Below are 101,191 nucleotides of genomic sequence, written 5' to 3'. Positions count from 1 at the left end.
CATGGCAGGCACACAGCAGCTCGGGCCCTGGGCCATTGCCTCTTTCAGGGAGGAAGGAAGGACCCAGACCGAGATACAGACCCATACCCACAGGGTGCTTCACTGGCCATGGCAATTGTTGGTGGTTGAGTCCACAGAATGAAGCTTTGGGCCTTTGTGTCACCACATGAGGTCTTTCGCCACCAGGATGTGACTGAGAAAATGTGCTGGAAACCATCACAAAACCGTGAGGGAAGCCAGCCTGCAATGAGGCCGGCACAGGACAGGAAAGCCAGAGAACCAGAGCAACACTCCTGGCGCCTGGAACAAGCCTACCCTGATACCCACCTGGCTGCCAAACAACCATCCGAGAAACCGTCCTTATGCACTCTTGAGCAGCTGCTTTTCCTGCTCGCAACACAAAGTGCTTACACATGTAAAAGGTCTCTTAAAATGAACTGTTTACTCTTTGTGGACATTGACCCAAGAAACACCTAGACATCTGCAACAAGTAGCATTGAATGTTAAAACAGAAAGGGCAGCATCAAAGGCCCCAAGAAAGGGGAGACTGGGGCTGGGAGGGGGTGGAATCTCTGTAAACAAAGCATCAGGTGAGCCTTAGGAAACTCCCTTGGAGCTACCTTCAACTTTAACTGCAAAATCACTATAAAAACGGAGTGTGTGCCCAGATACGCAAACTTTCTAAGCTAAGTCTTTAAACCTGAATACCCAGCCTGCTAGTGTTTGCCCGCCCTCCCTGTCTCCCACAGGCACTGAGGCAGATTTCGACGGGACCACTGGTGCCTATATCTTTTGCACCTGACGACAGTTTAAAATTACACCAGACTCTCTTAATTAAAAGTTTTATTTAAAAAAAATTTAACAGACTGAGAAACTTCGGCATCCAAAGTGCTTACTGTTATTCGCAGACTCTGAAAACCACCTTTTCTGCCCAGAGACAGCTTGCCAGCATCTCTAGCATGGTGGCTCAGGGACGGGTGGAGGGAGGGGCCCTCTGGCTTCCACCCCAGGAGGGACTTCATGGAGGATGACGACCTGACATCTGGACCAGATCTAGGGTCCAGAGATGTCCCCACGTTCAGTTATCGAGTCCATCTCCCCCCGCCCATCCTGCTTTCCTACTGAGTGTCGCCCAGAGACACCAAATGCCTCGTCCCGGCCCTTATATGTCATTCCCACGGCCTGGAACCCTGATGCCGGGTTCCTGGAGCTCCTGGGAGTTTCCAGCCATAGCAACGGCCCTGACCATGACCCCCAGTGCGTCAGACCCGGAGGGACTCCCTTTCTGCTGTGGGCATGCAGGTGCCCAGCGGGGAGGGAGCCGTCCACGAGGCCCCAGTCGTAAGGCCCGGGTAGGGTGGGACTCCTCTCAGCCAGGGTGCCAGCGGTGGGCGACCTGTCGGACTTGTCGCACTGCCAGCGGGTCTGATGGATCCTACCCGCCCTGCAGTGGACTTGGAGGCCCCTGAAGGGAAGCCCTGGGACAAGGTGTCCCCCCAGGCCGCCCCCTAGGTGTGAATCCTCAGGTGGCGCGTGAGGTTGGTGTTGCGGCTGAAGGCCTTGCCGCACTCGCCGCACCGGTACGGCTTCTCGCCCGTGTGGATGCGCTGGTGCACCGTGAGCGAGGAGTTCTTGATGAAGGCCTTGCCGCACTGGCCGCACCGGTACGGCTTCTCGCCGGTGTGGATGCGCTGGTGCTCGATGAGGTAGGCGCTCTGGCTGAAGGCCTTGCCACACTCGCCGCACGCGAACGGCTTCTCGCCCGTGTGGCCCATCTGGTGCACGAGCAGCGACGAGCGGCCCGTGAAGTGCTTGCTGCAGACCGCGCAGGCGTAGGGCTTCTCGCCGGTGTGCACGCGCCGGTGCTGCGTGAGCGCCGAGTTCTTGCTGAAGGCCTTGCCGCACGCGCTGCACTCGAAGGGCTTCACGCCGATGTGGAAGCGCTGGTGCTGGATCAGGTAGGAGCTCTGGCTGAAGGCCTTGCCGCACTCGCCGCACGCGTACGGCCGCTCGCCCGTGTGGCGGCGCCGGTGCAGCGTGAGGGACGAGCTCTTGTTGAAGGCCTTGCCGCACTCCTTGCACGCGTACGGCCGCTCGCCCGTGTGCGTGCGCCGGTGCTCGGTCAGGTGCATGTTCTGGCTGAAGGCGCGGCCGCACGCGTCGCACACGTAGGGCTTCTCGCCCGTGTGCGTGCGCTGGTGCACGAGGAGGTGCATGTTCTGGCTGAAGGCCTTGCCGCAGTCGCCGCACGCATACGGCTTCTCCCCGGTGTGCACGCGCTCGTGTTGCGCCAGCGAGGACGTCTTGCGGAAGGCCTTCCCACACGCGGCGCACACGTAGGGCTTCTCGCCCGTGTGTGTGCGCTGGTGCACGACAAGGTTCATGCGCTGGCTGAAGGCCTTGCCGCAGTCGCCGCACGCGAATGGCTTCTCCCCGGTGTGCACGCGCTGGTGGATGGTGAGGGACGAGCGCTCAATGAAGTGCTTCCCACACGCGTCACACTCGAAGGGCTTCTCGCCCGTGTGGATGCGCTGGTGCTTCATCAGCGACGAGCTCCGGCTAAAGGCCTTGCCACACGCGCTGCAGCCGTAGGACCTCCTGTCCACGTCTGGTCGGGTCGGCGGGCTGACGGCCGGGTCCCTGGAGAAGGTCTTCCCATGCGCGGCCAGTGCCCGGGTCCCCTCTTCCCTCGGGCCCTCCGACCGTGGCAGGACTGGCCCGGAGCTCTGCAGGGTGAAGACCTGAAACTCCCGGCCTGCGGGGGGCAGCCCCGGGGAAAGCTCCGGCCGCTGAGGATGGGTCCCTGTGCTTCCCAGCTGCCTCTCCACCCGCTCGCCCTGCGTCCACGCTCCGTCAGAGGCCAGACCGTGAGCACCATGTCTCGGGGGTCCCTCCGCGACCACCCCAGCGGGCGGTCTGTCTTCCGCACTGTCCTCCTGTGGCCCCGACTCCTTCATTTCAGGTCTAGTCTCCAAGTCTGGGGGAGGGGAAAGAGAAGAGGAAACGCAGGGGGTTAACAATGCTGGGAGGAGGGGACCAGCCAAAGCCGGATGGACGAGTATGGGAAGTCAGAGACACAGCAGGGCTCCGACGCAGACGCAAAGGACACCCTGCTGATCGGAGGGGAGGCAATGAGCTGGTGACAAAGGTGGTTCAAAGAAGCAGAAGCGACATGACAGGAGCAGAGGGAACAAGAAGGGTCCCTTTGGGAGAGCAATGACAAGGACGTCCAGCAGCCGGGCGCTCCAAGAGAGACGTCTAAGGAGAAGCAACAGGAGGCAGGCTGGCTTGGATGGAGCAGACCACGGGCTCCTGCAGACCCGAGCCCTGAGGCAGTGCCCTAGGCTCCCTGCTTCCGGGCTCCGTCCTGACTGTCCCCACCACTCAGGCTTCCCCAAGCACTCCTACTAGAAACGGTAAGATGCCAGCGGGCATCTGCGTGTCACGTGCTGGTTATCCTCCATGTCCCCCGCGGCAGCCAAGCCTGTACCCTCAGTGCCCCTCACCCCTCCACCGCCGCCCACTCCCGGAGCAGCGGGTGTCCCTTGGTGCTGTTTCCAGACCCTCCTACCACTGCACATCCGTCCCTGCCTGCTAGTCCCGGCCATGCTGCGGCTCCAATCCCCTCCCGCGTGTATCCTGTTCATTCCTAAATCTCTGTTTCCAGTCTAGAGGACTCTCCCCAGCTCCAGATTCTGTATCGTGGATCTAACGGCTTCATTCACAACATTTAAAAACCGTGAGATCTTACACAAAAATCTCATGAAAAATATGAAGATAGGGGTGCCCGGGTGGCTCCGTGGGTTAAAGCCTCTGCCTTCGGCTCAGGTCATGATCCCAGGGTCCTGGGATTGAGCCCCGCATCGGGCTCTCTGCTCAGCAGGGAGCCTGCCTCTCTGCCTACTTGTGATCTCTGTCTGTCAAATAAAGAAATAAAATCTTAAAAAAAAAAAATGAGGATAAGGCCACGGGGCCCTCCTTCGTACGAGGCAACCAGAGCAGGGGTGAAACGGCCGTTCCTGCTGCCCCATCAAAACCCCAACCCAGCCCGCAAGTGCTGGCGTCCCAGACCCTCCCCTAAGTCAGGCCGGGCCAGGCCGGGGGAGTGTGGACTGCAGGATCTTCCGTATGCTGACGCCTCCCAGAGGTGCACCTCACCCAGACCTCCTCTGGGCTCTGCTGACAAGTGCGCGAAAGCCTACGTGGTGTCCCTCTTGGCTACTGCAAGCCTAGCACGTCTCCTTCAGAACCTGTGGCTCGGGAACCCCAGCCCCCCCAAAATCAACAAGAAAAAGAGCCTCACCCAAAAGCCTTAGCACAGTCAATCAGACACGGGAGGCTCCTCCCCAGTCCTGGGAGGTCCCTGGAGTCATCACACTCACGGACGCAGAGAGCAGACCGTGGCGCCAGGGGCTGGGGCACGGGGTGCGGAGAGGACGTTAATGGGGACAGAATTTCAGTTTTGCAAGAAGAAAGAGTTCTGTGAACGGATGGGGGCGGCGGCGGAGCAGTGTGCGCGTACTCACCACCACGGAGCTGCACACCCAAAATGGTTAAAATGCTGAAGTTTTGGTGTGTCTTACCACTTAAAAAAATTAAAAAAAAAAAAAAAAAAGACGGAGCAGTCAGCCTTGATTCACCCCTTTCCTCCCGCCATCCAGATGGGGAGCAGGAGCCACTGGACGGGCACAATAGCTCGGACTAGACCAAATCTCGCCTCTCACCCCTGCCACGGACCAAGTTAGCCACCTGGATTTTCTGGCCGAAATGCAGCAAGATCCACCACCCTCCACTGCCCTCGCCCCTCTACAACCATTTCCCACAGCAGCTAGAGGATGTTCTTAAGAGTCAGGTGAAACCCTCCAGTGTCTCCTGGGCATGCTGAGTGTCCGGAATCAAAGGCAGCACCTTCCCCCGGCCTACAGGGTCCTCAGGACAGAGCCAGGCCCCCCTCTCCTGTCTCCCGCCATCCATCCCAGCTCACTTGCTGTCAGTCACACTTGCCCTGTGGCTCCCTATTTATTCCCAGCAAAGCTGTCCCTGCCAAGTTCTTCCTGCCTCCGGGCCTTTGCACCTGCCACCACCCCATCCCCCCCTCCCAACAGTGCACACCCTTCGGCCCCCAGCTAACATCCGCTGCAGGGAGGCCTTCCCTGTCGTCCCTCCCACTTGCTCTTGCCTGGATCTGTTGCCGGCCTCCCTGTGGACTGAGCTCCAGGAGGGCACGGACCGGTCGGGGCCCAGCTCCTACAGCACCGCCTGGCACACAGAGGCCGTCAGATGAACGTTCCCTGGGCATCATGCCTGGCGTGGCGCGAAGCCATCTGCATGGATCATCCCACACGGCCCTGACAACCACATGCGAGCCAGGTACTCCTGAGTGTACCCATTTTACAGACGAGGGAACTGAGGGTCTGGGAAGCAGGTCACAGCACATTCGAGGCAGAGCTGGGATTCAAGCGGTCTGATCCCAGAGCCATGCGCCCTGAGGAGTCACTGATTTTGCCTTGAGGTGCTTTCCTATCCCAGAGGAAAAAATGTGGGAAATACTTAAGGTAGGGGAATGATTGCGGCTTGGTCCCCCTGGGGTGTGCCAGATGCTCAGCCGTTAGGGCAGGTGGCAGCACGGGACATGAAGGCTGTGGGGTGGGGACAGGAAGGGGATGGTGAATCCGGACGGGGCCGGTGGGGTCTGAGACCTGCCGGGGTGTCAACAGGCCAGGGTGCAGAGGTCAAAGCAGGCAGAGTCTCAGCTGGGAAACTGCTGCGAGTCCTTTGGAGCAAACAGCCTTGAGAAGCAGGATGCCACACACCCTGCAATCCAAGCGGGCAGGGGAAGCAGGCGGCCTCCTTTCGTGGATTAAACCCATCACGAGAGGTCATCTGCAGAAAAGCAAACACTTAGCTCTCAGCTCTGGAAAGCTGTGAAGAGACAGCCTGACATCAGCCCAGTTAAACCAACCGGCCCCACGGCGCTTCACCAACAGGCCCGCAAACAGCAGCGGCCCGCCAACGTGCGGCCGTGGCGGGCGTGGACATGGGCTTTCTTGGCGCAGCTGAGGGAACCGCTAACAGGACAGCGTCTGCAGAGGTCACTTGGGCAAAAAGCCACTAATGTGCACGACGCTCTTCACTCCTTTGCATCTAAGTAGGGACGTTTTTGTGGAACTAGATCTCTTGTCTTTCATAGTTTCTTTTCCCATATTTGATAATTCTAAGACTGTTTCTGATCACAAAGTAATTCACCCTTGTTATTAAACATCAAACATCAAAAAATAACAACGCGGAAGTCTCCTGCAATCTCACTTGTGTTAACCATTTGGGTCGTATTTTTAGAACTTTCTCCACCCCCTAAAAAAAGAACTTTCTCCCCATGCACACCTTTTTTAAAAAGTACAGACGACAAACCTGTACACAGACACAGACACACACACGAATGCCCACTCCCCGCCCCCCTCAAATGGGGCTTCTGGCCCAGATTGAGTAACAGGGATAAGATTTCCCTTCAGCCTACAGCCTAAAGCAATGGGGAAGGGGGAAGACAAAATATGTAAAACGAAGGTTGTAAGACAATGGACATCAGCCAGGAAAGGGCAACGTGACCTGAGAGGTGGGATCAGAGAGGCAGGCCCTACGACCACCCAGCTTGCCAGGAGAAAGGCTGCAGGCTGTGGCGTGGGGCCTTACTGGGAGGAGGGTGGACACTGAGGCAAAGCCTGACAGGCCGCGTGAGCAGAGAGAGTGTTCTGGAGATCTGCGAGCATCAGATTCCTGATCAGAACACGCGGACATGGAAACTACCCAAGCTTGGGAAAAAACACCCAAAAGGATTTGAAAATGTACCCAGAGCCGATGAAGGCTGGGAACAGTGACTTCTCACAGCAGCCAGCTACCATGTAATTCACGGGCATGGGCCAGGACACGCAGAGGGTCGTGAGGACTGCAAGCTGTCTAGAGTGAGCACAGGTCATAAAGGCAGAAACTGAGAGAAGATCAAATGACACGGTGTTGATGTCGTGACAGGCATAGACGGAGGAGACAGAACAGAGCCCAGAATTAGACCCCCCCCCACACACATGGATGACTGATTTTTGACAGACGTGCAAAAGCAATTCCGTGGAATTTCCAGTGGAAAAGTACAACCTTTTCAAGAAACGGTGGTGGGACAACTAGATATTCATTTGATGGGGAAAAAAAAAAAAAAAAAGAGCTTCAATTAGCACTTTGCATCATTACAAAATTAAAAGATCACAGAATAAAACCTAAAACATAAAACTGTACAACTTAAAGAAGAAAACCTTTGCGGTCTTGAGATAAGCAAAGATTTCTTAGAGAGGACATCAAAAGCATGATCCCAGAGAAAAATGACTGACAAATTGGGCTACATGAAATTAGAAGCTTCTGCTCTTCAGCAATGAGTCCTGGGGCCCTTGGATACCCACATGCAAGACTGACATTAGACCCCTTTCCTGCACAATTCACGAAAATTAACTCAAAATGGACCGAAGACCTAAATGACGAGCCAAAATTACAAAAGTCTTAGGAGGAAAGACCAGAGTGAATCTTAGTGCCCTCGGATCAGGCAATGGTCTCTCAGACAGGACACCAAAAGCCCAACACCACCACCACCACCACACACCCCTGAGAATGGCTCAAATGACCAAGACTGCGCACCCAAACCTTCGACCAGCACACGGAGCACCTGGAAGTCCCGGGCTCTGCGGGCGGAAATGGAAAACGGCACCGCTGCTTTGGAAAAACGTCTGGCAGTTTCCTGAAGGGGTAATATGCACCCACCACGTGATTGAACCATTCTACTCCCCAGTGTTTGCTCAAGAGAAAGGAAAGCACAGGTCCTCCGTGAACGCCGTACACACGGGTTCACAGTGGCTCCATCTGCGGCGGCTCAGAACTGGAGACAACCCGCATGTCCACCAACAACTGAACGGATGAACGAATTGTGGTCTCTCCGTGAAGCAGAATACTACTCAGCAATGAAGAGAAGTGAACTACTGATACAGACAACATGGGTGAACCTCAAAATAATTAAGCCAAGCGAAAGAAAGCAGACCAAAGAGAGAGAGAGAGAGAGAGCACGCTGCATGAGTGCGTATATACAAAATTTCAGGATATGCAAAAGAAACCACAGTGCCATCGGGCACTCAACATAAAGTGGCAGCCCGGGGACCGGAGGGTGGGTGTGGGAGGCACACGGCGATATTACAAAGGGATAATGGATGTATTCATTATCTGGATCACGGTGATGGACTCCCCCCGAGCGTATACAGATATCAAAATGCATCAGAATGTTTGCTTTAAAATATGTGCAGTGAATCGTAGGTAAATTATACTTCCACAAAAGCTGTGAGAGAAATGGGAACATATTCTCGTTCTGGAAGTCAGTGGTTTAAGGGACATCTTCCCGTGTCAGCATCCAGACACAGTGTTTGTCTTTGATGAACTTAATGGTCTCCGTCACACGAATGCGATTTGATGTGTTTAGTCAGTCTTGCACGGGTGGGCACTGAGGTCACTTCTCCTCTCCTTCCTATGTAAAAGTCTGCGTACTCACAGGAAGATATCTAAAGGACAGATCCCTAAAAATGCAACCATTCAAATTTTGGTTGACAACGTCAAATGATCCTCCAAAACTGCCATCCCAACTTTATACTCCGAAAACAGGAAAGTCCTTTTCCCCGTACCCTTACGATGCCGATGATTATCATTCCTCGTGGGCAAAAACGGTATTTCTTTGACTTGATTTGCATTTCTTTTGACTACTGGCAAGGTTTAAAAATCTTTTATAAAGTGTAATTTAGTGTATTTCGACTTATGAACTGCCAGCTCATATGTTTGGTCTACCTTTCTGTCATTCTGGTTCTCACTTCACTCTTGTTTATTACTAGGAGCTCTTGATATAATCCTCTGACTATTATATATGTGGTAAATATTATTTCCCCACCTCATTACCTGTCAACTTTATTTTTATCTTTAAACTTTCTACAGAGTCAAATCTGTCCATTCTTTTTCTTATTTCTTTGTAGTTCTCAAGTGACAGGCTGATGGTGAGTAATTCAGCGAAGCTGCCCCCTTACCCAGAGAGACCAGGTTCCTGTAGTTCTCCAGCATCACATCTCTGTATAAGTCCTTCTGGGCAGGCTCCAGCTGCTGCCACTCCTCCTGGGTGAAGTCCACTGTCACATCCCTGAACGTCACTGATTCCTGTAAGAGGAAACCCACAACCACTCACCGCAGGGCCCTGTTCATGGAGGTCTAGAGAAATGGCCAGAAAAGCCAAGAGGATTTAGGGGAGGCTCGGGATGTCTCTGGAGTGATTTCAACACAGTGTGGAGTCCTGAAGGGACCGACCACTCAGTGTTCTTGGTGCCTACCTATATCGGGATGGTCCTCTGACATAGAAATAAAACAAACGTGAGACTGATTAGAGCAGAACATCACACACTTTAGAAACAGAGCAGGAATCAAAGGGGTGATGACCACGACCCTGCGAATGGACGTGTGCATTAGTTGCCCAGTAAGGGCAGATGGAATCCAGTCGTTCGACCCCACCATCCTGAGCCCTGCAGAGCTACAGTCACTGAGATAGGGGCTGGGAAACGGACACAGAGAAAGTTCAAGAACCAGCTCCTCATGAACGAGGCACAAGAACACACACATGATCGACCAGCAGTCTGAACACCACCACCGAGAAGTCCTCCAGGCGCCCGAGCAATGGCAGCTCTGGGGCGCGTCCAGGAAGACTTCGGAAAGCTGACACCGAACGCAATCTGAGGGACAATGAGTGGCTGGGTCTGTGTGGGGAGGCCACAGGGGTCTGAGGCTTAAGAGGCAGATGAGGCCATGGGGAACGGTGGGGAGTTCCTGGGGTGGAAGCCTCGGTGCCTTCCCAGCAGATGCCATAAACCCTGTGGGTAAAATGAATATTCCGCAGCACGGGAGGTAATGATGATGGTGGTGACGTCAACAACCACGTGACGAGACCTACCACTTACGCACTTGCTAAGGGCTGGGTCCTATCCAAAGTGCTTGTCGTAGGTTGAATTATGTCCACCCCCAAGTCCTGTGTGGAAGTCTGAAACCCCAGCATCCCAGGATGGACATTACTTGGAAACAGGGACATTGCAGATGTAATGAGTCAAGATGAATTCATACTGGACTAGGGTGAGCCCTCAATCCGACAGGACTGAGGTGCGTTTATAAGAGAGATTTAGACACAGACACGTGGGCAGGGAGAAAGCCACGGGAAAACGGGTGTCATGCTGCCACGAGCTCAGAACTACCAGAAGCCCAAAGGGAGGCCTGGAACGGCTCCTTCTCTAAGGCCTTCAGAGGAAGCATGGCTCTGCCGACACCCTGACCGTGGGGACTTCATCCTCCAGGACTGTGAGAAGACAGATCTCCGCTGTGAGCCCCCAAGCCTGTGGTGCTGTGTCATGGCAGCATTAGCAAGCCAGTGCCTCTGTCCTGCTCACCACGGTATCCCCAGGCTTCCTACAATGCCTGGCGTCCGGCCGGCGCCCGGCAAACAGCTCCTGAGTGAGTAAACGGATCAGTGAGAAGGAGGGCATGCGAATTAGGGTAATCCCCGTCTGCTGCTCCGAACAGCACATCCATACAGTAGGAGCTCGACAACCATCAGCTACTGTCACTGCCTCCCACAGGTCCTTGGGTCCCTCCAGTGCACGGAGCGCCACTCCAGCCCCGGGCCCTGAACCACGACCCTTCCTCCCTGGGAGGAGACCTCATCTGCTGGCCAGTTCTCTCACTGTCCCCAGCGCCTGCCCAGTGCCCTGGGCTCACGCTGGCCTCCCCGTCTCAGGGGCCACCATCTCCTGATACAGGAGCAGCAGCGTGCAGCAGTGGTTAAGGGTCTGGACTTGGGAGGCTGGTAGGCTGCGGTGCAATCCTGGCTCTGTCCCTCTTAGGCTGTGTTTCCTTGGGCTACTCTCTCAACCTTTCTGAGCCTCATTTGTTCAATGGGCTTCCTAACAACAACCCCCCCATGGTTGTCCTGGGTGTTAAGGGAGGTGAGGATGTGTGCTCCCGGCCCGTGCCTGGCACGGCTGCGGTAAGCGCTTGCCGGACGCCAGCTTTTGCTATCATCAGTGGATCAATTTTGCTATTTCATATGTATCTTACATGTACTTTTTACTATTAATAACAATTATTGATATAGGATATTACTTAATTCTCTGACCTAATACATCCTTTGACCAGTCCTGCTAATAATTCCTTCTTTTAAAAAAAACCCAGTTTACTGAGGCCTGGTGCCATACAAAAGCCATGAACATTAATTAGTACAATCTGCTAAGTTTGGAAAGCTTACACTCAAGCGGTCACCGCCACGATCAGGGCCACAAACTCACGCATCACTTCAAGCTTCCTCCTGCCCCCTTTTAAAATTTATTTTAATTTTTTTTATATACTAATTCCTTCAGAAAGTCTACCCTAAACAGGTTGCATCTCAGCTCACCCAACGAGTCAACTATTTGCTGAGCAGGTCCCACACATCAAGCCTGGGCTGGGGGTGCACAAAAGTGCCCCAGAACCACGTGGCCCGTCTCGGAAGTCTCGGAGCCCACGCCTTACCGCAGAGCATGCCGGGAGGGCAGGCAGCAGGTGGCCGGGGAGACTCCCGTGGACGTGACGCTTAACCCCGAATGCACCCGAGCCTCCAAGTCCTCCTAAATAATGCAGGGAAAGAACAAACGGACACAACCAGCACCGACAAGTTACAAGTGGAGACAGCTCGGGGCAGCTGCTCTGGAAGGGGCCCACAGCTGCTTCGACGGTTAAGCAGTCCTCGTGGCAGCCAGCAACCCCTCTCCCCTCTCCCTGTGCGCCCGGGAGAAGCGAGGACGCGGGTCACACGAAAAACCTGCCCTGTCCACGGCAGCGCTGTCAACAATGACCAGAAAGTGAGCGAGCGAGCAAGCGCACTCCCCCCGCGCCGCCGCGGAAGCACCCGCAGGGCGACCGCACAGGGGGCCTCACTGCCACCGCGCTGAACGCGGACACAAACGAGCACGCGGCCGGCGGGTCCACGCCCTGAACGTTCTGATATGAAAACTCGCAGAGACAGGAAGTAGATCGGGGTTAATGGGACAAAGGGCAGCAAGTGCTACTGGACACACATTTCCGGTCTGCAGGTGAGGACGTTCTGCAACTGCCCAGGGTGGCCCCCGCACAGCCCTGCGATCGGATCAGGTCGGCAGGCGGGGTGTGTCCCAATAAAGGAGCTACATAAACGACATGACAGACCGACACTCACAGACAATGGATTGACACGTTCATGCAGCAAATTAAAGTTCAGGTAGATACACAAAAGATTCAGAAATTCGTGGTTATCACCTAAATGATAAATGGAAAAAGAGAAGAAAATACAGGTCATGTGTGACCTGTGAACAGAGAGACCTTTAAAGACAACGGATGTTGGGGCGCCTCAGTGGGGTAAGCCTCTGCCTTCGGCTCAGGTCATGATCCCAGCGTCCTAGGATCGAGCCCCACATCGGGGTCCCTGCTTCTCCCTCTCCCAGTGCCCCTGCCTGTGTTCCCTCTCTCGCTGTGTCTCTTGTTAGGGCCGATTTAATGCTAAAACCTGTTTAACCATTAGGGCCTGCTTAGCCAGAGCAACTCCATATTGCCGTATTGTTAGCCATATTATTGTTTACATCCATGGACTTCATTCCAGGAATAAACACCCCAGTAGTTCCTGGTATTGATTCCGGGAGTAAACGCCTTAGCAACAGAAGCCACGTACCTTGGGTCTGGGTCTGCGGTTATGCCCTATAAAACCAGCCTGTGAGATCGGGACGGGGTCGCCCTCTTCGGAGGCGGCCCTGGCCCGTCAGTCTGACTTCTCATGCTTGGCATAGAATAAAACTTTGCAAAACTTTCACTTTGTCTCAGTCTCGTTCCTTTGATAACGGACCCCAACATCTCTCTCTGTCAAATAAATAAATAAAATCTTTAAAAACATAAATTAAATAAAAATCTGAAATGCTTTTGTATTTTAAAAACACAGAATGAAAGAAGAAACAAAGAGCGAGCCTGGGAAGAACAGCTGCTACATCTACTTACGTGTACACACACGCGCGCATGCACAAGCACGCTTAAAATTTCCAAAACACTGAGAGTCCTGTAGACAGATAATCTACCCACCTGCAGAAATGGCTAACAAACATTTGCTGAAAATAAACCCTCACCAGTACCACAGACAACGCTACTCAGAAAGAGATAGCAGGACACTGTTGGTCACCCATCACGCTCAAGGTCACCACCGTGTGTCACTTATATGCCAAGTGCAGAAGAAATTCTGACAACAGTCCACCCAAGCCTCCCTCCAGCCTGGCGGGAACACACACGGCCACCACCTGTCGGGAAAGTGCTCAGTGCCTCATGGAAGGCTTCAGAAACATCCAACCCAGGATTCCTCCTCAGGGAAGCACACCTAAGAAATCCTATGAAACGCACGAAAGACTTATGCACCAGCCATGTCCCTCCTGATACTGTTCATAACCATGAGTAACAGGAAACAAATAAGTGTCCCATGAAAGAGCCGCGAAGGAAACCAGCTACAGCCCTTAGGTGAAATTTTTATGTAGCCATTAAAATGGATGTCACGGGGAGCTTTTAACCACACAGAGAAATGCTCAGGATGACATATTCAACAACAACAAAAAAACAGGATATAAAAACTGCTTAGCCAAGGTGATTCTGCTTTTTGCAAAGCACGTATCCAGGGAAAGAGAGACACACAAACACCGAACAGTGCTTATCTCCCGCGGTAAGATCACAGGTCACTCCGATTCTCTTTGCTATGTTCTTCTGGATTTGTCTAAGTTCTTCATAATGATCGTGTATTTCCTTACCTGCCAGGAATCTTCTTTAACAACAGGCTATCTATAGCATTGAAAAAATTATTTTTTAGGGGCGCGTGGGTGGCTCGATGGATTAAAGCCTCCGCCTTCAGCTCGGGTCGTGGTCCCAGGGTCCTGGGATTGAGCCCCCCCATCAGGCTCTCTGCTCACTGGGGAGCCAGTTTCCCTTCCTCTCTGCCTATTTGTGATCTCTCTCTCCGTCAAAAATTAAAAAATAAAAAATAAGTTATTTTTTTAAAAAGTCAAACTAGTGATGTTTGTAAAGTTCATGAAGTTTCAAAATAAGAGAAATCCTTATTAATTAAACTTGAGTGGGGGAAAAAATCTCAATATTAAAATGGTAGGGGTACCTGGGTGGCTCAGTCGTTAAGCATCTGCCTTGGCTCAGGTCATGATCCCAGGGTCCTGGGATTGAGTCCCGCATCGAGCTCCCTGCTCAGTGGGAAGCCTGCTTCTCCCTCTCCCACTCCCCTTGCTTGTGTTCCCTCCTTCACTGTTTTTCTCTCTCTGTTAAATAAAAAATCTTAAAAAATAAAACAAAATAAAATGGTAGAACTGGGGCACCTGGGTGGCTTAGTGGGTTAAGCCTCTGCCTTCAGCTCAGGTCATGATCCCAGGGTCCTGGGATCGAGCCCCGCATCAGGCTCTCTGCTCGCGGGGAGCCTGCTTCCTCCTCTCTCTGCCTGCCTCTCTGCCTGCCTGTGATCTCTGTCTGTCAAATAAATAAATAAAATCTTAAAAAAATAATAATAATAATCGGAGAAAGAAGAAAATAAACGAATACCCAAATATCCATATGGCTTATCTATGGGGAAAGGGACTATTAGTGAATTATATTGTCTTACTTACAGTTTAACGGTTTTCCCAGTTTTCTAGGAATATCCATGTTATTTTTTTATTATGAAATATTTCTGGCACAAAAGGAAATTTAGAGAAAAATACAACAAGCAACCATACATGTGCCACCCACTAAAGCAGAAGCCTACCAGCGAGAGCCACAGATGCCCCGCTGCCCTACCCAGGGCGGCGTCCTCTGTCTCCAGAGGTAACCGCTGTCCTAAGTGTGCGGGCCCGTTCCAGCCCGTGTGTGGGTGTCCGTAAGCGACATTCACGAGTCTGGTCAGTGTGCGGCCCAGATCCCTCTGCAGGGTCCTTTTTCACACTTGATGTGGTCTGTTTAACCGCCACTTCCCAGGGGCCCATTTGTCTCCTGAAAGCCCCGAGGACAGAGCCAGTCCCTCCCAAGCTGCCCTGTCCCTCTCGGCTGACCGAAGCCAGTGTCGGGGCAGGCAAGGGGCTGCTGGGCCCGGAAAGGGCAGAGCAGAGGAGGGCAGCACCCCTGCACGCGACCCACCCCCCACAGGGCAGACACAGGCCCCTGCAGACTGTGCTGAGCACGTGAGCCCCAGAGGGGAGTTGGGGGCCACAGGGTCATCCCAGGCAGGAGTCCCGCCCTTTGAGCTTGAGCCTCTGGAATGGAGTGTGAGAGGGTGACAGGACTTACCAGGGCCTCGTCAGTCAGCAGCTGGGTGGCCATCCCTCCAGTGCCCAGGGTGACAGGAATGGGCGGACTGTGGTTAGCAGAGAGAGAGAAGACACAGTGAGAAACCAGGCCTGGCAGACAGGACGGACAGACACATACCCACCAGGAGACAGGCAAGGAGTCACACACACACACACACACACACACACACACACACACACACGTTAATAATAAACTCTAAGCTCTGTGCAAGGCCATGGACAGACATCTCTCTTTTAATCCTCTTAATGCCCCACAGAGTAAGTCCTACTTCTACCCATCCCATTTCACAGATGAGAAAACTGAGGCCCAAGGGATAAGCCACTGGCCCAAGATGACACAGCTGGGAATGGAGATGGGCCGAGTATGTCCAGCTCTAGGTGCTTGCTGCCTCTCAAAAGCACCCCCAGACACCCTCACACCCCCACACCCAGTCCCACAGCTGCTGGGAGCAACAGGACCCTCTGCCTTCTCCCAGCCACCCTGCTCAGGCCCCCTCCCCAGGTCGGAGTGCTGGTCTGAGACGCCACTCCCCCCCGCTGCAGGCGATTCCCCACGTCTCCTGGGGTATCTGTGGGGTTCGGCTAACATACACAGAAGGAACCTGGAGCACAAACTCAACACATAACAGCTATTACTACTGTTGTTGGTCGAGTATGTTCCAAAGAGTGGAATGCAGTCAGCTTTGTTCTGAAGTCTCCTTTCTTATGGCAAAGCCCTGCTCCCATGTGCAGCAGTCACAAAGAATACCCTTTTAAACTAAGTTGATTTAGCGGCACCTAAGTGGCGAAGGCGACAGAGCGTCCAACTCTTGGTTTGGCTCAGGTCGTGATCTCCAGGGTCCTGGGATCAGGCCCCTGTAGGGCTCCACACTCAGCATGGAGTTGGCTTAAGACATTCTCACCCTCTCCCTCTTTCCCTTCCACTTGTGCTTGTGTGCTCTCCCTAAAATAAATTAAATCTTTAAAAAAAATAAACTAAGTTGATATAATAAATTTAAAAACCAGTGAGCCAATTTAAAAGCAAAGTAAAATACTAGACAGGTGGCATAGATTAGCACAAATTCTTAGTTTAGGACATGCTAGTTCAGTCCTGGCTCCACAGTGACCTGCCAGGACTTGCATGCCTCCCATGATGAGGAGCTCACTACCTGAGTTACCAATACCTCTGACTGGAAACAAATTTTCTTTCTGCTATTAAGCCAAAATATGCCTCCCTAAACCTCCCTCAGGATCACTTGTAAAAATGCAGTCCTCTCCTACACAAAAGCCCTCCAGCTACTGTGCCAGTTCTCAAAATGCCAGAAATCACCAGGAATGCTTATTATTATTCAGAATACACATCCCAGGGCGCCTGGGTGGCTCAGTGGGTTAAAGCCTCTGCCTTCGGCTCAGGTCATGATCTCAGGGTCCTGGGATCGAGCCCCACATCCGGCTCTCTGCTCAGCAGGGAGCCTGCTTCCTCCTCTCTCTCTCTCTCTGCCTGCTGCTCTACCTACTTGTGATCTCTGTCTGTCAAAAAAAAAAAAAAAATCTCAGAATACACATCCCTAGGTCCCTGCCTAGACCTGGTGCACCAAACCCGCTAGGATGGGGGCCAAGAATTATTGATTTCCAAATGGGTTTCTTAAAGTGTAAGAACCATGAAGACAAAGAAGGGTCTTTTTGAGCCCAAAGGGCCCCCCACTTTTACAAGCAGAAAGTTGCGATTTTAAGTCGCACATAAGGACGGGTTGGCAGAAGTCTTTAAACACTAGTTCTCGGCCCGAGGGTGATTTTGGCCCCGGGAGACATTTGGCAATGTCTGGAGACATTCTGCAGGTGCCACAACTTGCAGGAGCTGCTCTGGGCATCTGGTGGGTGGAGACCAAGCGATGCTGCTCCGTACCGCCAAGTACGCCGAGTCCACAGCAAGACACAAGGCGGCCCCACAGCGAAGACTGCCAATAGAGCGAGGCCAAGGAGCCCCAGTATCCACTGCAAACGCGTGGGCTCAGGTCTCTTACCACTTCCCATCCACAGACTCCACAGAACCGTGTCTGGCCTGCAGCAAGCCCTCAGTAAAAACGTCCTGCAGCTTAAAAACCCTCCTGTGGCCTCCCGCGGCATTAGAAATCACCCAGGCTTCCCAGCTGCCCACGCGGCCCTCATGGTCTGCGCCTGCTGGCCATCACCCTCCCAGTCTGCTCTCCTCTCCAACACTTGGCCCAGGCACACAGGCCTTCACATCTGCTGCTCCCTCTTCAGGGATGCTCTTCCCATGGCTAGCACCTTCTCACGGTCAGCTTAAGCGTCACCTCCTTGGAGAAGTAAGTCCCCCACCCCCAGGCCCCTGAGCTCAAGCGGCAACACCCCCACCCCTTCCACCATCTTCCTATAGTACACATGAATATCAGCAACTGTCTTTTTAAAGAGTCGTTCTCGGGGCACCTGGGTGGCTCAGTGGGTTAAGCCTCTGCCTTCGGCTCAGGTCATGATCTCAGGGTCCTGGGATTGAGGCCCGCCCCCCTCCACCCCCGTCACACTGGTCTGCCTGCCTCTCTGCCTACTTGTGATCTCTCTCTCTCTGTCGCATAAATAAAATCTTTTAAAAAATAAAATAAAGAGTTGTTCTCAAGTTCCTTGTCTGTCCTCCCTCCACCAGAAGGCAACTCGTCAGGAAGCAGAGATGATCATGGCACCCAGGACAATGTGTGGCACACAAGAGACACCCGAACACAGAGGGAAAGAACAGGTGAGCAAACTTCTAGAGCTGGCAAAGACACCAAGAAATGGGCCTTCTCCACACAGTGGAAGGAATGGGAGTCTCTCACCTTTCCAGAAAGCCAGCTGGCAACATACGAACCCATAACCCAGCAGCCCTGTCTGAGACTCTGCCCACAGCAATAAAAGCTCTGTGTAAAAGGTTACAGAGCAAAAAAGCCATGTTTACTGTAGAACTATTCCTAGAGGCAAAAGGCCAACCAACCCACAAAAAGTCCAGAAATAAAATAAAAAGTACCCATCAGTAAGGGAGAGGCCATATTGGGAAGGATCAGGTCTTCTCTACAAAGGAGGAGTAGTTCTGCACCTACTCACATCCATAACGTCACTAAGTGAGAAACACAAGTTAGATGAGTTTTACACCTGACTTTAAGTTCTCTGCATAAAGACAAACCAGCACGTGGAGGGCAGGGGCTGCTTCTGTGCAGCATTTCTGAGCCTGGGGAAGACCATGGAATGATGGACTCCAGCTGGTGCCTTGAGGGGACAAAGTAGGAATGAGAAGGAGTTGTTACTCATTGTTTTCCTTCATATTCTTTGTTTCGCTGGATGCAGTAATTTCGTATCACTGTTGTAATGTTTGAAAAAAATATCTAACTTTTCAAAAGGTATTCTTTCCGACTGGCAGACTCTGCCTCCTATCCCTGCACTGTGAGGTCAACAACTCCGGCTCTTCGGCTGGACACAAACAGAACCAGAGCCAACTTATCCATGAGGTACAGTGAGCCGAGCGCCCCTAATATCAAAAAAGATGAATGTAATCGAACCCAGACTATGTAAGTCCTTACAGCAGTGGAATCGCAAACTGTAATTTTAAGAACAAATTTATTTTGAGAAAGGAGCCCATGAATTCAGAGTGGCCCTGTAAGGTGACACGTGCACAGGGCTAGTGACTGTTGGACAGAGTGTGGTCTGAGAGCTGTGCTGTTGCAAAGCCAGTGGCTCCCTCCTTCCTCCTCTTCCTCTGAGGTTTCTGCTATTTCCTTCCTTCCATTGTTTCTAGGGGAGAATCCCATGGGGGAAAATCCTGGAACTTTGTTTTCAAAGAGTTGAAAGGAATAAAGAATTTCATATTTGCCTGGTGGCTAAGCATGGGGGCTCTGGACTCCAGATGCCTGGGTCTTCTTAGTCTCTAAGCTGGGTGACTTGGTCTCTGAGCTCAATTTCCCCATCTGTAAAATGGGGGTGCTTAGGGCTGCAACCTCAGAGCCCCTGGAAGGCATCTCAAAGACCTAGTCCCGGAAAGTGCCCAGAGCAGCACTCTCAGTGCCCAGTACACATTCTCTGAACAAATACACCCCTGGTCAGCATGGGGTACGGGGCACGACTCCCCTCGAGAAGGCCCTGTGAGCGGAGGCGGGACAGGAAGGAGCACGCCCCCTCGGCCCCACTTGCCGCCTCCCACACTCCCCGACCCGCGGGCTCCCGGCCCCTCCAGAGCCTTCTATGGGCCCCACAAGTCTGCGGGGGCCCCAGGCTGGGCCCACGTGTGCAGCCACAGCCGGCCCTCCACACGCGCGACGGCGAGGGCACACCCGGACGCACTCACACCCAGCGACAGGCACAGACGGACACAGGGGGACAGGTGGGCCTCGGAGGGACACACCCCACACCCAGACACAGGGGCCAGAGGCCGGGACCGGCACAGCTGCGCCCCGGGGCGGCGCCCTCACACACACTCGGCCACGCTACTAAGCAGACGCTCGCACGGACGTGGGCAGGCCGGCCCCGGGCTCAGGGGCGCACCGCGAGACGCCAAGACGGCGGGCGCGCAGGACGCCGCCCCGCCCCACACTGACTCCACACGGGCCCGACCGCACGGCCCGCGCACACGCGGTCGGGCACACAGAGGCGCCTCCTTTCCGACCCGAGCCGCGTCTCCACAGCCCGCAAACCCTCCTCCGCCCCTCCGCGGCCGAAGTCCGCACGCCCTCACCTGGGCCCGCACGCCCCCGCCGCCGGGTGAGGGTCGGTCCGCGCGGGGGCACCCGGGTGACCCGCCCCCCTCCTTCCGCCCCGCCCCGCCCGGCCCCGCCCCGTCCGCTGCCGGACTCACCCGCGCGGCTCTGCCAGGACAATGACCCGCGCCCACGGGGCCCGCCCGGCCGCACTGCGCCTGCGCCGTCGGACGGACTACACTACCCAGAGGCCCGCGCGCCGCCGCCTCCGTTCGGGCCTCCGGCCGGGCGGAGCCGAGCGCAGCCGAGACCCGATCGCGCCCTCTCATTTCCTGGAGCTCCCAGCCGCACCGCTACCGACAGGGCCGGGTGGTGGAGGGAAGGGGAGGGAGAGGGCGGGGCGAGAGCAAGGAGGGAAAGGGAGGAGGAAGAGAGGGAGGAGAGGAGGGGAGAGGGAGGAGGGCGGGAGAGGATGGAGAAGGGCCAGGGAGGGGAAGGGGAGAGGGGGGAGGACTAGGAAGGAGGGGGAGGGGGAAGGGACGCGCAGGGGAAGGGAGGAGGGAGAAGGGAAGAGATGGGAGGAGGAGGGACCTGGAGGAGGGAGGAAGATCTGAGAAGGGGAGGAGAGGTGAGGGGAGAAGAAGGAACACGACCAGGACAGAAGGAGAGAACAAAGAAGGGTTGAGGAGGAAAGATGGGGGAGGAGGAGAAGGAGCAGGGGAGAAGTGGGAAGGGAAAATTCCAGAAAAGGAGGGATCGTAGGGAGGGGCAGAGAAAACCCCTTTTTCTGTGCCATCCTGCAGCCCGGCCTAAAGACCGCACTGAAGGACAATACCGGACAGCTTTCTAGAACCTGATCACGCTGATTCTCCCCGATGCAAAGAAGCAATTGATCATAATAAGAAAAAAAAAAATTGACCCTTCTTACTAGATTTCCTAGGTGCTATCTAATGTACTTGGCATTTTCTGATTTATGAAGTCACTTAATCCTTACAACCAAGCTACTTTTTTTTTTTTTTTTTAAGATTTTCTTTATTTGAGAGAGAGAGCATGAGAGAGGAGAAGGTCAGAGGGAGAAGCAGACTCCCCATGGAGCTGGGAGCCCATGAGACTTGATCCCGTGATTCCAGCATCACGACCTGAACGGGAGGCAGTCGCTTAACCAACTGAGCCACCCAGGAGCCTACCAAGCTACTTTCTAGGTAAGGAAAGTGGTGCAGACAAGAGAGGTCTCACAAGAGCAAAGGGTTTGTTGGGGGAGGAACCAGGCCTCCTGAACGGGTCCCTCTTATACCATAAACCTGGAATCTAGGTACAAAAGCATTTACTAAATGAATGACCACGGAAGAATAAAAATCAGCTAACCTCAGGTGGTGACTCATGATTTCTTAATCGGGTATTTTGAGATAAAAGTAGAATCACACGCAGTTGCAAAAAATAAAATGGAAACCATACAGAAAGATCCCCTGTATCCTTCATCTGGTTGCCCCCAAAGGTGACATCCTGCAGTATCAAAATTAGGATACTGATGTGGATATTGTTAAGATACAGAGTATTTCCATCACCACTAGGTTCCCCCATGTGGCTCTTTCATAACCACACCCACTTTCCTTCCAGACCCCATCCTTTCTTAACCCCATCGCTAACTTGTTCTCTATATCCATAATTTTGTTTTAAAAAATGTTTTACAATAGGCTTTTTTTTTCCCATTAAGCATAATTCTTGAGATTTATCCAAACTGTTACACATATCAGTTTATTACTTTGTTGCCAGATTCCACCCCATGGTACTGACACCACAATTTGGGTATCACATCTGGGATATTTTCAGTTTGGGGATATTCCAGGTGGGGTTTGTTTTTTTTTTCCCCTTTCTTTCATTGTGGTAAAATCATGTATATTTTGGATATTAACCCTTACCAGATACTTGGTTTGCAAATATTCTCCCATTCCATAGATTACCCTCTCACTGTTGTTTCCTTGTGACAGGTTTTGTGTAAACATAAATCTTTATTTCTCTGTGATAAATGCCCAGGGGTCCAATTTCTAGGTCATATGGTATTTGCATTTTTAATTTTTCCTTGTTTAAACAAACTGCCACGCTGTTTCGAAGAATAGCTGTACCATTTTACGTTCCTACCAGCAATTTATGAGGAAAGAGAGGTTAGGGCACAAACAGCACAGAGGGATGACCACATAAAGACACAGAGAGAAGGTGGCTACCTACAATCCAAGGAGAGAGGGCTCGGAAGAAACCTACCTGCCCACACCTCAATCTGTCCTCTACAGAACTGTGAGGACACACATTTCTGTGGTTAAGCGGTATTTCATTATGACACCCTCACAAACTAAGGCACCAAGGGAGGTGGGACTAGAGGCTCTTCCAGAGCTGGCCAAGCCCTAAGGCTCTGGGGGTCTGAAGTTCCTCTTCTGGGCCCAGTCACCATCCCCACCTCCCCCAGAGGCTAAGGGCTGGAGGCTAACACTCTCTGCCTTTCCCCTTCCCTGAAGGAAAAACTCTGGGAACCGGATGGTACCAAGGCAGGTACCTGGTTCCTTCAATGCAGAGATACTACTGCTGCTGCTGCCCTTCTGTGTGTGGGAAGGGTAAATGGACCTGGGGGGGGGCAGTCTGGGAGGAACTGTGGGGGCTGCTGGCTGAGCCTGTTCCTTCCAGAGTTCCTGGATCAGGATCCATGACACCGGCCAACAGGCAGGAGTTTGGTGATACCGCAGGCAGGTCTGTGGGTCAAGGTGCCATGCACCTCTGCCCATTCCTTAGGATGTCGTATGCACTCCTAGTTCACGAGTACTGGTTCCATGATGGGGTTCATTTTTGTTTGAATAATCCACAAATTACCCAGCCCAAAAAATGCAGGAGCAGATCAGAGCCAATTTTGTCTGTTGGGGGATGCCCTGAGCATCACAGATGCCAGATAAGGGACGTCCTACTTTCAGGTAGAGAGAGAGGACCTATTGTCAGACAGCATTACCAATATCACAGGCTCTCAGTGCACGTGCCAGGTGTGAAGCTGGTTTTGAGGACACAAGGGATGGAGTGTGGCCCCTCCACTCTATGGGTTGGCCTGACATCCCATTCATGAGGATTCTGTGCCCTATGCCCTCTTAACCCTATGACTTCAACTAGCATAAGACATTTTCAACAATATCATACAAATATCCTTAGTTGAAATTTTTTGCCTTGATGGTGGAAGTTCAAGATCTGAGTTTTAAATTACCCAAAGCAATTAGATACCAGCATCATATACACTCTTTGGACTTAGCAGTCCTCTTCCTCTTTCAACTGCCATAATCCAGGATCCCTGACCTCCACTCACCTCAGGTGACTACAAATAATAATTTACTTGGATGTTTGCCCCGTGCACACCATGAGCACTCACTTTCTTATGCTAGAAAAGAAACAGGACTGTTACTTGCGCCATCTCACTTAAAACCAATCCCTAATACCTCAAATTTTCCAAAGATTCTACAGCCTATCACCCAATCTTCATACCAAACTGTACTGGTTAAGTTGCTTTAATTACAAGCAAATGCGCGATATAGGTAAAAAATGAAGAATTGAAGAATAGTGGGTAGTTTGCAGAATTACAGCCTTAGAAAGCCCAAAAGCTAGAGTGACCCCAAAGATCTCAGCCATGAGAACACCAGCGTCATCCCTTTAGGGAGCTGCCGTTAGATGACACAGACCCAACCGCCTTGCAAACTCCAGAGAGAATCTGATTAGCCAAGACCATCAACGCCATATGGTACAGTATGGTCAGTTGCTCGAAGGAAAAGAAGAGATGGTGTCCTTGAAAGAAGGAATGGATGGGGCACCTGGGTGGCTCAGTGGATTAAGCCGCTGCCTTCGGCTCAGGTCATGATCTCAGGGTCCTGGGATCGAGTCCCGCATCGGGCTCTCTGCTCGGCAGGGTGCCTGCTTCCCTCTCTCTCTCTCTCTCTCTCTCTGCCTGCCTCTCCGTCTACTTGTGATCTCTCTCTGTCAAATAAATAAATAAAATCTTAAAAAAAAAAAAAAAAACAGGGCAGAGAAAAACAGAAAAATACATATTTTAAGTTTTATTTTTGGTATTATGAGTTTATACTAGAATACAGATCTGGAAATGTTTTTCATTTAGCATAATACAACCATCCTTCTATGGCTATATACACATTTATAGCTCTTTTTTCAACAGCTGCATGTAATTCTACTGAATGAATACACCATAATTAACTTATCCATTTACCCAGCACCCGAATGGTTTCTGCTGAGTTCACCATCAAAAATTATTTTTGCCATTATACATTTACCTACATTTGTGCACTTTGGTTTCTGAGTAATAATGATTAAAATGGTATATACACACAGAAATTTATATAACCGACAATGGAACTGTTTTTGACACAGTCACTAGATATAATCACTTTTCTATGATTTAAAATCAATCTTTTGGGGGAAAAAGTAGATATAACATCATTTTATTCTGCATTTCCTTGATTAATAGTGATAGTGGGTCATTTCCATTAGCTATTTTTCATCTTCTTTGAACGGGCCATTAGCTTTGTCCATTTTTTCTACTGAATTGCTGGTGTTACTATTATTTATTTGTAGTAATGCTCTGAATATCAGGGATTATTATCCTTCGTTATGTTGGTTTGCAAATATTTTCTTTCAATCTCGTATTTGTATATTTGACTTTGACTCTGATATTTTCCACATATAAATGTTATCTTAATGTCAGCTCCTGGATTATGTGTGATACTTAAGAAGGCCCACCTCGAAATTATAGAAATAATGTTTTTCTTGTTCTCTAATATTGTACTTAGATCTTTCAGAGCTTCATTAGTGTACAAGGTATGTTCTTTCCATAGAGCTAAGTGTCCCAACACCATCTGATTAATCCATCTTCCTCCCACAGCAATGAAAAATCCTTTTTACCATACATAAGGGGAATCTAATAGGACCACCCAACCCCTAGCCTCTATCCCCAAGTCAAGAGAATCCCAAAGCTCCATTTTCTAGCACTCATGCCCTCTGGATAAGAGCCCCCCCCCGCCCCCGCAACATGGCCTTCTGTACTGCCACAGGCAAGCCGGAAGAGAGAACCCAAAAGCACCAAGTAAGAGTACTCCTCCAGGGGTGCGGGTAGGCTTTTCTGGGTAATGAAATGTGGTAACGGTTGTACAAATCTGAACATACTAAGTCACTGAATCGTGCACTTTAAATGGGTGAACTGTATGGTACGTGAATTGTATCTCAATAAGGTTACAAAAACCAGAAACAAGCAAACAACCCTCCACTAGACCCGAAAATCACTATTGATAGTGTGAAGTGAAGAGAATGTTCATGATCCTTCTAAAACCATCAGTTCTGTCTTCCTGCAACACCAAAAGCATAATTATCTGCCATAGGACTAACTTATACCCATTGTATCGAACAGTTTCTTCTAACTGCTTCTAATGCCCGTATGTTCTGGGAACAGTAAGGCACTCCTTGCCATCACTCCCTAGCTCCCTCTCTCAGTAATTTCTCGTCATGGTCATACTGCACACTTTTCACATAGTATGACTTTCAACTTTGTCTGTCTTCTCCTACTAGGTCTGTGAGGGCAAAAACTTGCATATTTTGCACTCTGTTCTATCCACAGCACCCAACACAGGGCCTGGAACATATTAGTAAATGCTCAGTTAATGTTAAGTGAGTATAGTAAGGCATGTAGTACTCACTCACTCACTATTATACTCACTATTATACCACAATCCTATATTCCATAGATGGTCAGAATCAGCTTGTCAACTTAAAAATATATTGGGATTTTTACTGGACTATTGATTAATTTACGGATTTAACACAAGGAGAAATATCTTTGGCAAAGTCTTTCTATTTTACAAAGAAGGTCTAGCTTTCCACTTACTCGACCTTTTAATATTTAAAAAGTAAGCTTAAGTTTTAACATCTACATTCACAAGCTAAATGCAGCATATGTGCTTTTCTTCTGGTACCACTCTTGTCAGTCTCAGAGAGTAAGACGGGAAGCTTTGCTGTATTTATGTTATGCTCTAGAACAATTCAAACATCACAGGAACTGTCTGTGCTTTTCTACAGGTGAAAGTGTTAAACTACTTTTTTCTGTTTATTTCATGGCTATTAATCTGTTCAAGTTTTCTTGCTTGCTGACTTTAGTTTGTTTTTAATACCTAGCTAGTCCTACATGCTACCAAATGCCTTTGTTCTAATGGGCCTAGTCTAACTGCTAAGCACCGGGGAAAGTGAGCGTCCCTCTTTCAACTCTGAATGTGTTCATTTTCCTACCTCCTAGGAATGCAGACAATCCTTTGTCTTCTCTAAAATGTATAGGCTACTTAGCCTTGAACTACTAGATTTTACACGCAGCTGAACATGACAGCAAGGAAACCTTTACCTTAATGGCACTAATTATACGTCAACGGTTGTGCGCTAAGCCCTTTAGGTGGACCAACTTATTCTTAAAGACAAATGTTTTAAATGGGAAAGTAACATAGATTTTTATTTTTAAAAGATTAAGCTGGCTATAGTGTTAAAAATGCACTTGAGGGGAGCAAGAGGGAAAATGGCTGTAACACTATGGTAAAAATAAAAATGAGATGGTTTCGGGGCGCCTGGGTGGCTCAGTGGGTTGGGCCGCTGCCTTCGGCTCGGGTCATGGTCTCGGGGTCCTGGGATCGAGTCCCGCGTCGGGCTCTTTGCTCGGCGGGGAGCCTGCTTCCCTCTCTCTCTCTCTCTCTGCCTGCCTCTCCATCTACTTGTGATCTCTCTCTGTCAAATAAATAAATAAAATCTTCAAAAAAAAAAAAATGAGATGGTTTCATCTTGGACTATGATGATAGGACATAGACTGGAAAAAAGTGGACAGACCCTAGAGGCAATCTAGAGGACTTGGTGGTATGGGGGTGAGGAGGAGGGAATAATTGAGGACGACTCTCCAGTATGAATTCGCTGATGATGCACAAGATGTACACTCTGCCTGAAGGCTTTCCCACATTCTTTACATTCATAGGGCCTTTCTCCAGTATGAATTCTCTTATGAAGTGTAAGATGGGCAATCTGGCTGAAGGATTTGCTACATTCCTTACATTCATAAGGTTTTTCTCCTGTATGAATTCTTTGATGTAGAGTAAGAGATTTACGATGGCTAAAGGCTTTCCCACAAACATTACAGTCATAAGGTTTCTCGCCTGTATGACACCTCTGGTGACAAATCAGGGACGCCCTCTGTCGGAATGCCTTTCCACAATCAAGACATACATATGGTCTTTTCCCAGTGTGGAGTCTCTGATGTTGAACAAGATAGGAGCCATCACTAAAGGCCTTCCCACATTCAATACATTCATAAGGCTTCTCACCAGTGTGAACTCTCTGGTGTTGAACAAGGTGTGCAATCTGACTGAAAGCCTTACCACATTCCTTACATTCATAAGGTTTCTCTCCAGTGTGTATTTTCTGATGTTGTGCAAGGTGCGCATTCTGGCTGAAAGTTTTGCTGCATTCCTTACATGCATAAGGTTTCTCTCCAGTATGAATTCTCTGATGATGAGCAAGGTGTGTACTCTGCCGAAAAGCCTTCCCACATTCTTTACATTCGTAGGGTTTCTCCCCAGTATGAACTCTCTGATGAAGAGTAAGTGAGCCACGATGGCTAAAGGCCTTCTCACAGATATTACACTCATAAGGTTTCTCTCCGGTATGAATTCTCTGATGTACAGTCAGGGACGAGCCATGGCTAAAAGCCTTCCCACACACATGACATTTGTAAGGTCTCTCTCCAGTATGAATTCTCTTATGCTGAATAAGGCCTATGTGATCAGTGAAAGCCTTCCCACAATCAATGCAATCGAACGGTTTCTCTCCAGTATGGTAATACCGCCGATGACGTATAAGAGAAGCATTCTGCCTGAAAGCCTTCCCACAGTCAACACATTCATATGGTCTTTTTCCAGTGTGAATCCTTCGATGATGAGATAGGGATGAACAATCACTAAAGGCCTTCCCACATTCAATACATTCATAGGGTCTCTCCCCAGTGTGAACTCTCTGATGTTGAGCAAGGTGCGCAAGCTGGCTGAAGGCCTTATTACACTGCTTACACTGATATGGTTTCTCTCCAGTATGAACTCTCTGATGTTGAATAAGATGAGCGTTCTGACTGAAGGCTTTCCCACATTCAGTACATTCAAAGGGTTTTTCTCCTGTATGTATTCTCTGATGTTGGGCGAGGTGAGCACTCTGGCTGAAGGCTTTCCCACATTCAGTACATTCATAGGGTTTCTCTCCGGTATGAATTCTTTGATGAAGAGTGAGGGTTGAGATTTTGCTGAAAGTTTTCTCACAGTCATTACATTTCAGAGGTTTCTTTTCTCTGTAGACTTGCTTGTGTTTTTTCACAAACGAATGTGTTTTTAAACTTTTATTATCGGTCTCAAAATTATATATTCTCTCTTGGATGGGAAATACCTGCTTTAGATAAGATGATCTCTTCAGATGAAAAACTGTCCCAGATTTGTTAAAGTGGTCTCTTCTCTCAATAAGGGCATCTGTATGAATGACTGTCTCCTGACTGAAGTGTGTCTTCTGACTTACCAGCTCCCTCTTAAATAGGTCTTCACATTTCCAGTTTACCCCTAATGTGGGACATTTAAGGTCATAGCTTGGAAGTCTTTCCATTATCATTGCCTGGGATAATTTTTCTTCATAAATGCCCTGGTTTGGTGATAATTCCTTGGTCATCCAAACATACTCCAAGTCTGAAAGATATTGAGAAACAAATGTCTCCTTTACTTAACGCTAGAAGAATGGAAACTTCCAAAATGAAACCGTGTGAATCAATTACTGAAGACCACAGAGGTCTTTGACAATTCTTACAGAAAGTTAGGCAATGCAACCATGCTTGCATTTCTGGAATAAACCTTCCTGGGCTCTGACGTATTATTTCAAGATGATCTTTTATTCAAAATTATGTACCAATATTCATAATTGAAATTTGTATTTTCCTTTTTTTAAACATTTTTTTTTTTTTTTAAGATTTTATTTATTTATTTGACAGAGAGATCACAAGCAGGCAGAGAGGCAGGCAGAGAGAGAGGAGGAAGCAGGCTCCCCTAGAGAGCAGAGAGCCCGATGCGGGGCTCGATCCCATGACTCTGAGATCATGACCTGAGCCGAAGGCAGCGGCTTAACCCACTGAGCCACCCAGGCGCCCCTGTATTTTCCTTTTTTGATGCTATTTTGGTAATATTCTGGCATCAAATGTTATGTTGTCTTCATAAACGTAATTCCTTAAAATTCTTTTTTAAATTCTCTGTCATGGAACATTTTAAATAATGTTGATATTTTTCCTTACAGGTTTTACAGAATTTATTTGTGAAACTATTGGGAGTTGTTGCTTCTGTTCTTGGGGAAAGCAGTTCTGAGATAACTTTCTACATTTCTTCTGTGGTAACCAGTCTGGTTAAAATTTCTCTCTCTTCTGGTGTAGGTTACGGTAATTTATATTCTCCTAAAACACTACCCATCTCATCCAGGTTTTCAAATTCCTTATAGAAAATTGAGGAAAACAGATTCATATGATTCTTTTTTTTATATGATTCTCTTAAGTATTTATGTGTCAATGGTTACTTAATATCATTTCTTTTGTTTTCTCTCATTTGTTTACATATTTGACAATTTATATATTTTATTGGTTTTCTAAAGAAGCACCAATTTGATTTTCATTATATCTACTATTAACTAATTCATTTACTCCTACTTTTACCTCCAGCAGTGTAAGTCACTATACATCACTTTAGTTTACCTTAGACTCATTTTGTTCTTTCTAATATCCTGAGTTGGATGCTTATTTATTTTTTTTTATTTCTTATTTATGAATAGACACCATTAGGGCTACAAATGACCTACCCAAATCTTCTTGAACCTCTGAGAACTGGAAGCAGGAAAAAGCCATACTACAAAGTACAGAATAAACTGTAACCATCTCACCTGAGGCTTCTTTCACTGTAACATATAATCTATAAACTCTTATCTAGCTTTCCTACCAGAAAAACACCTATCAAGCAAGGCAGGGAAAAAATAAATAAATTTTTAAAAATTAACTGGGCCAAAAATCCCAATGAGTACAACAAAAGTGGAAAGATGATGAACATAGAGAAAGGAGTTAGCTACCTAATTTATTCATGAAGTTAGCTACCTAATTTATTCATCCTTTGTGAGTATCAAATGATGATGTTTTAAATCTCAAATGGATCAATTTTAAAATACAGATTTACAAATATATAAAGACATAAAAGTAACAAGTTCTAGGACTAAAAACCTTTTCATTTCAAGGAGTAGGATGGTGTAAAGGGGAAAAAAAAACCCAGACATAATCAACAAAGCAAAAATAAATAACAGAAACACCAAAGACAAAAATAATTAAAGGCAAAGGGAAGAGCATAGCTATAATAGTCATTAACCTGATAAGCTCACATTTTAAAGAAAACACTTAAACCAGTTTAAAAAACTAAACACAGGGATGCCTGGGTGGCTCAGTTGGTTAAGCAGCTGCCTTCAGCTCGGGTCATGATCCCAGTATCCTGGGATTGAGTCCCACATCAGGCTCCTTGCTTGGCAGGGAGCCTGCTTCTCCCTCTGCCTCTGCTGCCACTCTGTCTGCCTGTGCTCACTCTCGCTCCTCTCTCTCTGACAAATAAATAAATAAAATCTTAAAAAAAAAAAAAACTTTAAAAAACTAAACACAAATTTGTCTAAAGAATTCAGAAATGTAGGGGTGCCTGGGTGGTTCAGTCAGTTAAGCAGCGGCCTTTGGCTCAGATCATGATCCCAAGGATCATGATCTGGGATCGAGCCCTACATCAAGCTCCCTGCTTAGCGGAGAGCCCGCTTCTCCCTCTCCCTCTGCCTGACTCTGCCTACTTGTGATCTCTCGATCTCTCTCTCTCTCTCTCTCTCTCTCTCTTTGTCAAATAAATAAATAAATAAATACCTTTAAAAAAAAAAAGGGATTCAGAAATGTTGAACATCAGAGATGATTACAACAATATGGTACTTGAGAACTAGGTAAACATCACAGAACATAACAGAGCTCACAAACAGACTGTGGTGTCTGCAGGAAATCAGTAAAGGTAAAAGTGGCATGTCACACCAGTGGAGAAGATCCACTTAAAATAGTGTTAGAACAAAAAGTTTCAATTTGAGAGGGATTTTTAAGAGGTGTTTTCCAACAAATATCAGAGAAGAAATTTTTTTTTTTTTTTTAAAACAGAAGAAACCTCTTGAGAATAGTTCCCCAACTCTAATTATCTGCCTTACCTGAGCAGAGGCCTCTTGTCATCTCCCCTTCCATCATCCATGGCTCTCTACCTTGCTCCAGTAAGGAGATTACGTCTGGTTTAGAAAGGCAAAGACCTGCACAGAAGGAAAGATAAGAAAATTGGCTATGTTGTGGAGACTGCAGAGTTATGACCAGTCCAAAAGGTACTGAGAGAAAAGGGCTATTACAGGGAAATGCTGATAAAGGCATAAAAGACTACTGAAGTGGAAAGACTCCAATGCGGAGGAGGAGGACACTCTTACCCAATGAAAGCAGGTTCCTGTAGTTCTCTAGCATCACTTTCTTGTATAAAGCCCTTTGGGCAAGATTCAGCCATTCCCATTCATCTTGGGAGAAGTCTATGGCCACATCCGTGAAAGTCACTGAATCCTGAAATGACACAAAAATAACCTTGCTTAGTGTTCATGCCATTACTTAGCTAGCTCTAGGGGTCAAGGCAATGCTGTTCATGCTATGGGGGAAACGAAAACCCAAACATTCTGCATATATAATTACACCCAGGTCCAAACCAGTTAGCTACTGGACAACTTTTCCGCCTAGTTATATTAGCTCTCCAAACATTCACGATTTTATGGTGGTGAGAAGAGACTGTCATATGGATAAATGTTGACTGCATTTAAGACAGAACATCAAGTACTAAATTGCAGTTGACCCTTGAACAGCACAGGTTTGAACTTCACAAGTTCACTGACATGTGAGTTTTTTTCAATCAGTAAGTACAGTACTGCGTTATTTTCTCTTCCACATGACTTTAACAATTTATTTTCTCTAGCTCATTTTTGTAAGAATGTAACATGTAATACACATGTACTGATCAACTGTTTATATTATCAGTAAGGCTTCCAGTTAACAGTAGGCTCTTAGGAGTCACATCTGGGGGGAGCAAAGTTATATGTGGATTTTCTATGCAGAGATCAAAGTCAACCCCTATGTTGTTCAAAGATCAACTGTATTTATCTATGTTAGAAGCGAGATCACTTTTCTACATGGAGAAATTAAAGAGCTCTGGGACTGGGGGGTAAAGCTTCAAGGAAGGATGCTGACCTGATGAACATGATTTCAACCTCCACAATACAGTCTAAGAAATCTTAGTGTTCTGAGATGTTAAGAGGTATGTCTAAAAAATGAAAGAAAAAAATGCCTAGCAATATTTTTTTCCTTTTGACGTAAAAGTATGTTTGCATTAGGAAAACACACTGATGAGAAGTATCCAAAGAGATCATATGAGATGAGCACAACCTGTTCTGCTACATGGGTTGAATTTCCTAACCAACCAGCAAGTGATGCTGGTCACCCATTTTGTGGTTCCTGACAGATTTTCCATTTCTTACTTTGTGATTTCACTTACATCAACATTTAAGAAAGAATTCTGAATATATACCAATTGTGAATAAAACCAGACAAAAAGGTCAGATTATTTCAAAGAATTCAGGCTCTGGCACAGACTAGCTAGACGATCTTGTAAAGTTAATTAACTGCACGTGCCTCCGTTTTCCCACATGAAAAATGGGAATTATTTTGGTAGCTACCTCACAGCTGCATTGTGAGAATTTAATGGGGTAACAGTCACAGTACCTGGCTAAGTGCTCAAAAATTGTTACCTAAGATAATAATGAAGGAGGGATAGGAAAGGAATAGAAGGAGGAGGTGGCCAAGAACAGGGAAAACATTTGGTTTAATATTTCAACAAGTTTTACTTGTGTTTTATCTAATTTCAATATACTGTGTTAGTTAAGAACATGGTCTCTGAAGCCAGACTGTATTCAAATCCTGTTCTGTTCAGTAAGGTGAAGATATTAGTTCTGCTTTTAATATTTGAAGATATTTTAAATAACTCAGAAAAATAGTGTATTGTATTTACATATATATATTTACCATTTTTTTTTTTTTTAGATTTTTATTTATTTATTTGACAGACAGAGATCACAAGGAGGCAGAGAGGCAGGCAGAGAGAGAGAGGAGGAAGCAGGCTCCCTGCCAAGCAGAGAGCCCGATTCAGGGCTCGATCCCAGGACCCTGGGATCATGACCTGAGCCGAAGGCAGAGGCTTTAACCCACTGAGCCACCCAGGCGCCCCATATATTTACCATTTCTGTTGTACTTTCTCATTCCTGATGTTCCAGTTCACTTCTTATAATTTCGATCTGAAGAACCTCCTTTTGCAATTCTTTGAGAAATCTGTCAATGAATTTTCTTACTTTTCCTTCATATAAGAAACTATTTCACCTCCAATTCTGAAGGCTATTTTTGCTGGAAAGATAATGCTGGGTTGACAGTTCTTTCCTCTGAGTACTTTTTTTTTTAAGATTTTATTTATTTGACAAGGAGACAGACAGTGAGAGAGGGAACACAAGAGGGGGAGAGAGAGAGAGAAGCAGCCTCCCGCTGAGCAGGGAGCCCGATGAGGAGCTCGATCCCAGGACCCTGGGATCATGACCTAAGACAAAGGCAGATGCTTAACCCACTGAGCAACCCAGGCGCCCCTACTCTTGAGTACTTTTGAAGCTGTTCTACTTCCTCTGACCGCCCTGATTTCTGACGGGAAATCCACAGAACTGAAATCGCTGCTACCCTATATATTATGCAGCACTTTTCTCTGGCTGCTCTCCAGGTTTTCCCTTGTCTGCAGTTTTCAGCAGTCTGACTATGAAGCTCCCAAGCAAGGACTTGGTTGGTTTGTTTGTCTATCATGCTGGAGTTTACTGGGCTTCATGAATCTACAAATTATGTCTTTCACTAAAGTTGGCAATTTTTCAGCCATTATTTCTTCAAATATTTTTTCTACACTTAACTTCTTTTTGGGACTTCAATGATACAAATGTTAAACATTCTGGTGTTGTCCCACAGGGCCCTGAGACTCTCTTCAGTCTTTTATCTATTTTCAGATTAGATAGTTTCTATTTAGTTTCAAGTTCACTAAGTCCACTGTCATCTCCATAATGCCACTAAGCCCATCCAGTGAGCTTATTTTGGTAATTCTATTTCTCATTTCCTATTGATATTTTCTGTTTCTTTGCTGACACAATCTATTCGCTTTAAGAGTTTTTACTTGTTGGAGCATTTTTATAATAACTGCTTTAACATCTTTATCAGATAATTCCACCACTGGTGTCACATCAATGTTAGTATCTGGTGATTATCTTTTCCCCTGTGAATTGAAATTTCCCTAGATTTTCATCAGCTGAGTAGTTTTAGGTAGTATCCTTGACATTTTGGATGTTATGAGACTCTATGTCTTGTTTAAATTATATTTATGTAAAGAATATTGATAACTTTGTTCACACTCCATTTCCAAAGCCTATGAAGTGATGTGCACGTCTGTCTTACTGGTGTAGTACTAGGTGGCCAGCCATCTAATCTGGAGTTCACTTCTCACAGACTATGGCATGCTTTTCAGGGCCAGATACGTGCATGAGCAACTTAGAGTGAGCTCAGGAGTTCATAAACAACTTTACATGGTTGATTTCCAAAGCTCCTCCTTCTCTGTGGTCTGTCCAGTGTTTTCTACTTCCTAGGGGTTCCCCTTTTCAGTCTTCTGGCCAGATGACTGGGGCTTATTTATTCCACTCTACTGGGCAGCTACCCTGACTATATCCACCCATGGGACCGAGAAAGGAAAGAACATAAGCAGGGAAAAAGAAAAAGAAAAAAAAAGGAAAAAAAAAAGGCAGTAAGAGCTTCTTCAGTCACAGAGAAAATTTCTCATCCTTCAGAAATTTAGACTTCTGCAGACCCACTGCTAGTCTCAGGGCACGAGAAAACAGAGAACTTTTCTTGTATGGTAGATTTCCATCCACCCTCTCTGAGCATTGGATCCCCTTCCTACTTCTTGAGACTGAACCAGGTTTTCTCCTGCAATTCTTTTTACCCATGCCAAAACCCCCTTCTGGGTTTTATGCTTTGTTGAATCCATGCTAGGAGGTACTGGGAGGGGGAAAAAAGGTAATCACATTGCATTTTGGGTTTCTTCCCCAATCAGCCTGCTACTATTTACTTTTTTTTTTTTTTAAGATTTTATTTATTTGACAGAGAGAGAGACAGCAAGAGAGGGAATAAAAGCAGGGGCAGTGGGAGAGGGAGAAGCAGGCTTCCTGCAGAGCAGAGAGCCCGAAGTGGGACTCAATCCCAGGACCCGAGAATCACAACCTGAGATGAAGGCAGACACTTAACGACTGAGCAACACCAGGCGCCCATACTATTTACTTTCTAAAGCCTCAAATCGCGCTCCATGCATGCTGTTCTGGTTCTATAGCAGCTTTCAGTGGAAAAGACAGGGTAAACTGGGCTTAGTCCATCTTACCCAGAACAAGGACTCTCCCCAATCCAGTGTAAATTATTATTAGTTTTAAAATTAAAATCCCATTGGATATAAAAAGCCTCCTGATGTTTAGGGCTTCTTGTGCATCAAACATATTGTAGATTTTTCACATATATGTTACAGTGTGTATATACTGTGTGTATTTTATATACTGTATGAACAACTACATGCCACATAGGCAAACAGTAGCATATAAATCTAATGTTTATATAGTGCTTATTATGTGCCAGGTACTTTTCTAAATACTTAAAATACATCAACTCATTAATGCCCACAACAATACTATAAATTAGGTACTGGTATTATTCCCATTTTTATGGTTAAGGAAACGGAAATTAAGGTGATTATTATCTAGTATATACTGGAGTTAGAATTTGTACCCAAGCACTCTGGTGCCACAGTCATGCTATTAATCTTTATGCCATACTTTGCCACTCTTAAAATATTTTCCTCACAAATTACAACACTGCTTACATCTAAAATGTTTAAATGCTTAGGAAACAAGTTCCATTGGTACTGCATGTTTTATAGTATTATACCTGATCAGAAAAGGTGTTTTGCTATAAGTTGCTCAATGTGTCTTCTAAATAAAATAAAGAAAATTTTATTATCCTGTTATTTTTTATTTGGTAAGTTTATTCATCAAATTTTATAATTTTTTATAATAAAATTTGCTGATGACACTCATTTAGCAGTTCACTTTAATTAGAACATGAATTATAGTTCTTAACTTACTGGTCATAAAAATATTAAAATTAAAAATGTTCAGGGCGGGACGCCTGGGTGGCTCAGTTGGTTGGACAACTGCTTTCGACTCAGGTCATGATCCCGGGGTCCCGGGATCGAGTCCCGCATTGGGCTCCCAGCTCCATGGGGAGTCTGCTTCTCCCTCTGACCTTCTTCTCGCTCATGCTCTCTCTCACTGCCTCTCTCTCAAATAAATAAATAAAATCTTTAAAAAAAAAAAAATGTTCAGGGCGCCTGAGTGGCTCAGTCGTTAAGCACCTGCCTTCGGCTCAGGTCATGATTCCAGGGTCCTGGGATTGAGTCCCGCATCAGGCTCCCTGCTCAGCAGGAAGCCTGCTTCTCCCACTCCCATTTCCCCTGCTTGTGTTCTGTCTCTCGCTGTGTCTCTCTCCATCAAATAAATAAATAAAATCTTTTTTAAAAAATTAAATTAAATTAAATTAAAAATGTTCTGAAGTAAAGTGTGAGAAACTGTTAATCCACAAGAAATGAAAATTTAGGACTTCAGTCCAAGAAAATTATCAGTGATGAGGGCAAAAATTCAACAACAAAGATGATCACTGCAATAATCTGTTAAATAATAAAACACTGGCAATAATTTAGTTTTGGAACAAGAGGCTGATTAAATAGATTATGGTATTCATCCTGGAAAGAAAAAGGATATACAGAACATTCCTTGGCATTTTAAGATGCTCATGGTTCCAAGCCAAGTGGGGAGGGGAAACCTTTGCATATTCTGGCCCAAATGCCAGACATCCCACCTATGCCTGCAGATCTCTTCCTCTTCCTTCAAGATACAACTCAGGAATCACAGCTCCCAACCCCTCCTCCCTTCAACAGTGAGTATGATTATGTAGGCTACATGCCATTCAAGATCTCTCACCAAGGAGGCAAAACGGAGCTAAAAATAAAGTAGATTTTTCTCTTGCTAGATTGTGGTGTGTCACAGAGCTTCAGCACTTCAGAAGGAACACCTTTTCCTAACTTACCCAAAGGTACTCAGATGGCCTGTGAATGGTCCCTCCCCATTACTCCACAGCAGGTCTAGTTCTATAGCTACAGCACTGATCACACTGTATAAATAAATGTTTCCTGCCTTTTCATTTCTCCAACAGATTATAAGCTCTATGAAAGCCAGGATGGTGGGGTGCCCGGGTGGCTCAGTCATGAAGTGTCTGCCTTCAGCTTGGGTCATGATCCTGGGGTCCTGGGATCAAGCCCCACGTGGGGCTCCCTGGTCTGCAGGAGGCGTGCTTCTCCTTCTCCCAGTCCCCCTGCTGTGTTCCCTCTCTTGCTGTCTCTCTCTCTGTCAAATAAATGGATAAAATCTTAAAAAAAGAAAGCAAGCCAGCCACCAGCCAGCCAGGATGGCTACTTAGGAAGTGGGCAGATGATGGCTCTCAAATTTTCTCTCAGGACTGTATTTCCGTGTTGTCATATACTTATGAGAAAACACAGACGGACAAGCTCAGAGTGGGTCATTTCTTGAATGAAGACTGAACAGCTGTAAGGAGAAGAGGAGCTCAGAGAGGGCGCTGGGTTATCTGAGTCTGTCTCTGTGGTCCCATCACTCATCAGAAAGGGAAGAAACAGGAAACAGGCCCAGGATGGAAGTCTTCAGCAGACACTCTTCAGAAGGAAACAAGCATTACCAAGCCCTGGAAAGCAAGACCGGACTTTCCGAAGGAAGGAGGGAATACTCACTCACCAGGGGCGTGGCTTTAAGAAGTTCAACTCCCATCACCTCCTCCTCTTGCCGGCTCCTCATTAGGCAAAGGGCTTTACCCTGAGAGGGCAGAGGGAGGACAGGAGAAAGGAGTTCTGAGAAGCTGAGTAGCTGTAATATTCCTGCCTAGAAACGCCTCCCTTCAGCTCCCCCGGTTCTCACCTCCCCACCCCCACCCGCTATCCCCGCAGTCCGGGCACGCCCTGGGACACCCACACCCTACGGCGGGGCGGCTCGGCGGGGCGGCTCGGCTCCGGGTTTGCAGGCCGTGCGCACCTCCTCTCTCAAAGCCGCCGTCCACTGTCAACCTGGGAAAAGCAGCCTCGCCCGGAAGGGAAGCATTGCCTGTTACAACGAGGGGTCCCCATGGCTTACAGACGCTGGACCAAAAGTAACCATCAAGGGACCCACTTTGCTTTGTGACAAACTAGTTTTCAAGGAGCCCCTGCCCACTCTGAGCCAAGTTTCTTCCGTCGGAGTCCGGGAAACAGAAACCTGCTGGCGGGGGGAGTTGGGGTCTCGACCCTTGAGGTCGTTTGCCCTCTGAGGGTCCCGTTTTCAACTGCGCGAATGGTTCCGGACACTGACCTCAAGCAGAGGTAGCGGGGACTACGTGAGAGTCGTCAGCCGGTGCCGCATCCGGATCCTGGCTCCCCCACTCGCCGGCGGTCACCTGCCCTCCGCACCCTTCAGGTCCTCTCTGTGGGAACGACGCAGCTCACGCTCCGTGGTGTGCTCCCGGGACGTCGGGTGTCCCTCAGCGCAACCAGCGAAGGGGAGCGCGGCTGCGACCACAGCGCGACACAGAGCGCTTCCTCCCGCCGTCTGTCCTCACGCCGGCGGCAGGGACGTGGGGGCGGCAGAGGACGGCGGGGCAAGAACCGGAGGCGTTCCGCGACCTCGCCCTGGAAAGCTGGGGACCCCTTTCCGTTTCAGAGGAGGCTGTGAACATCCTGTCACCCACAAGCCCCACCGCACAATGACCCGGGGGCCAAGACTCAGACCCGGTCACCGGCCCCTGTGCAGGTCAGCCGCGCGCTCCGGGCCCGGGGACCCGCCTACCCCACGCTCTCTGGTCGGCCGCACGCTCCGGGCCCTGGAAGTTCCCACCCCGGACTCTCCGAACAGGTCAGCCGCACGCTCCGGGCCCGGGGACCCCTCCTCGACCCCGTGGACAGGTCAGGGACCCCCGACCCTGGACTCCTGGGTCCGCCGGCCCCCGCAGCCGGGGACGCCCTCCTCCGGCACTCGCGCCGCCGCCGCGCCCCAGCCACCTGTCACCCTCACCTGTGCACTCAGTCCCGGTCCGCCCCTCCAGCCTCACCGCCCCAACGGGGCTGGCGCCGGGCTCGCGGCGGCGGGAGTGCGCAGGGCTGGCCTCCCTCGGGAGGCTGTCCGGAGCACGGCCTCGCGCCGTCATCCGTTCCCGCACGCCCCTTCGCCCACGGGCTGCCGGACGCGCGCGGCCGCTCCTCTCAGTCACGCCGTCCGCTGCCGGCTCCCGCGCTAGACTTTCCCCTCAGCAGCCGCCCGCCGGCCCGCTCTCGCCCGCACGCCCTGTCACCGCCGGAAGTGGGCGTGTCCTGCGCCGCAGGGGCCCCTGGGGACGGTAGTCCAGACTGGACGACGCGCTGCCGAGCTTCGTTCCAGCCCACCGAGGGGTGGGGACTGCTACCCTCAGCCCCTGTAGATGCCTGCTGGCGCGCGACAGTGCCGCCGGGAGCCTCTCAGCCCTGGCTCTGGGTGCCCCAAGTACACGCCGCCTCCCAGAAGGGAGCCGAGCCCTGAGGATTATGGGAGCCCCCTCCAGGCTTCGAGTGCGCAGGCGCCGCCGTGAGTCGCACACCGCAGATGCCCGGGTTTCCCCCGCCCCCGGGTTTCCCCCGCCCCCGCGCCTATAGGATCGCAGGAGGCGTGCGGCGCGCAGGCGCGCGGGAAGCGGGCGGGGCTTAGGGTCCAGGGGCGGAGCCTTAGAAATAGGAGGTGAGGGAGGACTTGGTTTTGCCAGATGTTTTGTGCACTTCTGCGACTTGTGACGTGTGTGCGTGTGTGTGTGTGCGTGCGCGCGCGTGTGTCCTGTCTTAGTTCATGCCCAGTCCTCTCTCTCATGGAAATGCTCTCACTCTCTAAAATAAATGAATCTTTAAAAAGTAATATTTCCTGTATGTCTTCATGCAATCATGTTTCTCAGACAGTTTATCCCTTCTTTAGGTTTCATACTTAATAACTGTATAATTGGGTGTTCAGTTCTCCATCATGTCTAAAGTCACTGCCCTTTTCTATTCTGCATTCTTTTCTTACCGTTTTGTTATTGTTGTGGGTGTTGTTCAGTTGACTTAAAAAAAACCTTTCTTTCATCAGAGGATTGGATACTTTCTGCATCTTTTCAAAGACAAGGCTTCTGGTTCTGTTAATCTTCTGTCTTCTGACCTTACTGGTTTCTCTCTTCTTGTCTCTCATTGCATATGTCCACTTGCTCTTGAGTGCATTTTGGTAGGTGGCTCGCTTGGCTGAACTTCATCTCCAAACTCTGCCTCCCTGGAGATAGTAGCGGCTGAAGCCTTAATTTTTTTTTTTTTAAAGATTTTACTTATTTATTTGACAGAGAGAGATCACAAGCAGGCAGAGAGGCAGGCAGAGAGAGAGGAGGAAGCAGGCTCCCTGCCGAGCAGAGAGCCCAATGCGGGGCTCGATCCCAGGACCCTGAGATCATGACCTGAGCCGAAGGCAGCGGCTTAACCCACTGAGCCACCCAGGCGCCCCCTTAATTTTTTTTAAGATTTTATTTATTTATTTATTTGACAGAGAGAGACACACAGAGAGAGAAGGAACAGAAGCAGGGGGAGTGGGAGAGGGAGAAGCAGGCTTCCCGCAAAGCAGGGAGCTCCATGCTCAATCCCAGGAGGCTGGGATCATGACCTGAGCCGAAGGCAGATGTCTAATGACTGAGCCACCCAGGCGCCCCAAGAAGCCTTAATTCCTCCTTAGCTGGGATGCCTGGAATTTGCCCAATAGTTGCATAAATAAAAGATCAGTCAGAAATTTTGAACTTTAAGTGCTGGTGAAGGCTTTAAAAAAAAAGTGAGGACAAACCTTGTTAGAAACTGGAAGAAAGAGGGGTTTTGTTATGTAGGAACAGAGAGTTCAGCAACCCTACTATTTGCAATTAATGTGGAGAGTAGACCTGGGTGATCTGAGGAGACTTTAACCAACATGTTGAAAATGTTTCCTGCTTTTTTTTTTTTCTTGCTGCTTATAGAAACATGTAAAGGAGAGAGAGAAATTGAGGGAAAGACTATTCGCAAGGAGCCAGGACTTGATGGTTTTGAGTGTCTCTAGCCTCCTTAGATGGCAGATGGTGCTAAAATCAAGAAAGGGCGTCCGAGCAGAGACAAAACCCAGGGTACTGCTCGGGAACTGGTCTAGAAGGAAAAAAGTATGACTGTAGAATCTGCTGGAACCTCAGAAAGATCAAAACTGGTATCTCAGTGTACTATTTAATGATACATGGTTGTGGCTTTTGTGCAATAGGGTGACGCCCAATGGAATTCACACCAAGTCCACAAAGTGTTCAAGAGAATTAGCTCAGTAGATATACTGCCAGCTGGGAGTGAACAGGGGCAGAAAATACAAGCTAGAGACGACTGGATTCACAAAATTCAAATGCCAGCGAGCAAGGTTAGAAAACTACTGAGCTGCAAACACGTGGCAGAACTGAGATCTCAGAATGTGAATTATTCCCAGTCCTTGAGACCTAATCAAGGAATTTCCAAACATTTTTCTGGCCAGATTTCCAAACTGCTATGTACCCGTGATTTCACTGTTGCCTGCAGGAGACAAGGAGGAGGGGGCAGCAGATAAGGTGCTACGTCCAGAGATCTGTAGATCAAGAGGAACTGTCCTTAAGGGACAGCACCTTATGAGCCTCGTCAGCACCCAAACCTAATTCAGAGGACAGGATTCGTAACCTTGAGCTGGTGCTATAATGAGATGAGACATGGGGAGGGCCTTGGAAGGGGATGAGTGTGTTTTCCAAGTAAAAAGACAGGAACTGGGGTGCCTGGGTGGCTCCATGGGTTAAGCCTCTGCCTTCAGCTCAGGTCATGATCTCAGGGTCCTGGGATCGAGCCCTCATTGGGCTCTCTGCTCGGCAGGAGCCTGCCTCTCTGCTCACTTGTGATCTCTCTCTGTCAAATAAATGAATAAAATCTTTTTAAAAAATAAAAGTAAAATGACATGAACCAGCAAGGAGTCAGCCAGAGCTGACTGTGGTAGGCAGCCATTAACATGGCTCCCCATGACCTTGCCTCCCGTTATTCATACCCATTTGTAATCCTCTGCCTTTGGATATGAGCTGGACCTCATGACCACTTCTAAGTAACCAAATACAAAAAGAAGGGACATCACCAATAATACGGGGTTCAAAAGGAGTTTGGCTTCCATTTTAGGTACCCTCTCTTGCCTGCTCACTTTCAAGGAAGCCAGGTACTGTGCTGGGAGCCGCCCATGTGGAAAGAATTGATGTGTCCAGCCACAGGCCCACAAGGATCCCAACCCAGACGACAGCTTAAATAAGTGCGTTTGGAAGATGACTCTCCTCCTGTAAAGCCTTCAGATCACTGCAGCTCTGGCCGGCCGCTTGCTGGCAGCCTTGCGGGAGCTGAGGCATCCAGCGGAAGTCATGCCTGGCTTCCTTTTTCAAGGAAACTGTGAGAGAATCAACGTGGGTTTTAAGCCACTATGCTTTAGGGTCATTGGTTACACAATGGCTGACCATCTTACCACCTTGACAACTCTTCCTCTGTGACACAGTGAGTTAAGACAGGGATCCTATCCGTACTCAAAGATGCCCTACGGATTAGAATTATAGGAGCTACTATGATCAAAACCCAAGTGTTATTACCTTAACACATATAAGTTTATTTCTCACTCGCATAATAATCCATTGCTGGTGCCCCTGGGGGGCTGATGGCTTTCCTCTGATGTAGTGGTTTAGGGGCCCAGAATCCTTCCCTCTTGGGTTTTGCCATTCCGTATTATCAAGATTCTTCTTCCAGGTGGACAGGACGTCCTCTTATTAACAAAGCCCCAACTGACACACTGCTATTCAAACCATGCTGAAGAAAGTTAGTCTAATAACTAGTCTAATAACCATAACTAGAAGCAATAGTGGCTGAGTAATGTAGGATGTACCTGGATATTCACATTCCAGAATCAAGTCCAGACAACAGAAAAAGAGGCACAAACTTTGGGTGGTCATCTAGTCCTAACACAGATATTAACAAACACCCATGACCTTGGAAAATAATCTTATGGGTTTTTGGTAACTCGACCTGCTATATGCCAAACTAGAAAGTAATTCCCCTGTGAGCCCTCACTTGCATAAATGCAGGTCTTTTAGAAATTCCAGTGGAATTGTTCACAGTGATTTTCATTACAGTCATTCAGGAGGGCTCAGTCCCTTTTCTATTGACACAAATCAATGTGACTCACCAGCCATGCCATGAAATGTATTGAATTAAAACAAAACCCTAATGCAGGGGCACCTGGGTGGCTCAGTGGGTTAAAACCTCTACCTTTGGCTCAGGTCATGATCCCAGGGTCCTGGGATCGAGCCCCATATCGGGCTCTGTGCTCAGCAGGGAGCCTGCTTCCTCCTCTCTTTCTGCCTGCTTCTCTGCCTACTTGTGATCTCTGTCAAATAAATAAATAAAATCTTTAAAAAAAAAAAACACCCTAATGCAGTGTGAACCCTGGGGACCTATTATTAAGTATAGTGGACACACTAGGTACTAGAACATCCTTGGAATTCTGTGGTTTATTATGACCATTTCCCTTTCTTCCTGGGGGTAACCATTACCCTGTAATTCAGCTACAACACATGCCATAGTTCAATAACACTTTTTTAAAAAATTGATCTGTTTGTTTGAGAGAGCGTGTGCAGGGGGGAGGGGCAGAGGGAGAGGCAGTCTCAAGTAGACGCCGGGCTGAGCGTGGAGCCCGACGCAGGGCTCAACCGCAAGTCCCCAAGATGAGGACCTGATCCAAAAGGGAGTCAGACGCTTTCCCGACTGTGCCACCCAGGCGCCCCCTCGGTAGCCCTTTCAAATGCAATCTCTCATGAGAAGTCCCGGTACCTAAAGGAGGAGACCTGAGGAAAATTTTAAGATGCTAGTGCTTCCTGTCAAAAGAACATGCAAAGGCTACGGGACCCTGACAGGACCTCACAAAAGACAAGTCAGGGGCATGGACATAAATGTTCCAAGCAGGCGTTATAAACTTTTGAATTCCTTTGTGTCCTTATGTATTATGCAAGTAACTTCTGACCCTCAAAATACATTTCCAAAAATATTGCCTAGATTTTTAATGGTATAATTAGTAAAGGATATTAAATATTTCGGGGTGAGGTTAATCTCCTTCTTATCTTTATTTCAAAGTACAGGTCATATTAAATGCAGATTTTGTTTACCAACCAACCCATAATGGTGGGACTAGAACAGGCTCAATTTTAAGAGTCTTCCATCACGTGGGTGGTGTGACAAGAGTCAGCAGGGAGGTTTCGTAGGGTTTGAGAGAGTAAAGTTTTCTAAGATGATTGAAACCTTCATGGTAGTCGAGTTTCAATAACATACATTCAGATCTTTCCTCCAACTTAAATTTCATTTACAAGAAGCGGCAAGGTCGGGAATTCAGTAAAAATCACAGCTCAGCAACTGATCCACTGTTGCATTTGGCTTTCAGCATCTGCCGCCCCATGGTTAGAAAGAGTGAGATTGATTCTCGACACCATCACAAAGACCTTCACTTCCATTTTTGCTTACGAACGGAATTTCAAGTGGCCTTTTAGTTCTCTAACTTCATTACAAATAAGCATCGCACATGCTTTTGGAACTAGGATTCCTCATCGCCTTTCGTTGTTGGTAAGAGCTATCTAGTCCTAACGTGCTGTGGGCCTTATAATCCTGCCGTTATCAGGAAGAGCTTTTTATCAGGGCGCCTGGGTGGCTCAGTTGTTTAAGTGTCTGCCTTTGGCTCAGGTCATGATCCCAGGGTCCTGTGATCGAGCCCCACATCAGCCTCCCTGCTCAGTGGGGAGTCTGCTTCACTCTCTGGCCCTCCCCCCGCTCTCAAATATTTAAAAAAGAATAGCCTTTTGCAGGGATATATGCACCTCTCTCTATATATAGCAGCATTATTTACAATAGCCAAATTATGGAAGCAGCCTAAGTGTCCATCGATAGATGAATGGATAAAAATATGGTATGTACACACACACACACACACACACACACACACACACGATGGAATATTCAGCCATAAAAAGAATGAAATCTTGCCACTTGCAATGACACGGACAGAGCTAGAGAGTACTGTGCTCGGTGAAGTAAGTCCGAGGAAGACAAAGACCTAGGACTTCACTCATGTGAATTCAAGAATAAAAACAAATGAGCGGAGGGGAAAGACAGAGAGAGAGAGAGAGAGAGAAGTCAAGAAACACTCTTAATTACTGAGAACAAAGTGATGGTTACCAGAGCAGAGGCGGCCAAGGCTGCGGATGGGAGCGTGCTTGCCGTGACGAGAACCGGGTGACAGAGGGAAGAGCTGACTCGCTGTACCGTACACCCGAAACTAGTATCACATGTATGTTAAGTACAATTGGAATTAAAATAAAATTTAAAAAAATAAAATTCAAAAAAAAAGAATAGCCTTTCCTAATACAAATGGAATTAAAAATGTCTGTCTTTTGATCTATCTCATTCCATAATCAATCCTTATTACGCCACTCCTCTATCCTTTACTAATCACTCTCTAGCGTCGGTTGCCATAGGGGCCAGCTTTCTTTGGTTGAGAACTAAAGCAGACTAACCTACAATCAGAAGTTAAATACTGAAGAATATCAAGTCCCTCAGAGATTTAAAGAACTGAGCCAGGGTGTGAGAAAGCAGGGAAGGTTCCAGGGGAGCCAGGGGTGGGCAGCAATGCAGAAACCTTCACGCTGCTGCTGGAGGCTGACCTGACTCCAACCACGGACGGCAGCCCCGAGGGACGTCTCACGTTCTGCACAACTCAACGAACCCTCCAGGAAAACATCCATTGTGCCATACAGAAGGCTGCGTATTGGCCCCGGTCCTGTCCCTGTGTCTAAATATCAATCAAATATATAAGAAATAAATAAATTAAATAAATAAATAAATAAAATATAAAGAATGAAACATCTGATTGGCTTAACTGGAGCCACGTGTAACTGCAGAACGCCACAGAATGAAGAAAGTGACCACAGCAACAGAGAGCTGGGAAAAGTGTGTGTGTTTAAGACAAAAACAGATTTCAACACATATACCAAAGAAACCATGTAGATATATACACACACACACATATATAGATTCAATATTAATTTTGATGCTATGACTACAAGATTTTACACACTAGGTTTTCCAAGTCACACATCTCATTTAATACATTGTGGATGTACAGCTCTCCAAAGCAGCACACATAGAATCGAACCTCCTTCTGCTAACCAGACAATACAGTATTGAATAACCACAATTTAACGAACCTGCTTGGCAGGACACGGGAATCATACTTATCATAATTACAACAATTTTGCAATAGACATTATTTACATCTATTTATTCCAATAGGACAAAATCCCTAGATCTAGGATTATTGTTTCAAAAGGAACGCATCTTTATAATGTTGCTAGGTCATACTATGTTGCCATCCAAAAAGGAGACAGATTTACACAGCTAATGATCAAGTGCCTGTCTTCCCACACTGATGCCAGGACTGGATATTATCCAAATTTTAGATTTTAATCCATCTGAAGGCCAAGGAAACTTGTTTTCATTTGTGATTTTCTGGTTAGTAAGGTTAAGAAATTTACAGATTTTCTCTATTCCTTTGAATTCTTCAACCAACATGCCCATTGGCACGCACTGACAATTTTTCCACTGCCTTGTATGTGTAATGGCACTTTGTTCCCAAATGACATGCTACTTCCTATAACTTCTATTATCTTGTCAACTGTCTTTTACATCTTTTTGGTGCCTTCCACCATGTGGAAGTCTTAAATCTTTGTATAGGCCAACCTACTCTCCGCCTCATGTCTTCTAGGACCCCATGTCCTACTCAGTAAAGCTTTCCTCCTTTCTAGGTTTGCTTCTTACATATCATTTCGTAATTAGAAAGGTTAGATACAACTGCATGACATTTTTCTGTAATGTATGTGTGCTTTTTTTTTTTAAGAGGGTGGACAACCACTGTCAAAACATCATTTCCCCTCTAACAAAAACCAGTCTTATTATACCAAAATCTGAAATGCAAAGAAACCTATTTCAAAGATGTCCTGCTATGCTTGCCGAATTATCTTTCCTTGTGTAGTTTCAACTAAAACTGTCAAAGTAAACATATCCTACGGGACTCTGTCGTGAAGGACAATTTACCAACACTTTAACGGTATTGGGTATTTCATCTAGAAAAATGTATTTCTCCTCCAGTGACATATTTTCATACCTCAATAGTCTAATAATTCCCTTTCACCTCTATTCATAAGTTGCCTTATAGTTTGTTTTTGAAGTGAGAGTTGTATTACACACACAGAAATAATTAGAACCTTTAATACATTCTTTTCTGCGCCACAGCAGGGTTTGGCCAACTTCTTCTGTAAAAGGGTAGAGTAAAACTTGAGGCTTTGCGGGCCATATCGGCTCTGTTCCAGCTACTCGCCTCTGCCATTGTGGAGTGACAGCAGCCACAGGAAAATGTCAACGGCTGTGGCTGTATGCCAAGAAAACTTTATTTACAGATGCTGATATTTAATTTAATGTAACTTTAAATTTAATGTAACTTTCATGTTGTCACAAAATACTCTTTGCTAGTTCAACCATTTAAAAAATTTTTTTTTTTTATATTTAGATCATGGGCCATATAAAACCAGTGAGACTTTGGTCCCTGAGTCAGTTTACTGACACCTGCTTTGGACCAGTTTATCTCAAGGTTGACAGTTCCTTAAAAGTTGACGAGAGTGCATTCATATGCCCAGGTGATCTTAAATAGATCAAATCTTTCCAAACTAATTCTTGAGTAATACGTCAGCAGTTTTAACTCTGTAAATATATATCTTGCATTTTTTTTCTGATTGTTTCAGTGCTTTTGTTCCAAGAGGCCTACTGGTTCATGTTCTCTACATACTTCCTAAAACTTGTCAGACGTAAAGCTGAATTCTCTCACCAATAGTCACATCACCTTACCTGTATGCGGATGAGATGGAAAGACAGCTGTAACTCAACATTACGGAAACAAGTTTTAAACCACCATGGGCAGAACCTCACTGACTCCCTTGAAACTCTTGCTCCTGATCTAAACTGGTTTCTCCTGGCCTCCTCCTATGCATCTTTTCTATCCAGAGCTGACTGTGGTAACTCTTCAATGTCCCAAAGTAATGTTTTACTCAACACTTGGTCTGGACCAGGCACTGTGCTAGGCACGTCTTACGTATTAACCAGTGTAAAGGATCTCAGCACAAGTTGTTACATAAGGAGTGAATGAACTGTATTAACACTTATCGAAAATCAATCCAACTGCAGTGTGACGAACACACTCATAAAGGACAAGACCGACCAGAGGGACCAGTTTTTCAACTAATGGAGGCTATGGTGATGGGAGCGAGGATGGACCCCAGAGAAATCTGGGAAGCAGATCCACAGGATTTGATGTGGAAGGTAAAGAGGGGCGTGCAGAAGGCTCCCCACTATGAATTCTCTGATGAGCAAGGTGTGCGGTCTGCCTGAAGACTTTCCTGCTTTTCTTATAGTTATAGGATCTCTCCCCAGTGTGGACTCTCTTATGTTGATTAAGGTGTCCGATCTGGATGAAGGTTTTCCTACATTCTTTGCATTCATAAGGTTTCTTTCCAGAATGAATTCTCTGATGGACACTAAGGGACTGACGATGGCTGAAGGCTTTGCCACAGGCACTACATTCATAAGGTTTCTCTCCAGTATGACTTCTGCGATGACAAATGAGCGAGGACTTTGTCTTGAACGCCTTCCCACATTCGATACATTCGTAAGGTCTTTGGCCAGTATGAAGCCTCTGATGCTGAGAACAGGATGAGTTATCACCAAAGGCCTTCCCACACTCGCTGCACTTATAGGGTTTCTCTCCAGTGTGCACCCTCTGGTGTTGAATAAGGTGTGTGGTTTGGCTGAAGGCTTTCCCACATTCCTTACACTCGTACGGCTTCTCGCCTGTGTGAGTTTTCTGGTGCTGTGCAAGGTGAGCCTTCTGGGTGAAGGCTTTACTACAAACCTTACATTCATAGGGCTTCTCTCCAGTATGAATTCTCTGGTGAGTGGCCAGCTGAGAGCTGATGCTGAAGGATTTACCGCACTCCCCACATTCGAAGGGTTTCTCTCCGGTATGGATCCTCAGATGACTAGCAAGGTGAATGTTCTGCCTGAAAGCTTTCCCGCATTCTTTACATTTGAAAGGTTTTTCTCCAGAATGCACTCTCTGATGTTGAGTGAGTGACGCGTGATGGCTGAAGGCTTTTCTGCAAACATCACACTCATATGGTTTTTCTCCAGTATGAATCCTTTGATGCACAGTAAGGGAGGAGCCATATCTAAAGGATTTGTCACATACGTCACATTTGTAGGGTTTCTCTCCAGTATGAATCCTCCTGTGCTGATTGAGTCCTATGTGATCACTGAAGGCTTTCCCACAATCGATGCAATCAAAGGGTTTCTCCCCAGTGTGGTAATATCTCCAGTGACGGATAAGGGATGTGTTCTGTATGAAAGCTTTCCCACATTCAATACATTCATAAGGCTTCTTGCCAGTGTGACATCTTTGATGTCTAGCAAAGGATGAGCCATCACTGAAGGCCTTCCCACATTCGTTACATTTATAGGGTTTCTCCCCAGTATGAATTCTCTGATGAACAGTAAGGGATGAGCTCTGGGTAAAAGTTTTCTTACATTCATTACATTTGAAAAGTTTTTTTCCTGCATAGATTCCTGTATGTTTTATTACCACTGAATTTTTGGGCAAATTTTTCTTAACTGAGTCACGATTATAAACTCTCTCTTCTGAAATGTCCAAATGAAACCATCTCCCAGATTTACTAAGAGTACGTTCTCTTTCCTTAGAGAGGGTTTTGTTATTAGTGATTGCCTCTTGCCTGAATTGTGTCTCCTGACCTACCAGCTTCCTTTCAAACACACCCTTGGAATCCCAATTTCCTCTAAAAGTGGAACATTCCACGTTTGGATTTGAAGTTCTGTCGGTTACTTCAGCAAATGAATCTTGCTTTGGAAATAATTCCTGGGTCTCACATATAGATTGTTGGCCTGAAAGACATCAAGAAAACAAGTTATTTCCCTTACTGTGCGCTAGAAAAAAGAATTTGCTAAAAAGAAAATTGTGAATGAATTCACTAATTGGTGAAATAAACCCTAATTAAACCACATAAACTATGTGGCTCTAAAACACGTGAACTGGCGGTCGACCATGTAAGTAAAGCAAGCCCAGCGTGAATTTATACTGGAGGCTACAAGAGGTGAGCGGAAAAGAATCTATGTACAATCAGTTACGTTCTAGGAGAAAGGAACTGGGCAAATGTTTTGCAATCACACCACCTGAAAGTTCTGACATTCCCTGCCTTTAGCCTCTCTCCTGCCCTGCCTCGCTTCGGTGCCAGAGCGGTCGTCGCATCCTGAAAGCTGTTCCAAGAAGCGCACCAAAGCATAAAGAAGGACAAAGTACTCGTTAGCATTTCTCAGGATTATCTGAAAGCTGGTCATTCCCCTACAACCAGGAAGTGAGGTTTCTGCTAACCACAGCTTATCTGACTATTTTCAACAAAACCTACGTCGCCAGCCGGGCGCTGAAGCTCAGCACACACAAAATCATTTCTACGTGCGTGTGTGCGCACTTGCGCTCACCTGACACTTGTCGGGCTGTTTATTAACCCCGCACTTCTCTGGCCGTATATTAATGAATAGGACCTTGCAGTTTAATTTCTTAGTTCAAAACAACCGTTTGTATGAAAATGATGAGTGTTGCCATTGTGTTTAATGACATCACACAACTAAACAAGCATGTGTCGTCTTATGTCAGACTCTGACGCTTACAGGGAGGAGCGTAGACACCTGAAGTCCTTTTGCTAAACCACTTAGCGTGCACCAAAAAATAACGCACGTATACTTACATCTCAGTAAATACATACAGATATAAGTAGTATTGGGGAGATGATGCAGAGAATCAAATGTTTGGAAAAAGATGATCTTAAAAAAGGGAAAATAGTCATTTTTAATGAAATCTAAACACTTGACGTTTTCCTTCTTAGATCACTAATAATACAAGGACGCCTGCTTTTGCAACCTCTATTCAACACTGTATTAGATGTTCCAGCCAAAGCAATCAGAAATAGAAATAAAAGCCATCCTAGTTAGAAAGGAAGAAGGAAAACTGTTACTTGAAGATGTCATGCTCCCTTATATAGAAAACCCTAAGGAATCCACCAGAAGAGTATTAGACCTAAAAATCAATTCATCAAAACTACAAGACACAAGATCACAACACACAAAAATCAGCTGTAGTTCTATACACTAAGAAGGAACAATCTGAAAAGGAAATTATGGAAACAATTACATGAAGGAGAGCATTAAAAGAATAAGTTACTTACGAATAAATTTATCCAAGGAGGTACAAGATTGTATGCTGAAAACCGCAAAACGTTGCTGAAGGAAATTAAGAAGATATAAATAAATGGAAAGACACCCTGTGTTCATTCACAGATAGGAAGAGAGGAAGAAAGAATTAAATAAGTAACAGAAACAAGACCAAGTTTGTGATGTGGTACAAATGGGAATGATAAATAAAAACAAAAAACTATGAAACCACAGGTCAACAAAGTAAATGCTTCTATAAAGATACCGCCCAACAAACTACTGTGTAGTCAGAAGAAACAGCATCTGCAAACTCACAGGCAACTCAGAAATGGGAACAAAATGTGTCCTATTTTTTTTTTAAGATTTTATTTATTTATTTGACAGAGAGAGAGATCACAAGTAGGCAGAGAGGCAGGCAGAAGGAGAGAGGAGGAAGCAGGCTCCCCGCAGAGCAGAGAGCCCGATGAGGGCTCGATCCCAGGACCCTGGGACATGACCCGAGCCGAAGGCAGAGCCTTCAAAGATACCATTAACAGAATATGAACTCTAAATGGATTCAAAGTACATATTTATCAACATTACGAGTATTCCGAGAAATGCAAATTAAATAAAACATCCATTTTCACCCAAGAGCTTGGCAAAAAATTTTAAAAATATAAAATACTCACTATTGGTGAAAATGTCTAGAAACAGGTATTCTCATATATTATTCGTGATATAGCACTTATATCCATGAAACTTTTTTAAAAAAATGTATACTTTGATCATACAAAGAAAGAAGTACAAACTGGGCTGCAATTCATTACAGGTAAAAACTGGGGAAAACCTAAATGCTCAAATGTCCTTTGTAAATCAGTGAAGTACATTTGTATTCGCTTATTGTAATACTAAACAGCCATTAAAACAATGAAGTAAAACCACATATATCAAGTTTCTGAGAACAAAAATGGAAGGAGAGGGGCGCCTGGGTGGCTCAGTGGGTTCAAGCCTCTGCCTTCGGCTCGGGTCATGATCCCAGGGTCCAGGGATTGAGCCCCGCATCAGGCTCTCTGCTCAGCGGGGAGCCTGCTCCCCCGCCCCCGCCTGCCTCTCTGCCTACTTGTGATCTCTGTCTGTCAAATAAATAAATAAATAAATAAACATTTAAAAATAAAAAAAGGAAGGAGAATTCACAAAACAAGTAATTAGACTACATAAAAATGTTAAAATATTTACATATCACAATTTAAAAAGGTCTAATCAAACAGAAACTCTTATTCCATATGTGGAAAAGTATGAAACGATAGATCAAAGAATTAGTATGTTGATGTAAAAAGACCACTGGCACTGTAAATAAAGCTTTTAAGACATGGATAGAGAGTGAATATAAATGAGGTTTACTTAAGAAAAGGATAAAGAGAATAAATGTAGAAACGGCATTCAATCTCTTTCACAATTAAAAAAGTAACTTTAGGGGGGTGCCTGGGTGGCTCAGTGGGTTAAAGCCTCTGCTTTCGGCTCAGGTCATGATCCCAGGGTCCTGGGATCGAGCCCCGCATCGGGCTCTCTGCTCAGCGGGGAGCCTGCTTCCTCCTCTCTCTCTGCCTGCCTCTCTGCCTACTTGTGATCTCTGTCAAATAAATAAAAAATCTTAAAAAAAAAAAAAAGTAACTTTAGGATATAACCTTCCAACAAATAATAAGCAAACATTTTCATCAAAACACCCAGAGCTGGGAGGATGCAATTGCTCCCACACAGCAAGTTACAGAATCACGGCCGGCTGCGGAGAGCAAACAAATCATTCAGAGCCTAACAGACGTTCGCTTCCAGGGATGCAGCAACCCCCAAGGTATAGTTTGCGCTTCCATAAAGATTCCTGTCGCCAGTTCACTTGTAACACCAAAAATGTGAAGCGACCTCAGGGAGCAGCGGGAGAGAGGACACGGATGCACGCGACAAACAGCTCTCTGCGCGACGGAACACGCGCTGCAATTCCAACCATGTGAAAAGTGCGTGTTTTTCACAACGTGAAGTCTACGCTCGCTCGGTTAACGGACTGTGACTACGGGTCATGGCTTTACGTTCTGCTCCCAAACAGGTGATCGGATTACATTTCCTGTAAACCATCATTTTCTAAAGAAATTTCTTCTTTCCCTTAGGTATCTACGTATATCAATCCCCCCATGAGAAAAGAGGCAGAGACCCTGAACTTACATCTCTTGCTCTCCGGCTCTGCCCACCCTGCCTGAAAGGAAGCTACTGGAGCTCAGTCCTCTCCTGCGCCTCTGCAAGGCCCCACTGAAAAGTCTGCAAACTCTACTTCATCCATAACCATGTGTCATCCTCTCCACCGGACGGACCACTTACAAGTACAACATACGTGTAAATGCTCTCCTCCTCCAAGTACCTGCCAAGGCCAAGCACAAGGGCTCCCTCAAATGACTTTCCGGTTGGGGTTCATACAGGACTGGACGCATCATGAAATAGGTGGGCTGGGGGTCACGGAGAACAGCGCAAAAGTACACTGGGGTCAGGACAGGGCATGTGGGGAACGGAGCCGACAGGAGTGGCTAAGAACAGGGAAAACATTACAGGGAATGAGCAATCACTTGAGAGAAGGCAGCAGAGGAGGAGGAAAGAGAATCATGTGGAAACCCCAGACCTCCATTTCCTCTCTAGACCTGGAGGGCTTGGTAAAGTGCTGCGCATCCTTCCTGTCCCTGAGAGAGGACTCGGCTCTGCTGAGAGCTCGGCTCTCGCCTGCCCGCACCGCCCCCAGCCCTGCCGCACTCACCTGAGCACAGGCCCCTGGTCAGCTCTGTTCGCACCATCCACGGCTCCCTCCCCTGCTCCAGCAGAGAGACCAAATCGGGCTTAGGAACACAGGGTCCTGCAGAGGGGCAGATAACGGGGTTCTGTCGCACACTTGACATTCTTAAGTCGAGAACCAGTGTCTTGGTTCTGACAGGAAAGTGTTTTATTACAGGAAGAAGCAGAAAGAAAAGTGAGCAGCATCTGAAAGACACCGAAGACGCTGCCTCACCATAATGAAGACGCCAACTTTCAGCTCTACAAACGTCAGATTCTCATCTCAGGAATCATGACAGAAATTTTGCCCAACACTTCAGCAGCCTCCTCCCTCCCCAACCTCTGCAGTCCAAAACTGACCAACGGGGCCCCAGGGTGGCTCAGTCTGTTAAGTGTCTGCCTTTGGCTCAGGTCACGACCCCGGGGTCCTGGGATCGAGTCCCAGATCAGGGTCCTTGCTCAGTGGGGAGTCTGCTTCTCCCTCTCCCTCTGCCTCTCCCCCTGCTCATGGTCTCTCTCATTCTCTCTCTAAAAAATAAATAAACAATCTTAAGACAAAACAGGACAAAACAAAACCTGAGGAATGAAAGTAGCAGTGCCTGAAGACAGGTTCAGAGTTGGGCGAGGGACACCCTTACCTACTGACCCCAGGTCACCATGGCTCTCCCATCTCACATTCTTACAGACGCTCTTCTGAGCTGGGTCCAGCTGCGGGGAGAAGTCTACAGCCACATTCGCGATGGCCACCAGGCCCTGAAATGGTACAAACACACTGCTTGCTCAAACATGGCCACGAGCATGCAAAGGATCTGGGGAGGTATGAGGGGGCAACATGGGCAACGAATTCTGAGGTTCTGAGTGATCCAGGTCATCTAATGACTGGGCCTCGTCATATTGTCTATGTTTGGGAAACAAAAAAAGAGAAAAGATAGGAGAATCTGTCTCTGCCACGGAGAATCTGTAATTTTGCAGGAGAAAATGAAATTACAAACAGCTGGAACTTCCTAACGCTGACCGAAGCCTTCCCCACCTTCCACACGCCTGCAGGGTCTCCCTCTCTGACGTAATCTCTGATGATAGAGGTGGGTTGAGATCCTGCTCAAAGTCTTCTCATGCCGTGGCACATCGAATGTCTCTGATCAAGAGACTCGTTTGTGAGTCGTTACAACTGAGTCGTCCCCCCTCTTGTACTGTGCAGCAAGACTGCGCGCTCTTCCTCCTGGCGGGATACTCTGCCTACAGGAAGCACCATACTCAGACGGAAACTTCTCCCAAACTCCCTTTGCTCATGGTCTCTCCCCTCAAAAAGGGTCTCTTTGGGAAGGCTACTGTGCCTTGACTAGAATTTACCTCACTTACCGGCTGCCTCTCAAACAGGGCACCATAATCCCAGTTTTCCCCTAAAATGGAACATTCCAGACTGTAGTTTGTGAGTCTCCCCATTATCACTGCCTGGGGTAACTTCTCTTTAGTGATGTCCTTCTTTGCAGGCAACTCCTTGATCTCCGGGACAATCTTCAAATCTGAAAGATATTAAGAAAAGAAGTTCTCTCCGTTATGCATTAATATGAAGAAAACTTCCAGAATGTAATCAGAGGAATTAAAATTCTCAAAAAACTGTATCATGTCAAAAGCTTTTTTATATGACTAGCGAACCCTACATTCCCATATTTGTGTAGCTTTCGTCCTAAGGGTACATTTATGAGCTTTCTCACCTAAATCTATGATGAAATACAGGTAAAATAAACAAAGAGGGAGGGGAGGCTGAAGAAGAAAATTGGTATATGAGCCTTATTTCAACATTATTAAGTAAAACTCACTTGGACTCTTTTCCCATTTTTCCAGGAAAAAATTCTTTTCTCCCTCTTTTTTAAACAATGCTTCTTTTATTACAATGCTAACTAACGAAAGTTCAAATCCCGGTCTTACAAGTGCAAGTCTTATAATCAAATAGAATCTTGGCAAGGAATGAAAGACTGACAGAAGGAAAAAGCTGTTTAGTTTTATAAATCTCATTCGGGGGCGCCTGGGTGGCTCAGTCGTCAAGCGTCTGCCTTTGGCTCAGGTCATGATGCCTGGGTCCTGGGATCAAGGCCCGCATCGGGCTCCCTGCTGGCGGGAAGCCTGCATCTCCCTCTCCTACTCCCCGTGCTTGTGTTCCTTCTCTCACTGCGTCTCTCTCTGCCAAATAAATAAATAAATAAAATCTTAAAAAAAAAAAAAACTCATTCAGAAAATGTGACTTAAATGTCACATGGGAAAGTTTCACGGTTCTATGTACCCTAGGACAAGCCATGAGAATCGGAAGTCCTGTGAGCGGCCTGTCCTGCTTCACTGCTTTGAAGCATGACTTCAACGAAGACGTTTTACGAGAGTCTCAATTCTTCAGAAATCGCACCATCTCCTCTTGTGGTAACCTCCAAGAATAGTCTGTAATTCTGACCCTGATCTTGACTGATTTGTTCCAGAAACAATGCTGTAGCTGAAGTAACTGTTTTCCCGAATGATAGAAATTTCATCACAACATCCTCAAGATCTGTCAAATCCGAACCCGCATTCTCTCCTACTGAGAGCCGGTCACGCCACGGTCCGCTCCGCTCTGCGCCGGGAGGCCCACCTGCCCCAAACCGATGACGGCCCCACCCAGACCCGGCTCTGGGCCTGCCGGTCTCCTTCTTGAGTTCTAATCCTTCTGCGGAAGGCTCTACTCTCCTTCTTGCTTCTCTGGCTTGCAAGTGGGAGTGCTTTTTCCTCCTCCTTGGTCCCCGATCCTGCTCTCCGTGCACCGGACGGCAGTCTCTGCTCCACCCGAAGTGGCACGGGTCCGCCCAGTCCCCCGGGGACACGGCTAATGCTTCAGGAGCTCGCGCTCACCCACCAACCTGCACCTGGCGGCCTTACTCAAAACTGACAACAAAAGTGAGCAAGAGAGTCTATACATGAAACGGTCACTTGATCAAAGAGAAAGAATATAAAAAAGACACCCGCGTCGGCCAAGGATGGTTTAAAGAAGAGAGAGGATGACGCCAGCCTGAATGACAAGCGGTCTGAGAAGGAGCTGGAAAAACGGGACCCAGAGGAGGGGAAAGAAGTCCCGTTCGGGGGGCGGGGGCAGCCAAGCTGGGCAGGAGGTGAGGCAGGATGAACACCTGGGGAGCCCGTGCTCAAGAGGCCTCAATTTCCCCTCCGGGCCTGGATGCTTGGGAAGAGTCCACTGATGATCGAACACGGCTGAGGTCCCGAGCTGTGACCCGCAGGGCCTCCCCCTACCGCGGTCTCCCCCGCTCACCTGGACACCGGCCTCTTGTCAACTTTCTCTTCGCCATCCAGGGCTCTTTCCTCTGTTCCAACGAGGAGATCATATCGGGCTTAGAAATGCAAAGTCCTAAGTACACAAGGAGAGGTAGAAGGGGGTCAGGCCGCGGGTCTGTGCAGACTCGGGCCTCCGGGCTTGATGAAGGAGCAGCAGGGCCTGGTGCCAAAGGAGTAAAGGGCTCTGAGCTATGGCAGCAGCCAGGGAAGGGCGGGGAGGGGGCAGGGGTGCCCTTACCCAGCGACACCAGGTTCCTGTAGTTCTCCAGCATCACGGTCCGGTACAGAGTCCTCTGAGCAGAGCTCAGCCACTCCCACTCCTCCCGGGAGAAGTCTACAGCCACATCCCCAAATGTCACCAAGCTCTGAAAGGACAAAACCGCATCCTTGCTCAGTCGGTGCCCAAGCCCCCCTAGACCGGGGGGGGTTGTTATGGACCGAACTGTGTCCCCCAAATTCATATGTTGAAGTCTAACACTCAGTCCCTCAGAATGTGATTCATTTTGGCGACAGGACCTTGGAAGAGGTGATTAAAAGTTAAATGAGGTCATGCGGCTGGGCCCTGATCCAATCTGACGGGTGTCCTTACAAGAAGAGGAGGAGACACCAGGGATGCGAGTGCAAGGAGGGAAGGGCGTGTGGGGACACAGTGACAGGGCCGCCATCTGCAAGCCAGAGAGAAGCCTCCAGGGAAACCACCCCCGCCAGCACCAAGATCTGCGACGTCCAGCCCCACTGCAGACTGGGGCAGCGGCCGTCTGCAAGCGCCTGGTGCGCTGCGCTGATGCACACGGGGCCCGAGGGCTGCCCCCTCCTCGCTTTGGGGGACAGACTAGCACACAAGGATCGAGAGCCAGAGAAAAGAGAAAGACACCGAGGTAGCCCGTGCTTGGAGGACTGGCAGTTTTGCGCAGCTGTACGCACGGGAGAGCTACTGACGTCAATTCAGAGCAACGAATAACGGAGGCTCCACTGCCCCACACACGAGAGCGACCGGAGCACTTAGCAGGGGGACACGTGCATGGCCTGGTCGGTACAAGAGTCGGAAGATCAATCTGAGGATGAGCCTCGATCACAGAAGAATTCAACCTCGAGGCGGGTTCTAGGGAGTTCTGTTTCACTTCGTGTTCACCGGATGCGGAGCACGCGCGTCAATTCAAACAAAACCCAAACACTAAACTAAACCAACAAAATTCTCTTTTCTTCTTCCCAAAATAAAGATGAGTGTTTAATAAGAATGAAAAATACTACACGGGCGCCTGGGTGGCTCAGTTGTTAAATGTGTGCCTTCAGCTCAGGTCGTCATCCCAGGGTCCTGGGATCAGCCCCGCATCGGGCTCCCTGCTCAGCGGGAAGCTGCTTCTCCCTCTCCCAGTCCCCCTGCTTGTGTCCCCTCTCTCCGGGTCTGTCAAACGAATAAAATCTTTTAAAAATAAATAAATAAATAAGTAAAATCTTAAAATTCTGATACATTCAAATTCTGACCCCAGGAATCCCTCCGGTGGCTGCCCTGTGGGTGGAGACGACCAGCTGCCCGCGGGTTCTGAAAGGCCGCACGGAGACGGGAGCGGGAAAGTCCGGCCGCCCTGAGGCTGCAGCCCGGGCAAGCCCCGCCGCCGGCCCTGCCGTCTCCGCTGCTTCAGCTCCGTCCTGGCTCCCAACTGCGAAGTGCAAAAATCAGCAAAACCTCCGGCCCGTGGCCGAACGCGCACGCCGCACCCGCCGCCCTCGGGACGCGCAAGGCGCCACGTAGTGCGGACGCACGTCAGCCGCCAGGCGGCGCACCCGCCCGAGCTCTCCGGGAACCAAAGTCCCTTTGAGGTTCCTTTGAGCCGAACCGCGTAAGGACGAGTCCAAACGGCCTGCAAACGCGTCCGGACTGGCGTGAAGACAGGACGCTCCTGACACAAGTCCCCGGTCCCCACGCCCGGAGACACCTGCTGACGCGTGCAGGAAGCAGCCAAGACCGCCGCAGCCCGAGCCGACCGGAGCGAGCGAGCGGGCGGCCACCGCGCGGCCCACACAGCCGACGACGACGACGCGACACGACGACGCGACGCGCGGGCAGAGCGAGCAGCGCGAGGCCTCTGGCCCAGCGGCCGAGCCCAGCTGCGCCGGCGGATCCCTGCCTCCGGCTCCGACGACCGCGCGCGCCTGGGCGGCACCTCCGAGCACACGAAAGCTCCGGGATTTGGGGCAGACGCGGGGCGGAAGGGGCCGGACGCAGAGCAAACAACTCGCGCCCGCACCCACACGCGGAGCTGGACTCGTGGCGCCTCCAGAAGCAGAGCGTGGCGTGGCGGCTGCCGGGCAGGGCGAGCAGATGTGGAGGTGACAGTCAGAGGGGACAGTTCCGTTCTGCAGGATGTGGCGTACAGGCTCCGGCCTACAGAGACCGGTACGGGGTTACAGCCTTACAGTTGCTAAGAGGGTAGGTCTTATGTCAAGCGTTCTTGCTGTCAATGATAATAATAATAATAATAATAATGGGAGGAGGAGGAAACTTTGGAAGGTGATGAGTAAGTGTCTGGCTTTGATGGCGGTGACAGCCTCACCAGCATATACTCACCCTCCAGCTCACGGAGTGGCACACATGAACACATGCCGCTTCCTACGTGTCAATCGTACCTCAATCGAGTGGCTTAAAAACAAACAGGAGTGCCTGGGGGGCTCAGTGGGTTAAGCCTCTGCCTTCGACTCAGGTCATGATCTCAGGGTCCTGGGATCGAGCCCCGCATCAGGCTCCCTGCTCACTGGGGAGCCTGCTTCCTCCTCTCTCTCTGCCTGCCTCTCTGCCTGCTTGTGATCTCTCTGTGTCAAATAAATAAACAAAATCTTTAAACAAACAAAAAACCACAGCCATTTCTTTTTTTAATATTCTTTTATTTAAGTAGTCTGTATCCCCAATGTGGGGCTTGAACTCACGACCCTGAGATCAAGAGTCGTATGCTCTTCTGACTGAGCCAGATGCCCCCCCAAAAACCCATTTCAGTGCAAATATTTTCAACTGGTTCAAAGGCATAGGTGCTCAGACACATGCCACTTCTATGTTTTATCCTGACCCAATTCTACAAGCTGGTTTCTCACAGATTCCAGCCTTACAGTGCTATCGGCATGCTCCTTGCCTGGCCAAGTCTTGTACTTACTTATTTCGATATTCAAAATCTTTTCAGATGTTCTCTACCAAATGAAACATTATATAAAATACAGTACATAGATTATACACAAAATGCCTTTCTAAAATCTATAGCATCTTCACAACATCTTTACAGTAACTTTATAAATAGTCTGTTGGTACAAGAAAAAATGGTGCCCAATTTTCTTGCATTTGTTACTATTTTGTCATTGGTAAGAAAACTGGAATTTGGAGCCCCTACTACACAGAAGAGTAAAAGTTCCAAAATCTTCTCATACTTGGCAACTAAGTTTTTTGAGAGTCTGGTTTTTTTTTTTTTTTTTTCTTAACAAGAAATGTCCCCTTCTCTACCTCTCTCCTTCTGTGTTCCAGAGGGACCTAGCATGAACCGAGTATGTGTAACCTTCCAAGTAAGGCAGTTTCTCACTTTAAACAGACTTGCCCTTTAGGTAGAGAATCAGTGACTTCTGGGGGCACCTGGGTGGCTCAGTCGGTTAACTGTCCATCTTTGGCTCAGGTCATGACCCCAGAGTCCTGGGATCGAACCCCCACTGGGGTCCCTGCTGAGGGGGGAGTCTGTTTCTCCCTCTGCTCCTCCTGGGGGTGCCCGCACCCTCTCACTCATGTGCACTCTCTCTCAAATAAACAAATAAAATCTTTTGGAAAAAAGAAAAAAAAAATGCAACTACTTAAAAAAAAAAAGAACCAATGACTTCTGTTCATGCTATGGTCTGAATGTCTGCGTCCCCCCAAAATCCATACTTTGGAGCCCTACTGCCTAGCGTGACGGCATTTGGAGGTGGGGCCTTTTGGGAGGCCCTCTGGTCATGAGGGTGAATCCTCTTTAACGGTCTTAGTGGCCTTATAAAAGAGACACCACCACACCCCCCCCCCCCCCGGTTCCTTAGCTCCTTCCTCCATAGGAGGACACGGAGAGAGGGCGCCAGCCGAGAAACAGGAAGCGGTCGGCATCGGCCAGCACTCACCTTCGGCCAACCCCACCATCCTGCTTGTCTCCAGCCTCCAGGACTGTGGGAAATAAAGGTCTGTGGCGCATCAGCCGCACAGTCCATGCTGGTCTGTGACGGCAGCTGGGACAGACCAGGAGAGCCAGCAAATGCCTTTTACTGGGAACAGGAGCGATTACCGCTCACAGCACTTGGAACATTCCAGACACAATTCCATACGCTTACACACAAGCTGACTCGACCCCCCAACCCTGACGGTTGGTCCCAGCACTGCTCCCGCTTCAGAGATGAGGAAACCGAGAGCGGTAACTTGCCCACGATCACCCAACCAACTGCAGGGTCAAGACTCTGAACCCAGTGGTCTGGCTCCGCAGTCCACGCCCGTAACCTCTACATCAGGGGCCAGAGACATCTCCCCGTACAAGGCCAGAGGACAAATATTTTATGCCTCGGAGGCCAGACGGCCTCTGCCATAGCGACTGAACCCTGCCCTTGTCGCATGAGAGCTGCCACAGACCACGGCTAAACCACGTGTGTGCCACGCTCCAAGGAGACTTCATCCGCGGGCACCAAGACATGCACTTACACTTACGTAATTTCACAGATGACACCGTATTTTCATTTTTTTCAGTCGCCGAGAAATGTGACTGTCATTTGTCGCTCACGGGCTATGGAAAAAGAGGCGGCAGGCCAGAGCGGGCCACTTGGCCAGCTCCTTCCAGCACCACGGATCGCTGCATTACTGGGCGTCACCTGAGGGACTGGCCCGTAAACTTCTACATGACGAGACGAGACGAGGACACTGGCAGCCAACACCTGCTGAGGTCTACCGGGGGCCGCGCACCTTTACGTTTCTCTTGGCACTTTACGTGCATTCACTCAATCCTTCAAAGAACCACATTAAGCCAGTACCATTATCATCCCCATTTTTACAAGTGAAGAAAAGTGTGGTCATTTACGTTGCCCTGAGGTTACACAGCGATTAAATGCGAACCCTAGCATCGGAGCCCAGGCAGCCTGGCTCCTTTGCCACGCCTGTGACCGGGACACCAGCAGGCCCCTATTAAAAGGTTCTACTCTGCCAACAGCCATCATGCTTGCCATTCATTCACCCTGATGACGAAACAAGACCCACTGGGCAACATGGCTTTCAGATAGAACAAATTTTCGGCAACTCATGTCCCGATCAACCCGCTTCATCCAACGGTACACGAACCACCCTCGATGGAGCACATCCTACTCTTATTCCCATTGTCAGCATGGACATGCGCAGACTTCCCAAAGAGTTTCACAACGTCACACTACACCAGAGAGAAAACATAATGGTAAACCCAGTGTAAGAATTGAAGCTGGTGATCTTACTCTTAATCTTAATAAAGACAGAGACAAGGAGATTAAAGGCAAATAGAAAACAAAGGCAATTCTATCCTTACACAAGAATACTTTATGTTAATACTCCATAGGAAACAAATGAATGAAAGCCTTTTATAAGAAAAAAACGCACTAAAGAGGTTTTTCTTTGGTTCAAGTCAATTAATTTTAAGGAACCTGAATGAACAGGTAATTTTTTCTTTTTGGTGAAGTCTACTCTTTTTACACCATAAATTCTAGCTTCTGAGGCTCTACTCCTGTTCCATCTAAATAAAACTTTTAAAGTATTCTGATTTCATGTCAGTTTAATAAACTTTAATCCGCAAAGTAAAAACTTGTAGGAATGTATTCATAGGAAATGATCAAGGATAAAGCACACTTCCAGGTATAAAAGTGATTACCGTAACACTATATTAAATAGCAAAACACTGGCTACAAGAGACGCTCACACATTCCTCCACCAAATATTTTTTGAATCAGGACTCACAGGTGAAACTGTCCAAAATCCCTGCCTGTTTCAAGTGTACCTGGAGCAGAAAAGCAGATGTATTAAGTACACGTACAGTATGTTGAAATGTGCAGAGTTTAAAAAAGGAGTAATGCAGAGAAGAAGATGTGAGGAATTTGGGTGGGAGTCTTTGAAGCTACAGATAGAAGGTTCAGGAAAATGAGAAGGCAATTTTCAAGGAAGCAAAGTGAGTGAGGGAGGAGGATGGAAAATGTGAGAGGTCCAGAGGACCAGGTCCGGTGGGGCCCTGTCAGCACATGAAGGATGTGGCCTTCATTCAGGGAAGCCACCGGAGGGTTCTAAGCAGAGAGCAACGCAGTAGTTAGAACAGAGCCCGCCTGGCTGCAGCCCTGGGACACGACTGCGGGAAATTATGTAGAAGCAGGCAGTCACGGGAGAGTCGAGGGCCAACTGTAGGATAATAAGGACCAGGCAGCGACAGAGGAGTGGGCACGATGATAACTGTCAGGCTGGGAATACAGGACGAGAACAGCGCTGACAGGGTCTGCGATGAGGCAAACATGGGCGGCAGGGAAAAAGAGAAGACAAGAACGACGCAGAGTTTCTGCTGGAGCAACTGACAGCACGACGCTGCCACGGCCAGAGCTAGACACGTCTGCGGGAGCGGCCGGGCGGGGACAACTGCTGATGGCAGATATGAATGTGTTAGGTCGGAACTACCTGCTCGACATTCAAGAGGAGTCAAGTTGGATGCACTGGCCTGGAGCTCAGAGGCCTGTGGCTGAGTTTTTATCGATGAGAACGGGCGGACCTCCTCAGGGGAACGTGGGCAGAGAGACGAGAACGGAGAGCCAAGAACACCAGCCTGAGGCACGCTGACAGTTGTAGGTCCGGGAGATGAGGAACCAGCCGTGAAAACTGAGACGCCAAGAAGGTGGGAGGAAGGCTAGATGCCTGCTGTGCTCTATAAGTCAAGGGGAAAAAGGGTCCCACTGGAGAGCAAGGGATGAGCTATTTCAAGGGTGGGCAGTCACCTGTCTTTGTAAATAAAGTTTTATTGGAACACAGCCCTACCATGCATTCACATATTGTCTGCGGCTGCTTCTGCTCTAGACGGCAGAGTGCAACAGCCGCAGCAGAGACCTTATGGCCTGCAAAGCCTCAAACAGTCACTTCCTAGCCCTTTACGGTGAAAGTCGGCCAACCCCTGAGCTACCTCAAATGCCAGTAAGAGCCAAAAAAGACTGAGGACTGGACAGAGCATCTGGTAAGGTGGCGATCACTGGTAACTTGCTTAAAGTAGCCTGGGTGGGCCAAGTGGAACCTGGTTCATTTATGAGCTGGCTCTCGGATTTATGAGACACAGAGGACAGAAACAGACAAAACTATCTGCTAGCATTTTAAGAAGCCACCCGATCAAGTGAGATACAGACAGCTTCTCACACCGCACCAGCGCCGCTCTTCCCTCTCCTGTCTGCCAAACATCCCCTTCTCCCTTCAAACCACGGCTGCAACATCACCGCCTTGGGAAAGAGCCCCTGCCCTTCCCTCACAGGCAGCTAGAAGCCAAGAGCTCCTCTAGTCAGCTCTCACCTGCACTCGAGAACCTTGTTTGCTTCCACGACTCTCCACCAACAGGCTGTGAGCTCCTTGAGAGCAGGGACTGGGGCTTAGCGTCCGTGTCTCCAGGGACTGGCACAAATAGATAGCAAACCCACGGTACGGCACAAGCAGCTGTCATGCTTGCCCCAAGAGTACCTTTCGGCCCCACCAGAGTCCCTCTGAGAAAAGTGGCACAGCGAGGGGCTGAATCACTTCAGCAATGAAGAATGAACACCGAATGGGATGAAGAGGAAGCAGGGAGGGAGGCCCTGGGCTACCCCTGTAGCCCATCACTCACCAGAATGTGAGGAAATGGGAACCAGCTCCCAGGACAGGTCTCTTAAACTGAAAACTTTTAAAAGAAAATAAACATTATTAAGTCCTGAAAAACAAGACTGCACTTCAGAGAGGAGAGTGGAAATGCCAACTCACCTGAGACATGGCTCTCAGTTCTGCTCTTGTCCCTGCTGCCTCCTGCTTCTGCCTCTTCTCCTGGAGAAGGGCAGTGTCCCTGGAAGGAAGAGCTGGGGGAAGAGAAAGGAGTCGCTGGAGAGCGAGTCTACACCACGCTCCTGACCACCAAGCTGGAAACGGTCCCTTCCGGCTGCGTGTTAAACTAGGGCCCTAAATCAGAAAAGGCTTCAACAGGTGGAGAACCGAACGCTCGGGGACGAAAGGATGGGAACAATTTTGGAGGCACTGATCTGTCCTCGACTGCCACTCTACCGAGGGACTGCCACGGCGGGAGAGGGTTTCTCTCCCTGGGAGCATGAATCAGGATGGTGTGGGGTCAGGCTGACCCTGGGCGAGTCACGGTCCCTCCCGGCACCGCCGCAGGATGCCGGGACTCAGGGTAAACTTGGTAACCCCTGCATTCCTCCGACCTGCCAGCCTCAGAGCCCGGGGACAACCACTCACCAGCATAGGGGCCCGAGCGGCCCTGTGCCCCAAGACCACACTGTCCCCGCGCTCTGAGGGCGTGAATTCGCCCCCGTCCCCAGCCCCGACCACCTGTCACCCTCACCTCGGTTCTCGGGCCCCGCGGTCACCGCTCCTCGCTGGCCTCTGGATGGGGAGCCATTCCTCGCGCGCGGCCTTCCCCGGCCAGGACGGGCGAAGGCAGCCGGGGTCCCCGCAGTCCGGCCTCGGCCCCCCCCGGGCTTTGTGCGGGGAGCGCCGCGCCGCGGTGGGGACCCCAGCCCGCGGGCCCGCGCGCCCCTGCCCGCACTCACCGCCCCCTGCATTTCCGCGCGGCGAGCGGGCTCGTTCCCCCGACCCACCGCGGGCGCGCCCAGCATCCAGCGGGCCCCGCCCCGCGCCGCGCCCACCGCGGCCGCCGAGCCTCCGGCCCCGCCAGCAGCCTGAACCAGGGCCCGGGGCCGCCGCCGGAAGTGGGCGTGGGCGGCCACCGCAACGCCCCCTGGGAAGCGTAGTCCCGGCCAGTGCGGCGGCAGGACTGAGCGGAGCGCAGGCCTCAATGCGCCGACCCTCCCCGGGCCCACATAGCGTCCGCCGTCTCCCTTAAGGGCCGGCCGCCTCCGGCTCTTCGGGACCGCTGCCTCCGGGTAGCTGTGGACACCCGGCCCGAGCCTGACCGGAAGTACAGGCCTCCCGACGGACAGACAGCGCCCCACGGGCTTCTGGGAGTCGGTGCTGGGTTCGGATTCGCGCAGGCGCGGTTCCATGACGGGGTGGGGCTGACGGCGAGGGGCGGGGCCGCAGTGCTGAAGTGGGCGGTGCTAGGGCGGAGCAGGTGGCTTGCTCCTCGGGTGCGGGTCCCATGGGTGTCCCCGCCGACCGAGTGAGAGGACGCGCGCGCCGAAGGGCAGCGCTGGGGCCTTGCCGGTGTCCACAGTGTGGTTGTGCTGGGGGCGTGTGAGCACAACTTGCCTTCGCGTCCGATTCGCTGCGCACCTCTGACCCCAGGTGGGTCCCATGTCCCTGGACACTCGGGCCTATCCAGTCCCCCCACACCCGTTCTCCAGATGCCACTGCCCCTGTGCCTGTGGGTCCTGCACCTGCACGGCCTTCCCCCAAAGTCGGGGCTAGTTCCCACCTATCTCTCTCATAGATAGCTGCCCAGACTCTAGTCACAAATGCCACCACTCACCTCGTGACTTTAAAAAACTCTGCTGCATAACCTTCATGGTTATCTGGGTTAACTGGTGTTTTTCCACATTTACGTGTTTAGGGCCAGTCTTACCAGAGCCGTCCAGAGCTTTCTGGGTCCCTGGAGCAGAAAGCCTCTTTCCTCAGGGAATACCCTCCCTTAACAAGAGCAGGGGCCTACCGCTGTTGTTACAGACTCCAGAGGCCGCCTGTCGTTATACTTATTTGACATTTTGTAACATCATTTAAGACAGAAAAGCGATGAGTGGTAGTTAGGAGCTGGGGGCGGGAGGAGAAGACTCTCTACGAAGGTCTTCTGTATCTTTTTTTTTTTTTTTTTAAAGATTTTATTTATTTGAGAGAGAGAGAGAGCATGAAAGGGGCGAGGGGCAGAGGGAGAAGCCGGCTCCCTGATGAGCAGAGGGCCTGATGTGGGACTTGATCCTGGAACTCCAGGATCATGACCTGAGCCAAGGCAGTTGCTTAACCAACTGAGCCACCCAGGTGCCCAGGTCTTCTGTAGCTTGGTCGCAGTAGTTAGAGGACTGTAGGAATTTGTCAAAATAGAATTCTACACCTAAAGTGAGTACGTTTTACTGTACTAGCTTTTAAAAACTCATGAAATTTTACACTTAACCTCTGTATGTAAATATTTTTTCATTAAAAATAAAGTTGTAAAGCCCTCACTGGCATAGAACTGAATTTAAAACACTTGAATTAAAAGACTTTCTTTGAATTAATAAAATGGCACTGGCTGGGGAGGGAGCTTAATTATGAAGCAGCAAATAGAAAACCATGGGTAGAGAATATAACCGGTTCTTTTCTTTCAGAAACTGGCCTTGGGGTTATGATTGGTGTGTAAGACTTCTCTTCCACTTTATATAATGCCATACTTCTCCCAGGCTTGACCAACATCTCAGTTACTTAGGGGTAACCTGACCCAAACCATCAATGGCCTGGGTGGTATCACAAGTGTCTTCCATTTCCACTTACCGTTTATCATTGTGCATGACAGTTCAAGAGGGTGGACCGTCCCTAATACTCCCAAGCCCCAATATCCTATTTATTCTTGCCTGTCAGGATCAGTCACTGTAGCTTTTTTATCCTTCTAGTGGCAGGAGACATATGGAATGGACAGAGGTCATTTGGCCTTCACTGCAGCCATTGTCGTTCCTGATCTGAAGACTTCCTCCCAGGACTAAAACCTTTACACAAGCATAACTCAGAACTGGGAGACAGAAACTAACAATTTTGAACATGGAACATTATATCCAGACATGGCAATTAGCACAAGGAAATGCCCCAACCATAATGTTTTTCCAGTAACTTTGTAGAGCAACCCCACCCCACCCCCGCCTTTTAACTTTATAAAACCAACCACTACGTTTTTTTTCCCCCCTTCTTTTCAAAAAATCTGCTCTCCTGATGACAAGAGCTTTAAATGGCCGGGTGGCGTTCAGCTTCTGGTTTAATGACGCCATTACTGTTTGCTGTAATGGAAGAACTCCTCCATTCAATGCGAAAAACAAACCTCCGTATCACCGGAACCCAGAAGCATGAGATAAAGAGCCAAAGTTTTAACGTGGGTCCTTCAGCATACACCTACCCTTTCTTTAGGATTTTCAATCCACTCCTAATTAAAAGTGTCACTAAGTGAAAAACTGTTCAAAAGGAAAAAATGTCCAGTATGTTTAATATAAAAATGATGAGGCTTTTACATCCCAACCCTAAGTACACAATTTTTGCCAATAGAAAAATAGATCAACTGAACAATGAACACAAGCTTATGAGAGTAAGAAATATTGAGAGCAACAAATACAGTTAACACATAAAATGTAACATGATGAAGACTCATTGTACTTGCTAGAGTGGAAATAGACTTAGTGGGTGGTGGTGCAAAGGAGTCATTTTTTTTCAGGAAGAACACTCTTCTCTCTGCTCCCCCCTCAGTGTTTTGGCCTTTGGGAGGGGCATGAGGTTATCCTGCACATTTCTGCTTACGAGTAGTCATGTCACAGAAAAAGGCAAAATATTTAGGCAAATATAGGCCAAAGTGATACAGAACATACCTATTGCTTGTTGTATGTATTAAAAAGCACAATATCCGGGTTCATCTACACACAGGCTGCCATTCAAATGTGTTCCACATGATAGCCTCTAACTAAAAACTGTTGAGTAAACTGGTTACGTGTGCTTTGTCTGAAACCCTACGTTGAAATACTCCTCTTTATAGTGTACTTCGTGTGTCTACTTCTTAGTGATGGGAAGGGCAAGGAGTAGCGACTCACTCTTCAACATGCCCCCCAACCACTGGGCACACAGGGAATTCACTAAGGTGGCAGTTCCCAGTGTTGTCTTGGAATGTGATTTAGCATGAATGTTACCAAACCAAGTAGGAATAATGAGTTTTGTCTATCAGCCTTTAGTCAGGAAACCCAGACACCATGTGCTTCAGTAGCGGGAATTTGACAGAGGAAACTAATATAATAAAAAGGTCCTGGGAGAGTGAGAGGAAGAACAGGGAGGCAACTCAGATCAGTTACAGGAGAGCAGTTACCAACCCTGGAGCGTGGAGGCCAAAGGGTGGAGCGGATATTACCAAGCCAGGAACCAGGGCCACTTAGAGCTAGACAGATCCACAGAGACGTCCCTAGCAGGAGGTGGGACCATGATAAGGGGTGACTGGAAGGAGGCAGAACAGAGGCAATGTAGCTATCACCATAGCCACCATGCAAAGCAGAGCAAGTGAGAGAGAAACACCCCGGCTTCTCCCCCAACTCTCACCTTCTGGTATATTGCTAGTGCCTCCCACTTAGTAAACCAGACAGAAAACCAGTCGTCAAAGCACTCGCAGAGCTTAAACACATGCAATAGGGTAGAGCAAGGGATAAGGCAGAAAATGGATCTTAGAGCCAAAAGGCAAATAACTGGCGCAGGAGCTTGCAGGGCCTCCTCTGAGCTGGGCCAGGGCAAGAATTGCCCCCATAATCCCCTAGAATGACTACAGTACATGTCCTTGTAACTTAGAACTCTTCCAAAAATGCTATTTCCTGGGATGCCTGGGTGGCTCAGTGGGTTAAAGCCTCTGCCTTCAGCTCAAGTCGTGATTCCAGGGTCCTGGGATCGAGCCCCGCATCGGGCTCCCTGCTCAGCGGGGAGCCTGCTTCCTCCTCTCTCTCTCTCCGCCTGCCTCTCTGCCTACTTGTGATCTCTGTCAAATAAATAAATTAAATCTTTTAAAAAAATGCTATTTCCTTTTCTTAATAGGCACTTACCTTGGTAAATGGCTGCAATTCTTTAGGGAACTGTAGGAGTAAAAGTCATAGTGGTGTTATAGGAAGGTTTTCCTCAGGAGTACCCAGCCTCCTGTCCACACACCCAGAGCTGGGAACAGGGTGACAGGCAGTTTCTAGCATGGGTGATAAGTGGACTGCGGCCTCCGTGGCCAGATGCGAACTGTTTTTAGACAAGTAACAAAGTAAATTTTCAGCGGCTGACTACTGATCTCATTTGTAGACCCGCCAGCAATCACAGTCAGCAGTCTGTCGGACGATCGGCGGTATGCCCGTCAAGTCTGACGTGAAGCTTCCCAAGGGGAAGAAATGTGTGTATCCCGGGTGCAGGGAGTTTACTGTAATGTTACAGACGTGCAGCACACATTGACAAATGATAGGAAAATGCAAGGCTCTTGGACTGTCGATTCTGGATAGCAGCTGATTCTCTTAGAACGCCTTTGTTGACTTTCACCAACCTATGCTTAAAACTGACAAATGGGTAAGACTCTGACCATGTCGGTTGATATTTTCACTTCCGTTAAAGAGTAAGATCAAAGTGAAACAAGATGAGGGCATAGGTCAGAACTTTGCTCCTTACGTCAATGACAGGCTGAGCTCTTGCTAAGTAATAGCTTTTGAGTACCAGAGGAATATTTCCTCTACTTTTTGCACAATTCACAACGGACAGACATGACACTTTTTTAAGTTTAGCCTGATTTCCTAACATTTTCACCGTCAACTTTTAAAGTCAACCAGCCTTGACTTGTGGTGCATGCTATTAAAGATTCCCATCGTATGTGAGTCAAAGTTGCTAACATGGGGTCGCTGAATGTGGAGTTGGGAAGAGAAGCAAAGCAGCAACTATTACGTGGTATGTCCCCCCTGCAAACGTTAGTCATAAATAAAATATGGCAAATGCTCAAAACTCAGTTTCCAAACTATTGTCTGTGTTTAACACAACTTATTGGTTATAGAAAAAATTTAGACAATAACCTATAAACATATGTATACAATACATACAGGTTACATATTACCCAGTACAAACATGTATATATTTCTATACACACATATATATACACACACATACGTATATACCTTTTAGTAACCAGTTCAAAACATCTCTAAAAATATAACAGCTCTTAAAAGCCAGAATGAGCCTGCCCAAGTGCACCACAAAATCAACTTTGCTTCTGGAGAGTTGCTGCTAGGGCTCAGCGTTCCCTGGGCGGCTACCCTTGCTGAGATCAGAAATCCCTTTCCAAGAGCAGCCCCCCTTCCCAGCATGTCAGACATCTTAAGGCTGGCAAGTAAAGTACTCTCTAGAGACAGTGATGCTTTCCTCATGGCACAGGTTCAAGGAAAGGCATTTTGGCCCTGTCTCAGGAAGCCTAATGACAAGGCGAGTGAGAAACTCAGACATGAGAAAGCAAGGTCAGCATCCCAAATTTTCTGGTTCCTTCCTGTGTATCAGGCAAGGTCATTTCTATGCTTTAAATATCATTTAGTGGGGCGCCTGGGTGGCTCAGTGGGTTAAAGCCTCTGCCTTCAGCTCAGGTCATGATCCCGGGGCCCTGGGATTGAGTCCCGCATCGGGCTCTCTACTCAGCAGGGAGCCTGCTTCCCCCTCTCTCTCTCTGCCTGCCTCTCTGCTTATTTGTGATCTCTGTCTGTCAAATAAATAAGTAAAATCTTTAAAAAACAAAAAAAAAATAAGTATCATTTAGTTTCAGTCTGTCCTTATGAGATTTGCATGTATCTACCCAGAAAATTATGAGAAAAGCAATAAACTGCACAGATTAGCACATCAAGTATGTAATGCCCTGTGTGTATAGTGTAAATTCAGCCCAGTTCAAAATTTTATAATCTAGTATCTGAGGTCAAGCCCTATGAAAACCCATTTTTGCAGCCATTTTCTTGATTCTGATATAAATGTTGATACTTGGCAGAGTCTCTCAACCCTTCCCTAACCTCCTATATCAACCTCTAGGCCACTTTAGAATTGAATTTTCTTTCTTTCTTTTTTAAATCAAAGAAGCCACAGTGTTGGTGAGCTACAAGGGAAAGAGGCTAACCTTTAACCTTCATTCCCAGTTATCTCAGAGAAAGGATAATTAGTTGGTATGGTTTCTTAAGATTTCTTATGGGCTTAAGAGTTTTAAAATCCCCAAATTCTGCCACAAATCCTCATTCCAGTAACGAGGATATCAAAGATGTCCCTTAATGTCAAACAATTTACTTAAGAAATCTGCCAAAATTGTGAATTCACTTGGCATTGTAGCTCATTCTTTGATATTTAACAATCACAGAGCTACAAGGAAGCGTCTTTTAATGTTACCAAAATGGCTGGTGTTCTAGTCCATGCTTTAAAGCAAAAATTTTAAAAAGTCATTATTGCTTTTGCTTTATATTTTCCAATTCCGTTATGAAGAAGCATCATACAAACCCCTTGGACTGGCATTTCTTGTCTTTCTGACTGGTCTAAAAATGATCTCAACCACAGCTGATTAGCTGTTTTACTGTCGCTATTAAAGCATGCTACTTGGATGGCACAAAACATGAAGAGGAACCTTATAATCCTTTGCTCTGTTTCATCCAATAGCCACATTTTTTATTTTAATACTAATCCACCTTTTCTCAGGATGTTCTGCCTGAAATCCATTCAAGGATACCAATTTCTGCATTGGTTAGGTTTCTTTGGTTGACAGCAAAAGAACTTAATCTCATTTTAAAGTGGAAACAAGATACTAATAAGACCCAACTTGGGAAGAATGAGAGACCGGTCCGCTGCAGTGAGCAGAGCAGCAGGAGCACAGGCCGTATCCTATGTTGTGGCCGAAGGAGGACTCATTTACAGCCTCCTCCTGTGTCCCGAGGAGAGAGTTTCTGATTGGATTAAAGGGAACCAGGTCCAACTGACAACACAAAACCTCACCGAATGACATCAGAGCAGCCCAGGGGAAAGGCCATGTGTATCTCTGTGTGCGTGTTTTCAATTTGTATCACAGACAAAACAAATACCTGATATGTATGTATTTTCCTAATTTTAACTTTATAAATTTCTGATATTTATAACCATGCAATCATATTATCACTATGAAAATTACACCGTCAGTTAGTAAATTATGTCTTTCTGTGAGTATGAAAATCTACCTCATTCTTTTCAGTGAGTGTGTAATCTACTGAATTTCCTATAATTTAACTGATTAACTAGTTTACTAGTGCTAGACATTTAAGCTGCTCCAAATGTCTTGCAATTCTATAATAAATGTGCTTATGCATCTATATTTCTGCGCTTGTGCTTTCCAAGAAGATAAACTCCTAGATTTAGAATTGCAGCAAAGTGATTACATTTAAAATGTTGACAGGTAGGGGTGCCTGGGTGGCTCAGTGGGTTAAAGCCTCTGCCTTTGGCTCAGGTCATGGTCCCGGGGTCCTGGGATCGAGCCCCGCATCGGGCTCTCTGCTCCGCGGGGAGCCTGCTTTCTCCTCTCTCTCTCTGTCTGCCTCTCTGCCTACTTGTGATCTCTGCCTGTCAAATAAATAAATAAAATCTTAAAAAAAAAATGTTGACGGGTAACACATTAGCTTCTAAAATGGCTTTTAAAAGATTTATCTTCCCAATGTACAAAAATATATTTCTCACATCTGCAATAGTACTAGATATTATTCATAAAATTTGTGCTGATTTATGTTAGTGACAAGGACTTTTTAAAATTTTAATTTATCTGATCATTATTGTAGTTAGGAACTTCTTCTATTTTATTTGACAATTTCATGTTCTGTAACTGTGAGTTGCTTGTTGGTGTGATTTTCAAACTTATCCTTGCTGCTTTTCAAGAGCACTTTTTAGAAGTATGTAATATGTATATTTTAAAAATTTCTCCCTGCCCGTCATGTGCCTTTTAACTTTGCAATAGTGCCTTATACCATGCAAAAGGTTTAAATCTTCTACATGCTCCTTCCTGTCACTCTCTTCATGGCTTCTGGACTCTGTGTCCAACAAGTCTTCCTAAACTCAAAGGGATACAAATATTCTATATTCTCTTCTAGAATTTTGTGTTTTCTATTACATCTTTAATCCAGATTTAGGGAACTTCTCTGTAAGGAGTAAAATGTAGCTCTGCTTTTACTTCTAGGTGGATAACTAACTGTCAAACACCATTTAAGTAATCCATCTCTACCACTGATATATCAAAAATACCACTTTTGTGGAACACCTGGCTAGCTCAGTCGGAGGAACATAGGACTCTTGATCTTGGGGATGTGAGTTCAAGCCCCACACTGGATTTAGAGATTACTTAAAAATAAATAGAAACTTAAAAAAATATTACTTTTGCAATACACTGAATTCTTTGGCATATCATCTTTCCCAAAAATTTCCTATGATGCTTGCCTACTTACCACTCCACGTGATTTTCAGACCAAACTGTCAATGTAAAAATATCCTACAGTTATCATGACTGGAATTAAGTGAATGTAGACATCTTTACAATATTGAAACTTCTATCTAGAAACATGTGTGGCTCTCCATTTATTCAGAACCTCTGTTGTTCTTCAGCAGAGATTAATAATTTCCTTTCTACATAGAACCACAAGTAAATTAATCTACCATTTCATTTTGGGGGGGTTGATATCAGAACTAAATTAGCCTCATGAAAGAAGTATTCCCAATACTTCAAAGTATTATGTTTTAATTATGTTTAATTAGTTTTATGCTTTACACTCTACAACAGTGTGATTAGTGGTTCCTTGAAAGCTTAGAATTAATCTGTAAACCCAGGTGTCTTAAAATAGGGCTAGACTATTCCAGTTCTCTATTGCTTCAGTTTTAAATAATAAGGAATTTTTATTTTTTTGCCTTAATTAACTATAGTCTTATATTCTTCCCAGTAAATTCTAATTCTTTTGTTTCAGCTTATCCAGAGCTTTAGACACCTCCTAAAACATATTCTATGTACCAGGTCACACTAAATTTCTGCACCAACAGGGGCGCCTGGGTGGCTCAGTGGTTGAGGCCTCTGCCTTCGGCTCGGGTCATGATCCCAGGGTCCTGGGATCGAGCCTCACATCGGGCTCTCTGCTCAGCGGAGAGCCTGCCTCCTCCTCCTCTCTCTCTCTGCCTGCCTCTCTGCCTACTTGTGATCTGTCTGTCAAATAAATTAAAAAAAAAAATCTTTAAAAAAAAAAAGACACACAGCCTTGGAATCACAAGAAAGCCACTATGTTATTCTGATGTCAAACTTTAAAAATACTACACATACTAATCCTCATCATCCACCTTAAGATGTAGTTTCAGTTCCAAAATTATTATAATCTCCCAGTACTGATATACTGCTTTCCAGAGTTCACTCTTTAAAAATAATTTTTAAACAGACTCTGAATGACACTGACTTAACATTTATCAAGCACTTAGTCTGGGTCAGGCACTATGCTAAGCACTTTACAGGCATCAAATAGTTTAAATTTCCTAACCAGGGTTTTAAGAGAGTAGTTTAATTACATTTACATGTTTAAAAGACCACCATGGCAGTTGTGTGAAGAACGAACTTGAAGGAAAGAAGACGGGATGTAGGACCAGTTTTTATATTGGAACAGTCCAGGTGAAAGGACTGTGTTTGGGAGTAGGACAATGAGAACTGAAAGGAGTGGATGAATTCCAAAAATATTTAGCAGATATATCCACGGGGCTTGATGACATACGGAGTGAGGAAGAGCTGGAGGCCTGAGACGACTCTGCAGTGTGAACTTTCTGATGATGACTAAGGTGCGCGCTTTGTCTGAAGACTTTTCCACATTCTTTACATTCATAAGATCTTTCTCCGGTATGAATTCTTCTATGTAGATTAAGGTGTCCAATCTGGCTGAAGGTTTTCCCACATTCCTGACATTCATATGGTTTTTCTCCAGAATGAATTCTCTGATGAACAGTAAGGGACTGGCGATGGCTAAAGGCTTTACCACACACACTACATTCATAAGGTTTCTCCCCAGTATGACATCTTTGATGACAAATAAGGGATGATTTTGTTCTAAATGCCTTCTCACATTCAACACATTCATAGGGCCTTTGGCCAGTATGGAGTCTCCGATGCTGAGAACGGGATGAGCTATCGCTAAAAGCCTTTCCACATTCGCTACATTTATAGGGTTTCTCTCCAGTATGAACTCTCTGATGTTGAATAAGGCGGGTAGTCTGGCTGAAGGCTTTACCACATTCGTTACACTCATAAGGTTTCTCTCCTGTATGAATTTTATGATGTTGGGCAAGGTGTGCCCTCTGGTTGAAAGCTTTACCACATTCCTTACATCCGTAAGGTTTCTCTCCAGTATGAATTCTCTGATGAGTAGCCAGCTGTGAACTGATGCTAAACGCTTTTCCACATTCTTTACATTCATAGGGTTTTTCGCCAGTATGAATTCTCAAATGACTAGCAAGGTGTATACTCTGTCTAAAGGCTTTCCCACATTCCTTGCATTCGTAAGGTTTCTCTCCAGAATGCACTCGCTGATGTTGTGTGAGTGAAGCATGATGGCTGAAGGCCTTCCCGCAGACAACGCAGTCATAAGGCTTCTCTCCTGTGTGAATTCTCTGATGGACAGTAAGGGATGAGCCGTAACTGAAGGTTTTCCCACACACTTTACATTTATATGGTTTCTCTCCAGTATGAATCCTCCTATGCTGAATAAGGCCTATGTGATCACTGAAGGCTTTCCCACAATCGATGCAATCAAAAGGTTTCTCTCCAGTATGATAATACCTCCAGTGACGAATAAGAGATGTGTTCTGCCTGAAGGCTTTCTCACATTCAATACATTCATAGGGTCTTTTGTCAGTGTGACATCTCTGATGTCGGGCAAAGGATGAGCCATCACTGAAGGCTTTCCCACATTCCTTACATTCATAGGGCTTCTCCCCAGTATGAATTCTCTGGTGCTGAGCAAGGTGTGCAGGTTGGCTGAAGGCTTTTCTACATTCCATACACTTATATGGTTTTTCTCCAGTATGAATTCTTTGATGTTGAATAAGGTGCACATTTTGGCTGAAGGCTTTCCTACATTCTTTACATTCAAAGAGTTTCTCACCAGTATGTATTCTGTGATGTTGAACAAGGTGCTGACTCTGGTTGAAGGCTTTCCCACATTCTTTACATTCATATGGTTTTTCACCAGTATGAATTCTCTGATGAACAGTAAGGGAGGAGCTGTGGGTAAAGGTTTTTTCACATTCATGACACTTAAAAAGTTTCTTTCCTGCATAGACTTTCTTGTGTTTTACTACCATGGAATTTTGGGAAAAGCTTTTCTTATCTGACTTGTGATTATAAACATTTTCTTCTATATTGTCCAGATGGACAAATTTCCCAGATTTGTTATAATTGTGATCTATTTCCTTAGTAAGGGTTTTCTTATAAGTGGTTACTTTTTGCCTGATAAATGCATCTTGACTTACCAACTGCCTCTCAATAAGACTTTCACATTTCCAATTTTCTCTGTAAGTAGAACACTCAAGTCCATAGTCTGTAATTCTCTCCATTAACACATCATCATACATGAACTGCTTCAAAAATAATTCTTGTGTCTCATATATAGATCCCGAATCTGAAAGATGACAAAAAAGCAAATGCTTCCTTTATCATGGGCTATAACAAGGGAAATATTTATTGTAGACAGGGTGGTTCAAAAATAGTGAATCCTGCAAAATCTATTATGTAACAGCACATAAACTGAAAGATATGCAAGTATATTTCAGAGCTCAGGGAAACATGGAAAAAGTGATTAAATGTAGGATAATGTAGGAAATGTAGGAAAAGAGAATTAAATGCAGGATAATGAGGTCCTAGAGAAGCAGGCTACAATAATAATAGTCTTTTTTTTATCCTATATTAACATAACAGACTATAAATTAAATACCATTGCTCTACTCTTTCCTACTTCTGGTTGACTTGCATATACAGGTAGGTTAATGTTGTTTAAGTATTAATATCATCACATAACTACTGCTAATCAAAAATCTCTACAGATTCCCAGCAACCACAAAACCGTTAAGCTTCATGACTTCCCTTGGGGTTTAGGTAAATGCCTAATCTTTTCATAACCAGAAATCAGTATTTGTATGTACCATTGCTACATGTTTCAACACAGTGAACTCCTCATTTCTCAGAGATCCCTGAACTTCAGGCTACATAGTAAGGCATTTTTCCATTCATGTTCTCATTGTCACCAGCCTACGAAGAGTGTCACTTCCCAGGCCACATCTTAATGGGGTTTTGCCATAAATCTTTTTGAATAAACTGGTTTCATAATGATATATGTAGGTGTGTATTACTATTATGAAGTTCTTTTTATTGCCACTTTCTTGCCTTGTGAGATAAAATACAGGCTTCAGGGTAGGAATAATATGCTTTAAACACTAGTACTAAGTCACTTTACATATATCACAGAAACTCAAACATTTATAAGTTCTAAATAAAAACATAAAGAAATTTGTCCTGAAGAGATGATATTAAGAGAACTTCAGGGAAAAGGTTGGCATCAAGAAAGGGCAAAAGAGGGCTCCTGGGTGGCTCAGTGGTTAAGCCGCTGCCTTCGGCTCAGGTCATGATCTCAGGGTCCTAGGATCAAGTCCCACATCGGGCTCTCTGCTCAGCAGGGAGCCTGCTTCCCTCTCTCTCTCTCTGCCTGCCTCTCTGTCTACTTGTGATCTCTCTCTGTCAAATAAATAAATAAAATCTTTAAAAAAAAAAAAAAAAGAAAGAAAGGGCAAAAGAGGGGCGCCTGGGTGGCTCATTTGTTAGGCATCTGCCTTCGGCTCAGGTCATGATCCCAGGGTACTGGGATCGACCCCCACATCAGTCTCCCTGCTCCGTGGGAAACCTGCTTCTCCCTTTCCCACTCCCTCTGCTTGTGTTCCCTCTCTGTCAAATAAATAAATTTTTTTTTAAATCTTAAAAAAAAAACAAGAAACGGCAAAAGAAAGTGCTTTCCTTTCCAATCTTATCCATAGTAAATTACTGACTAATCCAATGTTCCCTAAAGCAGTTTTCTACTATGTGTCAAGCACTATGGACACTAATGTAATAAAAGACCAGTTGTTCTTGAGGAGTACAGAAAAGGATTAGAAAGGCAAGGCGAACAAAGAAAGTAACATCAGAAAACATGAAATACCAAGTGAGAGCCCATGTGATAAAAAGTAAAACTAGTATTAAAGTTCAGAGATGGAAGAGATCAAATCTACTAAAGCAGTTCAGAAGGGCTCTGAAGTGCGAACAAGCTTTCTACCCCTTCCTACTTCCTTCTTTCGTTCCTAATGCTCAGGCCTCAGTAATTCTAGAATTGAGGCCATGAGAGTTCAATATATCTGTCACCTACGGTTTTTCTTACACAGACGATTGAGGGGAGAAATACTGGACAGAAAAAAACAGAAAGTTGGATACGTCATGGATACTTCCTATGAAGGTAGCCTTCAACACCACAACCTCCCATGGGAAACATGGTTGTCCCTTATCTTTTTGGCCCATCTCAACACAGATGCCGAGATCTCTTACTCACTGAATAAGAGTTGAATCTATACTATGACTCAATATCCCACCAATTTTATAGGCTTCAACCCCTTTTCCTTCTTCTGTTCTTCACAAGGCCAATTATTACTTCTTATCAGGGAATTCCTCCATTTCCCAATTCAAGGGAGGTGGTAGATTCCTATGCAACCAAAGTATAAAGCATATCTAAGTGGGGCTAATTTCCCTTCCAATATTTGGCTATTTGGAGGACCCTGGAAGTCTAGGATCCAAAACATCTCAAAATGTAAAGATCAAATCCTGTTATGGAAGTGAAAGGAGAATTTCATAAAGGCACAATTATCACGTATGATCTCAACATTCCCTTGTCTTTGTGAACATTCAGTTCAGTGGGGGAGGCAGAAAATAAGCATGCAAACCATAAGCAGGTTAACTATAGGCTTTCCTGAGTGTTACAAAGAAAATAAACTGGCTCGACAGAAAGTAACTGGGCTGAAATAAGGAATGTTCATTACAGAAGGTGGTCAGAGAAGGCCTCTAATGAGATGATGTTTGAGCTCTGGCCTGAGAGTCTGTGGGAATTCACAGTGCCTGGCTAGATAAGACTTAATAAACACATGCCTCCCGGGATGAAACTAGTTGGAAAACAAAGAAGGTGTGTCCAGAGAACTGAGCCCCCTTTAGAGTTTCTGGGCTGAAAACAGCCAGATCCTCATTGTGGCTCAATGCACTAATCCAGGGAGTAAATGCATGACTTAGGAGAAACATGTATCTTTGGCGGTCACACACCCCATGAACTCCCAGTCTACATGCCCATCACAAGCACAGCTTGTTCTATTCACATGATACTCCCTATACCACTGTCCTGATCCTTACAGCTTCATATTCATTCTTGTTTTTCTTATTCTCTTGTTGTGTTAATAACGTTCACAATAAAGGTGGAGGCAGAGTTTGGCTCTGGATCTTTCTTTGCCACTAGAGCATCTGATCCCCAGGACCTCTCCTTTCTCCTACCAAGGTGTCTGGAGTACTCTTTTCATTCACTGTCTCAGGGTTTGCTAGCCAAACCCAACAAGAGTCAAGCATGGACAGACAGCCAAGAGAAGGGCATAGTGGGAAGAGAAATCAGGAAGCGCAAAAGCCTGAATCAGTAAAGAGCTTGGTGAGTTCAGAAAAGGTGACCAACGGTTAAGTACAGAGCTTCTCAACTGTACTGTCAGGCACTCATCAACATCTATAAGGCAAACAGAGACAAAAGAATGATACTGCCTGTGGTCCAGAAGGAACCAAACTTGGAACTCAGATTGCGTCTGGCCACACCTGGTCTCTCAAGGCTTAGAGATTCCACAGTTGGCATACCTTTAACATACCTGAATACCTGGGTACCTCATAATTTAGAAAACTCTGCCCTAAAGTAAAGTGAAAAAGCTAAAAAATCATAGAGGATAAGGTAAGAGAAGTAGGATGGAGCTGGTTACATAAGGGGTGGTAAGGTCTTTCCTATTTGCAACAGAAAAGCAAAGAAAGATTTTAAGCACCAGGAAATATCATGATTTTCAAGCAGCACCTAATTTAGGAGTTAAGATTTAAGAAACAGAGAGGCTTATAAAGTCTAAATGGCAAAAGGAAAGAGGGGACGGGAAAGGGCTGGATAGAGATTTTTGCAAATGGAGTTATCTATTAGAGAGAAGAGATATCTAGACATTTGGGGAGTCTATGCTAAGTAGCAAAGTTTCAATTTTCTCCTCAGGCTTAGAAAGCTTGAAAAGAGTCTCTATGTAGCATAAGAAAGGAGAAAGTATCACCTTTGAAAATAGTTGAACCATTATTTAGAAAGGATTCCCCTATCTGGTTCTCCCACACTCACCTGGGAACGGGCTTCTTGTCATCTCTGTCTTCATCTCACAAGGCTCTTTCCCTTGCTCCAATAAGGAGATCACATATGGCTTAGAGATGCAAAGACCTGCATACAAAAAACAAACACACACGAAAATTGGTCATATTTGGGGCATTTCAGAACTATATGTCAGTTCCTTAATACGGGTGGAATGAGGGGCGTCTGGGTGGCTCAGTGGGTTAAGCCTCTGCCTTCAGCTTATGTTGTGATCCCGGGGTCCTGGGATCAAGCCCCACGTCGGGCTCTCTGCTCGACAGGGGGCCTGCTTCCCTTCCTCTCTCTGCCTGCCTCTCTGCCTACTTGCGATCTCTGTCTGTCAAATAAATAAATAAAATCTTAAAAAAAAAAAAAAAAACCTAGTAGAATGATAGAACACGAATGATAAGATCAAAGGGTAAAACATTTTAGAGACAGATTACATAAAGCTTCTGGCATAGTCTAGTGGGACTGCCAACAGTCAACTCTATAAAAGTTAAACAATTTTCTAAGGGAATTGGGACAGAAATTCTGCCCAGCATTTTCACAGGATCATCAGACAGCCAGTAACTGATGTACTATAAAGAGCCCCTAGAGACAGAGTTTGGAGTCTGAGCCAAGTTAACTGCCTGGAATATTACTCAGCCATCAGAAAGGACGAATCCCTTCCATTCACATCAACATGGATGGAACTGGAGGGGATTATGCTAAGTGAAGTAAGTCAAGCATAGAAAGACAATTACCATACGGTTTCACTCATATGTACGACATAAGGAATAGCATGGATGACATTAGGAGAAGGGAAAAATGAAGTGGGGAGGGAATCCGAGGGGGAAATAAACCATGAGAGACTGTAGACTATGGGAAACAGTTTTGAGGGTTCAGAGTGGGGGTGTGGGGAATGGGTGAGCCCGGTGTTGGGTATTAAGGAGGGCACGGATTACATGGAGTACTGGGTGTTATACATAAACAATGAATGTGGAACACTTCATCAAACAGTAATGATGTACTGTGTGGTGACTAACATAACATAATTAACAAAAAACAAAAGCAAAACAAAACTCTTCAGAGGAATATAACAGAATCTACAGCCTCTACAATTGATTATTTATAGTGTCTGAGATAAAATCCAGAATTATTACACCCAAGGAGAAAGAGGAAAAAGTGAATCACACTTAGAAAAATAAGCAATTGTGGTGCCTGGGTGGCTCAGTGGGTTAAAGCCTCTGCCTTCGGCTCAGGTCATGATCTCAGGGACCTGGGATCGAGTCCTGCATTGGGCTCTCTGCTCGGCCGGGAGCCTGAATCTCCCTCTCTCTGCCTACTTGCGATCTCTGTCTCTCTGTCAAATAAATAAATAAAATCTTAAAAAAAAAAAAGAAAGAAAGAAAAATAAGCAATTAATGAAGAGCTAACCAGTGATAACACAGATGTTGGAATTAGTAGACGGGGATTTAAAAACAGCTATTATATCCCTACCCAAAAACATAAAGGAAAATATGCTTAAAAATTTTCAGCAGAGAAATAGAAATTATAAAAAAAGAATCAAGTGGAAAGTTTAGAATTGAAAAATATAGTTTCTGAGATTTTAAAATTCACTACTTTTGTGTCCCAGCTGGGGTACCAAAAACAAAACAAAACAAAAAAAGCAAAAAAACCCACAAAAAAACCCCCCACAAAAAACACAACTAAAAATAAATAAATATAAATAAATAAATAATAAATAAAAATTCGCTACATTTGGGGTGCCTCGGTGGTACAGTTGGTTAAGCATCCAGCTCGTGGTTTTGGCTGAGGTCCTGATCTGAGTGTCATGGATCAAACCCTCCATCAGGCTCCGTGCTCAGTGCAGAGTCTGCCTGAGATTCTCTCTCCCTTCCCCTTCCCACTCGTGCTCAGTCTTTCTCAAATAAATAAATAAATAAATAAATATTTTTAAAAAATTCACCACATTGACTTAACAAGCAAGACACTGAAAAAGACACAAAATGAGTAAGTAAATTTGAAGTTATGTCAATAGAAATTACCTAATCTGACAAAGAAAAAACATTTTTTTAAAAGAGTTTACTTATTAATTTGACAGAGAGAGATCACAACTAGGCAGAGAGGCAGGCAGAGAGAGAGAGAGGGGGAAGCAGGCTCTCCGCTGAGCATAGAGCCCGATGCGGGGCTCGATCCCAGGACCCTGAGATCATGACCTGAGCTGAAGGCAGCAGCTTAACCCACTGAGCCACCCAGGCGCCCCGAAAAACATTTTAAATAATGAACAGATCTTCAGGTTCTAATATACTTGTAATTGAAATACCAAGAGAGACAGCAGGAAAAATTATTTGAAGAAATAAAGCCAAAAATTATTCAAATTTGATGAAAGACATATATTTAATTTCAAGAAGCTCAGTGAACCACACGCAGGATAAAAGGGGCTTCTCAGAGAAGCACTGCAGATGCATTGTTCATTCATTCATGAAACACATCTTTTCAGGGCTCCTGGGTAGCTCAGATCGTTGTTCATCTTCCTTCAGCTCAGGTCATGATCTCCAGGTCCTGGGATCAAGCCCGAGTTGGGCTCCTAGCTCAGCGAGGAGCCTGCTTCTCCCTGTCTCTCTGCCCCTGCACCCCATTCTTGCTCCCTCACTCTATTTCCCTCTCAAATAAAATCTTTTTTAAAAACATTTTAATAATAAGTAAAAATGTAAAAAGTTCCTATTGTGATTCTAAATTATGTAGAGGGGAAAATATTTTTTTTTTTTTACAGATTTTAATTTATTTATTTGACAGAGAGAGACCACAAGTAGGCAGAAAGGCAGGCAGAGAGAGAGGAAGGGAAGCAGGCTCCCCGCTGAGCAGAGAGCTCAATGCGAGGCTCGATCCCAGGCTCGATCATGACCCAAGCTGAAAGCAGAGGCTCAACCCACTGAGCCACCCAGGCACCCCTGTAGAGGGGAAAATATTCTTACCCAGTGATACCAGGTTCTGATAGTTCTCCAACATCATATTCTTGTACAAATTCCTCTGAGCAGGGTTCAGCCATTCCCACTCCTCCTGGGAAAAGTCTATTGCCACATCCTTGAACGTAACCAAGTCCTGAAATGACACAAATACACTCTTGATCAACCAAGGCTCATTTTCATGCATAACTCCAAGCTGACGCTTTAAATTGTTTCTACTTTATGTGAGAAATAGCCCTCGGAGGAGAAAAAAAATTAAACCTTTATACTATGACGCTCCAACCTAAAATAGTAGTTACTGAAGTGTTAAACTGCATGGTACGCAAGGATGCTAACCTATTTGTCGGCCTGTGGAAAAACGGACAGTGGCCACAGGGCAGTAAATAAGAGCCTCAAGGCATGGCTTATACTTGTGGTTGAACCTTTAAAAACAAAGATTATCTAAATTGATTTTGCAAACGGTACTCTATGAGTTCCTAGAAGGGTTTTGTTTCAGAAGAGAAGGGGCATTGGACTGATGGGGCTGATTTTATCTTTTCTTACATAATAAAAACAAGAAACATAATTAAAGTACAATTTTCTCATTCTATGCCATTAAGAACTAGCATGACATTCCACACCAGAGTAAACTAGATAATAATATAAGAAATCACACAGCATTAAGACTATAACACATTTAATTTGTAACATTGAGTCTAACAAACCTGTATGCTTAAGACAATAGCAAAATGAAACTGAATAAATAAAATTTTTAGTCTCTTTTTAAAATATATCTTTTTTTTTTTTAAGATTTTATTTATTTATTTGACAGACAGAGGTCACAAGTAGGCAAAGAGGCAGGCAGAGAGAGAGAGGGAGAAGCAGGCTCCCCACTGAGCAGAGAGCCCGATGCGGGGTTCGGGGCTCGATCCCAGGACTCCAGGATCACAACCTGAGCCGAAGACAGAGGCCTTAACCCACTGAGCCACCCAGGCACCCCTAAAATATATTTTTAAAGATTTCTTTATTATAGAGAGTAAGCAAGTGAGCAAGCAAACATGGGGTGTGGGCGGACGGAGGGAGAAGGGGAGAGTGTCTTAGAGTCTTAGGCAGATACCACACTGAGTGCAGAGCCCAATGTAGGGCTCAATCTCACTAACCTGAGATCACAACCTCAGCTGAAACCAAGAGTTGGATGCCTAACCAACTGCGCCACGTAGGCGCCCCTAATTTTTAGTTTCTTTTATTCCGTTTAAAGATTTATTTTTATTTATTTGAAAGAGAGAGAATGAGAGAGAGACCATAAGAAGGGAGAGGTCAGACGGAGAAGCAGGCTCCTCGCTGAGCAGGGAGCCTGATGTGGGACTCAATTCTGGAACTCCAGGATCATGACCTGAGCCGAAGGCAGTTGCTTAACCAACTGAGCCACCCAAGTGCCACCCCCCTTTTTAGTTTCTTAAAGAATTAAATGTGTTAAAAGAAAAATAAATGTCCAGTTATAATCACCAGCAGGTTGTAAGAAAATTTTTTAAAATATGGACAATTTTTTCATCTTCAGATTTATTTCCATTGAAAAGAAAAATCTTCATGCTCAGTGCCTTGCACACCAATGACAATGGTAACTGTCTATATAAAGACAAAGCTATACAAAGAATGTCTTAATTTGCTTTTTGACAGTGAACACAAGTTTAGAACAAAGGTATGATACAAAGATATTCAAAGTATGGGACTTTAGAAGATTTACAGACCTTTGAGAAAACATTTAGTGTATTTTTCAAATAAAAGTATTAAAATTTTTTGTTATTTTTTTTAAGATTTTGTTTATTTATTTGACAGAGACACAGCAAGAGAGGAAACATAAGCAGGGGAGTGGGACAGGGAGAAGCAGGCTTTCTATCAAGCAGGGAGCCCAATGCAGGGCTCGATCCCAGGACCCTGGGACCATGGGCCTGAGCAGAAGGCAGCCTCTTAACTGACTGAGGCACCCAGGCACCCCTGTTATTTTATTTTTAATTTCTATACCCAACATGGGGCTTGAATTCATGATCCCAAGATCAAGAATTCATGATTTTCTGACTGAGCCAGCCAGGCACCCTGGTATTATATATATATATTTTTTTAAGATTCACTGTGAGCTACTGGTTTTCAGGAATTTTGGTTTGCCCCTTCTAGTTAGTTGAGGCTGCCATTTTGGCTGATACCCATCATTTCCCATGTTCTTATAAAACCAAATGCATTCACATGAATTTATCAAGGCAAGCAGAAGTAGTCACATTCTTTCCAATATTTAGTATAATTTGGTCACTAGTAAGGCAATTAGGTGTTTTGGATATTCCCACAGAAAAATGAATCTGATTGCTTGTGATCCTGGTACTCTGGCTAATTATTTGGTATGTACACCATCAGAATTTTCCCAGTGTTTATATAGGTATCTTTATATGCATTCTTATTTTTTACTGATAATCTTATATTCAATTAAATAAATTCTAATTTTTTTTTAAAGATCTATTTGTTTATTTGACACAGAGAGAGACAGTGAGAGAGGGAACACAAGCTAGGGGAGTGGGAGAGGGAGAAGCAGGCCTCCCACAGAGCAGGGAGCCCAATTCGGGGCTTGATCCCAGGACCCTGGGATCATGACCCAAGCCAAAGGCAGATGCTTAATTGACTGAGCCACCCAGCTGTCCAGAGACTTGCACATTTCACTGTTTAATGTATACGGATTCATTTATTTATGTCTATCTGCCCCCGCCCCCCGCCCCGAAAGTAAGTTCCACAAGGGCACGGTCTTTGTCGATCTAGCTGCACCAGCAGAATCTAAAAGACCATCTGGCATATACAAGATCAAAAAGTATTTGCTCATTAAATAACTTTAAAATAACCAGCAGAGCTTTAAAAAAAAAGTTCCCAATTCTAAAATTTGCTAGAAAAATAAACTTGTAAGAACAGTCAAGGGAATTCTGGAAAAGATGAGTAATGGGAAGAATGTTAGCCCTTCCACCTTACAAAACACTGTTAAGTGCCCAAAGACAAGGCAAAAATTTCCCCAAATGTGCTTTATACCACAAAGTATTCCAAGGCGTAAATACACCCACTGCGATTTTATTCAGAGTCCCCAGGCAGAAGCAGATTGATAAAATGCTCACAGCTGACAAGTTGAACAGTTCTGAAGAATGATGTAGGAGAAGAAACAATGGTAATAAATGCTAATCTAGACTGTTCATTCACAGAACACTATAATCTGCCAAAGAAGGGTTCTGGTAAATACATACCCCAGGCTTTTGGTTGAGAACCCAAAGAAAGGACTACACCCCAGAACTGATGGCGAACCAGACATAAACCAGCTTTCAGAAGCACTGAGGCCCTGCTTCTAATCATCTCAGCTCCTGACTGGACTATGCCTGAGCTGATCTCAGCACAGATACGCACCGCAGGCAAGAGTAAACCATCTCCATCAAAGTACACAGGAGGAACCTAGATATGCAGTACAAAGTCGGTGTTCAACAAACAAAAAATACCCCACAATGACGGGGTATGTCACTGGGACACAGGAGTAGCTAAAAGAGCTCCTAACGACCAAACCTAGAACCTGAGCAACAAAATAATGTAGTATTTATTATACCCTAAAGTATAAAATAAATATGCATGAGTCCATGCTAGCTAATACAAATAAATGACTGGATAAAGAAATGGTGGATTTAGGCAGAAAATGGGGAATTACACAAAATAATCAGACATTCTAAAACTAAAAATGTGGGGCGCCTGGGTGGCTCAGTGGGTTAAGCCTCTGCCTTCAGCTCAGGTCATGATCTCGGGGTCCTGGGATCGAGCCCCACACTGGGCTCTCTGCTCAGTGGGGAGCCTGCTTCCCCCTCTCTCTCTGCCTGCCTTTCTGCCTACTTGTGACCTCTCTCTTGTGTCAAATAAATAAATAAAATCTTTTTAAAAAAATAATATAAAAAATAAATAAAACTGAAAATGCAATAAATGGAAGCTATGATTCAATGATGGACCTAATAGCAGATTAGAGAATTGAAGAGAATTAGAGCAAAAGTAAAATATACATAGAGTAAAAAAGATCTAGACTTTAAAGATTTTATTTATTTATTTGACAGAGACACAGCAAGAAAGGGAACAGAAGCAGAGGGAGGGGGAGAGGGGGAAGCAGGCTTCCTGCTGAGCAGGGAGCCCGATGTGGGGCTGGATCCCAGGACCCTGGGACCACGCCCTGCAACCACCTCCCCACTCCGCATGGAGTCTGCTTAAGATTCTCTCCCTCTCCCTCCGCACCTCCCCACCTGCTCGTGCACTCTCTCTCTAAATAAATAAATAAATATTATTTTTTTAAAAACAAACAAACAGAAATACAAGTAAAACTGAATGTAGTCCAAGGCACCTGGGTGGCTCAGTCGGTTTAGCCTCCAACACTTGATTTCAGCTTAGGTCTTGATCTTGGGATCATGGGATCAAGCCCCTAGTCGGGCTCACGCTCAGCAAGGAGTCTCCTTGTTCCTCTCCCTCTGCTCCTCTCCTGGCTTGTACATGCGTGTGTGCAAGCACACTCTCTCTCCCCTTCTCTCTCAAATAAATAATAAATAAATAAATAAATATCTTTAAAAAAAAACTGAATGTAGTCCAGCAACAGAATCAAGTATAAGATACAGGGAGCATTCCAAATTAGTTAAGAAAGAGATGAGTTATTCAACAAATACCACTGGGCCAAACGGAGAGGCAAGTGGGAAAACAAGGAACCCTTGACTCATTTAGGACAGATTAAACATTTAATGTAACAACTTAATGTAAATTAAATTTAATGTAACAACTTAATGTAACTTTGGACCTTACCCTCACAGGAAAAAAAATGACAAAAATCAAACATAAACTTACCAGAAAACTATGAGAGGTAAAAACAAATCTTTTAGAAGAAAACTGGGTATCTACAGATGTTGGAGTAGACAAGGATTTCTTAAACAGGATCCATAAAAACATAGAAGGGAAAACCTATCTATGTATGAATAGAATTCCCTGAAAGATATGGTTGTCTCCTACGAACTGGAAGGCAAGGGGCACCTGGGTGGTTCAGTGGGTTGAAGCCTCTGCCTTCGGCTCGGGTCATGATCCCAGGGTCCTGGGATCGAGCCCCGCATGGGGCTCTCTGCTCAGCGGGGAGCCTGCTTCCTCCTCTCTCTCTGCCTGCCTCTCTGCCTACTTGTGATCTCTGTCTGTCAAATAAATAAATAAAATCTTAAAAAAAAAAAAAAAAAGAACTGGAAGGCAAAAAAAATCACTTTTATGTCTTAAATTTCAAATATACATGATATGGATATCATATATGTAATTTGCAAAAATTGACTAGAATAAGGTTTTTTAGCTAAACAAAAAAAAAAATTTAAGAACTTAAGGACAAAATTAGAGATCTGAACAGAATTCAGCTTGAAGGATGACTCAATGCATTCTAAAAACAGAAGAGGGCCAGCAAATGCACATTTTACTTGGAACCCCACTCACTGGTACTGAGACACCTCTATTCCACATAACAGAAACCCTATCTTTTCCCAGGCGTCAACACTGAACCAAGAGTGAAGTGGAAAGAGGGGACTCAGAGCGGGCTCTGTGCCTCATCACACTCGGTTTCACTTACCCATCAGGCAGCCTGAGTTAGCACGCTCTGGGGAAAGTGGGAACCAGGCCAGTCAAAACCACTGTTAATCAGAGAATTTTCAAAAGAAAAGACGCATTACTAAGTCCTGAAGAGTAAGACTTTTACAGATGAGAATGGAAATAACTAACCTGGGATATGGCTTTAACTAGTTCAACAGTCATTTCCAGCCTTCCTCGCTGGCTTCTCTCCTGGAGAACAGCAGTGTCCTAGAGGACAGGCGTGGAGAGAGAGAAAGGGCAGTGAGGAGATGAGGCTTGTTCTCCACTCCCGGAACCATCAGCCTAAAAACTCTGTCCTCCCCTTCTTCCCCCGGCTTTCCTTGCTACCGCTGCCCAAACCACCGCAAGAGTCTGGGCACCTACAGCCAGTGAGGACTGTAACCTACAATACTGTTTCTCTTATGCTCGAGTTCCTAAATTTAATCTTTTTTCCGAAAAGTTGCCATCCCATTCTCGGTCTTATTTTTATCGGTAAACGTGGTTCTTTCCCTCTCTGCATCTCTGCTTCAGGCTTCGACACAATCTACAATTTGAAAATCTTTGCATCGGGCTCCCTGCTTCTCCCTCTCCCACTCCGCCTGCTTGTGTTCCCTCTCGCTGTGTCTCTGTCAAATAAATAAATAAAATCTTAAAAAAAAAAAATCTGACTCCTCAATGCAACAGACGCCAGGGTTATCACTCTCCACCCAATCCCCACAGGCCTGGCCTGCATCTCAGGCTGGGACAACGGACAATGGGGTAACTTAGCATCTGATTCTGCCACCTTCACTCTCATCTGTCTTCAGTCCCTTGGTTTCCCCTCCTTTTTGCCACCCAGAACTGAAGGTGTCGCCTGCTCCAGTCGGGGGCTCTAGTCAGTCACCTCCCCCCATTGCTTTTTACTGGAATCCTTGAACTGGGAGCAGGGGGTTCTACTCTAGGGTTCTTACCTCAGCAACACACAACACCGAAACCCAACACACACCAAGAAGCTGGTGCTATGGGTCTTCCAAGTAGTGTCCCCATACACACCCGGCACTCTGGGCCAGCTACAAGCACACGGTGTGACACACAAACACTGACCTAAGATCTCGTCGACCTCCTGACCACAGAGGACATCATCCCAAGCACCCAAAGGAAGCCACATCACACGCAGTCACACTCACCATGGTCTCGGAGGCCCGTGCACAAACACACAGGGTAAGACACGAACATCACACACACCCCCAAATTTACTCTCTCACACATAACACGGCTCACTGCGCCTTCCCCTCTGCCTTGCTCACGTGAGCACACTCCACGGCCTAACCGAGGCTGTACCTGCAAGCCTTCGGGGGACAATCTGCAGTCCCCATGGTCTCTGTCCTGCTCGCTCTGGTCTCACACAAAAGCACGTCTCCAGCTTTCCTCTCTGTCACACAAACACGATGGCCCCTCACACTTCACACTCACACACACACACACACACGCACGCACGCACATTCTCAGGGTCGTCTGTGGTCGGGATTTCTGTCACACATAGAAACTGCTCAAGAACAAAATCCAACTGAGGAAAATTTAAACATCGAATTGGCTCCACTCGTCAATTCCAGAACAGGGCTGCCGCCCACCCTGCAAGCAGAGGGGCTCCAAGGAGCTGTACGAAACGTTCATTTTTCTAGAAAGGCGGTGGGGCAAGAAGCCAGCGAAAGAAAGGACAGGACTGTTTTGGGCACAGTAACTTCCCCTTAGCGGGAATGTGAGGGGTCGTGCACAGGTCACCTCGGCTTGCTTTCGGGGATGAAGGCCCACGTGACCTGTGACCTCACTAGAGCCGCCCAGAAAATTCTTTTTTTTTTTTTTAAAGATTTTATTTATTTATCTGACAGAGATCACAAGCAGGCAGAGAGGCAGGCAGAGAGAGAAGGAAGCAGGCACCCTGCTTAGCAGAGAGCCCGATGTGGGGCTCGATCCCAGGACCCTGGGATCACGACCTGAGCCGAAGGCAGAGGCTTAACCCACTGAGCCACCCAGGCAACCCCGCCCAGAAAATTCTTGACTCGCCAGTTAAAACTCCATTTCCCGGGCAGGCTGAACCGCAGCTGGGATGGGTATTAACTGCCCGTCTGAGGACGTGGCCTCCATGGGGCCAAACTGGGCCGGAGGTTTTCTTTCTCCCACCACACAAACACACCCTGGTCTCTCACCCTGTAGCTGCACCGCACCCGTCTCACACACACCCAATCCACAGTGCCCTCTCTCACACCCAGACACCTCATACGACAGACACACCGACTGCAGCCTCGCACACTCACCAACGTGCTCCTGACACCTCACACTATCTCTCACACACACCTGCCACCACCTCTGGCATCTCACACTTTATCTCACACATACTCACCTCCCACATCTCTGGCAGCTCACACTCACACACACACCTCCCACACGTATGGCATCGGACACTTTCCCTCTCACACACACACCTCTGACCATCTCCGGCATCTCACACTCTCACACACACATCAACATGTGGCATTTCATATTTTCTCTCTCACACACACCTCTGCCACATCTCTGGCATCTTACACTCTCCCCCCCCCACACACACACACTCACCTCCTACATCTCTGGCATCTCACTTTCTCTCTCACACACTTACCACATTTCTGGCACCTCACACTTTCTCTCTCACATACACACCTCCCACCATCTCTGGCAGCTCACAGCTTCTCACATACTCGTCTTCCACGTGTCTAGTGTCTCACACTCTCTCATTCTCTCACACACACACCTCTCGCCATCCCTGGCAGCTAAGACTGTCACACACACGCCCCACATCTCTGGCATCTCACACTCTCTCACACACACACCCCCTCTGCTCAGTCTCTCCCGGAGCCTCGCCCCCGCGTTCACCCTCCACGCGCAGGCACACCCCTTCCCTCACTCCCTCTCACACTCCCGCCAGCGTACCCTGGTCCCTCGCTGGCCTCTGGGGTCCGGCCTCGCGCACGCGCCCACCCCCCTCACTCGCCCCGCCCAGCCGCCACCCAGCCCCGCCCGCGGCAGTGGCGGCCTCCGCGCGCCCGCCCCTCGGACCGCAAGACCGCGCCGCGCCGCGCGGGCCTCTGGGAAATGTAGTCGGCGCAGGGAGGGCTCGGCGGCGGCGTACGGGTTGGGACTACACCGCCGGGGTCAGGGCGGCCCGCCTAGCCTGCCCAGCCCGGTCCCCGGGCCCCGACTGCCGACCCGCGGGAACAGCCCACCGGCCTCCGCCCGTAAACCACCGCTCTCACCCGAAGGGCCACCAGGTCCGACGTCCGCGCTCCGAGCGCGCAGGCGGCGAATCTCCCGAGGCAGGCGGTGTAAGGGGGAGGAGCCCTAGGCAAGAAGGGCGGGATGGGGCGTGGCTTGGTCGACGGGGCGTGTCCCTGGGCTGTAGAAAAAGGGAGGAGGAACCCAAGCGTCGGAGCGTGCGTGCCAGCGATTGAATAGCGCGGTGCTTGGGGGCGTGGCCCAGGGGTCGGGGGCGTGGCGGAGCTGGGCGGGAGTGTGCGCAGGCGCCTGGAAAGCGTACTCCGCCTCCCTTCGCCTGGAGACCGGAGCGTCCCTAGTTACCTGTTGGCAGGTGCGGCGAGAAGACCGTGCTGCGGCCGGCTCCCTGGGCGCGCTCAGGTGCAGCTTTCCGTGGCGACGCTGTGTCCGTGTGAGCGTGGAGTGGCTCCGCGTGCGGCCCTCGAGCCTGTCCGTGGGAGCGTGGTTTTCCTCCTGTGCTAAGTTTTGCGACAGGAAGAAGAGTGGTGGGGAACCCCCACCGTGTCCTATCCCCACAGTGACGACAGCAAATTAGTAAATGTCTGTCCTTCCACGCGGGAGCGTCATCAGTATCCTTACTGTTGAGAGGCAGCGAATGAGACGACGCCCCTGCTGCCAGGCCGCGGGGCCCCGACACCGTCCTGCCCCCCGGCGGTGGACACGGACCCTGCTATGGGGGACCAAGGAAACTGTAGGATTGGGTCTGCCCTGGAAGGAAAAGTCACGCGGTGGGATACAGCAGGGGGGAAAACAAAACAGACAAAATTCCCTAGCCTCTTGAGATCTGACTTTTAAGTGGACGGAGAACACAAATGAATGAGTAAAATCGTTTATCAAATGGTGGGAAAGGCTTTGGAGAAACAGCAGGGCAGAGGAATAGAGAGTAGAGGAAATTAGAAAGTTTGCTTTGGAGAAATGAATAAATGAGTGAAAATGGAGATAAGATACCATCCATAATCCCACAACTCAGAACTGCTGCTAACACTATGAACGTCTGTAGCCTGTCCCTTAAAACTTATTTTCCTGGGGCGCCTGGGGCTCAGTCAGTGAGGCATCTGCCTTCAGCTCAGGTCATGATCCCAGGGTGCTGGGATCGAGCCCAGCATCGGGCTCTCTGCTCAATGGGGAGCCTGCTTCCCCTTCTCTCTCTGCCTGACTCTCTGCCTACTTGCGATCGATCTCTTTCCATCAAAAAAGAAAATCTTTTTTTAAAAAGTGTTCTTTCGTGCATTTTTAAATAATTGCAATGTCAAAATAATTAATTGCCACATGCAATTTGAACAGAAGTGCTGTTGTTGGGCTCAAAATCCTGAATACTGAGCAAATTCTTACGATACTTCTATCTCAAGTCTTGGCCAACGGACCATCCTGTTGGTGCAGTGTGGATGCCTGTAAGTGCCACTCATTTCTGGGGTCAGAGATGCTCAGATTTGTGAGAATATATGAACCACGCAGGATTGTATACTGTTATTTGTTGCTGGAGAGCTACAGAAAGCATTTAGGCGACCCTTCTCTGTTTCACAGACTAGCTTTTAAGGGCAAAGGCCATGCGGTCGGGCCTGGCCACGCACAGGTGGCCAATGAGATTGTAACACACACAGGAAACTCCACAGTGATGCTAGGTGACCAATTGAGTTACAATTTACCCTAGTAGACATTTGAACCAGCCTATTACACCTTGGTTGGGATTGGCGCCCAAAAGGCTCCCAAAGGGAGGGGCCCATACTCCTTGGTAACCAGGGAGACAGTATGCATCCCCCCACTGATCAGATGTCTCCACCTGGCCTGACCCACCCTCATATCTGGGCTTTGTTACCTGAAGCTGGTTTCAGGGACTTGTCTCCAAGTAAATCCCCTGGGGGAAGGGGAGCAGGGACCGTTTCTAAATAGGTCCTTACAATATATTTACTCATTCATCTGTTTATTGTCTAACTCTCTTGCTAAAGCGTATGTTCCATGTTTGTTTTACTTCTGTTTAGAACACTTCCTGGGACTAAGTGGCTACTCAATAACTAGATGTTGAGTGGATGAATTTTAAAAATCGGGTTCTAACCCAGGAGACAGCAGATGTTGACAAAGATGCGGAGAAAGGGGAATCCTCTCGCACTCTTGGTGGGAAAGCAAACTGGTGCCGCTGATGAGGGACCAGAAGGCAAGCTGAGGACAAAGCAGAAGCTGACACCCCATACGCTCCCCACCAAGGGACACATGTGACATTCCTCAAGCTACCCTAAAGGAAAAACAAACAGTTAACTTACAGACAACACAGTCCTGCAAGACGAGTCTCCCTCAGTTTACAAATGTCTTAGCAATCTACAAGAACAAAGCATTTCTATCAATGGCCTAGCTTCCAGAAGGAAATGTAGATACAATTAAATGTCCTTGTAATGTGCAGCCCATTGACAGATACTTGAACCCTGCAGAGTGGAATGTTCCTCCAGGAAACTCCCAACTATCTCCTTGTTAATGAAGATCATTACGTATATAGACCACATCTTTATCCATTCTTCAGTTGATGGACATTTGGGCTCTTTCCATAATCTGGCTATTGTTGATAATGCTGCTGTAAACAGCAGGGTCCTTGTCCCCCTGCCGGCTTCAAGGATCAATGGGCTGCAGATTAGAAGGACATTTAATTATGTCTACATTTCCTTCTGGAAGCTGGATTATGGATAGAAATGCTTTCTTCTTGTAGATTGCTAAGACATTGGTACCAGGAGTGCCTGAGGAATGTCTCATACATCCCATGGTCAGCGGGGGTGGGGTGGGGTGTGGGGGGGTGGTCAGCTTCTGCTTTATCCTCAGCTTGCCTTCTGTTCCCTCATCTCATATATATATATATATATATATATATATATGTATATATATACACAATGGAATATTAACTCAGCCATCAAAAGGAAGGAATTCGGGGCGCCTGGGTGGCTGGGTTGGTTGGGCGACTGCCTTCAGCTCAGGTCGTGATTCTGGAGTCCAGGGATGGAGTCCCACATCGGGCTCCCTGCTCAGCGGGGAGTCTGCTTCTCCCACTGACCTCTCTCCTCTCATGCTCTCTCTCATGCTCTCTCTCTCTCAAATAATTAAATAAAATCTTTAAAAAAAAAAAAGGAACTCTTGCCATTTGCAACAATGTGGATGGTGCTAAAGTGTATTATGCTAAGTGAAATAAGTCAGATAATCATAATTAATAATCATAAATACCATACGATTTCACTCATGTGGAATTTAAGAAAGAAAACAGACGAGCATTGGGAAAAATAAAAAAAGAGAGTGGCAAACCGAAAAACAGACTCAACTATAGAGAACAAACAGGGCTGCAGGAGGGGAGGCGGCGGGGGGATGGGCTAAAGCGTGATGGGTGGGATTAAGGAGGGCGAGTGTTGTGACGAGCACTGGGTGTTACATGTAAGTGATGAGTCACTAACGTCTCCTCCCGAAACCAATATCACACTACATGTTAACTAGGATTTAAATAAAAACTTGAAACAAAAATAAATAATAAAACATAAAAATCGATGTGTTCTATGTGTATTTTCCGAATGCCCACGAAGGACCAAGAGAGCTTGTCCCATGCTGAGCTCACCCCATGAAGAGATGATTTTTGTCCCCTCCAGGATGATCTAAAGAAAATAAAATGAACCTCCCCGGGAAAGAAAAAAAAAAAAATGAACGCGTTCGCGGAGAGGAAGCGCTCAGTGGCCGTTTCGCGGTCCAACAGCGCCACCTGCCGGACACCGGCACCACGTACAGCAGCTCCATCTAGAAGCTGCGGTCTCTTGCAAGGCCTGGGGGTTCTCTCCCTGACGTCCCCTTGCGAGTGCATTTAGACTGAGTGATTAGCAAGCCGGGGGTGCAACAGGTTTTGCTGGCCCGATGAAAATTGTCCGTGTAGGGGTGTAGCCAACCTCGCTCTAGTGCCCTCCGTTTTACACGGAGTGGCCGCCGCCCTTTCAGGGAAGTGTTCTCTCTCTCCCTAAAGAGCCACTAGCTCGGTGGGGTTTTGGGTTACAGAGGTTCCGCCGAAGTGCCTGGGTGCAATTCACTGAAGTTTAGCCGAGTGAAAGCGGACGGTGTCTGCCGACGGTGGGAGCTGCCCACACTGGCGCAGGAAGGTTGGGCAGCAGAATGTGAACACAAGAGCCACTGGCAATACTGTACGGGTAAGACCTTACGAAACGCTAAGAATCTGGAGGAGCAGTGACTGACTAGCACCCAGACAGGAGGAAAAAAAGGGCAACTCATAATTTAAAAATCACAGGGTGCCTGGGTGGCTCAGTCGGTTAAGCATCTGCCTTTGACTCAGGTCATGATCCTGGAGCCCTGTGTCAGGCTCCCTGCTCAGTGGGGAGCCTGCTTCTCCCTCTGCCCCTCCCCCTTCGTTCGTTCTCTCTCAAATACATAAATAAAATCCTTTTTTAAAAAAGGAAAGTAAAATTAAATTTAAAAAATAGAAAAATTTAAAAAGGAAAGCAAAAGGTGACATCGTTCTTAAGGGAACAGTCAAAACTAGGCAACCTGGTGTAAGGCGCAAACTCACTGCTTACCCGGCTGTCCCCAAACCTGCAAGAACATGTGCTCCTTTCGCCTTAACAGCTGGGGCTGCAGATTTTCCCTCAAGGAAAGTGACTCTGTTTGGCTTGCTGAGGTAACCAAAGGCAGATGTGATTTTTCTTCTTTTTTGGGGGGGGGGGGGGCAGGGCCAGCTTGGTTTTTTAAAAATTCTGGTAAAATATACATAAAATTTACCATTTTAGTCATTTTTAGGTGTGCAATTCAGGAACACTAAGTACAAACCCATACAGCACAACTGAGTTACGTTTCTCCAAGGAATGCAAGGTTGTTCTAATATTTTAAAACCAAGCAGTATAATTTACCATTTTAAAAAACTCAAGGGGCGCCTGGGTGGCTCAGTGGGTTAAAGCCTCTGCTTTCGGCTCGGGTCATGATCCCGGGGTCCTGGGATCGGGCCCCACATTGGGCTCTCTGCTTGGCGGGGACCCTGCTTCCCCCTCTCTATCTGCCTGCCTCTCTGCCTTCCTCTCTGCCTGCTTTTAATCTCTGTCAAGTAAATAAATAAAATCTTTAAAAATAAATAAATAAAATAAAAATTAAAAAACTCAAAAAATTAGAAACCATATCATTTCAGTAGATGCAGAAAAGCTTTTCACAGAATGTAACATCCAATCCAGATAAAGACTCTGAACAAAATAAGAAAGAAGGGAACTTACTCGGTGTGATAAAAACCACTTTCAAAACCAGCTGATTCAATACATAATGATAAAAAAAAAAAAACTGGATGCTTTTCCCCTAAAATCAGGAGCAAAGCGAAGATGTCTGCCCCCACTTCTACTTACTACCGTACTAGAGGTTTCAGCCAGTGTGATAAGGCTAGGAAAAATAAATGAAACACCCAAAAGGGGGGGGGCAGTAAAATTGCCTTTATTTAAAGAAGACAGGATCATCTGAGGTTGAACAAACTATCTAATGTACCAAAAACAAAACAAACTAGACCAACTGAGTTTAGTGCAATTGCAAGTTACAGATGAGACACATGGACATCCATCATATGTTGATAAGAGCAATGAACAACAGGAAATTGAAATTTTAAAATAGTATTGATCTCTGTGTCTGTTTTTGTGCCAATACCATGCTGTCTTGGTGATCAGAGCTTTGTAATTGAGCATTGTGATCCCAGTAGCTTTGGTTTTCTTTTTCAGCATTCCCTTGGCTAAAAATAGAGCTAACCCATGACCCAACAGTTATGGTACTGGGTATTTACCCCAAAGATACAAATGTAGTGATCTGAAGCGGCACCTGCACCCCAATGTTTATGCAGCAATGTCCACAATACCAAAACTGTAGAAAGAGCCCAGATGAATGGATAAAGATGGGAGATAGACACACACACACACACACACCATGGAATATTACTCAGCCATCAGAAAGGATGAATACTTACCATTTACAATGATGTGGATGGAACTGGAGGGGATTATCCTGAGCGAAATAAGTCATCAGAGAAAGATAATTATCTTGTGGTTTCACTCATATGTGGAATATAAGAAACAGGGCAGAGTGTCACAGGGGAAGGGAGGGAAAGTGGAATGGGAAGTCATCAGAGAGGGAGACAAACCATGGGAGACTCTTAACTCTAGGAAACAAACTAAGGGTTGCTGGAGGGGAAGTGGGTGAGGGCATGGGGTAATTTGGTGACGGGCATTAAGGAGGGCACGTGATGCGATGAGCACTGGGTGTTATCTGACGAATTACTGAACTCTACATCTGAAACTAATGATAGTTAACATAGATAATATGCTGGCTAATTGAATTTAAATTAAATTAAAATTTAATTTATTTAATGAATTTAAATTTAAATTAAAAATAATAAAAATATAATAATAAAAAATAAAAATGCATGAACCTCATGTATAGTAGAAATATACTTCATATTTAAATAGATATATATAATAAATATATATACTATATATTTAAATAGAAATATGCCCTGTTTTCTGAGTGGAAAAAAAAAGATAAATAGAATTTAAAAAATATGAAATGTCTAGGGAGTAGTGTGATAAAGGCTATGCAAGATCTATTAACTGAAAACTACAAAACACCATTTAGAGAAATAAAAGGCCTGGCAAGTTACATTTTGCACTCTTGGGAGTTCTGATCTACCCTGTGAGGAATCCAGCTAGTCCGTCCGGACCAGGGGAGGTCAGCGAGGGGCTCTGGGACTTCACCGAGAGGCCGCACAGCAGCTGATGGTGGAAACGGAGGCCCCGTAATTACAACCTCAGACCCTCCAGCTTGGGGTCAGACGTGAGTGAAGAAGCCATCTTCCTGGCGGGAGCCACGTAGGCCAAAGGGGAGATACCCATCCCCCCAAGTACAATATGAATGCTTCATTCACAGAATCATGAGAAATTTATTTAAAAAATGGTTCCTGCTCTGGCTCCTGTGGTTTGGGCAGTCTGGTAAGCAGCAATAAATGATCAAGA

At 46.8% G+C, this 101,191-nt stretch overlaps 1 protein-coding gene across 7 annotated transcripts; it reads right to left on the bottom strand.

The window, feature by feature from the left end:
- Positions 1-837: 837 nt before the first annotated feature.
- LOC111139543 (zinc finger protein 470) lies at positions 838-91,118 on the bottom strand. 7 transcript variants are annotated; one of them, XM_022491841.1, is made up of 8 exons: positions 66,582-66,801; positions 65,990-66,081; positions 58,250-58,376; positions 57,989-58,084; positions 56,059-56,222; positions 55,338-55,452; positions 54,686-54,781; positions 48,138-50,589 (listed from the first exon to the last, which is right to left on the bottom strand). In XM_022491841.1, the coding sequence occupies exons 1-8, from the start codon at positions 66,799-66,801 to the stop codon at positions 48,887-48,889; spliced, it is 2,613 nt and encodes an 870-aa protein (XP_022347549.1). In that variant the 3' UTR covers positions 48,138-48,886. The 7 variants fall into 7 exon arrangements, with proteins under 7 accessions (XP_022347554.1, XP_022347553.1, XP_022347550.1 ...); XM_022491847.1 differs by lacking the exons at positions 48,138-50,589; positions 54,686-54,781; positions 55,338-55,452; ... (3 more) ...; positions 65,990-66,081; positions 66,582-66,801 and adding exons at positions 76,479-76,779; positions 77,032-77,442; positions 77,782-78,540; ... (2 more) ...; positions 85,290-85,416; positions 91,050-91,118; XM_022491842.1 differs by lacking the exons at positions 48,138-50,589; positions 54,686-54,781; positions 55,338-55,452; ... (3 more) ...; positions 65,990-66,081; positions 66,582-66,801 and adding exons at positions 26,895-28,863; positions 31,424-31,519; positions 31,688-31,814; ... (1 more) ...; positions 38,825-39,149; positions 39,524-39,758.
- Between the last annotated feature and the right edge of the window lie 10,073 nt (positions 91,119-101,191).

Source organism: Enhydra lutris, unplaced genomic scaffold (genome assembly GCF_002288905.1).
Source record: "Enhydra lutris kenyoni isolate GAN:26980312 unplaced genomic scaffold, ASM228890v2 scaffoldscaffold111, whole genome shotgun sequence".
Classification (NCBI taxonomy): domain Eukaryota; kingdom Metazoa; phylum Chordata; class Mammalia; order Carnivora; family Mustelidae; genus Enhydra; species Enhydra lutris.
Note: the sequence above shows the minus strand (reverse complement) of the source record. Positions and strands in the feature narration are given on the sequence as shown.

Bases quoted from the DNA above. Each gene is read 5' to 3' on its own strand.
- LOC111139543 (XM_022491841.1), bottom strand. From the start codon at position 66,801: ATGCAGGGGGCGGTGAGTGCGGGCAGGGGCGCGCGGGCCCGCGGGCTG. The intron at 58,085-58,249 runs GTAAGGGCACCC...TTGTGTACTTAG, and splicing joins CAGGAACCTGGTGTCGCTGG to GACTTTGCATTTCTAAGCCC. The intron at 56,223-57,988 runs GTGAGCGGGGGA...AATATCTTTCAG, and splicing joins GACAAGAGGCCGGTGTCCAG to ATTTGAAGATTGTCCCGGAG.